Genomic DNA, 144,179 nt, shown 5'->3' on the forward strand with positions numbered 1-144,179 from the left:
GATCAAGTGGTTTGACCTGGGCATAAGAGGTTGAGATGTCTGAAAGTCTAAAAGTGTGTTGGCGCTGTTGATGTACTAAATATTGATATTCATTCGTCAAAATCATACTGAAGCTTTTTATGAAATATAGGTTATATCTCTCACAGGCTCCGCCCTCTACTGGACTCGATGGGCACTACCCCTTGATCATATCATGCAAGCATTCATCCACTGAGACTTCTATAAACGTAGCCGGCCGGGGGCGGGCCTACCTGAATGCGCGCGCATCTCACCGTATAAAAGGAGGCCTCGCCTCCTGATTGTCATCCTTTTCTCTTCAGCGAGCAGGATTAAACAACCTGAGCAGTAAACGAGAAAGGAAAAAGAAGAAAAGCATGGACTCACCACTCCTCGAACACCGGACCTGTCCGACATGCCCTGGCCTAATCGCGGGGACTGATCCGCACCGTCTGTGCTTCCAATGCCTGGGGCCGGACCACGCCGAGGACGGCCTCAGCCAGTCGCCGGCCTGCAACGCCTGCCTGATGATCCCTCAGCTAGGCCTCCGACATCGTGGGGATCATTTCCGGGTGAAGTTCGGCCCGCCCGAGGAGGCGGAGGATCAGGACCTCGAGGTGGTGGAGATGGGTGAACAGGATGACGAGGTGCCATTCGTGTTCACCATCCCGAGGGGCCGGGTAGCCACGTTCACGGAGGTGGAAGACGACGAGGACGCCTCTGCGCTGAGCAGATGGACGAGGCCCATCTGCTCAGCACTTCAGCCGCCTAGAGGAAGAGAAGATGCAGCTTAGCCGCATGCTACCGCTGGCTCTTCCTCAAACGCCGCAGCGCGCTCTTCCACGGGCTTCCCTGCAGGCTAGGGAGCGCAGCGCGACGGCGAGACAAAGGGATAGGCGCCGGCACGGGCTGCCCGACCTCCTCCCTGTATGATGAAAAGGTCAAAACATTTTGCAATAAAAATGATGTTGATATGTATCCAAGTCTAAGTGTCATTTGTTTCCACAATTCTACACTTACACATAATGTTGACCGTACAAATTCCCCACTCGCTGCCCCAGTTGTAACTCCAATAAAGGAGGTAGCTGGGCATGCGCAGATGAGAGTGATAAACCGCAGGAAGTGCTATAAGGCGCTATGCGGGTACAGGGCAAGCCCCCAGGAAGTGCGCCGGACTCTGAGGAAAATGTTTGTTGTGGCGGAGCCCTCTACTCGGGGCCCTGTCGGTCCTATGCCGCTCGCTGAAGAGAGGTGTAAGATGACAGTCAGGAGGCCAGGCCTCCTTTTATACGGTGAGATGCGCGCGCATTCAGGTAGGCCCGCCCGGGGCCGGCTACGTTTATAGAAGTCTCAGTGGATGAATGCTTGCATGATATGATCAAGGGGTAGTACCCATAGAGTCCAGTAGAGGGCTCCGCCTGTGCTTATATAACAAGGGTTACCATACGTAACCCCTCGTTATAAGCATTTAATACAAGGTAAAGGTGATGAACTAATATCAGAATTGACAGTTTTGATAACAGAGCGTTGTCAGACAGCTCGCAGACATGCTGGCTCTGAAATGAACTGAGATTAAATACAAATGTGGCCTCTGCTTTGGAGGATAGAGGAGGGAAAAGATAAGACAAGGTGTGAGAACAAGAAGCTGAGAACCATGGCGATAAAAAATGTGCTGTTGGCATAAAAATAACAGCTGCAGGAGAAAGAGAAAGGAAGTGTTAAGGAAGTGTAGAGCTAAAGATAAAAGGGCACCTGCTGTTCTGTGAAGTGCAAATACAGATTATACAGGAGTTAGTGAATGATGAGAGAGGAAGAAAATTAGATCACGGTCACAATAGTTAAATAGAGAGAATTTTATGAGAAGTAAAGAAAACTTTACTTAATGAAGCCGATCATCAGTCCTTCAAATCATATCATATATGTGATTTAAAATGTGGAACTCTTTTCTCCAGGCCTGAACTGTAGAATATGTTTAATTGTATGTCCAAATGCATGTTAAAATCCAAGGGAAATATAATAAGACCAGTGGCCATCGTTTGGGCATTGTGAAGCTAAAATGAAACATTTGTAATACTTTCTCAAAAACAATTTCGGCCAAAATTAAGTTTGAAAAAAATGAATACCAAGGGCTCCATTTGAAGACCCCGCTGTGAAGACAACCGTAACAAAAAAATGACATTGTTAAAAATGTGAAAGAAGACACTTATTTTCAAGCTCTTCTCTGCCTGCAGCTTGTCTGTTGTGACAGTGATGAGCTATGCACTCCACTGAAAGTCCAATGCTTTTATAAGCTGGCAACCAGTCAGTCTGACCGCTGCCCTGCTGCAGGGGAGATGATACATCTCTTAAGAACAAAGTTTATGCACAGGCAGATTACATCACTGCTCCATGTTCGCAGTGTGTCAGTGTGTGCGTTACAGAGAGTGGGAATCAGTGTGTATGAAACCAAAAGGGAACAAGAGCATTGCAAAACAAGTGGTGTGTAGGCACTTCTATATACAGAAGGTGAATAATGAAAGAATCGAACAAACATAGCCATATATGTCATCTAAGGAAGTGGAGGGGTCGTTTTTTGCCTTCGCAGGTTCACTCCTCCTCACCACTCTTTGCTTGCGGTCATGCAGATCCAGAGCTGTGTTTGGTAAGACAAAAGCTTGTGTTTCTGTAAGGCCTCAGTACACCCTGTGCTACAACATCCCAGGAAAATCCATTTTTGTTTAGATCTGAATTGATCGGTCTCTATAAAACCACTCTTTAGTTTGCTATGTATCTTAAATAAAGCCCAATGTATGACCCTGAAGGGATATTTATGAAAATACGTTTTCAAGCAAAGTAAAAAGGTGGCCTTACATTTTTGGTACATTTTCAGGCCGTTTTCGATTTTATAATGGGTGTCTATGGGACGACTCTTCAAATCTTCTTTTACCTACACCGTGTGGAAAATGCTACTCCTTCCACATTCTTTCTGCTAGAGACTTTAAAATGATCACAAGACCCTCAGCTATAAAACTTATTTTTCTGATTTTTGATACCTTTTACGGTTTTTGACTTATCAACGTTTAAGTTCTGGTACATTTTCAGGCTGTTTTAGATTTTATAATGGGTGTCTATAGGCGCTTTCACACCAAGTACTTCTAAAGAGCAAATCGCGTTCACACCGGAATAAGTCCCTGAGGGAGGATTAGGCAAATGAAGCCGCTGACGTCACTTCTTCTTCTTCTGCTTTGGGTTTACTGGCAGGCCGCAAACAACTTCACGGTGTATACTGCCACCCGAAGTCCCCGGCCGGAAGTCCCCGGAGTTGGGGACTGGCTTCAGTAGAAGCTGCTGGGACTCCCCTATGTCGCCAGAACGCCGACATCTCCTCATCACTCCACCGCTCCCACGTTTTATTTTATGTTGCCATAAGTTAGTCTCTCTCCGTTGGTGCGCTGGGCTAATGCTAATGCTAATAATGTTAATGCGAGCAGGGAGGTGTTCATCAGTGGCCCTCTACCGCCAGTCAGAAGAGGAGTGGAGAGATTCAGCAGATTGTTTTCACTGAACACCTGGCTTTCAACTGCCTGTACTGACCATTCTGTCAATTTTATTGACAACTTTAACTTTCTCTGGGACCGCAGACATCTTTTTAAGGCAAATGGAGTTTGCCTGAACAAGTCAGGAGTGAAATTGTTTATCTCTAACATATTCAACTGCCTGCGTCATCAATCTGTTCTCTGTCAAGGACAAGCAACAAGAGGAATCAAAACAAGAGAAAGACACAACACATCGCTCAGAAAACCTTGAAAATCTATCACTGCACCCGCCTGAGGAATGTCTTGATTATGGGAGACAAATGGAGGAGTCTCCACCGCCCTTCACCCCCCCTATCACCTCTGAGGATACTCTTCCTTCACCCCACAGCTCTCTCTACTCTCCGTTCACCCTTTCACCCTCGCCCACCCTCCTGGAGATCGCTGAACACATGAAGGAGATATAGAGGGTTGGCACCAATTCCTTCCTGGAGTTCAATTACCAAACTAAGGCGATACGCGGGGTTGGCAGCATGTCCTTTACCCCCGCTCCTCAACGACGCCCATCAAAATCACCGAAGTAGAGATGCGCACCATCTCCCCCGTCTTCATCACCGTGCCTACGTCAACCACCTCCCACCCCTGGCAGCATGTCCTTTATCCCCGCCCTTCAACGATGCCCACCAAAATCACCGAAGCAGAGACGCGCACCATCTCCCCCGTCTTCATCACCATGCTTACGTCAACCACCTCCCCCCCTTCAAGAAAGCATCTGCGGTCTCCGAAGCCTGATAAGGATGTGTGTGTACAAAACGCAACAAACTCTAACTGATATGTGTAGGGTCCAGGCTCAAGGGTGTATGGCACTCTCAACTCTTTCCAGGACATGCCGGGGCCCTGCCTGCCAGTAGCTTTGCCGATATCTGTGTTGATAGGTAATAGATTAAGAGCGGTGAATCAGCTTAGAAACAGGAAGTGCTCAAACGTTTGTGTGAGTTTATCAAATTTAGCAGTGATTCCATGTCAGCCACAGCTTGTCACAAAAAATCTTACTGATAGTGTATTTAACAAACTTAAACTAGCTTTATTAAATGTCAGGTCTTTGGCAGGAAAAACATTTTTAATCAATGATTTTATCACTGAGCTCAATCTCGATTTTATGTTTTTAACGGAAACTTGGATTGAACAAAATAACAGTGCAGCTGTTCTTATCGAATCAACCCCTCCCAACTTTAGTTTTATGAGTCAGGAAAGAATGCATAAGAAAGGGGGTGGAGTTGCTATTTTGTTCACTGATTCCATTCAATACAGGAAGACATCTTATGGGAACTTTGCTTCTTTTGAATATGTGGCCCTTCAGCTGAAATGCTCCTCTCGAGCTCTGTTCCTAAATATCTATAGACCACCCAAATACTGTGCAAGCTTTTTTGATGACTTTACTGAACTGCTGTCTATAGTGTGTATTGACTTTGACCGTCTAGTCATTGTTGGTGATTTTAACATCCATGTTGACAACCCCCAGGACAGAGGGGCTAAAGAACTGTTTTGTGTTCTTGATAACTATGGACTGACTCAGCATGTGACGGAGCCCACACACAATAAGGGGTACACTCTGGACTTAATGATCTCAAAGGGTCTGAATATCTCTGAGGTTGTGGTGACTGATGTTGCACTCTCTGATCATTCCTGTGTTTTCTTTGAGAGCTCTATTTCTGTTCACAAAAATGTTCAAAAAGAGGTAACCACAAAGCGACATTTAACTGAAAATACTAGGGAAATGTTTACTCTTCCACACTTGCCCCTGCTAACATCTCAGTAAATGAGCTAGTAGATCATTTTAATTCAAAAATGTTATAAATGCCATTGGTAAAGGAAGTGACTGGGAAGAAAATATCTCCATGGAGAAAGGCCATAACCGTGAAAACAGAAAAAAGAGAGTGTCGAAAAGCTGAACGTAGGTGGCGAAAAACAAATCTCCAGGTTCATTTTGAAATCTATAAAGAGAGACTTGGCCTTTATAATTTGGAATTGAAAAATGCACAACAGTCTTTCTTCTCTGACATCATTGCCAAAAACAAAAACAACGCATGTGCCTTGTTTGCTACCGTCGACAGACTAACAAACCCCCCAGTGTCAGTAGCCTCTGAATTTCTATCCACCAGGGCCTGCAATGACTTTGCCTCCTTCTTCACTGACAAAATTCAGAAAATCAGACAAGCAGTCAGTGCCTCTGCATCAGGTACAGCACATGTGTTGTCCCTGTGTCCACCTAATATCAATTCAAACACCATGACACAATTCCATCAGATTAATGATAAAAACCTAGAGGACATTATTCAACTTCTGAAATCCTCCTCCTGCTGCCTTGATATTATTCCAACAGGATTTTTCAAATATGTTTTTCATTGCATGGCCTCAGATCTACTTCACATAGTAAACAAGTCTCTTTACTCAGGTGTTTTTCCACAGGCCCTGAAAACTTCAGTCATTAAACCGCTCTTAAAAAAGAATAATCTAGATGCTTCAGTAATGAACAACTACAGGCCCATATCAAACCTGCCATTTCTAGGTAAAATCATTGAAAAAGTTGTTTTTCAACAGTTGAGTAATTACTTGCATTTAAATAACTGTTTTGATGTGTTCCAGTCAGGCTTTCGTCCAAACTACAGCACTGAGACTGCTCTTGTAAAGGTCTTCAATGACATCCACTTAAACACAGACAGTGGCAGAACTTCAGTGTTAGTATTATTAGATCTCAGTGCTGCGTTTGACACTGTTGACCACAACATATTACTAGACCGACTAGAAAACTGGGTGGGACTTTCGGAAACAGTTCTAAATTGGTTTGAATCCTACTTAAAGGACAGAAAAAACGTTGTTTCTATAGGTAAATACACATCTGAGTTGACAAATATGACATGTGGGGTACCTCAAGGCTCCATCTTGGGGCCTCTTCTCTTTAACATCTACATGCTACCACTGGCTCAGATAATGAACAACTAAATAAGTTACCATAGCTATGCGGATGACACACAAATGTAAGTGCATTGAACAAATCAATGACTGGATGTGTCAGAACTTTCTCCAAATAAACAAAGATAAAACTGAGGTAATGGTTTTTGGAGCCAAGGCAGAACGTATAAAAGTTAGTGCTGAGCTTCAGTCTGCAATGTTCAAAACAACAGATAGAGCCATAAATCTAGGTGTAGTCATGGACTCTGACCTGAGTTTCAACAGTCACATTAAAACAATTACTAAATCAGCCTACTATCACCTAACGAATATTTCTAGGATTAAAAGACTAATTTCACAGCAGGATTTGGAAAAACTTGTCCATGCTTTTATCTTCAGTAGACTGGACTACTGTAATGGTGTCTTTACAGGTCTCACTAAAAAATATATTAGAAAGCTGCAGCTGATTCAGAACGCTGCTGCTCGAGTCCTCACTAACACTAAGAAAGTGGATCACATCACTCCTGTTCTGAAGTCTTTACACTGGCTTCCTGTGTGTCAAAGAATTTATTTCAAAAATATTGCTGCTGGCTTATAAAGCTTTGAATGGTTTAGGCCCAAAATACATTTCTGACCTACTGCTAAATTATGAACCATCCAGAACTCTCAGGTTTTCAGGGACTGGTCAACTTTCTGTCCCCAGAGTCAGAACTAAACATGGAGAAGCAGCATTCAGTTATTATGCTCCAAATATCTGGAACAAACTCCCAGAAACTGCCGGTCCGCTGCAACTCTGACTACTTTTAAATCCAGGCTGAAGACTTTTCTTTTTGCCGCTGCTTTTAATTGAACTATTCACATCTTAAACTGCACTGCAACTTTTATCCATGTATTTTTTCTTTTAATGTTTATTTCATTATCTTTGCTTTTTAATGACTGATTTTAAATGCCATTTTCTTAATGTCTTTCATTTTTTGTAAAGGTGCTATATAAATAAACTTGCCTTGCTTTGCCTTGCCTTGCCTTGCCTTGCCTCGCCTTGCCTCGCCTCGCCTCGCCTCGCCTCGCCTCGCCTCGCCTCGCCTTGCCCGTATCCACCATTTAAAGTAATTCACACAGACTATCTCCTCTTTGCTCTTCTCTCTGTGTGGAGCAGCAAGTTCAGCTGTCAGAACAAAGTGAAAAACAAACAATGGCATCAAATATTATTAATATGTTGGGTAGTAATAGATTAATTTCTTTTCTTCTCAGAGTGTACCAGAATGCGTAGTTTATATATAAGTATTTCTAAAAATCTCCTTGGGGAGAATCCCCCCAGACCCCCCTACTGGGGTTGGGTTTTCAGCATGTGTGCCTTTTTTGTTATGTTTATGCATGGGTTTTGTTGTGTGATTTCCTGTTTTGCTCCTTTTACCCCTCACTACTCTGTCTCTCCTTCTCTGCAGGGCTGGTGTGTGACAGGGGGCGTGGCTGGTATTCTCCTGGCTGCAGATGAGGCACACCTGTTCCCATTCAGATAATCACCTGCTCTTTAAGAGCCTGGCCCTCACCTCACTTCTCTGCCAGAGAATTAAATGCTGTTCAACGATCCAGAGTGCCTTTCTGCAGCCTTGAGTTTTGTTTTGTTTCTTTGCAGTTTTTGAGCTACTTTTCGAGTATAGCCTGGGACGTTTCCCTCTGCTTTGTTTTTGGACCTTTCTGCAGCCAGCCAGCTCCCTGTTTTCAGTACCTGCCTTGGCCTATTATTTATTAAACACCTTGAGCTTAACTTGTGTCTGTCTCTGCTTTGGGGTCCAAGAATCCATACGTCACATTTTTATGTTATACAGTTCAGCTTTGATTCCATCATCTCATTAAACCTTTTTTAAAAGCATACTTTAGTTCTGTGAAGGAATATAAGGGACACATGCACTGTACTTCACTTTAATTAATAATGTATGCTGAAAAGCGTATTACAGCACGATTTTTTGTTGAATAGATTTGAGTGGTTCAAAGTTTCGGGTCGCGATTTATTGACAAAGGAAAAAGTGGGTCCCGAGGCCTGACCAGTTGAGAACCACTGACTTAGAGTGTAGAGCAGGGGTGGGCAAACTTTTTGGCTCGGGGGCCACTATGAGTTTTAAAATTTAACAGACGGGCCGGGCCAGTAGCAGATCGGTGAAAAAATATTTAGCTGTCCACTCCTCATTAAACACTCGGCACTCATTGTCGACTTTTCTTTTCTTTGGTCCACTCATTGTTACAGATGCAGGTTCAAAGGTGAATTAGGTTCAAAGGTGAGTTATTGCGTCATTGCGTCATCGTTTGCGTCATGACGTAATCGTTTACGTGCCTTCTTATGACCCACACAGAGTTTTACGTCGCTGATTTTCTCCGCAACACCGCTCACAACAACATCAATAGAGGACTGCGTCGGGTCGTTTTTAATCATACGAAGCCAGATTAGATTAAATAACTACTTCTCCAACCTTACTTTCTCCAGAGTGCCGTGGTGCATTGTTTATTAATGTGATTCAGCGGTATTACCGCCCGCTGCAGTGCTGCTCGTGCACCGGAGTTTATTCTACTGTTAACTCAAGGCAGCGGCCGCTGTGAAGTATTCACTGTCCGACTGTCACACAAGCAGCTGATAAATATCCCCCATCCCCATCAGTGAATGTATTTCAGTATGAATTGACGCTGTTTGGCATCACAACGCTGTTATGAAAGTTTCTCTGGCATTCTACAGGTGATGTTAGCATAGCAACCGAAGCTAATCAGACTATCTCGACTACTTGTTGCTGTCATATTGTGGCATAAGCCGTTTTCTACACAAAATAAACAGAATCACACTAAGCTGGTTAGTGTTGCCTGACTTTATATAAGTGTGTGGTCGCGTTCTAGTCCCTTTTCTCAGCGCTACTGCTTGTTACAATTTGTATTCGCTGTACTACTAACCGTGAACTGACCCCCTCCAATGTAAGCGTGACGTATTTGGTGGGTTGCCGACTCCAGCAAAAGGTAATTTGTGTCTAGAGTGCGTCATCTAGTGGGATCAACTGAAATGCCGGGTATTGCAGGAAAAAGGCTAAATGAATGCGGTCTTTACTATAATTTGGACAATTTTGTACCAATATTCGGCAGGCCGGATTAAAAAGCCCAACGGGCCGTATATGGCCCGCGGGCCTTAGTTTGAGGGTCTTAAAAATCTTCGAAAAAAATATTTTAAAACTGCTCTCAGAGCCAAAATATACACTCTATTCAAAAGATTTCAGGAGCATAATTAGTCTGGCCTGCTCAATTGCCTTCATCATATCAAACGGACCCACCGTTCTGGCCCAATAGTGATCTGAGTGACAAAAAGTCCACCTAGCTCCCAATAGACTCCCATGTTAAATTTGTCCAGAATTTTCTTCAGTACAGAGAGAAGTAAACTTTAGACAAACTGCTCCCATCTTCACATTTTACACACAAAACCCCCCCAAAAAACATATATCAGTTATTTGGGGTTCCCTGATGCTCACTTTCTGGTCATATTTTTATAGGGTGTTCTGGAAATCTTAGACCTAGTCAATACTGTGGAGATATACAATTAGAATGATCAATCAATAAAATGGTGGAAACAGAGTTGTCTTTCTGGTTCTTTATTTGAAGCTTCAAATAAGGCACAGGTCTCACGGAGTACAGAGTATTCTGGAAGAGTGCGCACAGGGACAAGAGTGCGTATAGGTTTTATAGGATCTTGACAGTTCAACAACACTTCGTCACCTGTCACTGTGGTAGGGCTGGATGGATAGATAAGCTACGCCCGCTTTCCAGAGGAACAGAAACCATACATTGGCAATATAGTAAATCAGGAACTTAGCTAAAACAGGAACTGGTTTAAGACAGATGGAAGTGTTGAAAGTAGGAACACATTGTGGGTTAAAGACAGGTGCAAGTGAGGACAGCAGGAAGTCATTGTGAGGTCACGACAGATATAACCAAGAATTTAGGAACTCATTGTAAGACAAGGAACAAACACAGGAACTTGTTTGAGACACTGCTTCACCCTTTGCTCACGACACTGTGGGTGTTTCTCAATCGCGAGTACGCTTGCTTGTTAGCACATGTCTGCCGAGCATCTTGCTTCAGAAGCGAGTCAAGAATACTTCCTGACATTCGGAAAACAAAGAGAGGAACACGCTAGCAAGTGTGCAGGTGTGCGTCATATGAGAGGCCCCGCCTTACATCTTCCGCCACAGATTTGGGGAAATTGGTCCGTGCGCAAAGCATTGTGGGGATTTTAAGACCGCGAAGTCTACTCATGTGCACACACGATATTTCTCCAAACGGAGTACGCCGGGCTCGGTAGATTTCCAAGTATACTGGAGATTGGAACAGTACTTCGGCGGCACTCGATGACGTAGTATGCTTGAAATAGTGGCTCTGAAGCAGCTTTACTCGCGATTGAGAAACACCCTGTGTCTCACCCCCAGACATCCTTAAGGCTAGTTATATGTTGAACAGAGGGCATGGATTAAAATACATCCTCATGGAACAACTGCATAGCATTTTACCATATTAGGTAACACATACAATTGGTTTGCACATCATATAAAGTTTACACTACATATAAAGTTTTAAGTATGCACTTGTATAAAGTTTTCCACTACAAGGGGCCATAGTTTTTGAACAGGAGGCACAATTAAAAAGCATTATCAGATATAATCCTCAATGCATTCTTAATGGGACTCAGTGCTGCAGTTAGTAACCATGGTGTTGCTGGGCAGATTGGGGCCACACACCTGAGTGACATCATCTAATCAGAGCAGACACGCCCACAGACAGACTGGTACACGCACACACAAACACTGGATGTTTATACTACATATGTTCACACACACACACACACACACACACACACACACACGCACACACACACACACACACACATTGACATTTTACCAAAAGCAGCTACCGTTTTTAAACTATAGTTAGAAATGTAAGACGTTTATTTCTCCTTCAGAATAATGGAAAGGCTCTCCTTTCACAGCACATCTCCATGGAAACTGTTAACATTCAGATAAATGTGTTACCAATTTGTGATTTGTTGTGCATGACTGGAAGCCAATAGCGAACCAGGTTAAAGTTCAATGATGGGTATAAATAAAGCCACGCCTCCAATGGGAGTGTCCGTTGAATGAAATGCCACTGTCTCGGTGGCTTCGTTATTCCTCCGCTTATTTGGATGCTAAACAGCAATGAACGTAAAGCTTACTCTGCTAACAGGTTATGGGCCCAGAGACACCCAAATAAGTATTTCCGGTGTTTGTCCACCGATGGAAAGTCGCAACGTAACACGTGTAGTGGATTAGCAAGCTAAGGTAACGCCATGAGCAGGTTGGGCGCAGGTTCCAGTAGCCGCTGGTCTCGGCTAGTGTTTGACGGGGATGAAAAGAACTATGAACGGTGGGAGACTAAATTCTTGGGCCATCTTCGCTTACAGGGACTGAAGAATACTATTTTAAGGAGTCCTACGGACATAATTGAGGAAGATGAAGAGGCGGACGATGAAGGGAAAAATGAAGAGGCTTATGCAGAGCTTATCTAATTTCTGGATGACAAAAGTTTGTCCCTTGTAATGACGAACGGCGGATAATGGTCGGCAGGCATTGAAGATTTTAAGAAGGGATGCTCCGATCGCCAATTTTGGGGCCGATCGCCGATCGCCGGAATCAGTATCGGCCGATACCGATCGCCGATCCGATCGAGTGGGCGGGGCCTAAATGGAAGATTTAAACATCACTTTAAATCTTCCATTTAAAGTGATGTTTAAAACTCAGTTAATGGGGCTCATTCACTGGAGCTTCCACAAACAACAATCAACTTAATTATTACATTCAAATTATGTATATTATTCAAGTTTACATTCACTTTGGATAATACCACGGGAGAAATGAGCGGAAGCGCTCTCTTTTCCTCTCTCTTCCTCTCTCTCCCTCTCTCTCTCCCCCTCTCTCCCCCTCTCTCTCCCCCTCTCTCCCTCTCCTGACAGCCCGTCAGTATCGTCTCATGCAGCTCGCTGATCCAGTAATGTGTGAGACCGACAGTGAAGAATAAACATATTTATAACTAGTTTAGCTTGTTCCAGAGGTAGATAAAATAGCTAAGTGTGTTAGGTCTAACTCTTGTGTGTTTCGCTCCGCTCACCGGTCCGTCACAGCGGGTGGAGCTTCAGGATTTCTGCTTCACACACACGTTGCATACCGCTATTTTACTGTCTTTTTCGGACACCTTAAAATAATGCCAGACCGGTGAAGCCATTTTGGCGAGCTTGTTTTGCCGCGTACAGAGAAAAGTGTCATGTATTTTACGTCATGCGATCGGCCCTCGCGATCGGCATGTTTAGAGAGCACCAATCGATCGGTAGAGAGTGAGTATCGGCAGATCTCGATCGGTGACCGATCGATCGGAGCATCCCTAATTTTAAGAGACTATTATGCTGGCACAGGTAAGCCACGTATTATCAGCCTATATACTGAACTGACATCACTCCTAAAGTCAAGTAGTGAAAGTGTGACGGAGTATATAATACGTGCAGAGACCACCATCACCGCTTTGAGAAATGCGGAGGAGAAATTAAGTGATGGGCTTCTTGTAGCAATGGTTTTGAAGGGACTGCCAGAATCATTTAAACCATTCGCTATACACATCACGCAAATTGACGTGACAATAAGTTTTGCGGAATTTAAGACTAAGCTCTGCAGCTATGAGGACACTGAGCGAATGCGCACACCGCCACCAGAGGACAACGTCATGAGGGCGCGGGAGCAGTTGAGAGCGAGACGACCCTCTGTACCAAGAGCATGGGATAAAGGAACCAAGTGTGCGGACATTGTTTGTTACAGATGCGGCCTGAGTGGACACAAGGCCAGAACGTGCCAACGTAAGCTGTGGTGCAGTCATTGTAAAAGCAACACGCATCGGGATGCAGCCTGCAGGCGGAAGCAGTGACGGGAGGACGACGCGCGGAAAGCTTCGGATGAAACGACTGGCGAGGAGTATGCTTTCCGAGTCAACGACGTGGACAACAAAGTCCAGCCACGGCGCAGTATCACCGAGAGAGGACTGATGGTGGACACAGGGGCGACTTCACATATCGTCACGGATGTAACAAAGTTCAAGAGGTTTGATGATTACTTCCAGGTGCAATGGTGTAGCAGAAGGAAGAGGGGACGCTGTTGTTAATATGGTGGACAGCATGGGGAAAAGACACAAAACAACTCTGAAGAAGGCGTTGTACATCCCATCGTACCCCCAAGACATTTTTTCTGTGAACGCATGCTACTACCAATGGAGCAACGGTAACCTTCAAGCAGGACAAAGACGTCCTGCAACACAAAGACGGTACACATTTTCCCATTTATGAATTGAACAGACTTTATTTCTTGAACACAGTAAATGATGAATGTGATGACCAATGCAACAGGTGTTATGATTTACAGACATGGCATGAGATCCTAGATCACGCGGGCACTGAGACTGTTAAAAAAATTGAACTGTTGAAACAACTTCAAACATTCAACTGCTACTCAGTAGTATGTATCTAATACCTAATATATATATATCATTCCAATAACTTGTATATAGACTCATACTGCACTATTCCACATCATAACTTTATTTCATTTTTATAACTATTATTATTTTTGTATTGCTCTTGCTCTTATTGTTATTATGTTATGTTATTATGTTGCATTGTTGGAGAAGCCTGTGACATAAGATTTTCAACTGCATAATTACTCTGTAGCTATGTCAGATTGACAATAAAGAACCTTGAACCTTGAACCTTGAACCTTGAATTATGATGATATTCAGAAGTTACAGAATGTTGTTAATGGCATGTCAGCTCTTCTACACCGCGTCATCTGCAGGAAACAGCGTCTGAGGGCATCTTAATATTCAATAAACTATGAATGTTTTATATCCATGTATTTTTTTTCAAAAAACCCCACAAAGCTAGCGCTGGGCCTATGAATTAGCCACGAGCGAAAAAATGCTAACGGCGTTTTTCACAGAAACTCACTCATAACACCCTTATTATTTATCTTTACTGCATGTCCAACCCATCGATCTGATCGTGAGAAGACACAGAATCGATCGGTACCTACATCATCACTCCATGATAAGAACTCGCAACTTTATAAACAAAAACAAACATCAAAACATGTGGCGCTAGGTAGCTAAAAACGCTAACGTGGCTTACCTGTGTCGTTGTCTGGTCAAAAGTGGTCTTCAAGGCATTAAAACGATAAAAACGCTGCTGAAGTTAATCCATAGGTTAATCCAATGTGTCTGTGTCCCTTTGAAATGATTTCTGATAATCCATAAGCAATAAACCTGCTTTTCCGTTTCCAGATGTCAGAGCGAGAGATAGGTTCGCTCTGATGCAAACCTGCATGCGCAAAGCCCCCACTTTTTTTGTTAACGTTGGTGTGTATGTGAAAACCCCCCTTCGATTCTATTGGCTCTAACGGTAAAAAAGAGATGTCAATCACCAAAATCGACCAATGGGTCCAGAGAAACGGTAAAAACGCCCATTTCCACCCAAATCACCTCAGAGGTGGAGTTTTTTTTGCTAAACCTCTCTAAAAAGGTAAAATGTCACTTGTTTTGCATCAATCTTGATACAGGGTACTTATTATATGTTGTACTTTGGATTCCTAAAGCTTTTAGTCTACTTTACCATCATCCAAGGGTAGTTTTCACTATAAGTAAAAAAGAATTTTTGGACGGACACTATAATTTACAGTTTTTTACTATGTTCAATCTGAATTTTCTTTAAAATAAAAAACATCTATATTGATTCTGACTTTTCTACATCCAACTCACAGGTCTATCATTACTTTGAGAAAAAAGATTATTAATTTAACCCTTTTAGAAGGGAAGATATGGTCATTTGTTCTGGGAATGTCATTTTCGAGCCTGAGACCTGAAAAACAGGCTCAGGGCTTAACAGGTTAAGGGTAAGGTAAACAAACCTCCACATTGTGATGTATGCACTAAAGGGAAGTTTACCCAAACCAGGAACAGGGAGCCTGATGTAAGAGCCAAAGCAGCTCTAGAGTTGGTGCCCACAGATATAGCAGGACCAATAGATCCGCAATCCAGAGAAGGCTTTAAGAATGCTTTATCATTCACAGACGATTACTCCAGTGCAGTGTTTGTGTATTTCCTTAAAAACAAAAGTGACACAGTGCAAGCAACAGAGAGATTTCTGGCCGATACTGCCCCATACGGGAAAGTAAAATGTATCAGGTCAGACAATGGCACAGAGTTCACAGGGAAACATTACCAAGCATTACTATGCAGTAATAAGATAAGACATGAAAAGTCAGCACCGTATTCCCCACATCAAAATGGCACTGCTGAGCGGAATTGGCGCACACTTTTTGACATGGCCAGGTGCATGCTTTATCAACCACACAAAACAGACACCTTACTTTATGTTGACAGGTAGACGGCCTAACCTGTCCAGAATGCACAAGTTTGGGTCAGTGTGCTATGCCTATAAGCAAGACAAAAAGAAACTGGACTCAAGGTGTGAAAAGGGAATTTTTATTGGATATGACAAAAATAGTCAAGCCTATTTCCCTCACAGTGGAAAAGTGCAAAAATCTAGACTTGTGAAGTTTGTGACCAAGACCAATTCAGAAAGAGAAACACAAACAGAAACCGTCTCTGATGATGACTTTGAGGTACAGGATAAATCTGGCAAAATCAAGCGGATACTAACATTAGTCCAGTATCTTACCTGTGGTAACAGAGACAGAAGACGACAACAGTGAGCTTAGGCGTTATCCTTCAAGAGTGAGGAAGAAGCCACCTTACTTATGTGACAGTGTATGTGGTAAGGAAAGTGAGGATCAGCTACTGACAAATATTGACTATTGTTACAGATTAATGTGCAATATCCCTGAACTACTTAGATGATGCTGTACCGATGAAGGATGTTAGAATGTACAGAGAGGCAGTAGGTAGCCTGATCTACCTGGCTGTGTGCACAAGACCTGATTTGGACTACTGTAAAACATGTACTGAGATATTTGAAAGGTACAATCGACAGGGAACTGTGTTACCGGAAATGTAAGAGTGAAAAACTGGGTTTACAAGCATACAGCGATGCAGATTGGGCTGCTGATCTAACCGACAGACGTAGTATGTCAGGATATTGTGTTAGCCTTAATGAGAGCGGGCCACTGGTTTCCTGGAAAACCAAAAAGCAGCCAACTGTCGCTTTATCAACTTGTGAAGCCGAGTATATGGCTTTAGCAGCTACTATGCAGGAGTGTATGTACTTAATACAACTACTAGAGGGCATTGACAAATGTGAATATACACTACCTAAGATTTACGAAGACAACCAGGGCACAATAGCGTTGGCAAAGAATCCTGTTAACAGATAGAGATGTAAGCATATTAGGCGCGTTCACACCGCAGTACTTTTCCCACTTTAGTTCCGATATAGTTCCGAAATGTCGCGTTCACACCAAAAAGAGCCGGAACTAAAATGTGTTAATGAAAACCTTTTTACCCCCTTTTCCGTCCCTGCTAGAGAGCAGGTACTTTCGTGGTTCCTATGTCTGATTGGCTGGGCGGAATGCAAACCACGGCCCGTAAAACTCCCAAAAGGTTTTGTGAAGCCGCCATTTTATTATCCTCGCATTAGCATTATTAGCATTAGCATTAGACCAGTGCAGAAACGCAGAGAGACTAACTTATGGCAACACAAAAGAAAACATGGGAGCGGTGGAGATGAGGAGGTGTCGGCGTTCTGGCGATTTACTCGGAAGGCTTCAGTAGAAGCTGCTGGGAGTCCCAGCAGCTTCTACTGAAGCCAGTCCCCAACTCCGGGGACTTCCGGCCGGGGACTTCGGGTGGCAGTATACGCCGTGAAGTTGTTTGCGGCCTGCCAGTAAACCCAAAGCAGAAGAAGAAGAAGTGACGTCAGCGGCTTCATTTGCCTAATCCTCCCCCAGGGACTTATTCCGGTGTGAACGCGATCTGTACTTAGTTTATGAGAACTAAAGAGTTCTCATGAACTAAGTTCTGATGAACCTTTGTGGGAAAAGTACTGCGGTGTGAAAGCGCCTATTGACATTAACGGGCCGTCTCCACGGCAGCATTAAAAAAATCTTGGAGGTGGGCGTATCTGAAGCTTGGGGATTTTTTTGCGATCAACCAATCACATGAATCTCCCGCCCGCGACATACGAAGCCAAAAAGCCCGAAGTAAACTGGATATAAACTCCCCAAAACAGGCGAAAACATACCACTGTCTCTGCCACCTCCCTCCATGCCTGGCTCCTCCGGTTTATATCCCGGTAGGTCTGGTCATAAAGCACCGGGTGATTGATTCGCTACCGCTAATTTCTCCTCCATTTTTTGGAATATGAGGAAATGATCTGCGGTATGTCTCTCCCAGCATACACGCCGTTTGATTGGCTAGAGCTTGAACTGTCAGATTTGCGTACACGGGATTTGATTGGCTGACGCTTCCTCCTCAGCTTCAAAAGTTGAACATTGTTCAACTTTGGATCTTGAAAATCCTGAGAATCTCCGCTCGCCTGCCCACAATGCATTTCGGCGAAAGCGAAAAAAAGTGACGTCACCCCATTCAAAGTGAATGGGCAGAAGCGTTTCAAGATTTTTTAACGCTGCCGTGGAGACGGCCCGTAAGTATCATTTTCTGAGGTCAACTGTGGAAGGGGGAAAAACAAATCTGATTTATTGTCCAACAGACCAGATGGTGGCAGATGTTATGACAAAACCTGCACCAAAGTTTAAGTTGATTAATTTGCAAATGTTATGTTTGGAGAGTAATAATGCCTGTAAGCTAGAGTAATCATTTCTGTAAGGTAGAGAACCTTATAATGTTGTTGGTCTTTTGTTAAAAGACCACAAATGTGATATCAAGTGGGGGTGTTAACATTCAGGTAAATGTGTTACCAATTTGTGATTTGTTGTGCATGACTGGAAGCCAATAGCGAACCAGGTTAAAGTTCAATGATGGGTATAAATAAAGCCACGCCTCCAATGGGTGTGTCCGTTGAATGAAATGCCACTGTCTCGGATGCTTCGTTATTCCTCCGCTTATTTGGATGCTAAACAGCAATGAACGTAAAGCTTACTCTGCTAACAGAAACCTTTGATCTCTGGGCTCACGTAAACAGGTGTTTGATAATGTCGTCACCATGGTAACCTTTGATCTCTGGGCTTACACACACAGGTGCTTGTAAACATTCATTCACTACTACTTACATTTAATATCTAACTCCTTCAGCCTACTTTCAGCTACATAAACCATTCAACTATTAACTTATTCAGCTATTTCAGTACATTGAGGCTATACATGTTGTTGTTTATACCTTTTTTAAACCTTTTCTTTTACATATTAAGCTTCTTCACTATTTTTCCTACTCTTCCAACAAAGTCATTGCAATGCATTTGAGCTGTAACAATTTTGATTCAAATAATTTCATTTTTCTGCATTTCTCCGCTAAGTTCAGCAACACACTTACTTGGTTTTTGTAGCTAAAAGCAGCTACAGAGACCATTTTCAACTAATAAAATATTCCGCTTTTTCTGCATTTTCAGCTAAATTCAGCAACAAATGTTCACAGTTTACAGCATTCGCACGCATTTTCTGCAGGAAATGCATTTTCTAGTTGTGATTTAGCTACTTCAAAGTCAATCACTTCAAAGTTATTTTTCTGTGCCTCCATTGTTTTGTCACTCCCCCTCACCGTACTGTATGTGCTTGGGAAGTAGATTACAGCACATTGGCCTCGAATGCTTCTACATTGTAACCTAATGTGTTGTTCTTCAGTCAGCATGTGAGGTCTAATGATCTGCCAGATGCTTTAATCTAGAATCCAGCTACCATTGGGAGGAGTTTTTTCCAGGTAATTCGACAGAGATACAACTTGCATGCTTAGCAGGTGACTCTCAGTTATTTTATTGCTGTGTTGGTTTGGGTGTGTTAAAAGTCTAACAAAGGCAGGGCTTATCAATCCAAACAGAGATAAGGTTGTGACAGCTTCCTGGTGCAAAAAGAAATAATCCATTAAAGCCAGTCAATAAGAAATGGTTTAAAAATACTTAGACAAAACAAAAGTAATTTCCACATTTTTATTTGACATTTGCAATCACATTTTCTTACATTTCTTTCTTTCTGTGATCCATACTGACACAAACACATGTGCATTTACAGATATTGACTTGCCAACACTCCGCACACTTCTCATGCACACTCTTATCCATTTTCCATTAGCAGAAAGATATGAACATTAGTGGAGTGTGTAGTCCTCTCAAGAATTGTGCTCTTTAAAACTGCTGCACCAACACCTATGCACATTTAGAGGGAAAGTTAATATGAGAATGACACCTGGACAAAACGAAATTTGTATTTCTCTGCATCCAACATTTACTCTGAGATATCAATCTGACCTCTCACCTCTCCTTCTCCACCAAATTCACCTCCACTTCTCTGACCTCCTGCAATGATAAATTGTCTCTGTCCAGACGCCTCCCCTTCCCATTTCTCCTTTCCTCTTTTCTCTTTCCCTACAGCCTTGTTGTTTAGATTCTATTATCCTGTCCTGCTTGGCTGCCTCACCCTATTAATTCTAGCAGCTCAATGTGTTTGTGTGTGTGTGTTTGTCAGTGTGTGTGTCCATAGATGTCTGTGTAGGCTATAAGTGGTGCCAGTGTGAGATGTAGTGGCTACCGAATTGCTGCAAATGATTAATGGTTTGGGTTAGGCGAGGTGAAAAATGGCAACACATACAGGCACATGCACCAACACACATCATATACACACTTACCTTGCGCATGTGTTCTGGTAATTTCTTGTCTGGAGGGGTTTGCCAGTCTGAAAAAAAAAGTGCAAGGTGGTGTCTCTCTCAATGGCCTGTGTCAGACAGAGAAGTGAAATGGGGATGTAGTTCAAATGAAGTGGAAGTGATGAGCTTTAAAAAGGAGCTGTGAATCAGTAAAGAGGAATATAGGGTAATTGTGAAACCACTGCTGATGACCATAACAGCTTAAAACGAGTTGCAGGAGAATCTACTTACAGCCTGTTAACGTTTGCTTAACACAGCTTGTACAGTTTGTACCCACATTTTGATAAATCTGTTTGGGATTCCCCTCTACGTGTGTATATGCTTGTGTGAGTGTCTGTAAACTGATCCACTTGTCCTGGATTCCCTGCTAAACTTAGCCAAGGGACTGTGGTAATGATTGAGTGGTCATCCGCATGGTTCACTGAGCAGGTCTTGGCCTTGGCCGTGCTCTCTTTTTCAGGCTGGAGCCGGCCTGAGTACCTGTGGCTTTAGCCTGCTGATATCACACTTGAAATGAATATTGATCAGGCTGGGGACAGCAGTGGGTGGCTGCACCATGAGTCATAAAAGTTGTACTCCAAGATTTAGATGGACTGACAGTGGGTTTGGGGTCACATCATTACTAACCTAGATATGTTTTAAATCAAATTTGGACCTCCAACCACATCTAGTTTGTGTCCACTGTAGATTGACTTTCATAATAAATATGTTCTAAATCAATTAATTAGAAAATTCCAGTCAACTGATATTTTACTTTCCATTGCCATTTTTGACAAAAGGCATTTTGACATATTAGTATAGAAAGAACAGACATCCACCAAGGCCAATGGTGCATTCACATTCTCCTCGTATACTCCCATTTCGAAATGTAGGAAGTCGTACTAGTATTATTTTGTAATATTGCCGACAAACAGACAAAAACAACAGAGGTTATAAGAAAAATGAATGATGGCTGCATAGGGGTCCTGGCATTGTGCATCACTTTCATGGCTCACTGGGAAGCTTGAATGAACAGATTAACCTTGCATGTTCAATCTTCTGTGAAATTAAATAACTTATTTGATAACTGCAAAACTATACAAACGATCAACTGTGTTAATGTCATCACAAATAATGCTGTGCATTTTTCTATATTGATACAACAACAACAACAACAACAAATAACCACAGACAGAGTTTAAGATGACAGATTTAAGGTATTACTGGAAGACCTCATAATATAGACAGTGTAACAAGGCTTAAAGCCTTGGAAAAAGCTGATTTTTCTTTGTCAAACTGTTATTTTCAAGGTCAAAAATACTCCCATGCATAACTTTAAGCCGTCTTGAGAAGTCATATAGGTTTTATAAAGTCAACAGCTACTAAGCGTTCATGTCAACAGATCAATTTCTATCTCATCTTGCTATACAAACCGCATACGCTTACTAAAAACTCCTGAAAAGGTTTGAAAGTTGACCTTGAGCTAGGATTGTTAACTAATATTGTAGCCTTTAAAGGAAACGTTCTACATTTTGGGTGATACACTTTAAAGCTTCGGAGCCCGAACACTCACTGTAATCTTATCCAACAGCCTCACAAAAGCTGTTTAGCTGATCATTTGTATTAAAGTGCACCTATCATGCTATTTTAAGGCATATATTATGGGTCTCAGATATATAAAAATTAGGGCTGTCAGTCGATTAAAATATTTAATCGCGATTAATCGCATGATTGTCCATAGTTAATCGCGATTAATCGCAAATTAATCGCACATTTTTTATCTGTTCTAAATGTACCTTAGAGGGATATTTTTCAAGTTTGTAATACTCTTATCAACATATGAGTGGACAAATATGCTTTATATGTTTGTTTATTATCATTTGAACAATGACAAATATTCTCATGAATATTAAACACAACAACCTCTGAACATTACAAACATTCGCCTCAATTCAACCTAGAACCTCTCTCATACAATACAATGTGTGTGTGTGTGTGTGTGTGTGTGTGTGTGTGTGTGTGTGTGTGTGTGTGTGTGTGTGTGTGTGTGTGTGTGTGTGTGTGTGTGTGTGTGTGTGAGAATGTGGAGACACTGTGATGGATCGTTGGAGCTATGTGCAGCTCCAGGCATATATGCTCGAACGGGAGCTGCCTGGACGCTGCAATCATGTTGCGCGCACTATCCGTGCTGAGTGTACTGACTTTTCGTACAATGTCCCACTGTCTGGCTACCTGCATAAAGTCAAGTGCTCGGCGCAGTTGTCGGCGAAATGTCGCTCCTCTGTTTTCATTGAAACAGCTCCTTATATCCGTTAGCGCAGCTAGCTAGCACCAGATGCTAACAACAACAACATGTAAGGTGTGCCTCGCTCGCGCGAGTCGCGCCACACATACACACACCCTCCCGGTCCTCCCGATGGCCAGTCCGGGCCTGCCGGTGAGCGTGGAAGTGTGGTCTGCCACAAGCGGGCGGCAGGAGCGGGGCTGTCAGCATCAGCTTGTAGATGGTATTTTAAACTCGATGCGCTCTGAAACTACGGGGCGGGGCGGACGAGGACAAAAAATACACATGCGTTAATCGCGTTAAAATAATTAGTGGCGTTAATTTGTTTTTGCGTTAACGTGTTATTAACGCGTTAACTTGACAGCCCTAATAAAAATATATAAAAAGATGTATATGATGTGTTTTGCTAAAAATACAAACAGATCATGCATTTTATGGCGCATTTCCACTACAGCGCAGTTTAAGCGTGCCGTGCCGTGCCCGGCCCGTTTTTGGTTGCGTTTCCACTAGGTGTAGTTCCGGCTAGCGGGTACTTTTTCACAGTTTTCTGGCTCTCCAAAATCGAGGTTCTTTCCAGGCCAACAACCGGGCTGAGTATGCTAAACTAGTGAGAGAATCGCTGGCAACTACAACAAAATGAACATATTTTACCGTGATGCCGAAGTAACAACATACTGATACCGGTTAGTAAAAACCATGAATTAATGCTTTGACAAGTCTGCAGACAAGACGGCAGGCGAAAACCTTTTAAGATGCGTGTTTTCTGAATGGAGATCGGCTAAGCTAACGTTGTATATGCTCCGACCGTCCACACTCACAACAACGGCCTATACAGACATAAATAAACCAGCGACTGTATTTGCCATGACACAGACAGTCTGTGGTTTGTACTTGTTTAACTTTTGTCTAGTTTCTGAACAGATATGAGGAGCTGTGAGCTCTGAGGGCTAACAGCTAACGGCTGATGTTGGTTTTGTGTTTCGCATTGAAGATGACGTCACGGCTCCGCCTACACTGCGTTACTATAGTTACTACCCCAGTTCCTAAACTGTTATGGAAACGCAGCATAAAGTGAGCCTGGCCTACCAAGGCCTAACTATACCCAGGGCCGGCCCGTAGCACTGGCGTTATAGATGTTCGCCTAGGGCGCCAGATCTGGGGAGGCGCTGCGCTGGTAGAAAAACATTTTTGACCGTTGGTGCTCATCCTAATTTTCGGCCTTGATGTAACAATATTCATAATTAAGTAAATGTAACACCCTTTTCACTCCGGTTACACTTTTCATTTGCCCTGTACGATGGGCGCTGTAAGTGATGAAAATGGGGGATGTTGGCTTATCTGGCGCCCGCAGCTCACAGCCAAAGTGCGAGTGAGCGTGGGAGCGAGCGAGGGAGAGAGAGAAGGCGCACTAGTACCGGCGCTGTTGTTATTAGAACCTGGTGCTAGCTGCGCTAACGGATATAAGAAGAAGATGTTTCTACAATAATGTGGAGGAGAGCTCTCCTGTCAGGCTGAGAGGCTCAGTGAGGTAAAGGACTCTCTGAGGGTTTAGATAGTTAACTTTAGTCTAAGTTATCTCAGTGGGTCTCAAACGGTTTGATCACAATTTATGTAAACAAATATTTCCAAGGCACTCCTTTATAATTATTGGGATAAACAGGTTTGAAATCATTTCAATGTATACTATAGGACAGTAAACCAAAAATATCATTTTAAACTGGAGAGATTAAAAAATATGCACGAATAAATAAATGTTAACTGGTAAAATAAGATATGAAAGAACAACAAAAATAAAATAAGTTACATTTATTTGTTATTGGCTATGGTAGGTACTTATTTGATTAATAAAATGTAAACCGATCTTTTTCATATGGGTGTTTAGAGTTGTACCCCTAGATCTAGTAGTAATTCTGCTCAAAGTGCACCAGATTGAAGCATTTTACTTTAAAATGTTCAAAAAAGTATTCCCGGGGGGACATACCCCCGGACCCCCCTAGAGGATGTGACGTCCACCCCCCATTCTATTGTGTATTCCTTGGATACTCTATTGATCTTTATCTTTTCTATTGTATGATTCTCTGTCTGGGGCGCCAGCTAAAATCTCGCCTAGGGCAGCAAATTGTCTAGAGCCGGCCCTGACTATACCGTACTAAGCCGTGCGAGGCCCTGCAGTGGAAATGCGCCATTAGACATCCCTCATATCCCTCTATTCCAGCCCTGTTAGAGAAACGTGGATTTTGGGTCCTTAGCTTGAAAAAAAAAAAAGAGGAGGCGGAGCTAATGCCTGATCAGAATTCTACCGGAGATAAAGTTAAATTCTGCTGTGATAAAACGCCATCCTGTTCTAAACCACATCAAGGATTATTTCTGTACGGAGTATGGAGCTCAAATGCTTTTTCTCTTGCGGGTTTATCACAAGGTGAGTTCCTTTTTTTATTTCCTGCTTTTTAAGCACATGTGCTTTCTCCAGTACAGTTTAGCTCTGAGTGTTAGCAAGGCTTGCTAATGTAAACACAGGCCATATTACGTCCAAAACACATCAGGCATTGTTTCTGATAGCAACTTTCTGTGGGTCCACCATCCAAAATTACGTCATATCGGCAGCAAATCTGTATCCGCTCCTTGTACCCCCGTTTTTAAAAGATTTGGGTACGGAGGAAAAGAGAAAGGGTTTTATTTTCTGACGCTGCGTGAGTTCCCCGACATCAAAAAGTGCATTTTGCATGATACTGTAGGTCCCCTTTAAGGTTCTTTTCTGTGCACAGAAATCAGAGTGGTATCAATCTTTTTTTTAAGGATGAAAGCATAGCTAAACAAATAACCTATTTATTCAGCTCCAAAAAGAGTTCTGATGAAATTAAATTGTGTTATGTCAATTTTGAACTGCAAAGAAAACTAAAATCTCAAAGTGCTCATGTGAACATACATCCTTCAACACTCAACTGTTTTCTTATACATATAGAAATGTTCCAAATGTCACCCAATCACTTCATGCAATGGCAATAGGAAGTCCTAAGGCGGGAAATCAAGCGTTTTATTTGTATTAATTTGAGGTATTCCGTGAAAAATCCCTGTGGACCTTAGAGCCTTTCCAATTTCAATTCCGATTTACTAAAAAGTGTGTGAGTGTATGTGTGGAGTGGGTAGAGGATGAGTGCCTGCACACACACACACACACACACACACACACACACACACACACACACACACACACACACACACACACACACACACACACACACATTAACATACTTCCTATTTTAATGGATGAATTGCTCCCATTGTGTTAGCAGCAGCAGTAATTACGTTGCTGCTGGGATTCTGCCATTTCTCCCTGGTCACAACACTGAACTGTCGACATCAGGCTCCTCAGAATGTCTTCTGGGTATTACTAGAATATTCACATCTGCCTGATAGACAACCTTCAAGCTCCACTTGTGAGAAGAACACACTCGCTTAGCCTACAGCATTCCTCATTAATACAAACCCCCTAACAACTTTGGTGAGAGGAAGTGAGAATGTCAGGCTCTTCTCTGTAATGATGAGGGGTACTGTGACTCTGAACCCCAAACTTTGACCCCCAGCAGCCAACTGTACTGAACTGGATAGAACTGTATGTATTATTAATGATGGCCAAATTCCACACATGAAAGGCTGCCTTTGTGGGCTGGATGAAAGACCCTGTGTCTTTTCTCTGTCACCCATTCCTTTTATTTCAAACTTAGATTTATATTTTTTGCTCCAATTCTTATTTTATATCCCGCATTCTTTCTCTCTATTATTATTTTGCAATCAGTTTGGTTTAAAAGGTATGCCTCAATTTCTATCAGCATTCCTCCAGGCTGTTCTGGCTTTGTTGGAGAATATAATGGCATTTGACACAAGACAACAGCCTTTTGTATTCACTCCTTCTGCTGTTTTGACAATACTGAATCCAGCAAGATTCCCTCAATTCCCTCCTTGCAGTGCATTTTATAACCTCCCCTTGAGAATTGTGAAGCTGTTACATATGAATGCTATATAATCTCAAATCAAAACACCGCCCCATTAGTGTTGGCTCCTCATGTGAACTCCCAGAAATGTTCCATGGGTATTCTTTTTTTCTTTTTTTGTAAAATGACACATACGCTGCACATTTCACTGCCCTCTCATCTCAGTGTGGAGTCTCTTTCTCACCTGAGCTGTTGAACAACATCTGAACTCATGGAGGAAATGCCAGTGCATTTAAAAGGTTGGATGTAGTTCTGCTGCCCTCTGCTGGACAAAGAGCCACAATGAATAACACAGAGGCAGAACTGCTCTATTTCAGTGCTGCCAACCCTTTTAGCCAGGAAAAGTTAGAAACAATAACAAATAATAATAATAATAATAATAAGAGCCAAATTATCTTTCTAAATGCTCACACTGTGTTCCCTGTAGAATGTCCACCAAGCAATTGCCCAACATATTTTGTTTATACATGGGATGCGTATAACAAATACCTTTCGTATGCCGACAAGGAACTCACCAACAAATTAAGAAATGCAAAGTATTTTATCTTACATTGGGCTACATATGTTTGAGGTTAGTAAAATCTCAAAAAGGTCTAAAGCTGCAAGTAAATTCTGTCAGAACTGTTTCAAGGATGGTCAACAAGCGTTGGAGAGGACATTTGTTTTACTGCTGAGGCTTTTGAGGGCCAAAGGAGAAATAATGTGTAAATTGTTGTAGTGGAGAGAAACATTTAATCAATTCAAAATGGTGTTAACAAGCTGTTTTTATACATTTTCTAAGCTAATACTGTTAAACAAATGTGTTTTTAGCTGAAAGGCCTGTGTTTGGCTTAAGATAATTTTGCCAAACTAGTATTTCCAAGGTCAATAATTAACTGTCCCTTTTTCTAAAAAGAAATTCATATCACATGGGTAGTGTGAACTGTGAAGACAATATCTTTTGAAAAAGGAAAAGATAATAGAGGATTTCATTTAGACATTTTAACATCATAGCCCTTAGTAATACTGTTTAATAAGAAAAAAAATGTGTAAGATAGCTTTCACGTTATGGCCATACATGTGGTTTTATACAGCTAAATCACAGTATGTTCTTTGGGAATCATTTTTGTTTACACTGTGCTCTGATGCTATTGAAACGATGAATGGGCATATCCCACCATCTGAATTATTCATAAATCAAACATACATTGCCACAGTGGATGAGTGGAAAAATTGTGAAGAACTTGTAAATAATCCAAAGAGGAGGCCATAAACATTGCATTTTAACCACATAGGCCTTACAATGGCGCAAGTATTTTTATTTTAAGATGACAGCCTGCATTGTGTTTGAAAAGCCTCTCTGCGGGATTAAAACATTGGAGGGGACTTATCTCCGTCATTAATTAGCTCACGAGTCTCAGACATTTTGATTAGTCTTCAGTCACTCTCACAGGACTTAAAGACCTTTCACACTACATCTTATTCTGTTGTTGCAGACGTTCACCTCTTACTAAATACATCACAAAGGGGCCATCCTTGGGCTATTTCAGGCTATTTCAATTAGCTCATGCTAGAGACGATATGAGATTAAAGTGCTGGTCAGGAGCAAGGAGCCCAGGCCCCTTGGTGGAGGTTATAAGGAGCTGTAACAAGGGGAGCTAAAGTATTAAGAGAGTTAAAAAAATCTCTATTTCAAAGGAGCCAGACAGAAAGAGTTAGTGACTATCTTAAGTTAACATATTGGAGCATTAAGCAGCTAAAAAGCATACGATTTATGTTAAGAGTTCAAATTAAAAGGAGATAGAATATTGGACCTATGGTACATTAACTAGATCGCTATTATAATAACTTCAGGTTAAAGCTGATGATGCTTTATCTGTTGGATGTGTATAAAAGCTTGTGTTTGGCAACAGGTTTACAATATCGACTTACAATTGATGATATAGCAATGTGTGTTTACAGCTTGTTCCCAGTTCTCTGAATCAACCAAAATATAGACAAATACATGTAGGACTATAGGGTTTACTCACATGGCCATATGTGCATTGAAATAGTGCATCCACCAAAGTCTTTTAATGTTGCTGTTATCATTCCTCCTCCTAGTTGGCCATAAAGTGTAAGAAATGGGGGGGAAATGTCTACAATCCTTGTTACTTGCAAGTAGAATCTTAAGTTCAGCCAAAGCTATTATGAGGCCTCAGCAGTCTGAACTAGCCTAATCATGTGTTTATGTTTCAACATTACAACATGAAAGTTTAGAGTCAGCAAAGTCCTTGACTTCCACTGGTACCATGTAAAACAGTGCTAGCTGTTCCATGGTCGGGTCGTCGGCGACTAAACCGGCTCCCCCACCTGGCCTCGGTCTTGTGTGGAGGGTGATGGAGACACCCAGCAGGACTAAATACAAAACCTGTCAAAGGGCGGATGAGCTCCTCGTGAGCCAACGGCCATCTCCTGCAGCCAATGTTGGCGCCAACGTATTGACCTCTGTCTTTCCTTGGAGTCCTGTCAGCGGAGGCCAAGTGTGGCTCCTGCAGCTTGGGCAACGCTGGAGCCCTCATTCCCGCCCGGGCAAGTGCAATGGAGAGGACACTTCATCGCGGCGTCGTAAAGGCACCGGGAAACAACACGGCAGAGCGACAGTCTACGGGTTATAAGCTCCAGTCAGATAGACTGGATTCGTGGACTTGCTCAAAAATGTGGACATACTGTATCTCTCTGATTGTACTGTACAATCTCTTGTAGATTTTCTTACCAATATATACATACAACATGAAAGTTACTTTTTTCTAAAAATCCATATCTGTGATACATTACATTACATTTAGCTGACGCTTTTATCCAAAGTGACTTACAATAATGATACCCTGCTGAGCAGCAGTAGAGGGACAGTCACACCTCTTTAAATGTTCACATGGTTACTGTAAAAAAAAAGAAGATTTATTGAGTCTTGCACTTTCCAATGTATTTGGCAAATACAAGTTGAACAACTTAAAACCTGTTTTTACTAACATCAAGTCATAATTCAGCAACAAAAATCCCCCTGCAAATATTGTCTTTTGTCACCAAACTTATGTAAGACAGAGTGAGGTACTTAACACCAGGACAACTATATGAGAGACCACCATTCACTATCAAACATCTCTTTGTTAGTTTGTTGTGGAGAATGCACCTTGGTGTTTTGGCATAACATTAATTGATTAAGTAACCATATCTAATTATCAGTGGTGTGTGAAAACAAACTCTGACAGGATGGCCTAGTTTTACATTCAGGCTGATCACTCTCACAGATGTGACAATACACATCACAAGCTTACCCTCACTCCCCATGGGGCAGAGTGCTGATTGTCTTCATATAGACTTGACTTGCTGTTTGTTAACACGATTTAGGGAGGGGCTGGCTGCAGGGCACTTGGAAAGCCCACATGACGAGCTGCTCCACATGTCTCACCTATTACTCAAACTAGAGCCAAAATCCCCTGAATGTCTGTTTCCATGTTAGATGTATGGACATATGTTCTCTTAAAGCTTCAACAATCAATGCACTCACTCACTCAATGTGCTTCCCCATTTATGGGTGTAACCACACTGCACGTGTGTGTGTTTTATGACTGTTTGTGATTTGTGGATGAATTAAGATTCTATTGATCCAGCAGAGTTTTCCCAGCTATCCCTCGGGGTGATGAGGTCACAAGTGTGGTTTAATCATCACTGCGCTATGCTGACGGGCATTGATTAGAAACAGTGAATGTTTCACGATTTACCAGTGGATGTTATGATGAACACACACCCAAATGAACACACACAAGGGGAAATCTGAAGATTGAAATACTTGATTTTATTACCATTACCAATAAGCGACCTTGGGTTAATGAAAGGCGCTATATAAATTAAAGTTATTATTATTATTATTATTATTATTATTAATAATGTATTTTCCTTTGGATTAAAGAGTACACCACAATTATTGAGTCAAGGAATAACTTCAACATTCAGAACAGTTGGAGAGAAAAACTAAAAACCTTTCTTCCTGGAATGTCTGCCTGTGGTAGAGATATTGATCTGACAGACTACAGAAAATAGGCTCGATTGCACAAGTCAGTGAACAGGGAAATTAAGATAAATATGGTGCTAGGTTTCAACAAGAAAACAAAATATGCACACGAGTGTAGGGGCATGCAAGACAAAAGCCCTATGATGTGTCATGTGGAGTCATGCTTCATGTGATTTGTAATTGTAAGTTCATCCTCCATGTTCTTGTTTTTTCATCAGAACTTGCTGGTATTTTTTAACAGTAGGCCTATGTCGGCTATATTACAGGTAAAATCCACTATCCCACAATTGGGAAAATGTTTAACATGTTATAGGTGAAATATTGTTTTGTGATACACACTGAATTAAATTGTGTTTTTGGAAATATTGAAACTCATGATGAACCCGGAGTTTAAGAAGATAAGCCCTGAATTGCTTTAGGGGGTTAAGCAACACACCTTATCCCACGGCCCACATTGCAGCAAATAGGTATTTCCAGTAACTTGTGTGCAAATGAGTCAAGCAGTAGTCAACCTCAGGATCAGTAATGTCGAAACTAAGGTGTGGCAGCAGGTCTGCGTGGGTACTAGCAGCCGCGCTGTCAGTGCGATAAATCGGACTGCACCTTTAACTAAACACTTGTATGTATTGAGTGACGTGGGACGCAGACTGCGTGCGGAGTGTGGGCAGGAAGCACAGAGGGATCACGGCGTCAAGTTAGCTAAAGTTAGCAAGAACCATACCGGATATAATAAAGCCCGTATATTTATTTCAATAATGTGATAAGCCGCTATTACGTCTGTGTAATAATTAGAGAGAATACTACGCATATTGTTTCTACACAAGCAGAATGTGAATTGTTTTTATTCAATTAGTTCTACATATTGGGATTTACTTCGACACATCAGGTCATTACACTTTTATTGTGAAAGCTCACACAGGAAGTAGATTGTTTCGGAAGTGTTTGACTTGACTCCAGCAAAGACAGCAACGGGCGCACGGTGGCTACTTGAACGAAAACGGGGGAAGCTCGCTCAAGAACCGGCTGAGCTGTCGTCGGGAACTCAACATGCCACAATAGAAATGCTGAGCGTGGGTGCGAAACAGCCGTATTTACCCCCTGTACAGCGATAGTTGAGGGCAACGCCCCGTATCCACCGAACGGAGCCCGTACTAAAGTGCTGGCGGAGGCGCAGCGGTGAGCGGTTTGAAACCCAGCAGGGCGGCTAGCTCACAGCGGAGAGGAAGCAGGACTGTCTGCTGAGAACCATGAGAGAGTACAAAGTAGTGGTTCTTGGATCCGGAGGGGTCGGGAAATCCGCGTTAACCGTCCAGTTCGTGACGGGCTCCTTCATAGAGAAATACGACCCCACGATAGAGGATTTCTACAGGAAGGAGATCGAGGTGGACTCCTCTCCGTCCGTCCTGGAGATCCTGGACACGGCGGGGACCGAGCAGTTCGCCTCCATGCGAGACCTGTACATCAAAAACGGGCAGGGTTTCATCCTGGTCTACAGCCTGGTGAACCAGCAAAGCTTCCAGGACATCAAGCCTATGAGGGATCAGATCATTCGGGTGAAAAGGTACGAGAGAGTGCCCATGATTCTGGTTGGAAACAAAGTGGACCTTGAGGGGGAGAGGGAGGTCTCGTCCGTTGAGGGGAAGGCACTGGCGGACGAATGGAACTGCCCGTTCATCGAAACTTCTGCCAAAAATAAAACCTCGGTGGACGAACTGTTTGCAGAGATTGTCCGACAGATGAACTATTCTTCAACACCAAATGGCGACGACCAGTGCTGCTCGTCTTGTGTCATTCTTTAAGAAAAAGGACAACCATAAAGTGTTATTCTTTGCTCGGTTTTAAGTTTGCAATGGTAAGTTGAGACACCATACACTTGAAATGTTAAGCTGACATGAATGATATTAATTGACACTATGTAACCACCAGTAACCTAGGCTACTTATTACACTTACTGAAATCCTTTCTCAGCACATGTCCATACTAAGTAGCCTATAGATAAATGCACTGCGACATACCGGATGTATGCTCAACTGGGCTTAATTTGAGCCTTTTTGTGTATTCATTTAAATGTCAGTGCTCGTTTATACAAGCTCAGTGTTAGTTTTCACTTGTGACATACAGTAGGAACCTTGCAGTCTATTGTTTTGCTAAGCAGATTGGGGAAGTGTCTGAACTGGAGGGACAAGCTATGAGTTACTTAAATAAGGGTTACATAGTTAGTAGTTTAATCTTTACACCTATAGTCTGAAGTTGTTAAACAACAGCTCAAATTGTATTTTCCAGAATGAGGTTAACAGGAGTCAGGAGATTCCGATGTTCTTCTATGGCCTAGATTCAAGACTCCCAGAATAAGCCTTACATTAAATGTGTTTTTACTTTTGTCAGAGGTTGTTGTAGTTCATTCATGGCTCTTCCTATCTTTTGTTTGTGGCAGTGTGTTGCAGCGAGTGTGTACTGTTGAGCTCTTCTTCGTTTCTCACCCTGGCCTTGGAGGAATGCTGCAGGGGGACGAGAGGAGGAGGAGGGGAGCAACTGAGACTCAGAGGGAGGGGTCCACTCTTCAGGAATTCTACTGGGTTGGAGTATCTTTGCTGCACGATCAGTGTCCACCATTGATGTCAGATCCAGAGTTTCAGCAACAACCCCCTCACCAGTTCCAACTGTATTCACAACTGGAGCTAAACCCCAATGGAAAAGAAATGGAGGGCAACACTTAAAAGACACTCATAAATTGATATTTCTGTATAAGAAGACAGAGAGATAGAGTATATTTTGTTAAATAAACTGCAAAGTCTGGGGCGGGTAAAGATTTTTGGTGATATCTCTCCCTAACCCATTATCGGAGCGATGTTCCACAACACTCCAAATCCTATTTTTTTCCAAAGTCAAAAGAAATTGACCCCACTTATCTGCTGGTGGAGTAAATGTGATGAGTGCCACTTTTTTTCTTCATCTCCTCTTTAGTGTGTGAGAGGACCTTAACTGAAGTGACATGGGGACCCGATCGCCCTTGTGTCGAGTGCCTTTCCTAAACAAATCAGCTGTTCAGATTTAGTGCCAACCTACATATCACCAAAAGAACCCTTCAACATGGCAATCCACAATTTAGGGAACTGTTCTTCTGGATAATCTCGTAGGGGTGGAGGCTGAAAATAAACTACAATAGGCTTTTTGTTAATGGAATGGCGGTTTTCTGTATGTTTTACGTTGGCCTTTTTTAAGTCTAAGGTGTTCATTTTGCAATGTCTGCTTAGTCTGGCCAAACATATCTTGAAATGCAGAGGTACTGGAATGACCCTAGATGCGATAACAACACCAAACGCTTACCTTCCAGACCACTTAAATCAAATTCTGTTTATGTTTATTTTGTTGTTTTTAACAGGAAATGTGATGATGTACCGTTGAAAATCTAACCTGATTGTAAGATGAATTTCAGACCAGCCATTTAACAATGGGCTGTCTGTTTTAAAAACAAGACTTTTAATACAAATTGCATTTTTTTTTTAAAGAAACCATGCTGTGTTTTCTCTTTGTTCACTTGTTTCATTGTGTTTCCACAATTGCTAATTGCCAGTTTGCTGATCCTAAACAAAGATGTCATGAGCAGTTTAGGTAACAGTTTATCATTACTTAATATAGCTTAGTATATTTACATACACCAACAATAACAGTTTACTACAAAAAAACCACAGTAATACAGTTTATAAAAAAGGAAATGATGTTGTATGCATAGTTTACAGTATCAGGACTTCCCCTTAAACACAAACGGACAAAAAGCCCTGTAATGCTATTTTTTCTCAAACACAAAACCTTCCGTGTGGTTAACGCTGAGATTACTGTGCATGTGTTGAATGTGAACAATCAAAAGCTGAAAGAAACCAGACTAAGGTGTGCACATGTTATGACTAATTCTAAAATGGATGACTAACTAACCTCTGCTTGTGTGTTGCGTTGTTTACAAACATGACACTGGTAATGTAAGGATGGTTATTGTCAGGCTATGGAGCGCATGTACCGTTCCTGAGAGCAGGAATTTGTGTAAAGATAATTGTAAATTACCTAAGTAGATTTGTAGATTTGCTTTACCTTAACCATATTTAGCAACAAAATGTCATCAAGAGGAAAATGCGTCTATCTTATCCGTCTGTCAGTCTTATCAGTCTTATCAGTCTATCAGTGCATTGATAGCCAAAGCCAGGCTGTGCTGCTCTAGAGAAATGTCTCTTTTAACTGTGTGGGTGTAGCAGTGTTTCAGCCCAGAGCTTCAGCCTAGGTGCAGTGTGTGTGGGTGAAGTATGTGTGATGTGGAGAGGCCGTTATGACTGAGCAGGCCCCGATCCGCTTCTGTTTACCTACAGGGATTACTTAGCCCCTTCTGGCTGCCTGACCGCAGTATGGCTTGGGGCGGGGGAGTAAACAAACACAACACAAGCTTTACTTATAGAGTCCGGTTTTTCTGTGGGTAAATATGTGCTGGTCTTCAAGCTGTATACTGTGTAGATGTTGTGTTTTGGTATGTGTCTTATGAGTGTGTGAGCATATGTGTGCCTGTCACCGTCCTGCACAGACTCAGACCCCTCTGTGGGCCGGGTATCTGTGCCTGTTAGCCAGTGTAAGCGATGCTATCGTATGCATTCTTTGGCCTTGCCTGCACCATGTGACTGTGGGGCATGAGGAGGTCAGGGTACAGGAGCAATTCAGCTTGAATATTGCATCCAACAGGTGCAATTAAAGAGTACATAAGAGCTGGGCAAATGGGGTCAACATTAGTATTGTGGTATTAAAAAGAGATTTTATGATAATGACATGTATGTTACAGTGGTTGCCGATTCTTTCTGTGTGTTGGTAGAAAACATTTCCATGTTCCCACACTGTATTTTTCTCCCCTAAGCTGACAGCATTAGCTTTAGTCCAGATTTGCTTTGTGTTTGTCTGGCTGTTGATAGCAGCAGGTCTCAAATCTTCCTTACATCCACCACAAGCCGTGGCTTGTTCACACCTGTTTAAAATCAAAACTGATTGCAGGTTTCCTCCAAGACACTGATACAGGTTGCGTGATTAGACATGAACAGCGCTGAACTTGAACTCTACCTTTTAAAATAATATTGCTAACTGTTAGTGGATAAGAGGGAGAAGTTATTACAGCTATGCCCCAGATACTGTACGTGTACACCTCCATCTCTGACTGTTGCACAGCTTCTGTCTCTTGCTGTGGTATAAGCATCTGATAGCTGAAGAATTTGCCCTTTGGAAAGAAAGGGGCCTGTCGAGTTCCTGTTTCCTTTTATTTATCTCTAGAAAGTGAGAAGGTAAAAGTTTCACTTCTTGCCCTTTAATTCTGCACAACTCAGCGCCAATGTAGACTCTGTGTGGTTTTGAGTTTAATAGGTTTAAGCATTTTAGTTATTAGGTCTTAGTATGTTGTAGTTGCGTTTTTCAATTTCAGTGTTTTTATTTTAATGTAACAGATGTAATGAGGATAACTATTGGTTTCAGATGCAACCAACAGGAAATCGGTTATGATCAGGTTTACGGATGGCCTGGTTTGTCAGTGGTTGCTGGTCATGGGAGATAGTCATGTGATGTGGTTGCCATGGTTAAGGGGGGTTGGGATGTGGTATGGCTACTGGGGGTGGCCTCGTGACCTATGTGCGTTCAGTCACTGCTGGAATGGTGACTGTACGAGAGGAGGGTGTCGGTCTCTTTGATCATCTTCCACTCCGTTGCCATAAACATATATTTTCTTTGCTATGACAGGGAGTGCAATTTCACTTTCTTAGCTTATTCCTGCTGATAATTGTGGAGGCAGATTTGTACAGCCTTAGACAAATAATTGCCTTTCCATGGTTGCAAATAACTAAATATTGATTTTTTTTGTTCAATGTTTAAGATAAGGGTTAAAGGTATCGTTTGCTGCAAAGGGTCTGTGCTGTTTCTCTTTATATTTTGCTGTTGGTAGCGGTTGCTCTGACAGGAAGTGTTGCAACACAGCCAGAGAGAGTGGGTGGTGTGTGTTTGCATTTTTTTTACATGGGACTTAATCACTATATAGGCTCTTTGCTGAATTACAGACTTCTTTCTCCCAGCGTCATCATGCTATTTCTGAGGCTCTGTTGTGTTCAAGAGTGTGGTTTTCGCCTGGTTTTTCTTGGCAGATGTGCGTGTTATGCAATCTATGGCAGTGTGCTCTCTGAAATCCATTTGACTCTATAAGCATTTCTACTGTTGACCATTTAGTTTATATGCGGCAACATTGTTAATTTTATAGTTTGTGTCACAGTCATTTCGCTGTTAGCCATTACCATAACAACACAGGAATGACCATTCACTCGTTGTTTGTCTTAGCCTAGAAGGCTGAATTAGCTTTGTTTTTTCTCTCCTTCAGTCACAGATGAACACACACACTGCAGTTAACCCACGTTGTGCACATTTAAGCCCACTGCAGTTTAGATTCCTGCAGCATTCCTACACCAAGTTTTTGTGCAGACACAAGCGGCAGAGGCGTCACTCACCTCCTCTGTTGTCACTCACAGGAACATTGGTTGTCAGTTTCATATTTACCCATTTATTACTTAGCCCATGAGACTTTGACTATTCATTTTAGTTTGGCCATGCTTTATTTAAGTGTAAAATCTTATCATACAGTTGACAGTAGATTGTGAGGGAACTTCTAATATCTAGATTTCGCTATATCTTACAGTAATGTTGCTGCTCTGCTGCTTTTTTCCATACACAAGAGTGGGCTTGATTGTGTGAACTACTATTTCTCATTGTATATCTCGTCCGGACATAGCAAGTGTCAGTTAAGAGTTAAAACTGTCGTGACTGTTTATCCATTTGTGTCTTGATTCACCTCTCTCAGTAAATCAGGGAGCGGCCTTCTCATTCAGAGAGCTGACTGTTCCGAGATGGGAATGCCCCAGAATTCCTCTCATTCCTGTCATTCCTTCAACTGTAGTGTCTGGACATGCCTTTAGCCTGAACTGAAAGACAGATGGATCAGGGGAGAAAGTTGTGACAAGGAGTGGCATTCATGTGTTCTTTGGTTAATTTCAGGGCATTGGCCTTGCAGTTGTCCTTCAAGTCTGATTGGAAATAACACCCTTGTTGTTCCCAAGGCTTTTTTCTCTTGTCTGATCACCACTCTGATAGACAAGAGAAGAATATCACCAAGAAGCTACAACAAACAAAGTTAGAGAAAAGGAGAGATCAGCTGAGATAAGGGATAACAGCGAGAGTGCAGGGTTTGTCTATACAGGCCTCCAGACACGCCCCGCTCTGTCACAAGATGGATCCCACTTGGCAAGCAGTCCAGCTGCTCTTTATACCCATCTTTAGATTATCATAGCACCGTTGCCTTAGTTTGCATCAAAGCTCCATCTGAATAGGAAACTAGGCCAATTGAGCTAGTCAGACAGACAGGACTAATTACTCGCAAAGTCCCCTGTGTGGATGATAAATAGCTTTTGTTCACTGGTGTCAGTGAGGACAAGGAATGCTTAAGGACCCGATTTGTAATTGAGCTCAGTTGCAATAAGGGTTTTAATTATGGTGGGAAAAAATCAGGTCATACAGTGTGTGTGTGAAGGCATGGCAGGCTGCAGTTTGATCTTTCTGTATCGGTATATATGGTTTTCGAGAGATGTCTATAAATTCTCAATAACATCTCTGTTAGCTTTGGTCTGAGTGAGTCACGCACTGCGTCAGTGACTTTGCTGCTGGTGCTCTGCAACAGGCCTCAGATGTAACTCCTGAGGTTTGTGCGTGCATGGTTTCTCAGTTGAATGACAGGCTGATGTCTTTTGTCAGAGGACTTACAAGAAGTGAATGGCCTTGAATACTTCCTTGTTAGTTTGTGTCAACAGATGTTTAGAAGTGATGCATTAGGCCATATTTAGAGAAGGGAAAACAACATCCTTTGGACCCGGCCATTCTCTGTGAGGGATTTTGATAGAAGAGAAAAGTTAGAAACTATTGGTTGTGACAGTTCCTTGGTGAGAATCTGTGTATGATATAATAATACCAACACCCTTTAACTATGGCAACACCCACTACAAGGACATTTAACACATTTTGCAACAAAACAGCATCTCTGGCAGAGGATTGGGTTTGAGTTTGGTTAACACTAGGAGCTAGTTTTAAAGGCATTTACTAAATCCCTTTATAACTGGTCAACATTACTTTATCTGTAGCACCATCCATTTTCTTTATTCTTCTTTATTGAATAGTGAATCTCTTATACATGCATGTCGGAAAGTGAGTTTCAGAGTTTATGCAATCAGTGGGTAAAATCAAATTGTGCTGTTATTATTTGGTCTAATGTTATTGGCCTTAAGTTTAGTCAATTGAGGTAAATTGTTTTATTTAGTTGAATGTTGCGAGGTCAGTGGATACTCTATAATCCAGCTAACATTAGCCATTTCAGTTGGTTGTCTTCAAGCAGTTATCTGAGTTTAAATCCTTTCTATTATTGATGTGATGCGTACATCTCAAACTAGTCAACAGGGTAATAACTAGGCTCAGTTAAAAGCTGGTGAAAATATTAACATGGCTCCTGAGGGAGTAAATGTAGAGCTTTGGACAATATAGCAGGACAGGATGCTTGATGTAGTGTGATCTGAACCTTGGCCTTCTGGTGAAAGAAATCTGTCTTCACTCGTTGCATTATTCTGCTTCCTGCTTTGTTCAGAGCTGAACTTTATCACTGTAACTTGCGCTCAGCTTCTTCTTCCTGCCCTCCTTTCCTTTCCTTCCCCCTATCTGGTCAGGAAAAGGTTTGTGGCATCCTCCTCCAGGGCCTGATCCTGGGTCATGTGACTGCCTCCCACCACCATAGTCACCTGTCACCACGGCAACGTCAGCATTCTCACTAACATGTTGTGACATCCTTGACCTTCCTCCCCCATTTTCAACCCCATTTATTTTTCTCATTCAGTCATCTTTTCCCCCTCCTCACTGAGTTTCTGCCTCTTGTCATCATTACTCTGGTATATCCTGTCATTCACGCCACCTCTTTACTACAATCTGGGTTGACATGCCTTTCTAGGAATTTGTCACTTTGTGCTTTTTCAGTTCAGGGTGGGTGTTTTCTTAGGTGAGGTGAGACCGGAAGAGCATTCTTATATAGATACCTTGTTCCTGTTTAGGTTTGTTGATATAGTTATTTTCTCCACTTATACCTCTCTTTGCCTGCCTCCTTCCTCCCCCAAGTTATGAGTCCAGATTCATCATCAAACCTTTCTCTCGAGGCACTGTTATGCAATACTGTTTTATAACCTGAGCAACTAGGGGGCAGAAAAAAGAAACCTTGTGGGAGAGAACAGCTACAGAAAGAGCTGAATTTGTCATAGTGAGAAGTATGTGTGTATTTCCGTACTGCCTTGTTTGTGTGAGCTCTCAGGATATATGTGTTCCTCATTTTGTCCTTATAGTCGCCGTTAGTATGGATGTCTCTCAAATTTCTAACCAACATATGGTTATATTAGCCTTAACAGTGCCAAAGTAACATTCCTAAAATCATCACATTACCAAGAACAATAAATCAGCTCATTCACACAGTAAGTAATCCAGTGGCATCCAAAAAAGGCAAATACATTTAGTAATTCTATGTCTATAATTGAAACAAACTCAAATTTGCAGGAAATTAATCTGCACACCAACTCACATATAAACCCTTACAATTTAGGGAAATAGAAAATGTCGTATTATTTCTTCAGAATTAACTTTAAATGGTTTCTTATTTTCCAATACATACAATCTTTAGATAAACTAATCTTTAAAAAACATAACACAAATCTGCGAAAGTTTGTAAATCGTAAAGAATATTTTCTAATAAAAGGTAATTATCTTTTTATGGATTATGTTGTACTATATTTACACAATCAACAGCCGAGGTGTCAAAGCATGTTTATTTACCTTTCTGAAACTTTTTCCAAATATGGTCATGACAGGAAGTGTGCATGGACAAATCAGTGTGTTGCACAGCTGAGGTTAGCCTGTACAATTACACAACAGCCCCACCCAGAATGCCAGAGTATCTGTCTCGCACACCAACATACTGCAGCAGGAAGTGAGCGTGACACAGCAGAAGTCAGGAGCAAACATTCATACCTCTGCAGCTAACACATGACACCAGGTTATTACAACATGAGTCACACATTGGGCTCTTTCATTTTCAGTGAAACCACTGAGATTTTTGTGCTGACAAAGTAGAGTGTGTCAATGTGCAATCACACCTGCATGTACAATTGCTAACTGTTCACACATGCAACAGCATAATGATCATACATAAGTTACATTATACTCTATGTGGTAGATGTAGCAGATGCCCCAGATATGACCCTCTTCATTGAAATTATTTCTGGGAATTTTGGAGAAGCTAGGCTCCGAGGAAATTGCTCATATCCTGTGTGGAGCTATGGAAGGGGAAGTCTCCTGTGACAGTGGGAATCTCCAGTCTGCTGACCCACATCCCTGGGCTCTGTATCCTGCTCCACTACTGCTTTGCTTTGTTAACGGTTTTACTTGGGACCTACGGAAAGAAAGACGTAATTCTGACATCATTGATCAGAAAACTTGTTGCATTGATATGTTGGTCTAACTTAAATACGTTTTCTTAAATCTATGTTATATTCAGTGTTTCGCTACAACAACACAACAAATGTGTTTCCTTCCTCATGAAACAAGGCTATTTAAACAATACATTTTTTGAAACTTTGTAAACATACTTTGCTCAGCCTTGCATACTTGTTCTTCTCTGCCCTTTGCCCTTCTTCTATAGCCGCGTTCACACCGGAGTACTTTTCCCCGTACTTTTCGCGTTTAGTTCCGTTAGTACCCCTTATGTCGTGTTCACACCAAAAAGAGTACTTCAAGCCGGGAACTTTTACCCCCATTTTTAGTGCCTGCTGAGAGATGGTACTTTCCTGGGGGAAAAAAGTGCCCCAGTTCTGATTGGCTGGGCGAATTGCAAACCACGCCCCGTAAACTCTGAAATGTTTTGTCGAGCTGCTGGGAGTCCCAGCAGCTTCTTCTGAAGCCAGTCCCCAACTCCGGGGACTTCCGGCCGGGGACTTCGGGTGGCAGTATACACCGTGAAGTGGTTTGCGGCCTGCCAGGAAACCCAAAGCAGAAGAAGACGAAGTGACGTCAGCGGCTCATTTGCGTAATCTTCCCTCAGGGAACTTATTCCGGTGTGAACGCGATCTGTACTAAGTGCCCTGGGGTAATAAGTGCCGGGGAACTGAGTGCCGGCACTAAGTACGGCAAAGTACTTGGTGTGAACGCGGCTTATGTTTCCTGGCTGGACCTTATTGCGCATGCTGGACAACATACAAAAAAACTCATCAAACATTTCTCCAAAGTGTTAATCATTTTCAATAACTCAACAAGGTATCTTAAATAAGAAGTGGCAACATCTCCAGCCATATTGGGTGCAATAGTGGAGCAATGATGCGTGGTATCAAATTTGCCATCTTCCTCTATTATGACAGATCACACTTAGTGGTGTGAGCTAAGTTAGCCAGTGTCTGCCTGCGAAAATTACATCAAATCCCGCTCATTTTTCTTCGAAGGTGTCAAAATTATATTTGCAGTCATCTAATGCTCATATGCAAATGTATTGCTAGGCTACAGGCACAATGAGATAACTGAAAAGCATGTTAACAGATGGGAGCTTCACATAAATCTGGAACTCAATGCTCCTTTCCCTTTCTGCCTTTGGCACTCTGTGCTTGGTTACAAAGTATTTTGCTGATCAATGGGCTCAAATGCACTGTCTGGCTGCTAAGACTTCAGTGTGTCCTAATCCTGCTGCCTGTAGGCTTTTACCAAAAGAAAACACTAAGAATGATAAAATATATACCTCCTGGGTATTTTGTCATCATCACAGGCACTTCAATCGAAAGCAGAAGGTGAGAAAATGCTACTGTTCCCTGAAAAGATTGCCTACTGGTGTTGTGTGTGTGTGAGAGTGCTTGACTCGATGCTGCAGTTTTTACTATGGGTAATACATAGTACAACTCCTTAACAAAGTGCAATGCTCATTACTACCCAGCATAATACTTGTCACATGTGTCATGTGATGTGAGACTGAATGGTGTCCACTGTTGGTGATCAGTGAGCTGACAGGAAGGAAGGGTGTCTCCATGTAAGACTTCCTGTCCTGCTGTGTGACTCAGTGTCGGTCCTTGTGCTGCTCTTTTCCTTTTCCCTTCACTCTTCTCTTCCTCCTAGGCTCCCCACTTACTTCTCACTCACATCTTTCTTCATTTATTTTATTAGCTGTGGTAGGACCATCTGTCCAGACCTTGGTAAGTCAACTATTGACTAGCTGCTTGCTGCAACAGTCATATGTTTTACATCTTGCACCTCCAGGTTTCCTTTTTATAGCCAACAGTTCATGGATAAGATCAATACTATTAACATGTCAACAAGGTAAATATAAGGTTACTTCCAGCCTAGCCTAGTTTCTAATGCAAAGGTTATAATTTGCGTTCTGGATTGTCTCTTGTGGGTGCACATGATGTAACAACACTAAAACTTGCCTGTGCCCAAAAAATAGTCCAGCATACCCCCGACTTTTGTTTTAATTTGAACAGATTAACCTTGATCAGCTTTGGAGGAGGTTGCAGATAAAATGTGTTGCTTTTGGACAGAGTAAGGCTAAGTCTTTATGCTAAACTAAGCTAACCAGCTGCAGGCTTTCTGTTTACCATACACACACACACGTCAGAAAGTATCATTTTTTTCTCAGTTGCAAGAAAGAAAATGAGCATATTTCCTAGACAAAAACGCTTCCTTTTATTTGTGTTCTGTATAATAAGACATAAAATGAAAATCCATAATCAGTATGTCTTCAAAGCTGTTATACACATGTCAAATAACTACTGTTCTGAGAGATCAAAAACAACAATTCCCTGTGAATTCTAAGGATAATTCCTAACAGGCGCATCTCATGTTGAGTCTCTTAATTGCTTCCCTTGATCCTCTTTTAATTTGGAACTGCGAGTTGACTCCAATCCTGAAAACATTGATTGATATCTCGGATGTTTAACACCGAGTGTGTTGATTGTAAGCCATTATAAGATGTCATCCAATTAGTAGTAGGCCAAATCTTTTCAGCTACCGTCTGCCAAAAACAAAGAAATGCATGTGAGGGAAACGTTTCAAAGACAAGCTGGAGATGACAGAGGAGAGGAAACAGGGAAGAGAGAGAGAGGGGAGGAAACAGGGATATGAGGGACGGGAGGAGGCCACGCAGCAGGTCTCTCATTCAGGCTAATGCCATTAGTGTCACTGCGCAGGGGGATCATATGACTCGGAGTCATTACTGCTCTTTATTTATTTACCCTGACACACACACACACACACACACACACACACACACACACCCCCATACCCACACACACATATTCCAGCATGTCACTTATCCTGTGGAGTTGATGAACCCCCCCCCATGCAGTAGCCTTGAAGCTTTGACAAAGGGCTATCTGACACACAAATGCGAATGGACCTACGCAAATGACGCCTGTCATGAGTGCACATCTCTGAATGCTCGTAACATGTCACCCCCCCCCTCCTTTCTTATTCCTGTTTCTTCTTCCTGTCCATGGATACTTGCCTTCTCATGTCATTTCAGGCTGTGTAAGCCTCCAGACCATATGGGCTCTGAGGTGCTTAGTGGCCCTCCAGCCAGCCCCCCTTGGAGGTCCTGCTGTGTAACGGGAATACAGAGGGCCATGTTGTCCTGTTTTCGTGTACTGCAAACTTCCTGTTTGGCAAATAAACAAAAGTCTGAAGGGTTATCATTTCGTTATCCCACTTCCCTTCAGCCTTTCTCATTTTTCTTGTGAATCCCTAACTCTTTGCACATTTGCAAGGGGATGTAATTCATTGCTTGACTCAGCACAGTGTTAGCTTGTTGTGTAATAAAGACTTGGTTTGTGATCTGTGGTTCTCAGCAATCTAAGATGGGCAGATGGCTGCCTCTTGCTCACCATTCAATAACTCTCTGTCTCTCTTCTTATTTTTCCCAATAGTTATTTTTTCTCTTTATGGGCACATGTCAGCCTTTATGTGTGAGCCTATGTGTTTTTGAGTCTGAGTCAGTGTGTGTGGGTGTTTCTAAGTGAGTGAGTGAGGGATTGAGTTTGTGTGTTGTTTTAGGAATATCTAGTCTGTGGACCATATGGTACAACACTGCCTGCTGGGCAAAGATAAACCCCACATGTAATGGCAGAAGAGACACCCGTGTACACACACATGCACAAACACAAACACATGCGCTTCACACACTTTGTCCAACCTCAGTATCATGTACTTGTAATTTCCATTGTAATTAGTCTGCACCGTCTGCTGTTGAATAACAGCGATACACGGCCTGGCTAGTATTAATCTGTCAGTCTTTCTGTTCCTCCTCCTCCTCCTCCTCCTCAGCTGATTTGCTTTCTACCTGCCTGCCTATACTTGTCCACATCAAATGCTTTCCACTTTTCTCTGAGGGCAAACTTCCCCCAGCCGACCTGAGTCATCAAGCCTTCTCTGAGCTGAAGTCAACTCATGCTTTCCTCCCACACATGTAACCACCCATATGGAAGTGTGTCTATCTACTTTGGTGGTTCAGGAAGCGATACATTTTTCCCTGTTAAAAAATAAAAACGTAAACTATTGCATAACTTAACAATTCTAGGGACCAAATCATGGGTTCGCATATCCCATTGTTTGTTTGTGACAATGGTTAGCATACCATTTGAAAACGATCCTGTATTTCTGCCTTAAGTTTCCATGGAAATCAGTGGTTTAATTTGCTGGCTCAAAATCATAGCTCAAAATACATGCTTGGATTGTGTTATGCACTACAATGAAAATCAAGTCAGTCGTATGATAACATTTAAACATTTTTTTTTGTGCAATATTTATCTCTGATCTGATCACTGAAAAAGAATGTGGCAATGACCACAAATAGTTAAATAATCATACAGCGGCAAAAACACAACACACATTTTTTGATACACTGGAATTATTTTGTAAGTGCAATGATTTAGAGTCCAAAAATGTATGCAGATGCCTGCTAAGTGATTTTCGTATGGGAATGGAAGAAATGGATACATGCGTATTTTTAAAACAATACATTCAAAACAGACAATGCATTTGTTAATAGCAAGCAAGCATGATTTTTTGTAAAAAACTCAAACTTATAAAACCACTGCTATGATCCATTAATGTTTGATGTTTTAATGTTCTGTCTGGCTGTGTGTGTGTTTGTTATACCTGTGTGGACTCGCAGCAGAGCCAGACAGCATGAAAAGGCAAGGTCACTCAAATCAAAGTACTCCAAAGCTCCCACGCTTTTCCAGGCTCTCTCACTGATTAGACAGATTACATAAAGAAACATTTACCTCTCTGTCTCAGAACACGGGGGTAAACAACATGGTGTTTTCTTTACAAAAGCGGGGGGAGACAGATTGTAAACCCCCGTGGCACAAATCCTCCACCCCCACTGCATCTTGTGCCACAATGTGTGCTAACTGTCAGACGTGGTAACATGGATGAGGGCACAGCTGGAAGAGAAATGGAAAGAGACGTACAAAGAGAGGGGCGGAGAAGGAGACAAGGCAGTTTGAAGCCGGTTAACTGGGGCTGTTTCTGATGCTTTTCAGACAGAAAAGACTGGGAAGAAGAAGTGACACACACACACACACACACACACACACACACACACACACACACACACACACACACACACACACAGAGGGAGGTGAAGTATAAAGAGACGGGCACATGAACAAAAGCAACGGCATTTAATATGAAACTGAATTTCAGAGGTAGCCTTCTAGTTTAGTCACCATGACAACAACACATTTAAACCAGCATTTAATTGGTGCTGTCTGCACTTGTCTGTTGCATCTCCATCCACTCCCTCCGTGTACAGTATATAATTACACTGTGATTTGTGGGTATCATGTACCAGAACAGACCTGCCTACTATATGGTATATATTACTGTGTTTGGTTTGTAAAGTGATACTGTAATATGTTTCAATTTACTCTGACTGCCAATTCAGATTAGGCTTTCATTTTTGGATCACAGAAATGATGACTAACCGTACGGTGCAACATTCTGAAAAAATTATATAATAGATGAAACATTAATTGTACCAGACATCATTTAAGGAATAAGGATGCAATGTGAGAGATCTTCTGAGAGCAATTAGAGTCATTAAAGTTAGGTGATATAATTTAGCCACATGCTTCTTGAAAAGTCAGACAAGGCAGATTGTTGGAAAAGATACTCAGGTTCTGTGTAAGGATAGGGAGGGTTATGTCTTGTCCTTGTATGTTACAGAATAGGTGTTAATTTCACATTCTTTTGAACACAGTAAAGTTGTTGTCACTGGACATACAATTAGCTGCTCATTTCCAGCTAATTTGCTAGTTCAGGGAATACACTTGTCTTAATGTTTAGCCTAAAGGCAACCTTTGCACATACGTGTCTTCACATATGTTGTATAATACAAGCAGTCTAAAACATTACAAGCATTAATATGCAAGCAACCAGTTCAGCACTATATTTGATTAGGACTTGCTTATATCACAGGTGATGTGATGCACATTCTGCTCCAGGCTGAGTATGGAGACCTTTAAATAGAAGACAGGGTTTGTGGTTCGACAATTTGCTTCTTGTCTGCTCTTCAACTTCTGACTAACCATTCTTTCTTCAGGTTTCAGTCTTTGATGTTCATAGACGGTGCACACTTCAAGACATTTGGGAAATGTGAGAAGGAAGATAAGGCGTTGGTACTCTGTTTGGCAAATGGCAATTTTGTGTTTCTGAAGGTGCAGAGCTCTGAATGTGTCTCTCAGTCTCCGCACGGGTTATTTGTCTATTTTCAGAGAACCGTAGGCGGTGAACAGAAAGTACTCAAGCCAGGACAAGATGGATATGTAAGAATGTAACAGCTGCAGTTACAGAGAAGTGCATGCATAAGCAGAGGACAATAAGCTGATAAGATTCACAGTTAAAATTAACTAATGGAAAGAAAGGAGCCTGTTAACAACACAGTAACATTCTTGTACAGCCTATAGGTTAAAAGACAGCTGCGGGCATAACGATTTGTAATCAGATTGATGCTTTATGACTTATATCATGACACGTTTAACATATAACATGATTTAGATTTCTGTTTAAGTTTTAATATTAAATATTACAGGTCCAACTCCTATAATAGGCAGTTAGGCCTTGCTGGGCTTTTAACTGACTTCAAGCAGAGTTATATCAGATTTATTTTTCTGTGATTGTAAATAAAATGAATGTTTGTTCATATAAGGCCCAAATAACTTATTTACTATTAAATAGTTTGTTATGGTGTACAGTGCTATAAATGTACAAGCCAAGTTTGTGGATGCTTCAACATACTGGGTTTAAATAAGGTCAGAATAAAAGAAAGAAAAGTTTAAAAAAAGAAAAGTTGCTTTTGCAGCTATTATGATTGCTCGGCACATACAGCTGCGGGGTCGGATGAGCCTCAAAAACAACAAGGATTGTAAAATATGCGAAACAAGAGTTAATAGAAACATATGGAGAAGCAGCAATCGTTTACTAAAAACATACAGTAGGTTTTTTATGTAAAAACACTCAGACTCAGCTGTGCATTCCTGTGAAGTGAATTCATTCCCCATGCCTCCTGGGGCAAACACAAACACACACACACACACACACACACACACACACACACACACACACACACACACACACACACACCGCAGAGTATTGTGGCTGTGTCTGAGCCTGCAGTTGATAAGATAGGGTTAGGTTGCACAGCTTGCAGGCAGATACTATTGTAGCAGTTGACAGGAAACTGAAGCAGGGTGGGATGTTGCTGCTCCAAATCTACATGCCTGTTTGTATCCGTATGTGTGGGGCTTGTTTGAACGTTTGCCCTCTCCCCTCCTGTCAAACACTGGCCAGATAGTTAACTAAATTCACTGTTTTCCCCTTGATGAATGATTTTCTCACTTGTGGGCTAAGGCCCTATTTACACGGAAATGCAAACGAAACGGAAACAAACCGAATTCGATATCAAAAAAGTCTTCCGTTCACACGGATACGGCTCAATAAACGTGTCCCTTCACACGATACCGCTCGACCCGCTGGAGACGCTGTAGTACATATGACGGGCCTGTAAGTGGAGCTGTACTTCCACCATAAAATACACCAAAAGCAGCGAAGAAGACCCCCGAGCATGGTTGCCATGGTTGCCTGGTTGCCCTTCTGTTTATTCTCCGCGGTGGATTTAGCAACATGTAGTTCATGTAGTTCTCCATGTCCACTTGTTGCTGATGGTTGTGGTAGAGGAGCTGTAGATGTTGCACTAACATCTGTAGCATGGTCAGTAGCAGTAGCAGTAGCTACTGACCATGCTACAGCAGTGAGCAGCAGAGGTGGGGAGAGGCGGGGCTATGGCTTCATCGTTATCAGGAAAATGATCGTATAGGACAGGGATGGGCAACTTGGATGGTGGTGGGCAGGGCAGACAATTTGCTGCCCTAGGCGAGATTTTAGCTGGCGCCCCCCCAGCCAGAGAATCGTACAATAGAAAAGATAAAGATCAATAGAGTATCCAAGGAATACACAATAGAATGGGGGGTGGACGTCACATCCTCTAGGGGGGTCCGGGGGTATGCCCCCCCGGGAAGAAATGTTTGAACATTTTAAAGAAAAATGCTTCAATCTGGTGCACTTTGAGCACACATTACTAGAGACTAGATCTAGGGGGTACAACTTTAAACACCCATATGAAAAATATCGGTTTACATTTTAATAATCAAATAAGTATGTGAACATAACCAATAATATTTATTTATTCGTGCATATTTTTTTTATCTCTCCAGTTTTAAACGATATTTTTGATTTACTGTCCTATAGTATACATTGAAATGATTTCAAACCTGTTTATCCCAATAATTATAAAGGAGTGCCTTGGAGATATGTGTTTACATAAATTGTGATCAAACCGTTTGAGACCCACTGAGATAACTTAGACTAAAGTTAACTATCTAAACCCTCAGAGAGTCCTTTACCTCACTGAGCCTCTCAGTCTGACAGGAGAGCTCTCCTCCACATTATTGTAGAAACATCTTCTTCTTATATCCGTTAGCGCAGCTAGCACCAGGTTCTAATAACAACAGCGCCGGTACCGGTGCGCCCTCCCTCTGTCCCTCGCTTGCTCCCACGCTTACTCGCACTTTGGCTGTGAGCTGCGGGCACCTGATAAGCCAACATCCCCCATTTTCATCACTTACAGCGCCCATCGTACAGGGCAAATGAAAAGTGTAACCGGGGTGAAAAGGGTGTTACATTGACTTAATTATGAATATTGTTACATCAAGGCAAAATTAGGATGAGCACCAACGGTCAAAAATGTTTTTTTCCCTCCCAGAGCTGCCAGCGCAGCGCCTCCCCAGATCTGGCGCCCTAGGCGAACATCTATAACGCCAGTGCTACGGGCCGGCCCTGGTGGTGGGGGCCACATAATTTATGTACTGGCCACCAGGGGGCCGCAGATTCACTTGGAACACACACACATTCACAAATTCCATGTATTGTATGTAATTATTAACAAATATACTAAGTCTGACATCTTCATTGACATTTTACAATCTTTCAGGGAACATCCTCTTATAAGCTCACTAAACAAATATCAGTTAACAGAAATGTTATTTAATTTTTACAAGTGGCATGTTTGTATTGAACAGGTTATTTAACAGAGGAATAAAACTATTTTAAACTATTGGAAAGCATGGAAAATGTGTGTGCATTGAGATCAACCATTAAGATGACATAAACATGAAGTCATGAACACTAACCCAGACATTAGTTGTCTAACTTGAACCTAAGACACTTGTAGCCTGTCTCTGCATTCCCCTTATTCCACAATAAGGGGAATGTCAACACAGACACCTGTCAACCCGTACTCTGCTGTTCCTCAGCGCCGCTCCCCCTCCCTCCCGCTGAAATTATGAATGTAAAGCGTATAGTAATCATAGATAACACGGCAGGGTCTGTGACAGTTTGTTTTAATCTGATTTCAAATAAACAAAGTCTTAGTTTTTAGAATATTAAACTTGTTTCGCCAAATTCAGATGATAAATACAACTTTTAAGCTTGTAAAGGCATAATTACAAACGGTAACTTAACGTCACAGCAGGTATAACAACAGCCGGTGTTTCTTGTGAGTGTTTCCCCGGGAAACAAACACAATACACACAAACGCGTCACAGATTATTTTTGCGGTATTTGGCTGAACGAAATCATGTATGCAGCTCACGATGTAACTAGGAGTCTAGTGGACGGTATCAGTACTACAAGTAAAACAAAACAAAACAAAACAAAACAAATATATTTTTTAATTAATTACGTTGTTTATAAATTAATCTGAGGGCCGCAAAAAGAGGAGGTGGGGCCGCCATTTGCCCATCCCTGGTATAGGACGTACCAGTGACGTGCGGTGAGGTTCATGGCTGGTGAGGCACTGACTCACTGAGTCAGATTTACAAATATTATATTTTGACCTTAATCGAAATATTCGGTTATTTTCAAAAGCTTTTTTAGTCTGATGCTTCAATTCATTTTAAACAGACCGTTCAACAAAAGGATACCCAAAATCTAAATATTGGATTGTTCTTTCTTAGTAAGATCCCATTTTCATTACAAATGTGGTCTTACCTTGACTTGAAGATGAAGTCCATGCTATCCTTCTGGACAACAATCTCTATTACTTTTTTGTAAAAGTCCTCCTTATCTTCCTGTAGTTTCAAAAGTCTAGTTTGTTGTTACGTCTACCGTCTCTGCGTAGAATTACAGTAGCAACAATAACCTGTGGGCTCACGTGCGCCCCCTTCAGTGCGGCAGAGGTTATGGCTGCCTCCCCTGGTGCATTTTCATTGCCGTTGAGACCAGCGAGCCTAAATATCATATATACGTGAAATAAGTTATTTAGAGACTATGGATGGCGAGGATAAATGTAATAAAGGGATCTACATACATTACATTGGTGACCTACAGTGAGATGGTAACAGGCATGCGCTTAGGGCCCGCTTACCAGCCAGTTTCTGTGGGGTGACGCATTCTGAGGTGAGGCAGATCTCATCTGTGCCTCACCTCACCCCACAGTAACTGGCTTGAGCGCGCTCACAAAATAAGTGCCCGCGCTAAATTAGTGCCCGCGCTCCAGCAAGTTACTGTGGGCTTACGAGAGGCAGAGCACGTGCCTGCCTCACTTGTCATCGCTCCCGTAGCGGAGTTCGGCAAATTTGCTGATTTTGACTATAAAAAGCGATTAGAATCATACATAAATCACACTTACAACACAGATCAGTGGAGACATTTTATTATTATTACTATTTCGTTTTTCTTTAGTTGTTTTTCCGTTACATTGGAGTATGACAGGTGAGGCTCTGCCTCCCCTGCCTCCACTGACTGCACGTCGCTGGGACGTACACACGGAGCCGTTTGGCCCCACAGAGCGTTCCGTCCGCAGATCTATCCACCTTGGGACCCGTTATCGTTTTAGGGGTCCGTTTCCGCGGTTCCGTTACGGCCTCGTGTGAACGAACGGGCTATACGAAAGAGAAAAGTAGCGGATACAACCCGTTTCGTTCCCGTGTAAACAGCACCTAAGAAGGCTCTTGTGCTCTGCCTGAATGAGTGTGTTGACCCCAAAAAAAGAGCAAAGAGAGGGAAGCCATACAGTAGGTCAGTCTGCATTCTGTCATTTGGCCACCAGACGGGACAGTGGGGCGACTGTACTAGCTGGCACTATTGTATTCTGGTGAATGAAGGCCCTGTCATAGACCCCCAAACACACTGACCTAGCTCTGTTTTCTATCGAAGGCTCTGAGTTCAGCTCGGTTGAATTATTAATGACAGAGGCACATGTGATTTTCTGTGGTGGCCCTGATAGCTCAAGATACCGCAAACTAAGAAAACAAACTGCAAATACAGACAACACAAGCAAATTGAGGAACTTCTTTACTTACTTAATGACACACTCAAGCATCAATCTGATGACACATGCGCAACATTTAGAAAAAGGCTGCAAATACAGAAAAATGCAACAAGAAGCTCACAACACAACGAAAGGAGACACTTAAAAGTGTTTGACATGACTATAATGCAAGCACTTGCTGTTTGTACTGTACATGATGACGTTATTAAGGTTGGCTATCCTTCAGTGATGTTAGAAAATACCCTAAAATGAAAGATATTTGGGTTTATTTTGACATTGTGGTGGCATATATCAAATATTATTGCAGATATTCACATAGCATAGGCCTTTTGCTTTCAATTATAATATCTAAATCATTTGATCACAATAATAGAGAGCTGACTTCAATAACTTGAATTTGCGTGTTTTTTTTAATAAAAGCTGTACATGTGTCATCAGTTTCATGTTTTCATGTTTCAATAATGCACAGTCAATACAATAATCTGAAGTGTTAGAAAGGCTTATGGAAAATATTTGGGAATACACAAGGTCATGTGCACCAAATATTGAATTATTTGATCCAAAACACCAGACAAACCAAATGGGGAACAATATAAAGCGTGTGTTGACAACTTTAACCATTTGATGTACAGTAGTTTATTGTTCTATTCACCACATGAGCAAACCTAAGAAATATATTCTAGGCCCTGAGTGTGATTTATCCATCACTGTCTTCCATACAGTTTTCTAATTCAGGTTGAGATGTGAAAGGGTGTTATGGTGAAGTGTTCCATTAGTCGGTGGAGGTCAGAGCCAAACCGCTCATCTGGGAGAGGAGCCTCTCTTCCAATGTGCCATCCTCAGAGAGAGGGAGATGAAGGAGAGGTAAACTGAGTGTGGATGGATGACTCACAGTGTGTAGGTGCAGGAAAAAATAGATTAGAGTTCTCTGGACCCCCAGGCTTTTGTGTATTTTATGTCGTATCGCAAAACAGAGAAAGAAAGGTATAAAAAGAAGACTGTTGCTCAGAGCAACGCGACATCTATCTATCTATCTATCTATCTATCTATCTATCTATCTATCTATCTATTATATAAATGTGTATTTCTTCCTTTACTGCGCCTGTCTCTCTCCTGCTGTGTGGGCGTGTAACGTGTCAGTCAGAGCTTTCACATTGTTCTGAGATGAAGAGCAGGCAACTGCATTATGGCCGATTCTTTACATGACTGACATAAAACAAGATGAGGCATATGCAAATATTGGAACAAATGTGATAATGACTGTGATAATCTTTGATATTTTCACATAAATAGGTTTTGATTTTGTTGCTGTAGTCTCAGATATGAAATAATGGTTTGATCAAAGGGCCACTCAAAGCCAATATACCATCTGGGAGTGCTACACAGACTGTGAAGACAGTTGTATAATGCCTTCTGTGGCTCTGAAGGAGCTTTGTTGAAGCCCAAAGCATTTCTAACTGGGTATGATTATTTTAATTTAAAAAAGGTCTGTGTTTAATATATGATGTTTTAAAGACCTGGGCACTTACCATGCACTTAGGGTCTAACAATATAGATTTACATAATGCATTAATTATAACCATTCAAAAAAGATACTCCATTAATCAAGTATTGCTTTTGATTTAAAAAGAACCTCCACATTCTTGACTGACCTAAAGGTAAAGGTTCATCTTTGACATGCCCTTATCACTCAAACGTTATGCCCCCAATGTATAACACAAGTTTTCTGTCAAATATTTCAAGATAACCCCATGACATCAATAGGATTACTTTTCAGACTTGTCAAAACTCCTCCAGAGCCACTGAAAATAGTACAGCTGTGTTCTCACACTGGGTGTACTATAAGTCTCTATGATGACAGAGCTCATTTAGAATTGGACCCCTTTAATATATGTTGATACTGTACGTCCTGTCTAGTGGAAGATTGAAGAAGTTTATTGTGTCTAAAATCTTAATTTACTACTAACTAACTTCAAACCGTTAAAGTGCTAAATGATGACTTTGAGCAAAGCCGTTTTTTTTTTGCAAGAAGTAGTAAAACTAAATCAGGTTAGAATGAGCTCATACATGAGCTCATTTTGCAGTGTCTTTGTTCACTCATGGCCAAGATTGCTTTTTTGTGTGCACAAAAACCTCTACCTGTATCTAACTGTAGTGACTTAACATTTCACCAATCACCCTCAGAGATTCCTCTTTTAGTCACACTGCAGTGCAGGGCGTTCATTTATCAGTGATGTCAGTCTGTATGCCCTGCCGATGATATCATTGTGTGGAGGCAAGCCATCTTAAATCATTTATTGTAGATGTCTTCAGCATGCTCGGCAGACGTTGATTATGTGACTTCATTCTACTGCCTCGTTGTCAGAGTGTACGCTGTATCAATACATCCCGCAGGGTGTTTTTCCAGAAAATGACATTTTGAGAAATACAGGAAACATTTCCGTTTTGCTGCTTTCATAATATGTCATGAGTGCTGGGAAACATTGACACGGGGGTGAGTGTCATGATTCTCCTCAAGGCTCCAGTTATTTTTCTGTCACAAGGTTTACGTGACGAAACAATTGTTCACTTTTGCATCATTGCAAATTTGCAACACAGAAACAAAATGGCCGGAGAAAAATGATAAATTGACAAACATGTCAAAGATATCTGAGGAAGACAGGGACAGGATTAAGCCAGAGAGCAAGACGTTACGAACAGCTCGGAAAAGCTGCCAAATTTGAAAAAAAAGCTACATTTGTCAGCGATAGCAGACGTGGCATGTGGGGCAGAACTGTCATTCAGCGGTATTCTGGGCCGCTCAGGAACAGTGGATCTACAGCAAGCTGAGAAGTGTGGGAGGGAAGACTGACAAGAGACGGAGCAGAGGGATCTTTTCAGAGAGCCTCTCTGTGTTGAGTGACAGGACAGTGAGGTGTGTGAGATGGCTGTGTATTAAAGTGATTCATAAGAACAGTAGTGTTAAGCAGCGTGTTTTGTGCTCATGTCAAGCAGATGAGAGTTGTCAAACTGGATGTTTTTTTTTGTTGCCTCCCCATGAATATACTGTATAATGATCACAGCTTCCTCAACTGCAGTCAGTTTTGTGAGTTCAGATTGTAGCATGCATCGATAATGAACGGCACTCACAACCTCGTAACCATGCAGAAACGAAAGGAAAGAAAGGAAAAAAAAAAAATGGAAGAGGGAAACATGCTATGAAGATGGCTGAGGAAACTGGGCTGGAAGAGGACTGAAATAGCCTTTGGCGCAGGATGACTAAGACTTTAATTGCAGAGGGACAGAGATGTGACTGTGTGTGTGTGTGTGTGTGTGTGTGTGCGTGTGCGTGTGCGTGTGCGTGTGCGCGTGTGTGTGTGTGTGTGTGTGTGTGTGTGTGGCCATTTCCTTGTTTAACTTCGATACAAAGATATTAATTCACATGCAGTTCGGAGCAAATGAGTTTCCTGACTGTGTCATCCCTGATTTACCTGATTTAACTGTGTATGTTAGCATATGTGAGATAACTGAAAAATCATGTTTTCCCCCTGTATCCTCTGACTCTGAGGGAACATTGCTGTTGCTGTTTTTCAACCTCTACCTCCAAACACACACTTCCACCTTACAATGTACCCAGCTTCCTCTGTCTCTTCTTACAGTTTCTCTTCCACAAACACAACATTTCTGATGTGGTTAGCACAAGAGCTTGTTTTTCTTCCTCGTCCCGTTTCAGCGTCCATCCTTTTCGCTTTGCCTGTTCATACATGAGCCTTTCGCCACTAGATGACTCAGACTGAAGCTTCAGGGTAAATTGTGAGTTGTTGCAATGTGTGTGTGTGCGTGTGTGTGCATGTGTGTGCGTGTGTGCATGCATGTGTGCGTGTGTGTGTGTGTGTGTGTGTGTTGGTAAGTGGAAAACAGAGAGGTGTGAACCTTGGGACTTGTGTCCTGGGGGAAATCCCAAAAGCAAACAATTATGCCTAATTAGAGCAAACATATTGCTAATGGGTCTCAGATGTTACAGCTTTTAACATACACTGATGAATATTTACCTGCTGGTGAAACTCGTGAGGGAATATTGCAGAGATAATTCAGTTTATTTAACACCCTTACTTGAAGTTAAGTTAACATGAAAATAAAAATGATGTTTTAATTTTTAGGAAATATCACTTAGTCTATCCTGAGTTTAATTGTTTAATTCAGAATCAAACATTCTTTAATCGTTTCAAAGAATGTCACTGAACAGCGTTACAACAGTATTAAAAAAATAGGCTAACATTTAATGAAAAGAAGCAAATAGTAAGTGAGTCCATGTCAAAATGTCATGTCATTTCTGCTGATTTAAATGTACAGCTATTTTTCAAATGTATTATTCTTGTGTGTCAACTGATCATGCATGCATCTTGAGTTATTAAGATATTTCCTTTAGATTCCATAGAGTCCCATTATCTAATTTACTCTCTAAACCAAATGTACTTTATATTGCAAAATATATGGCAGCATATCAAGCTCCACAGGGGCTTAATCAACACCACCTTCAGATTGTCCTTCATAAGATGCAGTTATTGGACTTAATTTATATGGAAGCAATTAAATACACTAGGAGACCAGTAAAGCCAGTAGATAATGATGTGTACCAAATACATGACACCAGGTTTGTCGTAATGCAAATACTGTAATTATCCATTGAGGACCTGAATAATTAACTGAAACGTCTTTCAAATTCGAGTAAATTATTTGTGATTTTATTCAACAATATGCTGTGACATTTGGGCGATGGGAAGGGGCTTAGTCAAGATGAAAAAATGACACCTATGATTCATCATGAAGTTTAAAGTCAAACATCTGCATATGTTTGTTCCATTAATGTCTTGGTACTGTATCCATCTTTCCTTCTCCTACTTTGAATATGCCCTCTACTGATTCTATTTATCATTATTTCTGTGAGCTGGATGGCACATTATTTCTAAACCGCCCTGCTGATCTATCAAGAAATGTGATCCAATCAAAAGACTAGAAATACACGTCTGTGAGAAACGTGCACCTTTGGGTCTCCTCCAATAGGAAGCTTATAAAATACAACTGTACATTTTACAAACACAGCCGTCACATCCAGCTTTGATCTAATTATGTTTTCTTCATCCATGCCCAGTAGTGCATGTCTCAATGCCACATACTGCAACATGCCACACACAATGACATCATCAACCCGGGGCAAACAGCCAATGAGAACCCTCAAGGGGGGAGTCAATCGTGGGTCATTGCAACAATACTGGCCAATCAGCGCAAGCGAGTAGGCCAGTATTCGCTTGCGCTGATATACTGGCCAATCAGCGCAAGCGAGTAGGCCAGTAACCATGGTGATTAGCCTGGGTTCAAATATGATGTGTATGTGTGGCAGATGCCCACTGCGTTGGGTCCATATGCACTTGTGTACATAGAGGGGCCGCTGCGTTGGCTCCGTACTGTGGATGGGTATACTGCATGCATGAAGGGGCACATCATGGTTATCCCTGGACACTAAGGTGAACCCACATTCAATAATAAGCTGTTGTCCTACTTTTGTAACATATGGCTTATGCATTCATAACGTGATTCTGAAATGTACAGTATTAGCCATGACTCTTCAGGCCAGCTTCCTGTTTGTTTCAGACTTTCTTCTCAGCATGTAACTTATGGCTATGGTAATTATAGTCGTTAGCTCTCCTCTGCATTGTTCTCTGAGAGGATGGATGAGGAGACGTGTGGGTGGCAGTGAAGGGTGAGGGGGGGCAGGGACAGCGTGCAAACAGCACTCCTGAGTAGGAGAAGTACAATGGGCTGTGAGTCAGAGGAACAAGAGCAGAGAAGAGCGAGAGAAAGAGAAAGGTATGCTGAGAAAAGGTCAGGCTTTTTTTTCATGCCAGAAGACTGAAAAGCCTAGGAATGCTGTGCTCATATTATCTGTCTCTTTATGGCTTTAATGTCAATATCTGGCTAGGTAGGATGCAAGCAGGTGACTCAGAGGAGAGAGAGGGGCTGCTACTCAACCAAGGCTCAACATGGAAATGTGTTAAACAACAACTATACATTTCTCTAGAATACATCTATATAGCTTGTGTTTTACAGGTATTGGACATCTTAATGCTAAGTGTGTCCTTACAACAAATCAGACTTATTGTCTCTCCTGCTTCCCAATTCACGGATTGAGTTGCCAACCCATCATCATGATGAGAAATCATCTGACCCCTGCATTCCTCACTCCCAAGACTACACTGTTGTTATCCCCATTGTCTGTGACTGAATTATCTGAAATACACACTTCACTGCTCTGCACACCCAGCAGGAAAACACTAACCACAGTCATCCAATGCATTCAGTTACAAAGCCTTGACTCCAACAGTGTTGCAATCTTCTGCTCTAGTGTGGTGTTTGTATTGCTCTCAGCTCTCATCTCAAATTTCCAAACTAATTTGATCAAACACAATTCAGTTTGGTTCATCAGATGGGCAGACTCTGGACCAGTGTGGTAGGCAAACAAATCTGCCAAGTACCAGGGCTGACCACATTTATCCAATTCTTTAAGATGCCAAACTCTGAAATGTCAACATGCCCAATACAAAAGAGATGAATTAGATTTTGATTAGTGATGCTTACAGCATTACGGAATTGCATTTAAAAATGAAATGCCTGCCTCTTTAGAGACAGTGTCAATATTATATGAGACATTTATTTTTACTACAATTAACAGTTTCCATAAAAAAACGTAAAGGTATTCTCAATAAATATGTAAAAGGACAGTGTTACGGATCTTGCCATATGTGATAGTTATTTTCATGATGTGATTATGCAGATTTAATGTGATTCATCTTCTTTGTTTTGTGGCAGAAGTAAAAGAAACAATTAAAAACCTCCATGGATACCACCAGATGTTAGTATTTTGTGGGTTGTGTTTGTCATTTTGTAATTCGGGCCCAAAACACGTCAAAACCATCCCTGTTCGACCAAGACAAATTCAACTGTTGACATTACTGTTCCTGTAAATATTGAAATGATATTAGAGGACTGTGTAAAAGAAACATCTTGAAGCAAGTTTACTTTCCTAGAAATCAACTTAAGTATCTTGTTTATCTCAAATTAGATTTCAACTGAATAATTGTAGCATAATGCTGCAGGCATGTCTTTCCATTGGGGTCTAACACAAATGTATGCAAATGCACTCGATAGCTCACCCTTGGCACCCTTGGTAAAACAATATATTCTTTAATTTCTGTAATATAAACAACATCTAGCTCAAATAAATCCTTTTGAGTCAACGTTTACATTGCTGACGATTAAAATGTATACACTTAAAGAACTTAGTGAGTCTTTTTAGGAGCGGAACTGGATGCCAAAAGGAAACACTGGACTGCATTTTTCAATCAATATTAAATAATAGAACTGAGATGGCTCATTTGTAGGTCAGATAAACCAGTTTATGTATGCAGTTTAGATACCTTTGTATGACTAAAGAACATTTTTGAGTTTGTGGGAGGGCTGCAAATGTCTCACAATGGTAGCTTTTTCATATCTCTTTTTTTGCAGAAACATAATTCCACCAGAAAAACGGGTTAATCTGCGTAGATCACTGGGGTTTAACTTCAGAGCAGCTCATTCCCTTAACAAATGTTTGCTTGAACAAAAAATCTAATCCTCAACTCTGAAGAAAGTGATTATTTCAAAGCCCATATGTCAATACTTCTAACCACATGTTCCATAAACAACAACACCTCGATTAGTTATCTGTTTCTAGAAGACATTATTCTTTTCAACTTGACACCATTTGTTTTCAATCAGACTTAATTCAGACACGCAAAAGCCAACACAGGATACAAAGCTATGGCCTTATCCGTCTGTGATAATGGAAGAATAAAGATGGCTTCATGGAGAAGCTAGAGGTGTAATTTTAGAGTGTCAGTGCCAGTCATATTTATCTGAGAATATAATAATGATTTAATCTTAGATTTTCAACCATCTCTCTTCAGTCTTTCTGTCTTGCCTTTTCACTCATGGTCCTTCAAGTCAAGTTCGTTTTTTTTGCCTCTTACAAAGTGTCAGGATGATCGCTGCTGAGGGGAATTGCTTTTGGGCCTTCCAGTCGGAGGTGAGTGTCTTGTCTGATGGCAGAGGAAACGTATATATTTTTAAACTAAACAACATGAGGAAACATATAGCTCTCTAAACAATACAACAGGATAGGCTGCTGAACTTCCTCTGGAACATAATGAGGCTTGTCAAACCACATGGGGTGACTAATGCAAGCATAAAAGTAATGTTGTCATTTGATTATTTAAACTATCATAATAAATGTGAATCTTCATTATGAATACAGCAAGAGTAATGTTTCTGGTGATGCAATTAATATTGTTGTGGATTTATGTGAGAGGTTATTTGCAGTGTTGCATACACAAGTGATAAACATCAAGAAAGAAGAGGGCCATGTTTATAGTAATTTAAATTAAAACATTTTTAATTCACAGAATGAATAAATCATGATATACAATAAATAAACTGTTCTTCACCTTGTTTTTTCTTTAATGAAATGTTATATCCTCTATACCAGGGGTTTTCAAAGTGTGGGAAGGTGAGCCTCCCCTCAGAGAACATAAGAACAGCCGCGCCCCCCCTCCCAATTATTATTGCTATTATTATTATTATTATTATCATTGTTGTTGTTGCTATAATGCAGGGGTATTCAATTGCATTTCAAAGAGGTCCAGTAAGATAAAATGTCTCGTCTCTGTGTTTGAATCTATCGTGCTGGCTCACTGACTGCACCGATTTGATTGGCTGAGTAGCGTCACCTCCTTAAAACATTAAACAATAACTTTTTTAAACCTTTTTATCTTTATGTTTTAAACATATTGTATACAACTCCCCCACTACTTGGACTATTCCTTGCACCCCTCTAGAATAAGCCCGAATGGTCTCAACCATATTGCATCAGTAACGTGCACTTTGTTGTTATCGTTATAACAAGATCGCAAGGACACTGGCAGCGATCGGACAATTGAGTGTTGTTCAGTTTGTGTGTTGTGGAACATGCGTGTCCGTGCACGAAAATATACCACACACCCAATTACAATAGCATGTTCAATTCACTACCCTGGAAGTTAATAAAGTTGTTAAAGTTGGAACAGCCTGTGGACAGCCGTTCTTCCTTGCATGTCAGTCGCCGACACCTTCTTACAGAGGACAGGCAAATCTAGCTGCAGCACGACCCGTATATTTTCGCACGCCGTGTTCTCAACACATATTTTTAATTTTTTTTTAACATTTTCAACATCGTTGATACATCCTTATATGTTCCCGGCAACACACTGAACGTCAATTTTGCCTCCTTATTACACTCACCCCTACTTTAGTGGGAACAATGAGTCTGCGTCTTTGATGCACACAGGAATAAACGCAGATCATACTCGGCACTTGATTTTGATCAAAGTCCATGCGGAAAACCCGCACTCACACAGGTGGGTGGAGGTGAAGGGAATGAGCACTTTTACAGCCTTTTTGGCGAGGTGGGGGAACTCGGTCTCCACAGACAGCCAAAAGTGGGCAAGTGTCACTTTTCTCATCTTTTCTCGTTATTTTTTGTCTCACGCTGCGCCTCCCCTGAAGCTCTCTGGCGCCCCCAGGGGAGGCGCGCCTCACACTTTGAAAACCGCTGCTCTATACATATTGATTCGTTTTAAGACAAAGCTGACATCTGAAGATTTAAGTGATTTCTCTCTTGCCCTTTGCAAGCATGTTTAACTGTAGGTGACCATTTATTCTTCCTGAACTTAATTTGCCTTAACAACTCTTATCACTTCAACATAGCTTGCCTGATGTTTACCTTAACATATTTGCATTTATTCAACATTTTTCTAAGTCTTGGAGAATCACTGACGACCAAAAACACAAAAAACAATCAGTTATTTATTAATCATGGTTTTATATTGGCCTATTGTGTCATGGTTAGGGTTTGTAAAATGCTCCAGGTCTGTTCTCAGATGTAGTGTTTGCACCAGGAGTCACATTTCATAATTAAGTGTATATTAACTTGGATAATTCACTGATTGTTATGGAAATAAGAGAATATGTTTCTTTCTATCATTGGACTAAAGGGAGCAAAACGTGTTACCAGTGTTAAGCAATTTGCCCTTATATTAAAGATATAACCCACTATTTAAAATAATTATCTATTTATTTTTGTGTATACATGAATCGTAGTAAACGAGACAAGTGCTCCCTCTAGCGGTCAAATAGAATACATACTGGCGCACAAGAGCCACGCGGTGGAGCACCATCCATACAAAATCCAGCTTGTTGTTTGGTTTGTGTCAAAGTTGGCATCTTTTCTGGAGTTTCCGTCTGAGTCTAATCTCTAATAGTCACATGATCGAGTAATTAAATGGTTATTTTAGGCCCTGTGGGGATTTAATAAGAACATACTGTTGTCACATTATTTTGCAACCAGTGATGCATGAATTAACCACAGCCTCATGTTGCACAACAGGGAGTTTTATTGGAGTGGGAAGGAAACGTTGTAAATCTTTGAGAACATTTAGGCAATTGACTTTTGAGAAACATCTGCAAATGTTACTGCAAAACAAGCACACCAAATGGACTTTGAGACTTAAAGTACCAGGCAGTCTAGGGTCATTTTAAAGACATTACCTATTTTTTTTAAATACAGTGCTGTGGCTTTTTAATTGGATCATTATCCTACTTCTGTGTTTACTCCTGAGGACTATCAGCACTTAAACATTTGCTACTATACTATAACTTTGAAGTAAATAAAAGGAATTTACTGATTGATTCAATCACTATTAATCACTGAAGGTACAGTATGTGCAATTACACCGTAAAACACAGGGTGGCGCACCACAGCAACTGTTCAATTTAGTATCCTAAAAGACAGCATATGTGCGGGTGTCAAAACTTGTAATTATTTAATCAAATGTTCTTTTTAAACCACATTTGAAAGTGTAGACTTTATTTGGGGCCTTTCCATTAAATGATAATATTAACTACCAACATGAAAATCCTTTTTGTGTTTGTTATCTACACTAAATGTGTTGAATGAGGTGATCATTTTTTTTAAACCATAACCACAGCCACAAATAAGCCAATATCCTCCAGTAGGTGAGTTCCTGCGCATTTGGAGAGTTGGGAGTTCTTCTGTTTCCCTCTCTCTGGTGTTCAGATCCCCTCCCTCCTCCTCCTCCTCCTCCTCCTCTGCAGCTCAGTCAGCCGTGCTTCAGACGCTCTCTGCCGCTAACACCAGTTTCCAGTGGAGCAAACACTGAACTCTGCTGCTCCAACTTTGGTTTACACAACTTTTTTTCGGTTTCGATACCATGCAGGATAAAGCACATTGACCTTTGATATCCGTCCAAAGGAGGTTTGTTTTACGGCAGCGCAGGTACAATGACCGCAATGTGCAGCAGATCGACTGATTAAAAGTAAGTTGAACACAACATTTCGCACACTAAATCTACTTAAAAAAACGTTTTTCCTCCACAGCTGAATCAGTATCTGTATCTTGTGTAGTAAATAAATGGAGCCTGCTGGTTTATTTAGTATTGTTTGTTGTATACATAAAAAGAACAGCAAATAAGTTTGGATTTGAAATGGTAAAGTAGATACAAACTATAATTGGTCTCTAAACTCAATGTTGCCGCAGACCAGTGTTTCCTTTTTGGAATATTACAGGGATTGCTCACAGCTAACAATATCCTGTCAGCTTTTTGTTTGTAATAAGGTCATTTCAGCACAGTGAACATATACAAAAGGATTACCAGCTGTCTTCACTGGCTTGGCTTCTGTTTTTCGAAATTCAACAACTAATTCTCTATGTGTTTTTCAAGTTTGCCAGTATCTGTATTGAATCCCTGTTAATGAGTTAACTTTGGGAATTTGGACACTGCACTAAAGCTACTCTTTTTTGTTTACTCTTAGGTGAGAGATCAGTGTTCTACAGTGCTGCAGTGTTTGCACTGTGACCTGTAGGTTCGGACACAGATAGTGAAGAGGACAGAGCCAATCTAGCACCATGGATATCGGCAATGATGTGGATTTGTCCAATAAAAACATCACCCCATTGTGGAAACGCCGCACAGACAACTGTAAAAAAAAACACGACTTAAGAGGACCCAAACCGCGACCGCTCAGTTACCACATAAATGGGGTTATGACAACAGACTTCCCTTTGGAGGACAATGGTTCCCTTACCTTGAGCCAACCTGAGGAGAGACTCACACCTCCGACATGGGGCAAGAACACTGCTGTGTTGAAGCACATTCTGCACAAACCCTTAAAAAAATCCAGAGTTGTCCGAAGCATTAGCATCGGGCACTTCTCGACCGGACTCTTTTCACTGTCAAGATTTAGATCTGAGGAAAGCAGATCCGCCTCACTGGACAATAGAGTTCGTAATGTAGACTGTGGCGGGGAAAATAATAGTAATGGAGTAACAGTATGGCAGGAAAAGGGACTTCAGGAAACCCAGAAACGCAGGTCCAGCCCGTTCAGTGTGTTCTCACAGAAAGATCAGATAGCATTTGGGACAAGTCCAGCCTCACCTGAAGAGCTTCCTATCAACTCTTCTCCTGTCCTGTCTTCACGCACTCCTAACAACAACAACAGCCCCTCTCCTCCTGCCCGGCACACTCCCACCCCTTCCTACAGCTCCACTTCCAGCATCCCCTCCCTTTCTTCTCTAACCTCCTCAGACCCACCGACCCCACGCTCCGCATCGCCAGCAGACAGAGGACAAGCGCTCCTTAGACAGTCCTCATTCTCGCTTGCCTCCTCCCATGCCTCTTGCTCTTCTTCCATGTCCTCCACCTCACCCTCTCCCTCACTTTCCCCATCCATCTCTCCCTCCATCGTCCTCAGCACCCACAGTGCGGCTGCCCTGAAGATGGGCACCCAGCAGCTAATTCCCAAGGGTTTAGCATCCGGTATTCGGAGCAAGTTGCCTCCCTCTGAGCCTCAAGTCCAAGGTTTGGTGGTGCTGCCTGGGTTGGATCACACCAAGCGATCATTGAAAGCTCTCAGTATGGTAGAAACAGGATCCTTCTTTTCTACAGCAGCGGGCCACGGTGAAGGTGCTGACGGAGAAAGTGCGAATCCAGGGACACTAAATAGAGGCCTGAGGAGTACGTCCTATAGGAAAGCTTGTGTGAGTGTAGAGGACTCAGAGGTCCCATCGATGGATCCAAAAGCCCATCGGTTTTCCCAGCCCGTCATCAAATGGCTGGATGAGGATAAGATAGCTTCACCCGTCAGCCTAGCTAGTCCTGGCACCGTCAGCCTCACTAGCCCTGGAACTGCCAAGCCTACGAGTCCTGGGACCCCCAAACTGGCCAGCCCCAGGATTTTAAAGCCTGCTAGCCTTGGAAAAGAAAAGCCTACAAACACTGGAAAAAACAAAGTGGGTGCAACCAATAAACAATCAAATAAATCAATTTGAGCGTTGCTAAACTATTGATGCTTACATATAGAACTGTGGAATTTGCAGTAACTGGTTGAAATGTCATTATTCAATTCAGTATTGGGGTTTAAAGTCAAAGTCTAAGTTGTAAAATCACAACACAGGTTGAGTATTGTGGACAAACGTAGCAATAGAGGCAGCAGAGGGTCAGACAACGCCTTACAAGTAAACAATTAATGCGGTTGTTGGGAGAAATTACGTAATGTGACACATACAAACCTATACACAATGGCTCTCTAATTAGACAGGGGTCAATGAAGGAGGTCACCAGAAAGGGCAAGGCAGGTCATGGACAGGTGACAGAGATACAGAAGCCTCTTTCATTCAAAATGTTGTGTGTGCTTGCTTGGTCCCTCAGCGTTTGTCCAAGTCATGACAATTGTGTTTTTTCTTTATTTCAGAGTCTAGATAGGAAGAAAGTATTGACCCATCAGCGGACGTTTGACAGTGAGGGTGAGAAACACCTGTCTGTTTCGTTTCCACCATGTTTCCCTCACTTTAACTCATGTGGTGTCTATTTTGTACTTTCTGTCTACAGTATTTTACTGTTTAAAGACTTCAACTTTATGTTTCTGTCAACAAATCTGTTTCAGAGGAAGAGATGTACCAGAACTACAAGGAGAAGGCCTTACACAATGATTCAGATGAGGATGCAGATTCTAGAGAACCAAAACCAGATAACGGCATTGTGGTGCAATACAGACCTATACGCACCTCCTGGAGCCAGCTGAGTGTGGTCAGTATAACACACACACACAAACACACACACACAAACAAACAAACAGTATGCACTCACTGCTGTGGCTGTGGAGTCTTGGAATGCTAATGCCTTCAAGAATGCTGTCATATCCAGTTGGTGACAGTCCATACCCATCCTCCCCCTGTTTCTGCCTTCTCTGCCCCTGACTCTGTTTATAAAGGAGTACAGGAGCATTTCTTCTAGGACTCGGGTGGGCAGGGAGGCAGACAGTCAGCCAGACCCACAGGAAGTCTTGCAAGCACTGCTGGGCCTTATGCCAGTGTGCTGGCAAACTCTACAAAGTCGTCACACTGAAAATATGTTTAAGATGTTGCCTCTACAGAAACGTGCAGTGACTCTGCATTACATAATATAGTTTGGGATTGGAAATGGGGTTATTAAGGAATAGCAGAGGGGAATAAGCTAATTCAGTTTTCTACTTAGGCATTCCCATCCTTTTGTTTACTTGTTGAGGAGGGAAAGTGAAGGATCAAAAGCAGACCAAGGCATTGATGGAGGCAATTAGGACATGTTATTGAATTGCTGAGCAGATTCTGATTTGCACTCAGACTCAAATCATTGGAACATTGGATCCAAAGAAGAGAACATTCAGATATTTTTCTCATTGCTATATTTGTGTACACCAGCAAGACAAAGAGGTGACATCGGCCTGTGTCTGACATTAACATGCTGACCAGGACTCTCTTTGTCCGTCACAGCTGCTTTACAGCTTGGGATCTCTTCCTTTAGATGGCCAGACAGTACATCATGTAACGCTGCGGCATTCTACTTTAACTTTCACATGATGTAGGAAATGCTGGCATTACACTTAAATTGTGTTGTGGCAGGAAATAATTTCAGGAAAGTCAATAACCTGATTTACAACTTGTCATTGTGTGAGTCATGTGTGTTGTTTCTCTCAGCTTCTCCCTTCTTCTGTTGTTCCCCTGCCACTTTGAACCATTACTGTTAGATGTATTTTCACATTTCCAGTAATCATGATGCCTGGTTTCGGACGGTTGAGATTCCCTGGAGCTACCTCCTCTCATGCTGCTTAAGTTTCCTGAAATCAGTTTGTTTTGCTCTGTTTCAAACAAAGAATCATAGTTTCAGAAAAACGTTCAGCTATTGAATAATGACACCTAATTGGTAGTGTTTCAGTCACACCCAATGAAACTGCAAACTGGGATTAAGTTCAATTGGCACAACAGTGCGCATGGTTGTTAGCTGATTAAAACCTCACCTCACTGCCTTATATTGATGCCTGATTTAGCTGATACCGTGGTAAAGGTTTGGCACAATATATATTTGTTCTCCTTGTTTGCCGAGCGCTGCAGGGCAGATACTAGAGAGAAGGAAGGCTGCTCCAGGAGCAGTATCACTTCCACTTCCCTACCAAAAGAGGATGCAAAGCTAGTGGACACAAGGAAAGATAGACTTTCTTTTATGCCTGCATGTTTAATCTGGTAAAGAAAAAAATAAATGGGATGTACACCGCGTCATATTGTCTATGGTTGAACGAGAGACAAAGGCCTGTTTTTACAACCTTCCCTTCAGTTTGAAAAGGCCCTGGGTGATTAATTCAATGGTACTCCACACCCAGCTAATTCCAAAATATTGCTTTCTTATTCAAATATCCTTGTACCAAATCTGCCAGCCACATACCAACACGCATACACACATTCCCTTTAACCATATGCTTTGGCCAAATGTTTACATTTCTTTTTGGATAAAACCAATACGTGTTTATACACTCTCCTGGTACTTCTTTATTCAGTGAAGATATTTCTCTCCCTATTTCCTTCAACAACTTCATTGGCTCTCTATTCAGTGTGGTATGCAAAGGGCTCCTTTCTTTGTGTGAGGACAAGATTGGCACACAAAAACACACATGCACGCTCCCGTGTTATAAATGCAAAGGACCCCTGACCTGAAAAAAAATCCCCTGAGTATTCAAACAAGTGTGACTTTGTATTGAAAAGCTTTTCTCATTCCTATGACTTTTCTTTTCATCTGTTTTTTGTTGTTTTTTTGTACAGGTCAAAAAAAGTGGTCTTTCTGACAAGTTGAGTCAAGAGGAACGCAAAAGACAAGAAGTAGGCATCATATTTTACACTTTCACGTTTGGTTCAGAGTGAGAAAAATCCTATTCTCGCCACACATGCAAAGTACAAAACGGCCAAGCACTTGGGGGAGAATGGCTGTCCATTTGGTCTCTGTAAACTCCAGACCAATAAAATGCCATTGACTGAGCACAGCAGGACACATGCATAATGGACCATTATATCTTTAAAGCAAAGTCTTTGTAACGGGGCGAGAAAGGACAGATGTTCCAATAAATATTTACATAATTTCCTTTCTTAATATGATTAACAAAACATTTAACAGAGTAGACCATTACATGGTTTTACAGATAGTTGCAAATTCTTAAGTCGTCTTGGAATCTTTCAAAAGCATTCCAAAAATGATTTTCGAGCAGAGGTATGTTAAGAATGTTGATGACAAAGCCCAATTCATAGAGCAGTGTGTGAGTGAGTGAGTCTGGACTTAGTGTTTTATTTAAAGCATGCAAAGTCACAAATGGACGTAATAAAATGACTATATAAAAAACACAAGTAATCCCCAATGTTGCCCTCCCTCTCTTGCCCTTCCTAAGGCCATCTTTGAGTTGATCTCCTCGGAGCACTCTTACCTCCACAGTTTGGAGATCCTGATCCGCATGTTCAAGAACTCCGCAGAGCTCAGAGAGGCCATGACCAAGACCGAACACCACCACCTCTTCTCCAACATCACCGACGTCTGTGAGGCCAGCAAAAAGTGAGTGCATGGTTGTGTGGTAAAGTTTATGCAAAATTATTATCAGTGTATTATTGGTGTTATTTTTCAAGACTAGACGATAATTAATGTTTTTTAAATGCTGGTGGGTATTTTTAGGTTGTGCTCGCGTGTTATCTAAAAGTCTATTAGTGTTTGTGGTTTGTGGTTCTTGGCTAATGAGCTAGATTGTTTTTCTATTTAACAGCTTAAGTTGGTAGCCCGCATTCATTCCATGTGAGGTGTGTCTGTAAACATTATTTAATTGATGTCCATACCATTCTGTCAGCCTTACCCTTACACTCTCTTGCTGCATCCAGAGTTGTTTTCAGTTTGGTTTAAGGGAATGCGGGTAGGCAGCACTGAACGGTTTTCTGTGTTTGGTCACCTGCTATGGGGCAAACAAGGTAAAAGAACAATTTAGATTTGCTATAGTTGTTTTATTATTTCATTTAAAGAACATTTCTTGCTGCTCGAGAGATTTCAAAAGTAAAATGGATGATGCATGAGTTATTTACCTGTTTTTATAGGTGAGTGTATTAATAACGCAATGGCAAATATTGGCTGCTACGAGCCATCTGAGTTTACCCGTCCATCATGATTTACAGTGCATGCGTGTGGACTGTTTAATGACATTCATGGTCAGGTAACCATGAACTTCCATGGATCCCATAAACTAAAACACTCGTGCATGAGAGGGAAGAAAAGTAGAGACTGATGAAAACTGTGCTGCCTCAGAAATGACTGTGTTGTACAGGGCTCCATTATTTCTACAAATGATTGACAGATGAATTTCTCAGCCCATATGTTTTTCGTTAGGTTCATATGTGTCAATGCTTTTAACTATTGTATGATTTATCGTGTTTTTTTATGAGATTACTATTCAGTATGACAATGACTTCAAGTGAAACTATTACTGTAGGATGTAGCGTTATGGTAGCCTGCTATAGGGACTAAAGACTTTACAACCAGTCTAAGGTTTACAGTCTTTTTACACTTTCCTTCTCTTAATCAAACATTTACTGAACCCACTCCACCAACAGGATGTCACCACATTGAGATATTCTCAAAAACCATATGTTAATAATATGGGTAATATATCTGAGTGTGAAATGAGGTTAAGCTAGCCTTAATCTTTCTTCTGCTTAGGTTGTAAATCCGGTGCGTTCACTGCCTCCCTGCTGCAACTGTTCCTGACATTTGCTCCGGGATTCCTTGTCAGGATTTCAGCCCCCCCAGGGAGAAAGATTTCCTCATTACATACATGTTCATTTGACTTATCTCTGTTATCATGAAGGAAAAACAGCTGCAAAATAATACTCCTCACTCTCTGCAGCTTATTAGGCACATGGATTGACATGGACATTGTTTTTACATTTATTTACGCCTCATTCCCACTTAATATGGGTGGGGGTATCTGTAAATTCCTCAACAATTCCTTCCTGTGTTGAGACATGCTGCAGCCCATCTCACTCCCCTTTTCTCCTTCCAATGCACAGGCCACACACATTAATGCGATACTTTACCCTTCCCACATAAAAACCTAGACCTGCATAGCCCTGGGAGAGAAGAGTGGGGGGCATGGAGACGATGAGACTGCACCTCTTGAGTTATAAAATGGCCTGTTTCACTGGTCAAACAAGATGTGTAACTTAGAACAGATCGCCAGGCTTTCACTTTACCCTCTCATAGATAAAAATAGAAATACCACTCTGCCGGCTCCTGTTCTAGTCTGTGTTTTACAGTAAGTGGGAAGGCTGCTGAGTATTTCAAATGCAGGTGGTTGGTTACTGTATTTCCCTCGCCGCCTTAGGATACGCAATACATTAAACATTACCATCACAAACGTTATCACTGCATCAGTGCTGACAGGGAGGCTAATACCTTTGTATTTCTCAGTATCTGCTGGTTGAACTAGTAATTCTTAGTCAGTAGCTTGATTTTGGGCATTTCCACTTTTGTTTCTCCTCACCCTGATTGAACTCACCTCCCTTGACCTCTTGGCTCATGACAGCATGCTGTTATTGGGGTCAGTGAGTTTTAACCCCGGAGTGAGCGTGGCCTGAACTTGTGCAGCCTTGACCTGTTAAAGCCCTGAATACACCTTTAGGATGTGGGCCAGGCGTCAGGGCAACATGTGTGTGTTTGCTGTCATCCTGTGTGCTCATGCCCTCATTAGTAAGAGGATAGTTCAAAAGGTGTAGGGTCAGGCATGACCCAAGGCCACACGAGAAGCAATGTTTCCCATAGATAGTCATGGTGTGTTAGTAAATGAGGGATGAGGACGCTCAAGGTTCTTCAACAGATGCACTCAAACTCAGTCCAACTGGTCAAGGTGTGTCCTGTGTCTGTGCGACAGCTTCCTGTTTGTCACCTTGGATGCTGCATGTAAAAACACTTATTGTCTTGAAGTTGGCCATGTGGCATGCCGTTAAACTAACCATCTGGTGGAGCTCAGGAAGAGGAAAAGCCTCTGTGTTATGGTTAATGGTAGGCTATGTCTATTTTAAGAGGTGGGGAGTTCCTCTTTTGTGATCTTACAGTGGGTTTGAAAAAAAGGTGTTGGCGGTGCATCCTGCCTTCATGACTTTGTATCTGTCATTGCATCCTATATTTTCCCAAGCGTGGGATGACTCTTGATCCGATGCTTCTGACTCCAGCTGCTGCCATGTACCGTATTAATCCCTGAAATACTAACACTAATTCATCCTGTACTCAGGTTTTTTAAGGAATTGGAGGAAAGACACCAACAGAACATTGTGATCAATGACATCAGCGACATCGTTGACAAGCACTCACAATCCAACTTTGATCCTTTTGTGACATACTGCTCCAATGAAGTCTACCAGCAGCGAACCCTGCAGAGGCTGGTGTGAGTGACCGAGCAGACACACACACACACAGATGTTCTTATCATATTTCTCATGGACTTGATCCAAGATTACTGCTCAGACACTTTGAACCAGGAAGTTTGCTATTACTCCCTGTTCATGTTTTCCTCTTTGAATCTTTTTATAAACACCTAATTTTCCCCATGTTGCAGGTCCAAGAATCCAGTTTTTAAGGAGGTGCTCACCAGGATAGAGAGCCACCCAGACTGCAGGAACCTCCCCATGATCTCCTTCCTTATCCTGCCTATGCAGAGGATAACACGTCTGCCCCTACTCATGGATGTGAGTGCTGGATCAAATTAAGTAGCATGAGCTTTGGAATAACAAGACTTTGACTCTTGTGCAACAGTTTGTGTATTCTTACTCTCCTTACTAATTCTACATGGTATGTGAGCCAACCTCTAAGATGTTTGTGTGACCTTACATCACTCCTTGATAATCGTTAGTGATTGTCTGGCTCCTCCCTTTTCCCTTTAAAGGTTTTTCTTTTGTTTGTTTTCAGTTTCATGCTTCCTTTATTTTGTCCCTACTGTGCCTTCCTCCTTTCCTCTCCCTTGCTCCTTCCATTTCCTGCTTCATCCTCCGTCAGTGTCTCCCTAGGGACTCTGAGGTTTATGCTTGCTTTGCACTCAGAGGCTTTTGGATCCTGAGAAAGTTTGGTTTGAATTCATTGCTTCCCACAGCTTTCTTGATGCATCCATATTTGATCGTGCTTTGATAAATGGTGATGTTCATGGGTGCAATGAATTGTTTGTGCATTAATATGTTTTTTATTTTAGAAAGTAGTGTTACTGATTTGTTGAATCCCTTTGTTGCAGACAATCTGTCAGAAGACACCTAAAGACTCGGCCCAATATGAAGACTGTAAGAAAGCTTTACAAGCTGTCAGCAAGGTGCGTTGGTTTAAGGACTAGAAATGATATACAAACTCACCCTGTATTTTATGTTTTTATTTTCAAATAAATGTGATGTATCTCCATTTAATGCATTAATAGCTATGGTTTAAAATTCTTGCCTTGGACATAGACAACTAGGATTAGGCTGGCAGGCAATCAATATTTTTTTTATGTTGTATTTTGGTGAGGACATTTCTGCAAAAACGCAACATGTTATGCTGATTTCCAGCACTTCTTCGACTTGATAAATATCAGCTCACCAATAAACAAATGCTTTAACTACCATAATAGCATGCAGCATACAGTTAATGGATATACAAAATGAAAAAAAAATGTTGTGATTAATAGACTCTGTGTTTTTGAGCAGGTGGTAAGAAAGTGTAATGAAGGAGCGCGCACTATGGAGAGGACAGAGATGATGTACACCATTAACTCTCAGCTGGAGTTCAAGATCAAGGTATGGACACAATCGCATTCTGTAATCCGAAGGGAAACATATTTTAATATCGTCACTTGGTCCAAGTCATTCATTTTGCAGCCTGTCCTCCTACAAAAAACGACCAAATAGGTCGATTGTTCAGCAGCTTATTACGACCCATAGTCACGTTTTAAAGTGTAGCACCTCTAGTGGTCGTGTAAGAAACAACATGCTCCCGTTGATTGCAAACGCTCCGGAGGGTCGTTTATTCACAAATAACCCTCTCTGGTAAATCCTAAATTATAGGATAGTTTGGCCATTAAAATGCATTTTGATTAGACCTAATAGAGAGGGTTGTGTTTTCTGACACTTGGTGAGTTCCCTGGAACACCGGGGACACATATTCATGTTTAAAAGACGTACAAAAGTGCATTTTGCATGATAGGTCCCCTTTAAGTGTAATTTGGCTTGGCTTCCTATTTTTTATGGACATGCTTTTATGTTGAAGGAGAGTTAGCACTGTTGACAGGAAGGTTAATTGTTAGCACCCCCCGAAGAGGCACAAGCTCTTACGTTGATATTGGAGATTTCAATAAATTCAATTTGGCAGCCGCACCAAAAAAAAAATACGAATATCCGAATAACGAAATTGAAACCCGAATAGTAGCCTACTCCAACGAACGAATATTCGGATATTCGGGTACAGCCCTATTCTGCAGTCATGCAGCGACACTTGGCGAGTTTCCTTAAATGTAATACACACAAGGCTTGGCAGGCTCTAGTGTGTCTAAGTAGTGTGGGAAAAAGCTGTTCACATTCTAAGTCTGCATAGCCAGCTGTTCACAGTGTACACAAAATTGTGATTTAGGGAATTCCTGACGTCACCAACACTTACATTTTTTTTATTTGGTTAGATTTAAGTGCATTTCCTCTTCATCACATGCTCTTTCTTCTTTTTCTCCAGCCTTTTCCCCTGGTCTCATCCTCCAGGTGGATGGTAAAGAGAGGAGAGCTGACTGCATTTGTTGAGGATAATGGTATCTTCCTGAAGCGAACGTCACGGCAACAGGTCTATTTCTTCCTCTTCAATGATGTCCTGATCGTCACTAGGAAAAAGAGGTTAGTCTGGCTCTGTGTTTGATTTGGCTGGTGTGAGTGTGGCCTCGGTGTGCTGGCTTTGCTCATGACTCACCTGTTCTGACATGTTAAGGGTGAAAGTGTAACCATAAGCCCTTGGTTTTCACTTTGGGAGTGTATGAACCGCTTATGGTCATGACCCTGACAGCAGTTTGTGTAATATTGTCCTCTCTTTGTGTTTTCACTTGTTGGAAGCAAGACAACAAGGAACAATAACTCAGTACCCTGCTGAAATGAAAGCAAAACAATTAAAATACAAGGAAAAATCAGCAGGGTTGAGGAAGAACCTGTTGATGCACTGTACAATCAGACTGATATTTTATGAAGATCTTCATGGGATTGTCTATAAAGCTGAACAGGTGCACTTACCTGAACCTGTTGTAACTTGGCTTCATGAACCTGAACTGAAGTTGTTGAGGTTTCAAAATATCCTGGAACTATGACTCATCTGGAGATAGTAGACCTGCACAGTGTCAGTGAGTCTGCTTTCCCCTCCTCTGGTTCCCCTAGTTTAGGGCAATAACATGAAACAAACCATAAAGAGGACTTCCATGAAATGATGTGGTTTTCATTTGCTTGCGTGCAGTGTGGGTGTGCGTGCACATGTGTCTATTTTCGCCAAAACAAAATCTCTTCTCGTTCTGCTCGCTCTGTGTCTGGAACTGATTGTCCCGCCACTCGCAAAAACTCAGAATTCCTAAGAATCATTAGGAAAAAAAAGGAGAAGAAACATTCCATGTGATATTTTTCTGGGAATATGAGAATGGACAGCAGCTTCCAGCAGTGTGTGGTGTTAGGCCTGTGTTTAAAAAAGGGATTTGGGAAAGGGAGTGCTCCGGAGATAAAAGTGTGGGTGTGTTTGAATGGGAGACGCTGTTACAATATTGGTTTGTACTGCGGGTGAGTGCAGGAGCCCTGCTGTGGCACGCTACTCTACTGCTCTCCATTTGCAGGAATCAAAACAAAAACACCTCAGGGGAACCCGAGGCTCGCCAGGCACAGCCAGGTCACAACCTCCAGAACATAATGGTGTAATAGCTCTTTCCCCTGTCATTATGACCTGGAGGGTGTGTGTGTGGGTGGATTTCTTATGAGCAGCTAAATGAACTTTGTTGCCAAGTGCAATACTGTTATGTGCTTGAATCCTCTTGGCCTCTTCTTGTCTCATTTTTCATGAGCTTACATTTCAATGAAAACCATGAACACCAGATGGAAAGGGGGGAAAGGTCAAATCCACAGCACATACACAGTGGAGAGAAAACATACCTATGACCTGAGAATGTTTTTCAGTATTACCGGACTATAGATCTACATTTTAGCTTGAAAGGGAGCACAAAGATTTATGCTTGGTTAGTATGCTTGCTTTGGTTGGGGTTCACTAGGATTTGACAAAAAACGAATAACTTTTCGTGTCTGCTAATCAAAACTAAATTATTTCAGATTTCTTACTCGGTTTAATCTGTAACCTTTTGAGTAATCATAAGGTCTGAGCTGAAACACTCAGTTGATCGACCTCGATTAACTTTTGATAATGGATAGTGTGTTTTTGGCCACATATACCAAACATGCTGTAGTTACAGTTATCTAATGTGGCGATATGTTGCTATTCTCTCGTGTTATATCTCGCTAAATCCAAAAATAATATACAGGTTTTGGAATTTTGATCAGATAATAACACAAAACTGTACCTACAACTCTGTGAAACAGTGAGGGAAAGCTTGGGAATTTTGTTATCTGCTGCTCTCTGGTTCACAGGGACACTTACATAACACTGAGTCCACACCAGCTGGCCCCTTTTCTCACGTTCACATCCCCCTTTTTCCTGTGTAATCATCTAAACGTTCAGTATTGTTGAGGTTAAGGTATTCATCCCTCTATTCTATATCTCTTTCCCTTTATTTTTGGTTGTCATGACCTTGTGGATTTTTTTGTCTGTCCTGTCTTTGTGTGTGAGTGTGCGTGCAAGCCTATAATCCCAACACTTTCTGTTCTAGCTTTGCTTTTCGCCTCCCTCTGTTTGTTTCACTAAACCATAGTCTCAACACACCTATACTGTTCTTTGCACCAGAACACTATGCTCTTTCAATGTGTTCGGGCGCATGTCTGCCTGCATGCTGGACTTGGGATCCTCCTATCTTAACATCTCTCTGAGGATTTGTGTTAACTTTTCTTGAGTGTGGAACAACTGGTTATCAACTAGTAAAATGAAAGCTCGCACAGTTGTGATGACGTGTGGTAGATGCCTGTCTTATCTCTAACAGCAGAGTAGCTTTCATTCCAGCAAGTTTGTTTCTGTGCAAGTAGTTTATAAGCTGGCCAAACAGTAGATACATTCTTTCTCCCATTATTTCAATTGTTAACACCTGTCTCCCTATTTTAACATAGTATACTAAATTATTTCCCATAGTCATTCCTACAGTATTTATCATTAATCTAACACTGTATAGCCACTAACCCACACACATGAGAAAACTCACCTCACACACATGCAGATTTCACACCCATCCTATCCCATCCCCCAGCGTCATGCAAAAGGAATTCCAGGCATTTCACCTACCCCTTTCACACCAACGCAACTCCGGTTCAAGCTCCGTGCTAGAGCTTTTCAGGTTTAGCTCCGGCTCTTTTCACACCGCTCAGAGACCGACTGGTGCTGCCGCTGCTGCGTCATGACGTCACAGTTTACGTCGCTGATTTTCTCCCCAACGGAGCTCACCTCACAACAACAACGGGCCGGGGACTGCGTTGCTTTTAATCATACGAAGCCAGATTAAATTAAATAACGACTTCTCCAACCTTATACCTTTCTCCAGAGTGCCGTGGTTCATTGTTTATTAATGTGTTTCAGCGGCATTTACCGACCGCTGCAGTGCTGGCCGGCTGCTCTTCCACGAGTGTATTCTCCCGTTAGCTCCGGGTTAGCTCACACGGCTCTAAAGTATTCACTGTCTGACTGTCACACAAGCAGCTGATACATATCCCCAGTTCCCCTTAAGTGAATGTTTGTCAGTCTGAATTGACGCTGTTTGGTGTCAGTCTGAATTGACGCTGTTTGGCATCACAACGCTGTTATGAAAGTTTCTCTGGTATAACATGGGTGATGTTAGCATAGCAACCGAAGCTAAACTGACTACTTGCTAAGCCGTTTTATACAGGCACTTTTTACCGGCGTATTTTTCATTATGATTCTACTTGTGATAGTCGGACATGACAACCTGTGCAGCCCATGTATTGATTCCATCCGATAGCTGCTATAATAACAAACAAAACGTCTGCCTGCTCTCCACAATGATCAATAACAGCGAACGGATGGTCAAAGTAAGGTACAAATAAACAGAATCACACGAAGCCTGGTTAGTGTTGCCCAGGGTTGCCAACTTTGGGTACCTGGCTGGAGTGAGACTTTGATATCATGGGTTTAATTCGGTTTAATTACACATATGCGCACGAAATGACTGCTATCGTGTCAGCAGCGGGACCTTAGCATATAGGATATATATACAATATATACAAATACACAATAATTGACACAGACTATAAAGGGCACACAGTTTCATTCACTAATGAAAGTCAAACATGTTTGTTTCCACTGTTTTATTGTGTGCCTGTCGCGATAAGCAATTCATTGACTTATCGTACGATAAATAAAAATGAACTCGATAACTTTTCTGACCTCGATAAATTGCCATTTACATGAGGATGTGATTAGCAGTTTGAAAGGATGTACTTGAATTATTATTATATATTTTCATTATGTCAGTGGTCTAAAATGGTCATACAACGGTGCCGACAATATTATCGTTTATCGCAATAATTTCCGGGAAAATGTATCCAACAAAATTAATTATCGTGAGAGGCCTATGAAACACACACACACAAACAAATCTACAGACATACTCCAAACTGCCAAATATATTAATTAACACACTCTCACTCTCATATACTCTTTGACTCTATTTTGGCCAAGTAGAACAATAAGCAGCAGACTTTTACTTTTTTATAATTTCTACTGGATCTTAGATCTGCGCATGCGCAATACGGGTCGGCAGTTGCGGCTCCAGAGTATTTTTGTTGCGTAATCTATGGTAGGGCTAACCCTTACAGTGGTGGGGCTCAAGTCAGTATTTGCAATGTAATTACATACACGCTCCCCCCGACAGTGAAACGCCACGCGTGAGGTTTAGATGATTTCCCTGTCTCTCTCAATCCAAATTGAACTGTATGAAATAAAAAGGCACATTTGTCTTGTAGTAAATAAAAAGGACGACCTGGAGCCAATCCTGCAATTTCCCCTTAAGTGAAAGAGTTGACATGCTGAAAACCCAACCCCTGCAGGGGGGTCTGGGGGATTCTCCCCCAGGAGATTTTTTTAAATACTAACATAAAATACACATTCTGGTACTCTCTTGAGAAGAAAAATAAATCAATCTATTACTACACGTCACGACATATTTAAAAAAATGAATGGCATTTTAGTTTTGTGTGACTTTGTTCTGAAAGCTGAACCTGCTGCTCCTCACAGAGAGAAGAGGGAAGAGGCTGTGTGAATTACTTTACATTGTGGATAAGGGTGGATAGCCCCCATTGTTCTGTGTGTCAAAATGAAAGACAGCCCACACACCTATCAATCATCAAACCGTGGGGTCTTATTTCATTACGTGTTGATTTCAATCAACACGTAATGTTGTATCGATGTATAGAGATGTACTACCGCAAAAGTATTCTCCGTCGGGACTTCCTGCAACAACACCACGCCGTTATCGTGATTCTGATTGGTCAGAAGACATTATCAAAGATGTTCTATTGAGAAGAAGATCACTACGTGACAAAAGTTTTCAAAACCGTTTCTAGTCTTCGGTATTCTTGTTTTTGGCGTGAGAATAGTTTGGGCAGCGTGAGAGCGTGAGATTGAGAGTGAAAGCGTGTGTCACACGCCAGATGCGTGAGAGTTGGCAACCCTGGTGTTGCCTGACTTTATAAAGCGTGTTTTTTTTTTACAAGTGTGTGGTTGCGTTCTAGTCACTTTGCTCAGCACTACTGCTGGTTACAACTTTTATTTGCCGTACTCGCCTTAACTGTTATCTCAGGTTAATCTCGCCCCCCTCCGACGTAAGCGGTTCTTGCTTCTACACGGACAACTTTTTGGTGCTCGAAACGAACCGGATTCCGGAGCTTAGAGGCTGCTCCGCTGCGGTGTGAACAGGAAAACCCGGTGCTTTTCAAGCACCAGCACCGAACCGGCCCCGAAACACCGTTGGTGTGAATGGGGTACTATAGGGCTGTCGGGGGGCAAAATGCTGACGACCCCTTAAATCCACAGAGCAAAACTTTTTTAATGTTAAATAAAATAATATTTGGGATTATTCAATGTTTTTATTGAGGAACTCCTTTGGGATTATTAGGATTTCAGTGTAGTTGAGGGTCTGACTGATTGATAACACCAAATAGACTTAATGTATTGTAATAACCGAAAGTGTTGCACAGTTTAAATGGCTTTCAAGAGGTATAACCCATCACAACAATGACAAAAATCCATTGCACAACAACTTTTACTTTATAAAATAAGGGCACGTTTTTAAGGTATGGTTTAACAATGAATAACAGAATTAAACGTTTTCAAAATGCACAGTGAAATATATTTTTAGTCAAACAAAAATGTTTATAATGCAAGGTCCAGTGGTGCAGAAAGCTGATTTAGAGATTGTCACTCCCTTGCAAGATGTTGTTATAAATACTAAATAAATAAATTAAAAAAAAATCGATATTTATATAGCTATATTAAAAATAGGAGTATAAGCTAGGGAGATAGGAACAACAATCCTATTTAGCAGACAAATGTAAGTGTGCTTAAATCTTGTTCATCAAACTCTTTGCAAGAAAGCAAATATGTACATTTTCTAAATCATCAACCTCTTTGGTTCAGCCTTGGGCCGGTGCAGAAACAGCTTGTGGTTACAGTTGTCTGTTCTTACTTTCTTTCCCAGTCTGCTTTTATCTTATCCATCTCTCCCTCTTTCCCTTCTTCCAAGAAGTCTAATCGGTTGTGGGCAACAGTCTTTAACTTGATTCATTGGTGGACAATAGGGGCTGATGGGTAACAGTTGAACCTTGTTGAGAACCTCCCGACCGTGACTGGATCCCTCAGTCAGTCAGGGCCCCAGAGTCCAGTGTGTGTGTGAGTGTGTGTGTCAGTGAAAGAGTGAGACATGGACAGATACACTGCTCACTATTTCTTGTTGAACCACTAGCTTTGGTCCTGCTTGTGTTTGTGTGTTCAGCCCAGTAATGGACATGATGGCTTACAAGAAGCTACTTCCTGTCCAGTAGCTTCTCAGGCTGGCTGCTATTTCAGTCTCAGGTTGATGAAACATGTGTTTGATAGACCCACCTGCACACACACATTAACACACACACGACACATCAACACACACTTTCTTCTCCAAGAGGTACCATGTTACAAAATCAGCTCCAGATGTTTTGAACTTACTCCGTATACTTTTTGACACAAGGTCATGCTCAGGTAGAGGTACTCATGGGAGTTATAGGCATGCAGTAAACCAGAGGGCAGCTAATTTAGTGTAAGGAAAGCTGCATATTTTTATTAACTACACTTGACAACTGAGTTATAGGAAACTGAATCTTTACTAAAACAATGAGCTTATATGTAATGTGAGGCAGGAGTTGTTGGATGGTGTAGTAGTGGGTACATGATAATCAATAAATATAATGTAATTAAAATGTTATTCTGTACTCGGTTTTGTGCAATACAATAAACTGCCGTGGTTTATACATTTCTTTAAGTATAATTATGTGTATTGTAAATAATTAGATCAATAAGAACAAAAATAAAGCTGCAATGATGGATATTTACTCTTTAAACACTTACATCTTTAAAAAAAAACATTGTTGCTGTAAGAAAATACTATAAAAACAAAGTAACATCAAGATTTTAATTAAGGCATTGTTAGTGGCTGGTGTATCATGTTGGAGGAGGGGGGTTGAAGGACATATTTAGGTTATTTTGAATTGGGGCTTTTTACACCAAGCATAGGTCAATTTGGGAACTGAGCACATACCAGAATTTCAAAATGAGAATCGACCTTCGGTTAAATGACCGATGTTTTGTAAGAAAAGTTTGCAAAAGGAGAGAAAATCAGCTGAATCCACATTTATGTTTTCAATACCAACTTGGTAAAAGCCTAGCATTCAATCACTTTTTATAACCCTCGTGATATTTATATCTAACTCAACATAAACCTACTGATTTATCTTGAAATTATAAGATTACTGGTCTATAACTACTTTTTTTGCATCGTTATCTAACTGCATTGAATATGGGATACGTTCCAGGAAACATGTTTTTGAAATGCATTTGACTGTCAAATTCGGTGTTAGTTTTCCACTGAAGCAACAATATGTGTGTGAGAACGTGTTTGTGTATGTAAAAGTCACTACACTGATGTTGATGTAAAGCTCTGTTTGTCTGTGTTTGCATATCCGAGTAGTAGAACTGTGGTTTTATTTTGTACTAGCTTTGTCTTGACTTTGATGATGGTTGTGCCTAATAGGCTACATTAAGACCTTTCTGTCACACTCCAATTAATCTTAATTAACAAGCCGAGATAAATAACAGTAAGATAAAAACTAATTCTGTCTCTTTCAGCGAGGAGAGCTACACTGTGATCGACTACGCTCTGAGGGACCAGATCTGGGTGGGATCCTGCCAGCCGGAGGATCTCAACCTGTCACCGGTCAGAAGCACCGCCAGCATGCTGAGCTCACGGCAAGCTGGCGCCAACCACCTTTTCCGTCTGCGTTTCCGTAGCAACCACTCCAGTGAAAAAGTGCCCATGATCCTTGGGACGGATTTGCTGTGAGTAATTAATTTTTTTATAACCTTTGTCACTCTTAATTGTGCTGTTTTTGTTTCTCTTGAGTTTCAGTTACACTTTTACGAGTGCCATTAAGCTGAGATGAATCATTTTTTCTCTGACAATATATATCCCCTGCATCATTTTACACTCGTATCAGCAGGTCAATGTACGTATACGGTTTGATATTTTGGTATCCAGAGATTACGTTTTTCTATATCTCAGATCCTTCTTTGTCCATAAAACACTACTTCCAAAGAAAATCCCATTACCCCTCTCCACTAAGCTCTTATTTCTTAGTCTCTTTTGGACCATTACAGGTCACAGGGATATTCTGTTACTTCCATTCTCAAGAGACAGCCTGAGCCTTTCTGCTTGGTGTTTATGTGACTTAGGAAATGGAAGTTTATTGGTCGCTTATACAGTCATACTGTCTGCACTCATCCTGTTACACATATCATCTGTTCTACATAATTGTTTTGTTGACTGAGTCTTTCACCCCAGCCATATACTCTTGGGAAAGCAAATCTCGTCTAAAGTCTCCTGATTGTAGCTGACGTGTTGCATGTGCAGTGTAAATGATTACTCACACATCTGACCTAGAAATAAAATCAGCTGCTTTGAACTTCCTGGATATTCATGCCTGTAGTGAGTTGGTACAGTTTGACCCCTCCCATCTCTCTTGGTACAGCAAATAGAGTGAAAAGCGAGGTTGTTTGGATAGATTATATAACCCGCACAAACAAAGGGGATCTGTCATATATTGGGCTTCATACAGGGTTTATTTGCTCTAGTTGGCGATGTCCATGTAGACACACAAATGCATAGGCACACACACACAATCAGTTTTCACTGTAATTATTTTCTGAGGTTAAAGACTTTGTTTAAGAGTGTTTTTATAGGCACATGGCCAGTTCCTCCTCATTCCTGTGTGGATACCGAACCCCCTTCTGTATTCTCATTACACAAGGTGTGTTTCTAAGCTCCACTGTACACAACGCTGCCTTTTTAAATGGCTCTTAATTAGTTTGAATCCCTGCTTTGTTTATTTTTCTTCAGCCAATTGTTCCAAAAGCAACAGGGAAAAAACACAACATTGCTCATTGAATATGTACAGTAACTAGTCACTGGATGAACACAAAAAACTGGTTAGAAAATATATAATTTTTAATTACTTCTGCAACATAAAGATGTGTTATCTGACTTGTCTTTGCCTTTCCTGCTTTTTCTTTTTTAAAGCTGTGGTAATATTGAAACTCTTATAGATGTTAACTTATATGATAATTGTAACTTTGTAGTCATAAAACCAGTTTTCTTATTGGATAGCTGTGTGGACCAGTGGTATTAGCCCCTGCTGCCACTAAGTGAAACCTGACAAAGCGACTGCAGTAATAGTGTGACTGCTATGGCTCTGTGTAGGAGGGAGTGACATGACTTAAATGTGCTGCCCACTGAGCCTTATGTACTTCCCATGTGTACACAAGGGGGTCTTCTCGTCTGCTGCCCTCTCTCTATAGCGTGCGGTTGTGGAAAGCCCCTCCTTTGATAGCTTGGGTTTGGGGCCCTCGGCTAAGGTGTGTGTGTGTGTGTGTGTGTGTGTGTGTGTGTGTGTGTGTGTGTGTGTGTGTGTGTGTGTGTGTGTGTGTGTGTGTGTGTGTGTGTGTGTGTGTGTGTGTGTGTGTGTGTGTGTGTGTGTGTGTGTGTGTGTGTGTGTGTGTGTGTGTGTGTGTGTGTGTGTGTGTGTGTGTGTGTGTGTGTGTGTGTGTGTGTGTGTGTGTGTGTGTGTGTGTGTGTGTGTGTGTGTGTGTGTGTGTGTGTGTGTGTGTGTGTGTGTGTGTGTGTGTGTGTGTGTGTGTGTGTGTGTGTGTGTGTGTGTGTGTGTGTGTGTGTGTGTGTGTGTGTGTGTGTGTGTGTGTGTGTGTGTGTGTGTGTGTGTGTGTGTGTGTGTGTGTGTGTGTGTGTGTGTGTGTGTGTGTGTGTGTGTGCGTGTGTGTGTGCGCGTCACTCACCGTAGTACTGAATGAGCTGAGCAGCAGACCCTGAAAACGATCCATTGTTACAGTGGTTGCTAGGCATTGTTTAAGCTGTTGCCTAGCAGCAGCCCAGTGTTAAGTGGGCTGTTTCCCACGACTATCTCTCCCCCCTCTCTGATTCCTCACTCTCCCCTTCTTCTTCAAAGTCCCGTGTCTCATCTTTTAGACAGCAGCCAGTGTCGACTCTTTGTTTTTGAGGACCAGAGAATAACTTCCTCTTCCTCCGGCCATTCATCCCAATTTAGTGATCTAACCCAACATGACACATGGAAGTGTGGTCTCATTAGCCAGCCTATTTCGGTCTTTTATCAGGGTTAAATGAAGTAGAGAGGGCATAAGGAGACCTATTGAAGCTATAAGACTGAAAAAAAGGCAAGGCTGATGATTATTTCCCTAAAATACATATTTTTGTGATTACTCGTTCAGTCTGATAAATGTTAAAAAAATTGTTTAAAGTTTTGAATTTAGTTTGAAATAGCCACGTTTGAAATAGCCCAGGATGATATCTTCAAATTATATATTTATCTATTAATTATTTTAATAAGAGAAAAAGTTGTTAGATAGTCAATGCCAGGAAATTATATAAAATGTTTTTCGGAGCTGTGGGTGTCACATTTAATTAAATTGTTTCCGTTTTTCAACAGTCCACAACCCACACATAGTCATATTGCAATATTAAAAACGTCATAAAGTGATTGCACAGGACAGCCAGCTGATTATTGTAGACACATTTCAAGTGGGAAATAGATCAAAATGCTTACTTTGTGCACACGTTATTGAGTGTGGGAGCATGTATATGCATTGTTTTTGCCTAGAAATGCAGTATACACCAAAGAAAACGCTGTATTGCCTACTTCCCCTATATTGCTCCCTTCACCACTGAATTTTAGTGAAGCTCATGTCGGGTTACAATGTGAAATTCCACACATTTTAACTGAAGGCGGGTCTGTGTTGTTTTGTGGAAATGAATCTGCAGAAATTGACTTCTTCTAGTGTTGGTTAATGTGGGTTTTTCTGCTTTAATTTGTACTCGACCTGCTGACCCTTCAGCTTTTACCCATGGGCGTCGCAGCCATTATATGAGGGTGGGACAAGTCCCCCCCACTTTTTCAAATGATTAGTTTAGACCCCCCCACTTTTACTATGCGGAAAGTCCGTGAATCGGTCTATCCACTCGCCGCACTTTGTAGAGCGCTGTGTCAGTGCTTTACTATCAAATGAAATCCATTCCACTTGCTTATTGAGAGAATGCCCAAATCAATGAAACTCCGTACCATGTTTTCACTGCTACTTTGTACCAAGGCAGATTCTCACATAGCGCGCGCATGTTCAAGGAGTGTTGTCATAGTTGGACAGCTCAGATCTGTTGTATGAAGCGATGCCGGTAGCGGAGGTAAGGCACACACACCAAATGTTCGGGAAATGGTTAATACAGCAAAAATCAAAGCTGACGATCTCTTGGTTTGATATGTTTTCTCCCCCAGACAACATGGGCATAAGAACATTTTTTTCAAAGAAGAGGAAAGTAAGTCATCAGCTGGTAGCAGTTAACAGTGATGGCGGCGTCTCACTTCTGGAGAGGAGTTTCGTCTTTATGTCATGGTAGAGAGATACCTACTGCTTGGGACTTTGAGTCTTCAAAATGTCCAATGTCACAGACTGGGACTTACTTTAGAGTCAGTTGTATTTACATTCAGTATGACTTGTTATGATTCAATGTGAAAGAGTATACTGCTCAATAAATAATTATCACTTCACCACCTCTCTTGACATCTAGGCACTTGAGAGTGAGTCAGAGGCAGAATACAGGGACAGAGAGAGAGGTCCATTGCTGAGGTGAGTGATGAAAGGGAAATGACAGTTGAGAGTAAATTGTGATGTGGACTCTCATCCCAGGATTTTAAGGAAATCAGTGGGGATATTGAACAGGAAACATTTCAGTCAAGGGGCATCATATGACCAATATAGACAGAAGAGCAACATTTATTTGAACTTAACATCTGTATGGAGTCAGATCAGTCTCAATATTAATAAATGCTCACAGAAGGATTCACAAATATATTTTGCGATTTATATATAAATGACTCTCCACAACAATATCTCTCAATGCACTCAAATATTTATTGTTGTATATAAATGTACAAAAAATGGGCATTTAAACTGCTTTTTATTAATTCAAAGACAGCTCTGAATTAATAATCAAATATGTTTCCTTTCTTTACTACTGGATGAAATTACAAAATGTACCCATCATTTTCCTCATGCTAGTATAGCCACATACAAGTATCAAACCACCTGTTAAAATGCACCAGAATACAGGAAATCTATATATTTTTTCGCCCCCACACCCCCCGTTAAAAATGTCCCCCCCACATTCAGGATGCTTCCTACGCCCATGCTTTTACCATACATGTCTGTGAATCTCTGTGTGAGGTCCAAGAAGCATACAGTAGACTGATGTTTGACTACAGCAGTGACATAATGCATCAGGAATTCAGACAAGACAGCTGGATCCAACATGGCACAAGGACGTCTGTGTGGCCTTAGTGATTCTCTTCTCCGTCTGTGTCCTCTTCCTTTTCTCTGTATCCTTTTGTTTGGTGTGTGCATGTCAGCTTGTCTTCCCCATGACCCCGATGTTGTGTCCTGTCCAGAGTCAGTGAATAGTGCTTCTCTAGAAGTGAAACAGAGCAGCTACAGAAGTCTGCAGCAAAACAGTTCTGTTAGTAAGATATGCAGCTATAACACGAAACAGCCCCAGTTACGCAACAGCCCCAACCCGGAGGGGGGAGTATGTACTTCTGTTGCACACTTTAGCATTGTTAACTTAGTCTGCCTTCAGTTGTGTTGTTGTTTTTGATCAGGCATATTTTTCTATGTCTGCCTTCGCCTAAATGATTACTAGAAACATGCTGATGGGAATTTTCTCTTTCATTTCCTCTGCCTGAGAGTTTCCTTTGCTGGTCAGCTCCGATCAGAGAAATATCATGTTTTTATCAGATGAGTAGAAAAAAAATGTCTGACCTGTGGTTAAGTTAAACCAGGAAGGGATTTGGTGGAGCGTAAACACATTGATAGGAGTGAGCAGAAGGGGTTAGGGGGACTGGGAAAGATGGAAAACAGTGTTCTGGTGGTGATTTTAAGTTGGCAAAGAAGGGAAGATTGGAAAGAGGCTGTCGTCGTTCTTTATCTGCTTTTGAGAAAGGTTTTACAGGGTAGCAGCCAGGCCTCTGCTCTTTTCAGGGGTAAAACAAGAACGGCTGACAATAGATTTATGATTCTTTGCATCCTCTTAAACATTGGGAATAATGGTAATAGGCAGAGGGAGCTTTACTACCTCTACTAGTTGAATACACAGATCCTGCACAGGCTTGTAGTGGTCTTAAGGAGAAGGGGCTACGCACCTGCTACAGTGTTCACATGCCTGCATGTAAACACATTCACACTCTTCAGTAAGCCTGGTATTTTAAACCACTTAAACACAGACAGTGGCAGAACTTCAGTGTTAGTATTATTAGATCTCAGTGCTGCGTTTGACACTGTTGACCACAACATATTACTAGACCGACTAGAAAACTGGGTGGGACTTTCGGCAACAGTTCTAAATTGGTTTGAGTCCTACTTAAAGGACAGAAAAAACGTTGTTTCTATAGGTAAATACACATCTGAGTTGACAAATATGACATGTGGGGTACCTCAAGGCTCCATCTTGGGGCCTCTTCTCTTTAACATCTACATGCTACCACTGGCTCAGATAATGAAAAACAAAAAAATAAGTTACCATAGCTATGCGGATGACACACAAATGTACGTAACAATTTCACCAGGAGACTATGCTCCAATTCAAACACTGAGTAAGTGCATTGAACAAATCAATGACTGGATGTGTCAGAACTTTCTCCAATTAAACAAAGATAAAACTGAGGTAATGGTTTTTGGAGCCAAGGCAGAACGTATAAAAGTTAGCGCTGAGCTTCAGTCTGCAATGTTCAAAACAACAGATAGAGCCATAAATCTAGGTGTAGTCATGGACTCTGACCTGAGTTTCAATAGTCACATTAAAACAGTTACTAAATCTGCCTACTATCACCTAAAGAACATATCTAGGATTAAAAGACTAATGTCACAGCAGGATTTGGAAAAACTTGTCCATGCTTTTATCTTCAGTAGACTCGACTACTGTAATGGTGTCTTTACAGGTCTCACTAAAAAAATCTATTAGAAAGCTGCAGCTAATTCAGAACGCCGCTGCTCGAGTCCTCACTAATGGCGCATTTCCACTACACGGTCGGCCTCGGCCACACTCGGTACGGCTCGGTACGGCTCGGTACGGCTTGGCCGCGTTGGGCCTTAACAGGGCCGACTCACTTCATGCTGCGCTTCCATTACAGTTTAGGAACTGGGGTAGTTACTATAGTAACGCAGTGTAGGCGGAGCCGTGACGTCATCTTCAATGAGAACTCCAGAAACACAACACAGCCGTTAGCTGTTAGCACTCAGAGCTCACAGCTCCTTATATATGTTCAGAAACTCGACAAAAGTTAAACAAGTACAAACCACAGACTGCCTGTGTCATGGTGAATACAGTCGCTGCTTTATTTATGTCTGTATAGGCCGTTGTTGTGAGTGTGGACGGTCAGAGCATATACTGCGTTAGCTTAGCCAATCTCCATCTAGAAAAACACGCATTTTAAAAGGTTTTTCGCCTGCCGTCTGTCTGCAGACTTGACAAAGCATTAATTCATGGTTTTTACTAACCGGTATCAGTATGTTGTTACTTCGGCATCATTTTGAAACGTGTATTACAATTAAATCACGGTCAAATATGTCCATCTTGTTGTAGTTCTAGCCCTCTTGCCAGCGCTCCTCTCTAGTTTAGCATACTCAGCCCGACTCAGCCCTGTTTGTTGGCCCCGATAGAACCACAATTTTCTAGGGCCAGAAAAGAGGTGAAAAAGTGGCCCCGCGCCGTGCCGCGCCGGGACTAGGCCTAGTGGAAGCACAACCAAAAAAGGGGACAGCACGACACGGCACGCTTAAAGCGAGCTCCGCGCTGCAGTGGAACTGCGCCATTACACTAAGAAAGTGGATCACATCACTCCTGTTCTGAAGTCCTTACACTGGCTTCCTGTGTGTCAAAGAATATATTTCAAAATATTGCTGCTGGTTTATAAAGCTTTGAATGGTTTAGGCCCAAAATACATGTCTGACCTACTGCTAAATTATGAACCATCCAGAACTCTCAGGTCTTCAGGGACTGGTCAGCTTTCTGTCCCCAGAGTCAGAACTAAACATGGTAAAGCAGCATTCAGTTATTATGCTCCAAATATCTGGAACAAACTCCCAGAAACCTGCAACTCTTACTACTTTTAAATCCAGGCTGAAGACTTTTCTTTTTGCCGCTGCTTTTAATTGAACTATTCACATCTTAAACTGCACTGTAACTTTTATCCATGTATTTTTTCTTTTAATGTTTATTTTATTATCTTTTCTTTTTAATGACTGATTTTAAATGCCATTTTCTTAATGTCTTCCATTTTTGTAAAGCACTTTGAATTGCCTTGTGTTGAAAGGTGCTATATAAATAAACTTGCCTTGCCTATTTTTTACCTGAATCTCTTTTGGTATGTGCCTCACATTCCACAAATAACCATTAAATGCCTTTCAAACATTTTGTGGTTGCCTGTTTGCGCTTGTGCTCTATGTATTGAATACGTTGTGCACATACGCATAGTTTCTGTAAAGTATTTCAGCTGTTTAAGCCTGAGAAAGCAACCTGTCATGATGGTGTGTGGGGTATGTGCACATGAATCTGTCAGCATGTGTTCAGCTGTCAAATGCAAAGACTAACAGATGCCGTTCCCACAGATCAGCTTAGATGTTGGAAGAACTTGCACATTTAATGCAGAGAAGTAACCAGGCCCTTCATCAAAGCCCCTTTCCTCTAGCACCAGCAGCAGGTTCACATTTGTACTTAATATCTGCTGTCTTCTGGTCCCACTCGGTGCAGCATGTTGTACCTTGCCAGAGGATAGACTAGCCATTATTATTTCCACGGTCTTAGTTCTCTGCCAGGTGGTTTTCATTTCAGAGAGACTTTCACAACATTTGGTTGTTTAAGATTTGTTTAATTGGGTGAGTTTGCGGAAGTTTTTTCATGAATGATACCAAGTTATTTTTTTTAAACTGCGAGCTTGTCTTCATCCCCTTCGTAGAGGTAAACTGATCCGTCTTTCCTTGTTTCACATACATAACTGGTCCATCCACATTTACTAATTCCTAAAATATCTAGCCGGTACCTTTTCATCTTACTGATGATCTGGGTTCGGATGTCTCTGCCTGGCTTCGTTAAACCTCAGAGTTCTGGGGGTATAATTTTATTTGGATATAAACAATTGCTTTCTAATTAAATGCAACTGCAAATAAATTACTTTCAAAGGAAATTGACTGATAAAATGCATGCTCAATCTTAAGTCTGTTGATTTTAGAGCAGGAAAGTTTGAAACACCAAATACGAATATGAAATAATAAACAGGGTTAAAATTGAAGGTACCAACGACAGGTGATAGACCTTGTTTTGGACTGTTAAAACTGTATCATTTGACTACAAAGGTCACACTTTATCAGTGGTAATGTTGCATTGTGGGATTGTTGGTTAATGATTTTCTGAAAGTTATTGTTATAAATAGTTTATTAGGTTTTATAAAGTCCAATTAGTTCTGGAAGTATGATGTCACCCAGTGTTTTATAGCTTCTTTGTCCTGAAAAGGACCAAAACAGCATGTGTACGATGAGAACACAATAATGAGGTCTGACTCATGGGACTTGCCGGTTTGAGGCCCTCGTGAAGAGCCTCCACACAAATCAAGGTTTATTATTATCTCAAATACCACACTGCCTGTGATTGTCTGTGAATTGTTGTACCTATCTGCACGATTCAAGCCGAGAGTGCTGAGTCACAGGGGCCTCAACAACCCCCTCGGTTAATTTCCTGAACCCCCCTTCATCTCTCCATCTGTGGCTCTTTTAAATCCTCGCCCCCCTTCAGTAGTCAACGAGAACAGGTGAAATGAGAGATGCAGTTTAATGCAATCTGACCTGTGCGACTCCACCCACAGGTTTTTTTTCCCATGAAAGCAACAAGAGAGAGAGAAAGCAAAGGCAGGTCTGTTCCCTCCTGGGACTCACCTTTATGCTCGTTCTCTTCACCTCTGTTTCTGAAAACTCACCTCTGTTCTCTCGATGACAGGGGACAAAGTGTGTGCACGCAAAGCTGCTTATATCTGATGTTACCTAGTTTATAGCTGCATAGTTTTCTTAAAACAGCTACATCTATAATATGTATTCCAAATAATTAAACTCCTAATCACAATTTAGAAGTGAGCAACTCTCACAGTACTGTCTAGTTCAAGGAGTTTTCAAATTACTACTCTCCATAGTGTTCAGGACTCTTTCAGCGCCAACACATTTTTCTAACTTCCTGTGCTGTTATTTGTGCTTTTAGGAATGAGCGTGCCCGATGGATCAGCGCACTGGGCCAAAACGTCAACAACAACAAGAGTCAGGACAAAACCTGTAAGTTGCTACAAAACATTTCTTCACACACAGTTTTGAAAAGGCTCACTGAACTCTCCTTTTTAGCCTATTGCGCCATCTTGTGGTCATTTTGATTAACAGTTTTCCTAAGATTAATTCCAAAACAATTGGCTTGTTAACTCAGATATATTGAATTTGGGACAGTGTAATTTACCTGAAATGATTTATGGACTTGTCATGTGTTGTTTTAGATGTCATGCAGGTGGAGGTGACCAGAACGTACACAGCCAAGCAGCCAGATGAGTTGTCCCTGCAGGTGACTGATGTGGTGCTGGTCTCGCAGACTGTAGAAGATGGTATGTTAGCTCGCTCGCTCTCTCTCTCTCTCTCTCGTCCTAATCTCTCTGTCTTGTTCTCTAGCTCTTTCTATAGCTTTCCTCACCCTCTTTAGTATTCCTCTCATGTTCCACTAACCTGTTTCAACTGCATCCTTTTCATCATGCACTTTTATAAGCTCTCTTTGCCGTTTTTCAAATCCCATCTGTCTTACATAATGGACTTTACACCTGTTTGAAGATGTGTTTTTAAACCTACACAAACATACCGAGGCCTTGGGAACCTTTCCCTTTTGGTGACCATAGCAACTGATTTTCATGTAAAGAACAGAGAGCATTGACCATCAAAAGCAGTGTCATGGTAATAGCATAAAAAAAAAGCAACAAGTGCTTTAATATTCCTGTAATAGTGCAATTTCTTCTCTTAGGCTGGTATGAGGGTGAGCGACTGCGCGATGGAGAAAGGGGGTGGTTCCTCGCCGAGTGTGCCGAACCAATCACATGCCAGGCCAGCATTGAGCGCAACATGCAGAGGATGGATCGCCTGCAGGGGTTGGAAACTAACGTGTGAGCAGGATGACTCCGGTGATTGAACCACAGAGGACTTTTCTCACCCTTTGACTCACCAGTGACCTGCCTTTTTAAAACTTAAACCCAGACGTATGAGTTCAGTAACAGCAGCATTGACCGGCCTTCAGGGACGAAATGGAACAAACTAGACTTTTTCTTACAGTGATTTAAAGATTAACCCATTATTCTTAAAACTTCTGCTCCACCTCCACTAAATATCAGGCATGCCGTCTGAGTTTCAAAGCAAAGATTGTTCAGAACAAACTCAGCAGGAGAGCAGATTTCCTTAATTACTGATCATCAGTCCCTGTGTGGGTGGGATCTGTCACATTCATTAATTCCCCGTTTGGTTGGAAAACACCCACTGCCCGAGTCACTGCTTTCAACACCCTGCTGCATAACAAGTGTTGGTGTGAAATTTGTAAATGTTTTATTTTTTCCAAACATATTTCTTCTTGTGATGTGCAATGTAATAATGAGACTACAGTACCGCTATAGGTAAAGTAGACCAAACAGTGTGAAAATAACTGCCAAATGTGAGCTCTATTAATGAGGATCAGGCCATGTGATTAGGAGCGTTGCCAGTAACAATGTCACTCTGATTGTTGAAGTGATAACAAGGCAAGACGGTGGAATTGGCAGCTTCCGACAGTGTGTGGGCTAGTGAAGAAATGATTTCAGAAGCATCTGATGGCAAGTGAAATGATTATAATTATATTTACAAGAAAATACAATAAGATTTCAGTTGAGCTGCAGGACAAAAACAAATGCAACTTGTCCGAATGCCAATGTAAATAGAATAATTCATAATTAATTTGATATTAAGAATGACAGTCCTCTTGGAGATTTACTATCATATGTCATCCGCCGCTTAGGCAGAAGGGCCTAGTATCTGTTCTCTACCTTGCCATTTGTCACCAGTTAATGTCATCACCATGAATCAGACTTTACTCTTGTGTCACAAGTGCCATTTTCCCTCCATCCACTCAAAGATTTGGACACCCTGAAATATCACACACATTAGATGCCAGCCAGGGGTGTGTATATAAATATTCCCCTTAGGATTTATATCTGCGATGCTACAAGCTGAAATGAATGTGTGTGCTGATGGTGAGAGCAACAGTCCTGCCCAGCCCTGCTTTTAATGTGATTGTCCAGTGTGAGTCATCTTTTTAGTGTTGCCATGCCCAGCCAAAGTAAATGAATGGCTTGGTCAGAGTGTGATGATAAAACAACCTATCAATCCCAACACTCTGGCCTAGCCCAAATGACAACCACAACCACCGTTGAGCTGCATGAAGCGAGGTATGACAGTAGCGGGCAGAGCCTCCAGCTGGAAGGACCCGAGTATAGATGAAGCTTTGCGTTTGCACTCAGGGAAAATGAAATGTGTTACCACACATCTAAGCATATTTTTATTTTATTTCAATTGCTTCCTTGACTTGTAACTATTGTAAATCTGTGAACATGTAAATATGTAAAACAGCCTGAATTGTAACATGTTATTTTTTTTTTTTTTAAATACAGATTTATATTGCAGAAACTTGTCTAGTCAACTTTATGAATTTCAATCAGCCACCATAAATAAAAGCTGGATTACTTTGAGCCTGTCATGGACTCTCAATGATCAACATGACATCTCTTTTCCCTAAGCACCTATGATAGATAGACCAAAGAAAATGACTACTTTTATTCATCAAGTGAACACAATAAATCAACTATGAGTTCTCTGGACATTCAGTGCAGATACATCAAGAAGGTGCATAAATCCTTGAGCCAACAGCACGTTTGAGATTTGGGCTTTTAAATCAAATATGCAGCCGTGTGCTGCTGAAGGTTTACAGCTATGCAGGTGTTCATTCCAACCAAATACTACCCAGGTGATGTTAGTGATTGCTCTCTCAAAACTCTGAAGAAATTGTGCAATCCCACATTCACTCAGAAAAATTCCATTCCATGGGTAATGGTTATTTTGTGTTTGAATTCCTACAATTTTACAGCATAGTAGGGCAGATTAAACTGACCCAGACATTTTGTTTGCCCATTTGTTCTTTATTGCGCAATCCATAAGTGATATTGCTTGAAAATAAGAGCTAGATTTAACTTAACCAGAATTGTACAAAATAAACAAAACAGCTACTGAGGGTATCCAAACACGGATTGGTCCTTGCAAAAATAATGACAGAATAGGCAAACAATTACAGTGCAGAATGTTCTCCAGTAATCTTGTGTCCTGGGTTTGGCCTTCAGGAGCATCATCAAGGAGACCAGCTGGTTATTATGAATATCTCATCTAACCTCTGTGTCCAAGGATTTAGGTTTGAAGTTCTTCTTTTCATATCCAGCCAAGAACCTGGCCTCTTCTAATCATCATCGTCATCATCATTGTCGTCTTTGAAGTGAGTGTGTTGTCCTCTCGGAGCAGGCCTCCATATTCCGCCTTTGGTGCTGACTGTAGGCTTATCCTGGGTGGTGATGAGGTCTATGATGGCGGTGATGACAGCACAGTCTTTGGACTGACGGTTTTGCCAGTCTACAGGAGCAGGGTTACGAATTTTCTCTTCCAGAAGAGAATCCAACTCTTTCTTTAAACTCTGTAGAAAAAGGCCGGAAGGGGAGGTCAGTTAACTCAACTCGCCATTAGCTTTGTTTTGAGTGCATCCTGTCACCTACCTTGACCAGGTGAGCGATGCGTGCCGGGGAGCTGAAGACGATCCACTGGTCCACGGCGATGGTCTCCTGGTCCTCGTCCTTCTGGATTGTGATGTCTCCTCCAAAGAACAGCAGTGAGAACGGGGACACCTCAGTGCAATCGTACAGGAAGATCTGAGGACAAGCAGAGAGATGATGCAAACACACCACGACGGGAGATTTCAAACAAACAAACACGCTAACACGCTCGGTGACAGTGAGCGGGATCATTATGACACACATGGCCCTACAGCTACTCTGTGGTGTGGGCTGAAAGTGTCCTATTGGTGAAGAGTGGCTGTGCAAGTTTGAAATGTGTTTCAGTGCCTCCAGTGTTAGGAGAAATGTCATGTTGCCCTGTTAGTGAATCTCGCAAATGTGTTTTCCATCAATTTCTCTCCCTGTGACAGCTGCTCATCCATAGTAGGTGTATCCAAATAAAAAAAAAACATTTTATAAAAGAAATGACAAGGTACGTTTTCAATGCTCAGACAGTACATAGAACTGTTGCTTTTATGTTGTGCACTGATCTGTATGCAGACACTCTGAAGGCCAAAGCCATAGAGTTTACATAAGCAGCAGACATAAGTAAAAGAAAAGCTATTTCAGCAAGGTAACATAAAGAAATGTTGGTAACGAGCATCAGAGAGAAGTAGACAAAAGGTGAAGAAAAGAGACAAGGAGAAAAAACTTCATTTGCCCCATGAATGTGTAATGTAATGGATCACCAGAGGCACATGCGTCAGAGGAGATAAAGTTTGACGTCATCCTTCAATTTACATCCTTTTTTTATTTTTTTAAATGGCCCTGGTCTTCTGCTTTCCTTTCTCTCTCTTTAAACAACCTTGAAAGTCTCACAGTCTCAGAATACCTTACTTTCATAAGAGACACAAATGCATACAGACCACACAAAAAAATCAAATAATAAATAAGCATTTAAAAAGCATTGAATGCCGGCAAAAATAATGGTGAAATCCAGCAACAACAAAAAAATCTATATAACGACCAAGGCAGCAAAGGGAGAGACAAAGGCACAGGCGGCAATCAGAGAGGACATGAAAGGTGTTTTTCTGCCGAATGGTAACACTCACAAAGAGAGACACCACAGAAAGAACAAAGACTGGTGGATGGGAGAGAAGTGAAAATGGCAGGGTGAAGAGGGGTAGAAAAAACAGCAAAAGAGAAAAAGATAGAAGTAGTCAGGGAGCCGCATTGACCGTTTTGTCCCCCCCACCATCACCACCTCTTACATTGTGTCTGGAGGCTTTGAAGCACAAGCGCCTTTGAGAGAGAGTTGAAAGGCAGCGTTTTAATCAAATATTCATTCAGTGGAAAGCTGGCGTGGCACCACTGCCAACCTTTAACCAATGGCCCTTTCCCCACTCACATGCACCCTTCATATGTACAAATCCAACCCAGCAATGCACACTCAACTATAATAAACATTCACGCAGCAGTTGAAACGCAGTATTATGTGCTTATTTATCCCCTGGCCTACTCACACTGCTCGTTCTCATCTTCAGGTGGTAGACGAGCCACTTGTAGTTGAACTCCGTCTCTTCAGCATTGACTGATTTTGGGTGGATGCACACCTTTCCATCAGCCTGGGTGTACACCTTGACCCTGAGAAATAAAATATGTCAGTGTGTGTGTTCACATCTCAAACACTCGGTTGGCAAAATGGGGTCGATTTTCTTCGCATCGTTATCTCGTTAACTGAGAAAAGGAGAGAATGTGAAACTGGTATCACTGCTGAAGGTGGAAAAAGCAATGATAGGGCAACATTTAGGGATTTCTTGGTTGACAGACATTTTGCAGCAACTTTGTTAATGGACCAACTAACGTTTTCATCTTTTGTCCAAAAAGAACAAGGAATTGGAAGTAGACACCGTCAGTGTTGTGAAAACTGTTATAGTTATATTTTCCTAAATATTTGAAATAATTGTTAGTTGTCATAGCTGGTTTAAAACAGAATTATTGCCACACATGTTTCCAGGACTGCAGTATATGATAAAGAGATATAAAGGGAACTCCAAATATTTTACAACATAATACAAATATTGTCTCAAATGATGTCACATGGGGCAATGTTGGTAACACTAGTATAACTAACCTTAAAGGTGGGGTAGGTAAGTTTGAGAAACCGGCTCGAGATCGCTAGAATTTGAAAATACACAACCGGAGAAAATCTGCCACTTCCTTACAGAGCCCCTCCTCCAAGACACACGAACATGACCAATGAGGGCACGAGATAAGTTTGTGCCCCGATGGAAGGCTGACAGGCAGGTAGGCTATCCAGTTATTTTAGCCGGGCCGGCTAAAATGATTGGCCATACTTTTTACAGTATTACGGCTTCCACAGATGACATTTTTTTATGGATTTTTTGTCAAAGCACTTAAGATATTCATTGCTATCGGGATGTTAAGAGCATTCCATGGAATATAACAAAAAGTGTATCTCGAGCCGGTTTCTCAAACTTACCTACCCCACCTTTAATCTGTACAGTGAATTGAATTTGCGTTGCTGATATGTAAGCTCCAGAAAAGGAAGATGATTTTTTTAATAAAACACAATCACTCCGTTTATGCTGCATAGATTTAGATTAGATTTGTTTCTGTCCATTGTCTTATTAGAGGAAAACTCAAAACCAGAGAGCACGCTTTCAGTATGTTTTAATGTTTTACAGAGATCCTACCTTATTACACTTAAAACAGATATATTATTTTATTGTATCACTTGGTCCAAATAACCAGAATACATTTTGTTAAAATGAATCTTCATTTAAATTAAAATGATTTGATTGAGAAAGTAGTTTTGGAAACATCCCATCAGGTGCTTTTGTCTTGTTTATACGACGCAAAAAGAAAGCCTCCTTCATTTTAGCTCAGAGGCTTCCAAAGACAAGTTGTGATGCAGTTGGCAAACCTTTAAATAAAAGTAACACTGTGTTTGTGTCAGCAAGACAAAACAGACTGCTTGACTGCAGGGAACAAAGCTGCTTGTACCAGACAGCAGCAAAACAAACAACAAGTTCTTCATCGAGCCATAAATCCATTAAATAACTCAGAGATGTGGCGTGGACGGGAAAACTTGGCTTGCCATCAACACTGTTGAGAATGACTTACCATCACAACCTCACTGTGAAACTGGGTCACTGACGAACAACAGTGACAGCTCTACTGTGAGAGGATGGGTCCGTCTGCCTGTAGCGTGCGTCTGTCTTTTGCACACACTCTACGACAGCTGCCTGAGGGCAATTTTATGATGAGTGCAGTGATCTTTAGCTGCAGAAGCACCTGTTTTTTCTTAACATTGTTTCGGCACAGCCTCAGGTAATTGTCACAGCTCTTACCTGAGAGGTCTGCTGAGATATTGCAGTGTGACGGCTCCATTTCTGTCTAAAGATCAATAACAATGATGTGCACTTCTCTATGCTCGGCAGCTCTTTTCTATCCGTCTATGTTCAGCTCCCTCTTTGAATTAGCAGACTCACCCCGGCCTCTTTTTGCTGTGAGATGGTTTGATCATGGCCACCTTCGGGTAGAGACCGGCTACAATCACTGCCTTGATTAACTTCTCATTGTCTGAGGAAGGAAGTGAGAGATAGAGGAAAAACAAAATGAGTTCTGCTCCATATACATGTCCCACATTGAATTTAATTAATGCTCCGTTTAAGATCCCATAAAAAAAAAGACAATTTTCAGACAGTTACCTGAGTTGACATTAGATTTGGGATCTTTGGGGTCCCTGCTGCTGACGAAGCCTGTGTTCATGAGATGGTCAGCAAACTGACCCTTCATGTTGTGCAGCATCTAAATGATAAAACAACGACTTTAAAACAGGCTGCATGATGTATCAGCCCAGGCAGAAGCTGACTTTAACACGTTATGTCGTTTTATTTTCAACAGCACTTCAGTATAGAGATCAGCACAGCCTGGCTCACCTGGAGTGTGTTGGCGGACAGGAAGTTGTCCCAGCAGTACTCCCTCTCACACCTGGAACCACGCTGTTTCGCCTCCTCCCAGCCCTATCAACGGATACATTAATGGCGCGTTTCCACTACAGCGCGGAGCACGGTTTAAGAGGGCTGTGACGTCAGCGGCCCGTTTTTAAGACGGGATCCATTTATATATATATATTTATACATCAGACCGAGAGGTAGGACACATGTGACAGTTGTGGCTCTCTTACCTGAAAGGCGTTGACAATAGTGAGATGGTCACTCTTGGAGTTTCTGGACAGGACCCTCCTCCTCATATCTGCCATCTTCTCTTTCCCCTGAGAGAGGCAGACGCATTTAAAAATATCAGAATCAGAAACGGATTTATTACCAGGTAGCTTCACACGTATGAGGAATTTGACTAGGTGTCATACATACAAATAAAAAACAACATTTAAAAAAGAACACAGATAGCGAACTATATTAAGAACACTGTAATAAAAATATAGTAAGATAGCAATAAAATAAAGCAGTAATTTACATTGGTCCCTTTAAGACCAACTTTGCAATTGAATAAGTCAGTAGGAGAGTGCAGCAATGAGTTGACGTTTGACGCCGTCGCACAAGCTTTCATGTTTAGAATAGAATATATCTTTATTGCCATCATACAAAGTACAACGACATTTCTTTGGCAACTCTCACTGAACTCAGTGCCCTACCAGGGGGATGAAGAAAGGGTCTTTGAAGCTGAGTGAAGCAGCGATGGTGAACACGGGGTCCAGGCAGCCCAACAGGGCTCCGAACAGGATGAGTTTGCCGATGTGAGGCTCCACAGGCAGACGAGCCAGGTGGAAACCCAGCGCTGTCAGATTCTCTGAATGATCCAGGGCGTTCTAACACACAACGCAGTCACAAAAACCAGAAGGAAATCACACAGTCATCTACAGCTCAACAAGTGAAAAAAGCATTTGTTAACACAGCAATAATCTTTTAAAAGCTTTCAGTTCACGTAGAGTTCAGGCAAAGCAAAAGCCCTTTACTTAATTGAAAATGATGTGTATGAGCATTCAATCGGATTAGTGAAGTAACCTTGTTTGGCTTTGTTTGCTAGTTCACTACAGTAACTCTGGACATGTGTGGGATAAAGGTCATCTTGTTGGCTGAAGAGGCAATTATGTGCTTCAAATAATAAGGGAGTACGCTTCATAGTTTGTGCCTTTATTTTAAGTAAATGATTAGAAAGTGTTAGCCATTTTCATATGTATGAGTTTTAAAATTCCATACCTCACCATAAACATATAGGAGTTAGTCATTCAATGTTCATTCGGTGTTAAATTATAGTTATTTATAGCGTTTCTGTTCTTTTAGACACATACTTGGAAACCTGTGCAACCTTCTATCAAATTAAAATAAATATGTAACGCGTCTTCTCTTGTACACAGTGATATAAACGCCACTACCAATGCAACATTTATAAAGATGTTTTAAACCTGATCACATAATATGAATTGGGGTTTATTAAGGCTCTCTTAACTGCTGCTTTGAGTGTTGTTACTGTCAAACCCATGTTCCACTTCCTCTATTGATTTTCATAGTATTTTAACTATTCTGTTAGCATGAAAAAAGGATCATGCTTTATCCTTTCAATCTTTGAATGAGTACCGATTTCTCTTTTAGTCCTCTTTCGACCTACCTCCTCCATGAAAGGATGAACATCTTTGGAAAGATTTGTAGATAACACTTTCAGACAGTAGACCTTGAAACTACATGCTCACATCACAAGATGGTGTCGCTTCCTATAAATGTTGGTAGAAACGGTTAAATAAAGCTGAACTTTGTAATAAACAATATTAATGAATTAGGTGACTGGCCTAAAATTACTACCCGGCTATTTGGAAAATCAATGAATCATTGTTTTAATTGTTCAAGCAAAAAGACCAAACATTTCTATTATCTTTGGCTTAGAGATTACTGCAATTGTTAGAATAAAACCTGAAAATGATCAATTTACTATTACAAAGACTGTTTATTGTACAAAACAAACTAATCAAGACATCAAATCTGAAATTGCAGGGAGCACATCTTCTGTAGTTTTCATAGAGCAAATAAAAAAAACTGATACAAACCAGAAAAATTCTCAAATTACTCAACAATAAAACGTATCATTAGTTGCAGACCTTGAGTACATTTTGAATGATCTTTTCACTTTCTTACCAGGTCAATGAGGTTCTTGATGGCTAGGTTAACAGCCTTTTCAGTCGGGGGGTCCAGGGCTTTCTCTAGGAATTGGGCTATAGACCCGAGCTTCAATATCTAGGCAGAAAAACACATTACACATGTATCAGCAAAAACATGTTGTTTTTCAAAATTAATCCACCCCTGTTTGTCTATATGCTTTTCATGTGTGGCAAACACTGAATTGTGGGAAATATATGGATTATTTGTATCATGGTTTGCTCATATTGCTGTTATAACGTTGACTAAACAACCAAAACTGAGCACAAAAATAAGATGATGATGAAAGATCAGACCATTCAAATCAACATTTTCAAATCTGTATTCACTTCTACACTAAGAGAGATTATAAAATAAACAAAACAAATCTACCCGTGACGAACTGAAGTGTAAGGTAGCGACAGTAATTCAATGACTAATAGGTCGGTGTTGGAGTGCTTGTGCATTAGAGTCTGCTCAGGGTGTGCATGTCGTCAGTGTTTCTCTCACTTTAAGGACAAACTGATGCATTAGTCCGCCTCTCTCAACCACATCACACACGCACTCGACTAAAGTCGTGAAAAAAACACACTCAAAAGCATATCCAATAAAGCCACCGGAGATAACAATCATTCGATTCTGAGTGAACTTTGGCTTAATGTTCCATTAGCTTGGGTTGAAACATGTCTGAGTGGAGTGTGAGTATTTCAAAAGAGGAGATGAAAAAATAGTAAGCATCCAAAGATGAAAGCTACAGATACAGAAGAGAAGCGATTATGTTGTCAGCAAAAAGAGGTAGAGAGAGAGAGCTGGAGAGCAAGGGGGACGAGTCAACCCAGAATGCTAATCCCTAGTTTTCATTAGGCAGGAGAGGCTGTATTTCAATACAATGTCAACAAGCAGCAACACTGTCCTCGTCCCCACACAACTCATTCACAGCAATCTTGTCTTCATCTCAACAGCCAACACATATTTGTCTCTCTCTGTCAGTCTGTCTCCCCCTTCCTCTCTGCACATTCACAACCTTGATCTGCAGGCAGAGCTCCTCCAGCGGTGTCCTCATGATTTCAGGTAATTGATAGGCATCCAGCAGGCTGGCTCTGAGACCATTGTACAGGTGATAGCACTTCCCCGGACACACTCTGGAAACAAGAAGAGAGTGGGAAAGAAGGAAAGAGAAATAGGTTATCAGTCCTGTGACAAAAAGCGTAATTTAAAATCAGTGGGATGAAACGTCACACTGTAAGAAGCTCCTGCTAATAAGGCCTTGCTCCACTTTAGTGTGAGTGCCCGCTAACAGAAACAGACGTCTGGAGTCACCGACTGGAAACATCCAGACTGTTAGCACTACGGTTACAGATGGGAAGGAGAGGGCTCATGGGGCAGAGTGACAGAGAGCTGACATGACACATAGAATGAATAATAATCCTTCTAAATTAGCATTGCATACCCAGAGGCACTGTTATAGAGCATGTCCTGGTTTTAAAGATAACCGTATAAACATACACACCTGCCGGCACGTCCTTTCCTCTGTTTAGCGTTGGCCAGGCTGACCCACTCTGAAGTCATAGTGCTGATGTTGTTGTTGGTGTCAAAGTGTGTCTCTTTAATCTTGCCTCCGTCTATCACATAAACAACGTCATCTATGGTAATGCTGTGGGGGGTAGTGGAGAGAGAAAAAGAGCAAGAGAAATAAAAAAGGGGCTGGAATAAATACTAAATCAGACAGAAAAACAAATAAGTACAAAGCACACCCACACACACACACACAGACACGTATATACCTGGTCTCGGCTATATTGGTAGCGATCACAATCTTTCTAACTCCAGGAGGAGGCCTTTTGAACACCTGAAAAGAGTGAGGGAGAAAGATGAGATTGAATGGACTTTATTGATATTGAAGAGGGAGTAAAGCAGGACAATCCACAGACACAGGCAGAGACAGAAACAGACAGAGAGACAGGGATGCTGACCATCGTCTGATTAACGGTAGGCATGAGGGAATGCAGAGGGATGATAACGAACCGATCTGAAACACAAAAGGACACAAAGACAAACTCAAACAAGATTATACTGCTCGTGTGTGAATTGGAAACAATTACATTTACAAATGTAACCTTGGATGTCCTGGTAAATGCAATAAAATAATCTGGTTTATTATTATTTAATATGAGCAGAAAACAACACAGACATTGTTTTTTGTATCCAATATTTTAAAGATCCCCTCAGACTTGGTTAAGAATGTAAAATTCTAAAACGTAGTCTACTACTGAAAACTATATTTACAGTTTGTGAAGTGGAGGTTTTGTTAGTGTTTCACCTAACACAAGGGCTGCAACTAACACATATTTCCACTAATTATGAAATGTGTCCTTCATTGATAAATTGCTTGTTAGTCTATACAATGTCAGTCAAAGGTGAAATGGCCATTCAGTATTTTCTAAAATCCATGTTATTTCTAATTAAATTAGCTTTTTTTTAAATTCTGTTAGTTGTAATTGAATGTAAAAACATTATAGAGTTCTACTCTGGGGAAACATTTTCTGCACAGTGAAGGGTAAACATCCAAGTGAAGAACCAATAAGCGGAACACATGTTAGGGTGGAGCACAACCGTAGCTTAATAATGATCTCTTCTTCTGCATAGTAACCTGAAAGTCACTGGTATGCTCGTGTCACATAATGTTGGTTGTTGTTATTGTACCTGATCGGAACATCTGCTGAGCCGTGAGCAGGTCATTGAGACTGCTGATGTCGCTCCAGCCAGGCAGGAAGACCAAGATTGCTCCTTCCTGTCAGACAAAGGCATGACACAACACTTAGCAGCTGAAAAGACAAACAAAAAACCAGCAGGGCTTCAGAGAAGAGCCATTAGCCAGAGGAGTCTCAGCAACAACTGAGCCAAGTGAACAAGGTGCCCGTGTCCTCAGCTCCGAACCTCCACATTTAGCCACACAATAGGCCCTGACATCGCCTGCCAACATCATTATGACAACATCTTCCCTCTAGGACATCCTCTGCTCTACATTACCACGGGGATAAAGTCTCAACATCGAGGCATACAGACACACAAATGGATCAGAGCGAGAGTTGGAGGTATTCCAGCCAGAGCACATGTCTGCACATTAAGCCGTCTAAAAATAAAATGGATGACCACTTAACTAAAAGAAAGTGTCAGCTCCTCAAACTTTAAAACATCATCCCATCATGCTTCAATCAATAATGTACCTTGGGTGATTAATGGAGGAGCAATGTTACTATAGTAGCAGCCATCATTATGACACGGAGAATCAATCAATTAATCATGCAAGACCGGATATTATAGCAGATTATAATCATATATAGCATTATATATCCAGTTTTTTCTTTTGATTATAGCAGTAAGCCTGGAGCCAATCAGTGCTTGAGCATTGGTTGATAATACTAAATATGATCTTTTTTTTCCAACTTCTTCTTTTGAGGAATATGAACATGTATTTCAATAAACCATTTTCACTTAATAACATGACAAACTTCTCAATACATGTGTGTTTAACGTAGTCTTAACACAAGCAGCCTTTCAAGATGTTTACATATATATATTGTATACAGTTAGGTTCTTCTTCATTTGCTGATTTACGGCAATAAATGTCTGAAGAAAGAATAAGATTGAACTTAACCAGGATATTGATGCCCATGTTGGCAGGTGCTACGATAACATTTCAGGCAGTACTTTAAAGTATTGAGTTTGATACCCATACTTAAACAGAGTTATAAACAAAAGTAAGGTCGCATCTTGAAAGGTAATTAAGTGACTAAATCATTAACACAGACATGAAACAAACTTGAAGCAAACAATATACCCAGGATAATATCACGCTGGTGAAAAATAACCCACTCTATAAAAAGGACTTTTCATTTCCTGAGAGGAAAGAAGAACAGAGATAAAAAGTAGCTTCTGTGCCCTGAGCACCCCTGCCTTTTAATTACAGCTAATTATTATTACCAGTGCTCAGATACTGGCACCCACATGGGACCATACACATGTGTGTTAATGCCCGTGCATGTGAAAGAGAAAAAGAGAGAGGAGGACGAGAGAGATGCAGGCAGTGTGTGTACTCACAATCTGACAGAAACACATGTCCTCACACATGCAGGACAGAAACACACTCTGACCAATTCCAACTAAATAATCAACAACAGCACAGTAAGTGCTGTAGAGTTGGCCTACTATTTGGCACGCACACACACACTCTCCACATACACACACTTAGTTGCACCCAGCAGGCGTTCATTAATGCCTGCATGTCATCCCCCGAGGTGTCTAATCCCAGACTCCTGCAACATAATTAAGCAATCATCACAGTGGAAAGGCTGGCAGACGGCCCGTAGCCTCGGTTCAGAACGCCGACACGGCAAGTCAGCCAGTTCCCGCTCGGCCGTTTGACAATGCCACGGCGAATCAGCTGGTCCAATGGCTCAGTGTGGCCGTGACGGATAGAGATACGGCTTCATAGGGAAGGAGATAATTATTCTGTCAATCTGCATTAGTCACTCCTCATTCCTGGCCTGTCTCTTTTTTCTGTTGCTCTCTCGTATACGTGGTCCACATACACAGCCACAAACTGACAAATAAGTCAGACTAGTTTGACTTCACTTAGGAAAATACAGAGTAAGTTAGGGCAGACCGTGTGTCAATTATTTCACTTCCATCGATTCTAGCACTTTCCTGAATTGTCCTCACCCTTGTTTATACTATACTGAAAAAAAGGGTAAACTAAATTGATTGTGATAGCCTATTCCAATCTGCAGCTTTGTTTCCCCACACAGTAACTAAAGAAGCATGCTGCGAAAAAATATGTGAAAAGGGAATTCACTATTTTTCGAAATGTTCTGCTTTGCCTATATTTTGTCTGCACCAATAATTCTGATGTGGAGGTAGTTACCATGTGTACTGAAAAAGTAAAAAATTCACACAAAAAAAATAGACGTTTGTCATTATATTCCATATTACCAAAGTCTGAATCGAACACTGAAATAACATCAAAACTTGGTAATGTAACAAGAACTGGAAGGAGAAAATAGGGAATTGATGTGCGCTGAGAGAGCATCTGTTCGATCACTCATTAGCACAGATCTGCTGCCAGGTTCTGTGTTGTATCCTCTGATCTAATGTCGCTCTGTTTGGAAGCGAGCCCTCCTGTTGCTTCCATCTGCTCTACCTAGGAATGCACTGTAATTCTCCTTTTGTGAGTTTCTTTGAACTGCAGTTTAATCTTCCTAATGGACAACTGCACTGTCGGCCTGTCTACAGTCGGAGTTTTCATGCCAAAAAACACATCTCTTTTCTTGTGAAGCACTCAGGTCTTTTAGACTACCCAGACTCATATAACAAACTCACAGGAATCCAATTTCCATAAAATGGAGTACAAACGCACCTCTTGAGAATCTAATTTAAAGACACCAGGAGGCAGTCACTCAGCCCTCAAAGCAGACATACAACGTTAATCTCACCTCCTCTTTGAGCACAATGTGGCGAATCAGTGCCAAGATCAGCTCAAGGTCAATCTTGTCATCATTGTCAAACATCTCTAGGGCCTCAATGGTGTGGTCGGAGTATCTGTAAAACATGAGACGCATGCAAAACAGAAAAATTACATTTAAAAAACATTTGCTGTACCTTTGGGAGATACCAACTCAATTGACCAAACTCAAGCTGCAGGATCCTCAGTGTGAACAGAATGAATGATCAAAAGAAAAAAGGTAAAACAGGATCAATGTTTATATAAGCCCCTGATGACTACGTCTGCATTTATGTACCAGGGGCCCCAGGGATAAAGTGTGTTTAATGGCCCTCTCCCAACAACCACCAGTCAACTATTGCCCCGCCCAATTTACACAACCATCCGCTAAACCTAATCGGCATACAATAATTCATCAACAAAAATGTATGACTGTAGTTTATTTTTGACTGTTGTGACACCAAATGCAAGTTAAACAATCATTAGGGATACAAACATTAAACATCAGAGGTTAAAAAATATGCAAGGGGTGAATAAAATATCAGCTTTGGAAAGTGGATTGAGAGAAGGTTTTGCAAAATATGTGACTATGTTTATTTTTGTCTGGTATTTAAATTGCAATATGAATCACAATAAAAACAAATGTAAATGGTGATTGTGTGTACCAATTAAAGATTATTTTTCCTAAGTCTGTAGAATATGAATTGTAGGCCGAGACGTCTCTGCAACACCAAAATATTTAATTTAGAAGAATGGTATTTTGACACATATTTCCCATTTAACAAATATTGCACCCCTTACTATATGGATGTTGCACTAATCTATTCCGATAACATTCCCGAAAAAAGGTTCAGCTGTTATTAAGAGCTGCTTTTAGCATGAGAATATATAGGAATAAAGTCACCCTGCAATTGACATGATCTTACTGCGACAGAAGTTATTTCATAGGGACATCAGTTCAGGGCACTTAAATAAATAACACCCCCTGCTGCAAGTGCAACCCAGCAGCAGGTCAGGCAGCCCTTGGAACAGACTACACACGAGGCATACATATATACGGTACAGATATTGCAACTCCAAAAGGCTCAGGCTGGCTTACTGTGGGCCAATATCCATCTCTCTCACACACGCAGACAAACACACACAAAGTCAGCAGAATAACCGCACAGACGTAATCATCTTTTTTATCCTTACTATAAATCCCCTTCCATTCAATGATGGAGTGCTATATGGGTCCTATGGGTGAATCTTAAAATGCCAACCAAGCCTGAATTATACTTTGGAATCACAGTCTTACCGGCATACAGTATTAAAAGTGATTAAGCTCTGCACATTGACTCACAACATGATGGTAGTGCTGTGCGTAGAGACAGCGTTGTGCTTTTTACAAGTACAGTACACTAGAAGTAATCATGTTTACATTCTCGCACATTCTGTGTTTTTGCGACACAGAGCAGTAATAATGTTGGCAAAGAAAAGGGACCGCACTGCCAATCTGTACTAAATGAAGAAGACTGTTTGTTGAGTGTTATTGGGAGGACGATGACATCTTAAGGTGAGCTGGTCTTAATAAATGTGGGGGAGGTAATATACTAGCTAAAGAAGCTAAAACACTGCTTTCTTTTCTATTTATTTCAGTATAAACTGCACCGACATTGGGTACAACACTTCACTGCAGATGCATAAATCAGTGTTCAAGTGACAAATCTTTCAGAGGGTCAAGTGTTTCAAAGATCTCACCCGGCTCTATATTCAGCTTTTACAATCTATGGTAATCTTTAAATTCAAATTCACAAAGAAGAGGATTTATTTATTTAAAACTGTGAAGGTCACAAAAACAAACCATCCCATTCTCCAACTTAAAACCCATCTATCACGTGGGCAAATCGCAGATCTCACTATTCTGCTGTTCTAACAAACTCACCTGTCCTGCAGAGTGCGCGCATAACAAGGCCAGCTCTCCTTGTACTCAGCCTCCTTCTCCTCCTTCTCAGGTCTGGACTGGCGGCCCTGCATAAAGCCTTTCTTCCATGAGGGCCGGCGGTCTGAATTCTTAGGGCGATAACTGGCAGATACACAAAGTGGTTTATAATAGATTAAATCAAAAATAAAAAAGGGTTATAAAGGTTCTATTTGTTTTTGTCTGTACATGTTTGGGAGTTAATGAGTGTGTTGTGGAGCAGTGTTGCTGTACCTCGTCAGCTCCACGATATCCTCCAGCAAGAACTCTTCCACTGGGAACGTCAAACCAGGGATGTGGATAACTGGACAGTTGTCTAAATGTTTGTCAGAGGAAAAGGTATACATAAGAAGGAGGAACAATCAAAATCAATATACAAAGCAAGAATATTAATAAACCAACTTTAGTTTGTCATTTGGGGGGCTGCATACCAAAAAACTTTGAAAACTTCTCTGCATTGAGCGTGGCACTCATGAGGATGACCTTGAGGTCATCTCGAAGGTTAAGTAGTTCCTTGACGATGACGAGCAAAACGTCAGATTGCAGGTTCCTCTCGTGGATTTCGTCCAAAACCAGGTGGCTGATACTAGACAACATTCTGACACACACAAAAATCCGGAGAAATTGTTAAAGGAGAGGTGTCATGCTTTTCCGGTTATTACCCGTCCCCTTGTGTGTTATGAAGGTTTTTATGCATGTAAACGGTGTGCAGAGTCAAAACCCTCAAGGTACACCCTGTAGCGAGTAAAACTCTACCTCCCCAAAACGCCTCGTTGGAGATACGTCATTGACCATTTGATTCTTCCCGGGACGGCATGATGTCAAGCCGTACCCGGAACGAAATGGACCAATCCGTGGAGCCGTTACGTTACGTCCGCGGAGCCGTTACGTTAAGCCCCCGCTGATTGGTCCAAATTGACCAATCCACAGACTTCCTCACACACACATCTGTGTGCAGGGAGCAGGCAGCTCAGCTGATTTCTCCTCCCTGGCTGCAGGCTGATAACAGACAGTTGGGATCGCGGCGAAATTCTCTCTGCAGACCCATTCTCACAGCGTTTATCAACCTTTTTCTTACTCAATATCAAGCCACACTTATTGTTTTTACTTCGACTGTGAGTTTGCGTGTGCTCAGGATGAGTTTGGCTGTGTTTCGCTATGTATCCTAAACAAGGAAACAACACCTCCACGGAGCTCAGCGCGATTCACAACGTCCCGACCAATCAGAGCACACTGTGCTCACAGGGAGGGTGGGGGCTGGAGCTTTTGGAGCTACAACGAGCCGTTAAAGGCAGAGAGTGAAATTCAGTGAATACACGCAGTTTACAGAGATGCTGTATGAGAAACCAATGTGAGTTTGGAAAAATGCATAATATAAATCTATTTTAGTATACCTCAACAATGGAATTATGATCAGTGGAAATGGCCATGACACCTCTCCTGTAAAGTCTTTGCTTTAGATCAAATGTCTGTACCTCCTCATCTCTCCTGACAAATAGCAACTCTGTATCTAATATGTCTGTCAAATAAAGCTCATGTTATTAGTTTGGTCGTTATCTATATTTTTTACATTTTGCCGCATAGTTACTAAAAAGTTAAGCGTATATGAAAAAAAAACATTTTTATGTTAGAGGTTTTAGTTCAAGTCGGTACAGTAGTTGTGCATTGTGACATGCTTTTCTGGTTATTACCCGTCCCCTTGTGTGTTATGTAAACGGTCTGCAAAGTCACACACCCTTAAAGTACACCCTGTAGCGAATAAAACTCTAACACAGAAAAGACCTGTCTATGCTGCCCCAGAACGCCTCGTTGGAGATCTTTCTTTTTTTTCCTGGGTACAGTGACGTGACCATACCCAAATGGACCCATTGGTCCAAATGGACCAATCCGTGGAGCTCCTCACACACACACACTCTCTCAGCGACGAAACTGTGACGCGCTGGGGGGGGGGGTGCTAGTGGAGCCTCGCAGCGGCGAAACTGTGGCGCGCTTACACCACGCAACGTCCCGCCGACACGGCACCCAGAACCCACGCAGCATTCTCATCTGTTTGTCATTACTGGTGTCATTTTCTGGTTGCTAACAAACGCCATTGTAACACATAATCACTGATGTTCCGCTGTAACGGTGGTGGACTCATCAGAACAGAGTGGGCGAGCTGACCAATCAGAGCACAGTGGGCTCACAGGGAGGGGGGGCAGGAGCTCCAACAAGCCGTTTAGGACAGAGAGTGAATACACATACAGAGATGCTGCATGAGAAACCAATGTGAGTTTGAAAAATTGCACAATGTAAATCTGTTCTAGTAGACCTCAACAATGGAATTATGATCAGTAGAAATGGCCATGACATGGGACCTTTAAGTGACTCAATAGAGTCGTGCCAACTTTGAAAAACAGTGAAGCAGAACAACAAGAAAAGCTGGCACCCTCACTTAGTTTCTGTGCTTTTCCCGAATGCATTCAGAATGCAAGGATGAGCATGCAGGGATGAGTCACTGGTGTCGGGGGAGAGAGATCTCTCGTCTGGATTGGAAAGATCGAAAATACTAAACATAATCATAGACGCATTTTGCAGTCTTTTTGCATATTAGAAACGGAGTTGGCGACACTAAAACTGCAATATAATGTTTGTGTAGCAATAATACATATGACATATATTTTACATGTCTCCAGTACCGATAAAAAGACCGATAACGTCGGAGCTTAACGGTACCACGGTCTTTAATAATTCAGCCCCGGGGCCCGATTAAAACCGGGGCTCGGTACCCATCCCTATGTGTGTGTGTGTGTGCGTGTGTGTTAAGAAGCCCTGAGACACAGTTTCGTGAACATTTCATGAAAAGCCCCCGGGGGCTATGGCGCTTAACAGGTTAATGATGTCCCTGTGGTCCACAATAGTGTGCCTCACTTTAGATTTCTTGAAGGCCCGCGTGACCAGCTTCTCCACAAAAATCTGTGTGTGTGTGTGTGTGTGTGTGTGTGTGTGTGTGTGTGTGTGTGTGTGTGTGTGTGTCTTCATTTCCCTGACTTTAAGAATGAGGACCCATACTAATGCTCCATCAATCAATGGGGATAAAACAGAGTGGGGACTTACGGGTCTGAGCGAAGCCACTGAAGAATTATGCCTGTTGTACAGTACAAGACCGAACCCTGTTTCCGTGGTAACCGGCTGAGAAAAGGGAAGAGAAAAAAGTATTTCCATTTTCCAAATGACACAAATCAAGACTTTTCATAAAGTTAAGACAAAGATACTATAATGAGTCTCTGGTTAATGTTCCTACATGTGTGAATGTGACAACAAAAGATCCCATTATCTTTCCTTTATTTCCACGCTCCTGGTCTATTTTAGGAGTTTTATAGTTGGGTGCTCTAAGAGTATTTCATAGCGGAAATCTTTTGATGCTCAGCCGGGACAAAGAAGAGGGCATAAAGCTGCGATGGATGTTGCTGATACAGAAATGTGATTGGCTGTAATAGGCATTTATGTTCACACTATCTTTATATCATACTTTGCTTAAGTATTAGTGATAAAAGTTTCTCTCTTGAATAGCAATTAGTGAAATGACTTTCCACTTATTTTAATTCCATACAAAGCGGCCTCTCTTATGACACATTGGACAAATGTATTTTACTGTCAGCTGAACTACATAAGAAGCTTTTTATATAATTGATGCTTGCAAATGTGACATTTCTGAAAAAACATTAAGAGAAATAACAGCAATAACAATAATACGTATATATATATATATATTATGAAGCAGTTCTTTTTATGAAGCACAGGGTTACGAAGAATTATTATCATACATCAGTGTTAAAATAAACAACCAAATAAATAAAAAAGCTTATAGGTTATAATTAAACCTCACCAAAAGCAATGATAAAACAACATAAATAATACATTGAAGAAAGCAGATAAAATAACAGAGAAATAGAGTCATTGGGCAGGAATCGGGCATGTTAATTATAAAGTTAAAATGACAAAGGAGCAGGGCTCCCGGCGTTTTGGCTGGATTCATCTGCTGAGGTGCCACAGGGAAAATAGCTGCTGGGCCTCTATTGACCCCCAAACCATCACGCTCTATGTTAAATGTGCACATCTTTGTCAATAATGCAATACTGGTGGCAGGGTATGGTTATCTGATTCATCACAAATTAAATGAGTATTATGTAACATGAAAGCACACACTTGAATCTACGTTTTATCACAAGGATTTGCAGAAACAGCCTCAAAGTTAGGTAATAAAGCAGCACTAAGGCTCTCATCTGATCTGTTTGTACTTTAACAGGGCATATCCCCAAACAGGATTTCAATTGAATTAGCAAAGACTAGCTGACTCTCTGTAGACATCAGGCCCCAGAACAGTTTCCCGCTTCGTCTAGTTCGGAATCCATTTAGTGTAACAACTAAATGGATTGTAGCTGAGATCCCAAGCTGTGTTAGCAAGAGATTAAAATGCAAAAGTGCATGTTGATTCAGCACACTGCTCATCAGTTATCTACACACATTATACTGCCATTAATAATGTTCATCCCAAACACAAGTGTTTAACTGTCTCTGTTAATGACAGCTTTGAATTATCAGATCAATCTTACTTTCTCTAAACTACTTTATGATTATTATAACCACGCATCATTTGCTGTCTGCACTGCCTGAGTTGTGCAGACTAATAAACTTCTTCCCTGCAGATGAAACCTAAGTTCCCAAATAATAGATGTATTTTCTTCTAGCCAATTTGTGTTTTGTTTTTTTCAAAGATGTAGATGACCCACTGAGAGACAAACGAGTACTTGAAAAGTGAACTTATTTAAAAATCAGTCTGAGGAGCTGGCACATCAACAGAAATGTAACAAAGCTTTTGGATTTATCCACTAGAGCCACCCATGGTCTCCATCAGTGGCGGTGACAGCTGAGCCTTTCTAAATGGTTTGGGCTGTATTTAAGCGCTTTGATACAAAACAGTGCTTTAGGGACAGTTATTCTTCCATGAAGAGTTTAATTGCAGTAATTTAATGCAACTTCACAAAGATATCGCATCCCATAAAAAGATTTAGAACAGTCTAGCACCGAGTTAATTTGACTTCTTATCCCCTGTATCAGTCTCTCTTCATATCAGTGCTGAGTTGCGTCTTTGATTCCCCTTTTGGTGCATCCATCTCATCCTCTCTCATACTCCATACTCACTTTAGATTGATGCACCCTCTTGTCTCCAATAACTCTCAGCTCACTCCCCAGCTTTGTCCATTTCTTTCCATGCACTTGTTCTCGGATGATCATTCCCAACTAATATGTCTCCTGTCCTTCAGAAAAAACTATTTTCTGTGGTATTCATGTATCTTATAGAGTCCTCTTATCTATCTTCATGTTGGGCATCCATTAAGGAAGAAATTAATTGAAGAAGAAGATTGAAGATTCAACTTATGGTCATCACGTAGTACAGGTACTATGTAACGAAACGGTTTCTCTGCATTTGACCCATCCTAGTGTTAGGAGCAGTGTGCTGCCATTATGTACGGCGCCCGGGGAAAATTAATATTGACAGTCTTGATAGGCATCATTGCGGATTCATGTCAAATGTGACCTTGTTTATAATTAAACAAAGATGAACATATATATATTTATAACTGCCTTTTTCATTACAGTTTGAATCAAACACGATCCTCAGGACAACTGCACCAAGGACATTTAAAGGCCACCAAATCAGAGAATGGCTTCAATGGAATTAAAATGACTTTTCAATGAAAATGCTTGTATCCTGTGTAATATTTGGCCTACTAGCCTTTTATTTATCTACACTAGCATGTGGTTCAGACATCATATCATCAGTACCAATAAAACAAAGAGTTTACCTGCAACCCTAACACTGGTGACGCTACACAATCACAGTACTTCATTCCATGCCTCATATGTTTAAAGAGACTGTCTTACCTTTGCAGGCGGATTTGGTAACCACATGAATTTCCATTTCCTACACTTTCTGCCCTCTCCGCTGATACACGCTCTGCTACCTGAGAGAAAAATACATTCAAGAAAATAATCAGCACAAAGAATAGCTATCTAATTTACATGACTGAAGCCAGAAATTATGTATGCAGACAGTGTGCATAAACATCATATCACACATCTATCCTCAGTATGCACATTGCAACACAATCCAACACAGTCAGATATGAAAGACACATAGAGAGCATACCGAGATGGCACTGATTCGCCGAGGCTGCGTGCAGACCACCCGACACATCGAGCCCACTCCTCTGTTGATGTAGTCATCCAGGATGAACTGGGTGACCTGGGTGGTCTTTCCACAGCCCGTCTCCCCGCTCACCACCAGGACCCGGCTAGAGTTGATCAGTTGCACAAGCTCCTGAGGACGGGAAGATGAAGGCATGAAGGATTTATGAGATGAGGAGAAGGAGAAGGGTGATGATAAATGATGATCACATTTCAAACTGAAGGAATTGTTTTTTTTAGCAGAAATGTGAATTATGATGGAGATGAGATTATTTGCTGAATTATTCATTAATTTGAGTACAATGTAAAACGTACCTCTTTTTTGTTATAGGACGGTAGTTTTTCCCTGAATTTCTGGAGACAAAAAAAAGTAATGTTAGTTGTTACGTTCCCTCCTAAACTAGGGGTACAAAGGGAAGTAACAAAACACAAAAATAACCGGGCGAGAGAAAAAGGAGAGGAAACTGATTGCTGAAGCCACAAAGTGATGCTTTAATTAATAAAAAGGAAAAGAGGCTCACCAGCCAATTTGCAAAATAAACTTAAAGTAACTAAGAACAACTTTCTTCTAAAAGAAAGTGACTAAATTAAACAATACACAAAAAGGTAAACTGTAGCACATTTCCTAACAATAAACAAAACACAGGTTAAACTAGGCCTCACACAGAGACACTACACTACACTACACCACACATGCTGCACACATGCAGCCAGAGGAGAAGGAGAGACACACACACAAAAGCACACACACACAAGCACCAACTGCGGCACGTAACATTAGTAAAGCCTCAATATTTCCAAATATAATTCATGATTTGTTCATTTTATATAGTGAATGTTATGATAATATTCCTGTGATGACATACAAACTAAACATTTCAGATCCTTGTTCCATCTCCAATTACCTTTGTTTCACTCTTAAACCCCACTTTTTATTGCTTTAGTAATCCAATTTTTGCAGAGAAATCATCATATGCAGGAACATAAAAAGATAATAACAGTCAACGTAACAAGTTGACGGAGATATGCAAACAATGCACTGCCTATTTTAGTAGATTAAAAGCCTTGCCTTTTACTGTTGTATATTTAAAACTTGAAAGTAATCCTAATGCTTACCAGCATTTCTTTGTACTTTGGATCAGATTTCTTGCTCTGCAGATCTCTCTGTAAGCGTTCATCCAGTGAACTGTCCCTCACTACTTCTTGACACAAGAACTCCAGTTCCTTGTCTTTCTTTTTCAGACTTTCTTTCTCCTCTTTCTCCTGCTGGTCGTCTTTATCCCACGCATCTGGAGCCTCATCTTTAACAACTGCTGGAGAGAAGTAACTAAACAAAAACATTAAAAGTGTAAATATCAACAATATCGTGGATCACAAGACTATATTGGTTGCTCTCTGATTGTTGAAGAAAGCATAATCAAATAGGAAACTACATTTTTGGAACAGTACATCTGATTTGCTTGCAAAAGTTACCGTTGTGTTTTATGAGTAACTTCCTCCTCCTCCTCTTCAGACTTGAACTCAATCTTCTTTTTATCCTCTTCAGACGCTTCGCCATCAAAGTAACTGCATGTACAAATTAGAGACAAACTTGTTTCAGCAGTCAAATAACTTAGGAAACTTTGTTATTTTCTAATACTCCCATTTTCTTTAGGGTAAGCTCAACATTATAATGTGCAAGTTTGAAAATAAATGCTTTGTAGGCTGTTCTCACCAATGACCACTACTATTGGCAGCTGACCGCCAGCTGTCAGATGTAGAGGCTCCTGCATCCCTGCAGTCTCTCGCTGGACCAGGCTGATCATTTTGGACAGAGTTAAGCAGCTTCGTAATGTGCTGCTCTCTGGCTGCATCCATCTGGACCACCGGCCGCTACACACAGACATAAAGGGGAATTTTGAGTCGTTATCTTGTAATTGGCCTAAGCAAATGTGACACCAGGGTCTTTGTTTGAACACAATAATAAGGGTTAAAAATGTCAATGTATCCTTTCATTTAATCTCATTGAAAAATCTTACAGTATCCCTGTGAAAATGTGAAATCAATGTAATAGCGGTGCGTATTGTTCACTTATTTTTGCATTTCAGTGACGGCTTAAGAATTATTTGCTACTTTAGCACTAACTACTCCTACTACATTTGTTCACCCTCAACCCTTTGGATGCTTAATCAAAACCCTGTAAATAAATATACAAATAGCAGTATTCATACGGTATTGGATCAATGGGTAATTTTGGCTTTGTTAAGATCCTAATAATACAGTTTTATGAATGAAGGCTGGAAACATTCAGGCAAAGTTTGTTCAGGCTATTGTATATCACAATATTAATCAAGATACAAGATGTGTAAGGATATGGATGGTATTTCACCCATCTGCATGATTTTGGCCACCGATCAGTGTCACTATTCTGCACAATATCTATAGAATAGAAGACTTTCTGATCTGAACCATTTTCCATTAAATCAGCGTATGCCCCACACTTTGCAGTTGACAACTGGGCTCCGAGGGCAGAGCTTTTATCTAGCAGAGATAGAAATAAGCTGTCACCTCTTTGTAACTTTAGTGTTTATTATGTGTAGTTCTGTAAGTAACTAATTACATTTACTCAAGTACTATGCTTAAGTACAACTTTGACTTGAGTATTTCCATGTTATGCTACTTATGTTATGTACTTTTACTCCACTACAATTATGTTGTACCTTTAGTTACTTTGCAGATTTGGATTAATGATGTGAAATATAATCAACACTAAAATGAGACTTTATTGAACGCTGGAGACATTTCACAAGCAACCCTGTAGTCTACAAAGTCTTACCAGCTTTGATAAACACATTATATATATTAGTCTGAAATGGGCCAATTTGCATAATGAGGACTTTTACTGTTGGTACTTTAAGTCTATTTTGAAGCTAATACTTTTGTACTTTTACTTAAGTAACCTTTTGAATGCAGGACTTGTAACAGGGTACTCCTACACTCTGGTACTTATACTTTTACTTAAGTTATACTCCTGTCCTCCCACCTCTTTATGTGCGGACTGCCCAGACCTATTTCTATTAAACTGACAACACAATGTACACGATCAGTCATCCAAACACATACCGATCTCCGGTCAGCCTGCTTCCTCCTCACGGCTCCGTATCTTGCGTACCACATACCGATATCCCGTCCCTTCAGGTGTGGGGGAGGCCGGTCCCGTTGTCCCCCTCCTCCTGGGTCCTGGTCGAAGTCCGAGCTTTGTCCCCCTGAGCCCCGTCCGCCTCCCCTGTCCCATCTCTCTCTGCTTCCATCTCTGCTTCCATCTCTGTACCCTCGACCTCCTCCTCGACCTCCTCCTCGACCTCCTCTTCCACCTCCTCTTCCACCTCTTCTCCCACCCCCGCCACCATATTCATAACTCATACTGCAGAAACCAGCGGTGGTAGATTTAAATACTAAAACGCTGTCAAAATGTCGTTTAAGTAACGTTACTATGTCTTGTAGGGTTAGCTGCTAATGCTAGTGCTGCTAAGACAGATGGACTTATGGGCCAGAGACTAAAGGTAAACATACGAGGCAACACTTAACGTTTCGTTGCTATTGACAGTTAATTTCAGGATAGCTACAGTACGTTTATAAGGTAAATAAAGCAAAACTCAAATGATGCTGTCAACAAGCATCACTTCGCATGTTTTTCATTCTCGTTTCTATCCGGCATGTCGCACAGAATCGGCGTCAGAATATTCAGCTGCCTGCTATTGTCGTTCTGCTCTGTGATTGGTTGTTGGCCATCCCCTTCCACACTCGCTGTTCTAAATGTATTTACTTACTGATGGATAATACATGAGGCTTATCAATTTATATTTGGAATAATAGATAATAATACGCTACAATCTGCTGAAATGGAAAGAAATTGAAAGAATCTCCATTTTATAAGAGTTGATACTATTCCTTAATACTGAAAGCAGATGCTTCTTATCGATTACCATCAGCAAAATATATGGATCATTAGGTTTATTTAATCTCTTTGGGAAACCTTTTTGGTTTGATCTTCAGTTGTTAATTTAAAATAAATAATGATGTAGCGAGTAGTGCTCCTGAAAGCAGCTCAAGGCCTGACTCCTCCCAAACCTCTACCCTCATTAGAGCAGAGTATGGCATCTGGTGGCCTTTGGTTTTTACCATTGGCTCTGCTGTCATGGTCGCTGGTAAAGGTAGGCTTCATAACCGATTATATGGATACATTGGTCTCATTTCTGCTAGTATTTTATGATCACTTACTGCTTCCTTGCCGATTGTCCAAAACCTCTTCCTGTGGTCAATAGGGCAGAACCTTAAATGTTTGTATTCCACATGGTGAGCCATTTGTAACCTTCATAGTTCACCTGCTGCTGTTTTGTTTTGTTTTGCTAACTATGTTTTGTTTTGCTAACTATGTTTTGTGTTGTTTATGATGTTACATTTTTTTTGCTTCGTGCCATTTGCTTACTTACTTTTGGTTAGTTGAGCTTGTTTTGCATTTGTCTTTATAACAGTTTTAGCTCCTGCTTATGTCTTATAATATGGTTGTTGTTCCTTTTAGTTGCTTAGCTTCCTGTCTTGCTTTACATTGTGCCCCTGTTTATTTAACGTTTAACCAACTGGGATCCTTTTTGTTTAACCTTGTTTCCGTTGTTTCTTTTGATTTTCTGATCTTATTTAACCCTAGACCTTCTATCAGGCATGTTTTCTGGTGCATTTATTATTATTCCACTGCATTGTAATGCCTGTTTGAGTATACTGTTTATAATATCATCTATGAAAATAAACCATTGTTTATTCAATCACTAATTTGGAGACTCTGAATAAGCAAGGATGTGAAAATAAATGAATAATGATGCTCTAAAAACCCAACTGCTAACTGCCTTAATCAGCTCATGCTGCTCCAAGCCTAATGGACATATCAGGGAAGAAGACTGTTATCTGGGCCTTAAAGGTTACAGTGAATTGAAAAAGATCTACCATGACTGCTCACCTAAAGGGTCCTGGCTCTGCTCTTTTGTGTTGAATATCATCTGCAGATTCAAAGCATTTAGTCTGTTTAAAACGGCAGCTTTCCACTGGACTAATTATGCTACCAATTATTAAAACACAATTTTTCTCTAGCAATTTATTGTTAACTTGACACTACATCACGTCTGTCATGTGAAGCTTGATCTTAACTCATTATGTCTAAGTCTGAAAACAAACATGGCAACACTAGAGTCAGTGATTTACAATTGGAAGGCAACAGATTCAATTCAATCAATAACAGGTTATGTTTCTTATTTTATTTTCTATTTTACATTTACTTTATTCTTCACCCTTCACTCACCCTGTTTGTTAATGAATGCCCACAGTTGGAGCATATATCTAATTGGGAGAAACCTCTTGTTTAAATTAGCTGGAATATTAAATGAGTTAGAGAGATGTGTTTGTTCTCCTCTCTCCTTCTAAATGTTGTCTTTTAAAAATAAAAGTAATATTCACCCAATTAGTGCTAAGATTGCAGGGACAAGAGAAAATAAACAGGAATGAAAGGTGTGAGTGTCATTTGCGGTGGATTTATCCCACCCTCATACTGTACATCTGTCATGAAATATCATCACCACTTTTAAATCTATTTCTCTTCTTCACACACTCCCCTTTTCTGTCATCATCGAGGATGTGAACATGTGTTCATGTCAGCATGCATAGTGTTATCAACCGTTTTAGAAATGCAGCTACACAGCAGCTCAGTTACAGTGAAAATACAATTTCCAGATTAAATTAACTATTGTCACATTGTGTGAGAGATAAGCCTTTTTAATGTTTGTTTCAATCTTTATCCTCTATTTCAGCAGGAAATACAAACTGGAATTAGCCTAACTTAAATCTCAATGGATTCAGAGAGTAAGCAATTCAGGAAAATAGTGGAAAACACTAGAAGAGGAGAGTATAATAACCAGTTGAGAATATAGCAGAGATATGTCAGGAGGGAGAGATATGAGGAAGCCTTTTGAGTAGTAGAGAGCTTGTGGAAACACGAAGATGTGAGTGAAGAAAGGACTTTCGCATGCTAGCCCCCTCCCCCTACTCTCATGATGCTGCAGATGCATGATTCTCCTGCACACCTTGTTTTCATATACCCTCAAGGCTGTTGCAAACACAGGATCTCTGACCATAATAAATTATTCAACCAAGATGAAAAGCATCATATTCTAACATTGGTTGTTTTTTCTTTTCTCCTGGCATAGGCCTGTATGTGTTGGAGTAGAGGTCTCGTGTTACTTCTCAATCCAGGCTTACCTCCACCTTCTTACTTCAGCAAAATCAGAAGTTGTGAGTGGGAGGTGTAAGTCCTTGTATCAGAGAGACATGGTAAAACATTCGGAATGGCTTCTGTCCAGGTCCTTTGATAACTAAAGTTTTTTTAATATTATTTGCTTTTTTGCTTTTGCTGCAATATGCCCTTTTTTTTCTTTTTTTACCTGATTTGCTATTTGCTTTCCGGTTTTTCTCCATTTATTCTCATTTCACAAAGGCACATCACCAAATATCTGTACAAAGTATAATTTGTGAAACCCTCCTAAAAGATATACATGTATTTGTCTTTACTGCTCATTTTATGTCAGCAAATTCTCACTCACAAAAGAGAATTACAAAAATATCTATGTGGATTACTCATATTACTGTCATCCAGGGGCACAACAACCAATGATGGCAGCCACAGTACGTATCTAGGTCAGTCTCTTCAAGTAGTTCATTATTGCACTATATTTTCTTTTAGTAAGTAGGCCTACTAAAGAATACCATTGAGTGGTTTATGTGTTATATCAGTGAGACGGTCGACAAGACTCAGTTGACATGCAATTGTACAGCTAATGTGCAACTACCAATTTCTCACAAACAAAGCAAATAGCAGTTTATTGATCACAAGGATTTATGAGAATGCTTGACCAGAAACTGAACTGTTGTCCTGTTTAAAAGTGAGAATAAGCAGATGATCAAATTATTTCCTCTTGGTTAGGCTGTGGAGATGAAGCTGCTCAATTGAAAACCTTTGGCACCATCAACATCTCAAATGGTTGACATTGAATAAAATGTTACATTCATTATGATTCATACGCCTGTACATTATTTTCTTTTTACATTTTGCCGGGTAGCAATCGGAATAGAAATGCATCGCAATTTTTTGGTACAATATTCTTCAGGAGGCTGGCATATGCTGCAGCTGGAGAAGTGGACTTGCTAAAGGACAATTCAAAAGCCTGCAAATGAAGCAAGTGCCAATGTTGTTTTGAAGAACAAGCAACCAAACGGCTTGTTTATATATGACAACATCATAAAAACAAATTAAATAAATATGTACTTTCAGGTGAAATACTTATTTTACCATGTTACTGCAACAGTTTACACACCTGTAAATATGCCTTTAAGTACTGGATATTATCTATGAAAGAGATATTTTTTTTCACTGTTTCTGATGTTTAAATTCTACGGAGTCCCCTAGGGGACATGGAGAAGAACAAATAAAAAAAAATAGAAAAAAGAAATTAAAAAAATTGTTTGCAAGATCTCGCAATACTTTTGCGGGATCTCGCAATACTTTTGCGAGATCTCGCAAAATCCCGTTGCAGTTTGTAGACGGTCCCTAAGCACTCTCCTCCTCCAGCTGCAGATTGTGACCAATTCTTGAAGTTAAACTCGGATGACGGCGCGTATCGAACTGTTCTGATAAAAACGACTCTAGCTCGTTGTCTACTTGCTATGATTGTAACGTCATGTTGTTTGTATTCTTATACATACATATCATATACATATATATCTCGCAAAACATTTTATTTATTTTTCAAATTTTTTTTCTTTTTCTTCTCCATGTCCTCTAGGGGGCTCCGTAAAATTCCAGGTTACCAAAAACAGTACTGAAATATATAATATCTATAACATTTTAGTCCAGAATGTATGCATGTAGAAAGTGATAGACCATGTTTTCTCACTGATTGGATGGGCAGTGAACCGAGCAGTTAGGGAAATGATCCCCCAAAGTGGCTCTAAAATGTACATGCATTTGCTGCCTAGTGCCTACTGTAGTAAACAAATACACACTGTGACACATTTCGATTTCACTAAATGTGCATGAGGCAGAAAACAGCACTCTTGACTGCTTCTACAATAATCGCTTGCACTTTCACTCTAATCGTTGGCCTGTACTATCCTTTTTGATATGTTTAAGATGTATAGTAGTCCCTCTCATTAGCAACATATTTCTAAATGCACAGACATATCACCTGGACTCAAAAGAAAACACACCACAGATACAATAAAAAGTATGCAGAATAAAAACATTTGCAAGAAAGAAACATGTGAATACTTTTAGATGACATCTGAAACCATAATTCTAATAGCCTCATTGTTATGGGCCAGGCTACTTCTTACACACAACAATGCACAACAACACACACTGAGATGAGTCAGACACATGGGTCGGATGACCCTTCCCCTCATGGCTGAATCACCAATGACGTAGTCTGCAAGAGTGGCTTCATATCAGACTTGTGACTAGACCTGGCACCGCATCGTCTTAGTGAATGTCTCTCAACCTGTATCCATTTTAGGTAAGATGCAGGCTGCTAAATGGTGACACAAGAAATGCTCTGCTGAAATACTGTTGATATCTCCTACCTTCTTCTTTTTTTTGTATCTTCCTTTGAAGAATTATCTGTTTTAATTTACTCTACAGACAGGTGATGCATTAGCTCTTGTGATTTCATCTAAAGCGGAAGTACAAGAGTAAGCAAACGGACTAATAAAACTCTTAAGCTAAAGTCCCTTTCACACATGCGCTGCAACCCTGACATTATCTATACCATACCCAGAGGAGCTCTGTGTGAGAACACAAAAGCCAGATTGCTTAAATCACACATTACAGACTTTAACCTGCCAGCTCCCAGGAGCAAACCCTGTGTGTTGTCTGCTTTGAGTCCATGTGTTAATAGAGCTGCTCGTTGTACCATTCATAGACAGCGAGTCGGCGCGTTGATGGCGTTTCTATCGTGGCTGGCTTGAAATTGGAGAAACTGGAAATACAATGAGATTCAGGGAGTTATGTGTGCAAGGACTGATGCAGGAAGTTTCTGTCAAATTACGACAAATTACGAACCATCCATGTGAACGAGGTGTAATCTGTCTGTTATTTGTCTGGCCTCCTGCAGGCTCTACCCAGGCTAATGGACTCCATTTAGTGACAATGTTTCTGATATGGACAATATCCTGTTGAGTGTGTGAAAGGGAAACTCCTGACACTGTGCAGCCTTTTTATGAGAAAAAGGATAAAGTCTCTAATTTTGTCACCTCTCAGGTCTATACATAAAATACATAAATGTGGAATGATTAGAAAATGTGTCTTTCATTTGCTATCAGAGGGGCTCTTTCAAGCTGTTCCTAAGAGACACTTCTTGTTATCCTGGATATCTCCGTCACTCTTCCCTCTCCCCATCTTGCTTCCTGTAGGCCTCGTTGAGCAGCTGTATCTCCTCATGATACCCCGAGCTCTCCTGTGTTTGCCGCCGGCTGTTCTGCCGATGAGCCTCTACAGTGTCAGGTATGTTGATATTGATGGTTTCTGCCTCCAGGTTGCCACTGCTGGGGATGAGCAGAGAGTAGGAAGCAGTCTCCCCAAGGTCGCAGGAGACAAAGCGGTTTTCCCTTCGTGAGTAGCGCAGTGACGGCGAGCGGGTGTGGGTGGAGGACTGGCTGATGTTGGAGATGATGGAGACACTGTCCATGGCCTCCTCGTTGTCACAGATCTCTAGCACCTCAAGGTGGATCTTCACGTTGGTGTCCCCCACACCAGATCCGATGCCCATCCCCAGTCCAATCCCCACGCCCATCCCTACACTGCTGACATTCACGTCTCCAGCCTTGCCTCCTGATGATGACTCGTCTGCACTGGGCTCGTGGCCTACTGATTTGGAGCGATACACCTCCACCTTTGAAGCAGATTTATAATCCAAGTTATTTATAAAAAGTATGGGGTCACAATGCAATTCATTCTTTATCTTACATATCTGCCCAAGTTGTCAATGGGACATTAACAAAACTAGTAGGTAAAATAGAAGACAATTGTTAAAGGAATAGTTAGACACTTTGGGAATTACACTTGAGACGGCTGTATATCTGACTCAGCAAAAATAAATCAAATGATTTGTTTTGCTGAGTCAGATATACACAACTTCTGTACTTGCACTGACATAAGAGTGATATCAATCCTTTTATCTGACATACAGCAAGAAAGCAATACGCATATTTCATTTTCATTCATATTAATAAGTATGGTCCATTTTGATGGTTATTACCTTCTTGGCATTGTTGGGGGAGATTTTGAGTCCGTCACTGCAGACTTCATAGGTGGAAAGAGAGAGGGTCTTCCCAGTGGGGGCTTGCAGAGATACGGTGCCCTGAAAGGCGCACAGGGGTATTGACAGACCACCTGATGACCGCTGCATAAAAACAAAACGAAAACGCAAGAAAAAGTTCAGTGAATATCCAGCACAACATCTTTATTTATGTATTAACTTGGTCCCATTAGTCGAGAATAATATTATGCATTTTACAAAATTCCATATGGCTGCTTATCATGTAATTGAGAAGAAGAACAAAGAAAATGTTTTCCTTTGTTCAAACTAATTGAGCTTAGATCGTGTCCTTGATGTCAATGGCAGGGAGATCTATGTGTCGACCAACCATTTCAATCAAAAATTTAAATATGGTTAGCCTTGTCATTGCTGCTTGGTAGAATAAAGATTTGTTAGGCTCACAGCAGAAAGCTGTATACAATTCATGAGCCATTTAGCCATTGTCAGAAATGTTATTCTTACTAATTTAATTTGAATAACATCATTTCAGTGTATTAAACATTAATCAAATTTCCTCTGGGTTTCTCACTCTCATTTCAAATCACATTTCAGATTTTCCAGTCATATTTATTTCATGGAGATTATTTCACTCCACAGTAAATCTATGTGAGCCTCTGTCACATGATCATTTGAGCAAATTCATTTTTCTGGCAGGGGGAAGAAGAAGTATGCTGCCACAGTGGGGAGACTGGCAGGTCTCATTAAGCCCTCTAAATTATTTAGATTGGTTCAATGTAATGATCTGATTGTGATTATGACACACAGCAGGAACAAAGAGGATGTCAATCGCTTGTCCTCCCTGACTCTGTCTGTTTTCCTGTCATTGTGCAAGGAGAGAGACATGGAGGGAGAGAGAGAGACTACCATGCTAAGATGAAAACACATTGTCAAGTAAAAATGTGTGTGTGTGTGTGTGTCACAATGTAGGCCTACATGTTTTTATTACATGCAATGTTGCTATTCTCTCATCTTCAAATGTTATTTCTAAGTGTAATTTTAATATATGTATAACCTGCATGAAATCTAGGCAAATATTTACATTATGCATATTTTGCAGCTGGCACTTCTTCCTGGCAGGATTATAACTTTTGAATTTATTGTCATGCAATTTACATTCATAAAGGTCTGCAGAAAATGAATGACCTTTTTATGACCTATTAGCTAATTCCAGTATAATGATATGACTACAAATTTGGCCCAGACATTCATGTTCCTCTCAGAAATAATTCCACCAACTAATAGGCAAACCCAACACAACAGAGATGATAAACATACCTGCAAAACATATGCGTGATAGCATTGTGATTGTGAACATCTAAAGTTTAGCATTCAGTTCAAATCACTGCTTTTTCTAAGTAAATTCTCACAGAACTGCATACCCACTTCATATAAGCAACATAAGTGATGTTCAATATTTGTTAATGATGGCTGCAGATCCTGACATATTATTGATTAGTGTTGTGCTATCTTTCCAATCCATTCCGATTCAATAGTTGTTCTCATTATCTACCTTGTAACCTATTGGAGAGAACAACACTTATTTACAGATCAGGATGTGTTCTCAAAGTAAACAGGTTTCAGTTCCCTGCATGATTGCACATTATATCTTGTTTTTGTCTGGGAGTGGGCTTTTGAGTGCGCCCTAAGCCCTTTGTTTTCAAGTAGAGAGCATAAAGTCACTGAGAGGGTAAAGATGTCTTTGAGCTTTAATTCCACCTCTCCCTGAGGACACTGAAGGCCAAAGGGGCTGGCAGTAAGGAGAACAGATGGACGAGGAACAAAACCTTGGCAGGAAGCGCTTTCAAATCACAAACTTTGTCTTTCGTGACTGTGTTTGGGAAGGGGGTGCTTGCTAGATTTGGGCAGCTTTTAGTTATTTATTGTATTTGCTGTTTGTCTGTATACTATACTTGTATATAAGGACCCCAATCAATGAACACAGCCTAAGGGAGCACAATATACATAGTTTTGCTTGAGAAGAAAAATGTAGATGAGAAGTAGGCCACACACACACACACACACACACACACACACACACACACACACACACACACACACACACACTTTCCGACCTCTAGTGATTTCAAACCCGAAACATTTTCAGACTTGTAAGTAAAAAAGAGACAGAGAGGAAGAGAGACATATATAAAGTCGGAGCATGTGCTCGTGGCTTGCATATATTCTCAGCTTTCAGGACATTCCCAATTTATGTAAATCCAAGACTTTTCCCGGACCCCAGTATGCTGAAATGTTAAAAATAAAGGTGTACTTGAAAATCGTGAATAGGAGATAATAACACGTTTATACTATATGCTAAAAATGGCAGGAGTTTTGCTCTAAACTGCATGGGAATTGCATTAGGTGGTAATGTGTGTAAAGGGGAGACTCGTGGGTACACATATAACCCATTTAATTCAGTTGGCTTGAGGTGAAAAGTCAAGGGACCCCTGTGAATAAATCCAGGCCAATGTTTCCCTCAGCAAAATGTATCCTAACTTTGTAGCATTAATAGCCTCCTAAACCTGCTAAAGCCTCTTAAAGAAAATAAAGTCAGCCGGGGGAACTGGCAAAACTGCAGGTCATAAAGGGTAAATAAAGGCTATTTTGTCCTTATTGAACAATTGTATTAAGTCCAGCAACTCAAGGAGAGAAATAAACATCTGGGAACACAGGAACACAGGGTGTCAACTAGAACACAGAAATTGATAAAAAATGGATTAGTGGAGAGAGATGTTTTGTGCCAGTAGTAAACTGTCTTGAGCCGTGGATGGTTTACATTTAGCGGTATTTGACTTCTACTTCATTGTGCATCTTTTGAGTGACTAAGTAAATAATACCTGTATGAGCGCAATGTTACTAAACATGCAACTCTGCTCTATAGATATATGGATATACAGCATGTGTTGGATTCCTGTTTTAGTTTTTCTTTTTCATTTGATTTCATGCCACATTACAGCTTTGCACAAAACCATTCACAAACACACATACAGTAAGGGGAGCTAATCTTGAGTGGATGAATCTCATTAAAACTGATTTTGAAACAGTAAACACTGCCTACAAAAAGAGAGAAAACCCACAAGAGTAAGTTAATGAACTGAACTAAGCCTTGAGAGTTGTTCTGATTTTACAGTGGGATAGCAATGAATGTATATTGTTTTGAATGACAGGCTGGCATTTGTTACTGAAGTGGTATGCTGTTGATAGTATTTTGATCAATTGGTCTATTAGTCGGAATCCATTGATGCTTAGCACAAACAATATCTGCTGAGAGAGAAGAGAGAAGAGAGGCTAAGGGAGAGAGGATTTTTACAATTGTATCTAAATCACATGGCCACCTCCCAGTCTGTCAGCTTGATTATAAAGAGGTATATTCACAGATGCGGGAAAAAAACAACCTCACTGACCAACAGACCAATAAACAATAAGTCAGACAGATAAAAATGCACTCTTTTCTCTAAAGCCTTGTCATGTAAAAGATGCATCCTATAGCCTTGTGTCTGTTTCTCTGTACTTAGCAATGCAGCAAGACTGCATTATAAACTAAATGTAAACACAGAAAGTGAGATTGAATCCAACCATTTTATGGTACTTAGATGCTAATCACTCCTAAACGATATTCTCTAGAGAGCATGCTTATGTTGACTGCTAATGCAGCTGTTATTTAACTAGTTTCGGGAAACACTCGAGAGTGAGGTTGGAAAAGCAATTATTGGCATCCATAAACCACAGAATGACAGATACAAATTACTTAATTTAATGGTTCAACATCAGGTTAATAAACTGAAGACTCTCGACAGAGGAGTACCTGTCTTGGTGTTCTCTCTGATTTACTCCTGCACCACTCCCAGTCTGTCAGCTCGATTTTCCGACACTCCTCATGCGACAGCCTCCTCTCTGGGCCCTCGAACACAAATGACGTATCGGTGAGATTGTGATCCTGCTCCTTGTGATGCGAAGGGACACAGCGGTCGCCTTCAACTCCGTGGTGTTCATGAGGAAGTGAAAGACAATCAGTCAGTGCCGCTCCTCCACTGGCCACTGCTTCCAATGGAAGGTCTGCTTGAGAGGAGCTGTCCACAGGGAATGTGGTGCTGAAATCAAAATCAGGCCCTAGGCTGAGGAGCCCGCCGCTTTCTAGTGTCTCAAGGCGGGTATTGGGGAAGTCACAGTTAAAGAAGCTGTGAAAGTCAGGCTTCCCAAGAGGTGGACTGTTATGATGCATAGTGGCATGTGACAACTTGTAGACTCCATAGCCTTGTTGGAAGGAAAGGTTGAACTCAAATCTTCTTTTCATCACTGTGAAAAAGTAATTAAGGATAATTGTGTTATAACTTTACTTCCCTCTCCTTTAAAGGGTAGCAAAATGGGGAACTAAGGGTTTATTATGTAGAAATACACTTGATTTTGTTTACCTGAGGGTTCCTGCGTTGGATCCTGTTTGCAGTTAATGAAGCAGCCGCATGGCATGTGGATCCAGCGCTCAGACAGCACGAATAATGGAGTGACCGCAGGGGCAAGCAGAGTAAGAAAGAAGCTCAGCGTCTCCAGGGATGAGCTGCGTGCATTTACTGCGTGGCGCACAAGCACCAACGTCTGTGAATGAAGGGAAATAGAAGATAAATTCACTGAGCAGTCCGTGATTCAATATGCATGAGGAAATATTGGGAGGGAGGCACATGGATGGAAATGAGGCCCAAACTGTGCTTTTTTAGTTTTTCATTTTCTTGAGAGGCACACTATTGAACTGTCTATGACTGTTCTAAATTGAAAATAAACCGAAAAATATATTATATATCTGTATTACAAACACAAGCAATAAAAAAGATACCACTAGACAAATCATCTTTGGAAAGGCATGTTTGTTTCTTGGAAAACCAAACAAACTAATGTACAATTAAAATGTCCACCATACAAATAAAACCTGTTGCATTTACAGGTTTTTATTCTGATCAGAGACATTTTGACAGCTTCTGTGTTAATCAAATCTTTGGCTTTGTTCATTTTTCAGTGTTGCCAATTCGGTTTGCCCATCATTGTCTGCTGGCTGCACTGCAGATTTTCATCAAATTAACGTTTTGATTAAGCAAGAACAAATGCTCTTATAAGGTATTTCAAAATGCAACCCAATGAATGCTGCCCTTTCGGTGTTGACTAAAACATGGCAAATGATTTTACTCAAGGCCTGTAATGGAAGTTAATTTAATAGGACGTCGTCTTGTGTTCTTTAAATGTCACGGTTTAACATTTCTTATGAGAACACAAACTATGATAGGATGTCCAAATGCTTTCAAAACTGTAAATGAATGTAATACAATACTGTGGTTTAGTGTTGCTTCAAGAGACATCCAGGGTTTTGCAATGGGTCTCCATCAAAAAGGGATAGCTTAAATTGTCTTTCTTTTCCATCACAGGGACGTTTTTTTACACACTAATTTAGAATAATTTGAATTTATCACGCTACTTACCATCATTGGCATCCATAAAATAACTCGGACAACCGCAAGGATCATGGAGAAGCGTTTTTGTGCAAACACCACTGGTGTATCCCCGATAGCAGCTGTCCTCTGCCCGCTGACAGACACTGGGGACAAACCACTGTCTTCTTTCTCCACGATCTTCGTCCCGCATGAACTCGGGCTCAGCTCGTTGTAGGCCCCGAAACTTTTGTTTAGGCTGTCCCGGGAAAAAGAAGGAAGGTCACAGAGGGGGGCAGAGCCACTCAGTCCCCTCGCCATCTCCGAATAGCTGGGGTACAGTAAAGTCCTCTGGGGCTCCCTAGAGCACAGCAGCTGATAGGTGAGGGGGGTAAAGAAAAATAACATTCCGCAGAAACACATGGAATATAAAGAGAACAACATCAGGGTGTAAAAACTGTCGCTCTCTGGGAAACACCCGAGAGGGGCAGGCGTAAAGCTTCCCCATCCGCACAAAGGTAACACACTGACGGCGAGGCTCACTGCCCACACACCGGCAATGGCCCACATCATTCTTAGTGGCCGGCGGACAGATTGGAGTACTCCAAATCTCTTGGTGACATAAAAAGTGTAAGCTACTATGAGGCATGCCTTCATATTGCTTGAAACACCCTGGAACACGTACAGAAGTCCAGATAAAGTGCACAGGCTGCCCGACCATCCACCTCCATCTCTCTCCCACTGCAGGAGCATGAACAAGGACAGAGGGACCACACTGAGGAGGTCGTCCACTGACATAGAAGCCACGATAAGACACAAGGAGCTTTTTCTCCTCAACCGGAGGAGTGAGAGCAGAGAATACACACCTCCGACAAGGGTAGCAGCAGCGATGATTACGCACAAGCCGAAAAGCAGAACGCGAATTTGCCTCTCCATCTCCGAGGGGTCTGTCTTCTCGTAGGTAGCCGTCGATAGGTAGCTCTGGTTGGGCGCTTGAGAGCTAAGGTACGTCGTTGACATTTTTAGTGAATTAACTTGTCTCTTTCTTTTGGCACTTTTAACAAGTTACATTTGACTCATATGCCGTAAAGTTTACCGCGCTGACAGGATGGCACAACATGAGCTGCATCTCAAAACCAAAAATCAGAGTGGAGAAGATGAGAGAGAAATATTGGACCATATCCCTCTCCGATCCAACTGTACGAGTCAAAGCTCTCCGGTGCCTTGGATGTGTAGCCTACGGGTGCTGGCAGGCACTTGTGATCACCGTTCAAACCGAGAAACCAGGGCACGTCTCGCTTCCAGCTGCCGATCTACGCGCTGTAGTCATCATCGCTTCCTCTCACGGTTCTCATTTGGGGTTGGGCCAAACGCTGCCTACTACCTCTGTGGGATTGGTCCGACGCATGCATCAGTCTGTTTTCATTTACCACGACCCTCTCCTTAGGTCATGCCAAATACTACACCCTCCAACCCTCCTTTTCCCACTGCCCCCTCCCCCTCTCTATCTCTCCCTTTGAGTGAGGGACAATCTAATACAAATGAGATAAAAAAAAAAAACCTTTACATGATTTCCCCTTCCACAGCAGATTTGTGTTTAGGGGACCATGACTTTGTGGCTAATTACATTTGGACCTGACCATGGCATCTACACATAAGCTGCCTTTGGATTTAGGGAATATGATATTGCATGTATCTTTGTGTGACAGGCTGGTCTGTTAGCCACAGCGGTTGGCTTTCATTGTTCCATTTTCCAAATCTTATCTTCGGCTTAACTGAGTCAGGGAATTGAATGCCAGGGCTAAAATAATAAGAAAAATGTGATTCCGATTGAGTTGACCATGTAGGTTGGATGCTTTCTGAGCCAGACGGAAAACAGAGTACGGCCAGTATAAACACATGTGTGACTGTTTGTATTTATTCCTGTTTGTTATTCAACTGTCTGACAGCAAAAGGCCAAAGATCAATTTATAAGCAACATATTCTTGCCTGACTCATACAAATGGACATAGGAATAAATATGCAACTCGTTGTCGTCATAGGCGTGTTAATTAATTAAACAATTAAGTTGTATAACACACGGATTGAAGGGACAACCTTGGAACATTCACATTGCTACGAACCATTATTTCAAAATCAAATTAAACAGTTGGTGATTCCTTGGATAGACGTTGGCAGAATACTTGCAGGGGAAGCTTTTGGGTATGTGTGTCCATGTCCTTATGCATGTGCACAAGCTATACCCTGGTTTTATGGCCTTGTCTCATCCTTCCTGTAGTGTTCAAGGATTTTCACGTTGAAGGACTCCTCAGTTTGTTTACATGGTTCATGGGAGTTTGTTTATCCTCAAGGGGGTACATTGACTGAGATAATACTCCTTGTGTTGTGCTCTGTTTATCACTAGTGATAGATTTTTTGACTTGTGCCCTTTATGGAAATGTGAACATGGATATCCATGATTGCAGTGATTTACAGCCCGTCTAATGATTATGAGAAAGGAAAACAAGTGAACAAAACACAATCCACAAGGGTGCATAAACACAAACACACAGTCACACACACACACACACACACACACACACACACACACACACACACACACACACACACACACACACACACACACACACACACACATACATATATATACTGTATATACCCCAGCTTGGCTCAGCGTCACACCTCAAGGTGACCTCCTTATTGTGTGTGTTTGTTTATACTGTATGCAATACTGTGCGTGCCTCACAGGGTGAAACAAATGATGCTGGAAAATATAGAAGCTAATGTATTGTCAAAACACATCCTAACATCTATTCATGCAGGAAATGCTGAAAATATAACTAGATGAAGAGGTAGAAAGGAACAAACCAATAGCAGAAAAGAATATCAACCGAGAATATGAAAATGTGTTGTTTTTCTTACAGTCCTGACTTATGTGTTAAGTGGAATTATAAATGTGCACTGTCAAAACAAAACAATACATCCTACTTGCATTATGGAAGATTGATGGGCTCATTTAACTATAAGATGCACACAGATTTCAAAATGTTATAATCGGTGAAGCAGAACTGTTATACAAATTCATAGATAAAATGATTACCCAAAGTATGCATTTAATTTGTTATAGCCCATTTTCCATAGCTGTCATGGATAGTCTTGGCTGTATGGTTCATTCAAAAATCATGATAATAGTCCTCAGTCATCAACAGCAGAAACAAATAATAATAAGATAACAAAATACAATTATAAATCTTAAGATTGACCCACATCCAGATGTTTCTGTCTGCTGTATTTGATGCTCTCCCCACATCTAATAAATCATTCATCCGTAATATTAGCTTGGAAATTATATTGAAACCATGAGAAGGCTATGTAAAACCTCATTTCCCCACCGCCTCAGTTCTTCTGCAACATGAAATGGAAGCAGCTTATCAATGATGACTGGGATATGTTGAATGAGTACCTTTTATGTGCATGAATTATGTACTGTGTTATACATGTGCTCATATATCTGTTGGCACAAATCACGGTCACAGTCATAACTGTAGCCTGCTGGCCTCTGGTGGTGCATCCAACATTCAACAGCACGGTTTGTAACTTGAATTGCTGCTGGTGATTATCTTCCCCTCCCTCCCTTCAAACATCAAACATGAATGTACTCCCCCAACACAAACACAAACAAACAAAAGTGCATCATGTCCCACTTTACATCAAATATTAATGAACAGAAACTGAAACAAAATGGAAGATTATATTATTTGCATAAAAAGAGAGAAGTCAAACTGAATGAGGACAGTAGGAAGAATAGTTAGTGCCATGCATTCAAAATAAATCGACACATCCCTCTCTCCCGAGGTGTTCTTTGGGGTGCAGCGTCGTACAGACAGTGGGGTGATTTAAGGGCTACTTCTAAATGAATTGACTTTTACAACCAACTATGTAGTTGGGAAAAAATAAGCATGTAGCTAAATAAATGACTGTGATATGAGAAAGGTATCTCTGATGCTACATTTAAAGATAATTCCTCTGGGTCTACTGGATGTGAAATGTATGAACTGTTTGCTAATGTACCGGCCAACACCTTAAAGTTCACCTATTGTGCAAAATCCACTTTTTCACGTCTTTTATAAATAAATATGTGTCCCCTCTGTGTTAAGAATGAATGAATGAAAACTTTATTACAGACTCAGGGTCCAGATAAAAGACAAGACATTACAAGACAAGGCATTACATATAATAAATTACATACACAGCATTAAAAAAATTCATAGTTTAAGAATAATTTAAATCAGTGTCCTACAAAGAGACAACTATACCAATGTCTCCACAGCTGTGATTGGTAGCGTGTAGTACTAAACCTTATGTTTGATAAGGCCAAGAGGATTTCATTATCAGAGTCATTAAGCCGGCAAATACATTTATACATGAGATTTCTTAAAACAGCTTGTAGAGTATTGACTCCTGCAGCCACAAACATTTCACTTGCATTAGACCATCGAGGTCTCTTCAGCAATATTCTCATGGCATCATTATAAGCTACTTGAAGTTTCCGTAAACTTGCTTTTCTGTAGTTTAACCACAAATGTGCAGTAGTGGTGTACAATATGCTCTGAACAGAGACATCTTCACTCCATCTGTACATGCACTAAACTTACGTATAGGAGAATGTTTGCTTGTGCATACATCATGCGGCATTGCCTATAAATATCTTCATATTAAGAGATTTGGAAAGTTTCAGGGTAAAAATTATCTCCATTTGTCCTGAACCATTTATAAAAAAACCTGTCTGAAAATGAGCTGATCAAATTTGGCCACTTTGTGATCTCACAACTTTTTTTTGGATTGTGCAACCATTAGCCACTAACCAATCAAGGTAACACCCGTCCACCTTATCACCCAAATCTCCTCCTAGAGCACCATTGTGTTTTTTTAAATCAAAGGGGGGCGTGGCGAGCAGTAGCTCATTAGCATTTAGAGCTAGATATACAGAATCAGCACTTTTGGAACAGGGCTGAAACATCGGGCTTAATGGCATGCTACAATGCATGATATGTTGGGTATTCCTATAGCCAAACACTCCACAGACATGTTTTGTACATATCTGAGACCTATAATATACAGACAGTTTGTTTAGATATGATCTGCCCCCTGGTGGCTTTAAGTTGCTGTTTTGTCTGCATCTGCATTTTAACCTAATCAGCCAGCAGGGCATCCAATGTATACTGTATATAAAAGCATGTATTGCCCTGCTCTGCCTGGGTTGGACTTTAAATAAAGGTATTCTGGTACGTTCTGCTATCCGCATTTGGGCCCACCCTGCTCAGTTTTCCTGTGACAACCTTTGAGCATATTTTCCATTATTGTTGACTTGTTTATTGGTTATTGGGAGCAGAAAAGTTAAGAAAACAATGCAGCGTTCAAGAATTTATAATTTTTTGTTTGTGTTTGTGTGTGCTGTTCCAAGCAAAGCCACTGTCAGAAAGTTATGATAAACCGCACAGCACCTGTTTCCATGGAGACACTGAGTAAGGTCAAACACCTTTTACTCTCTGCTCTTCATCTCTCTCTCTTTCACTAACAGAGGCAGTTGGTTGGCCCATTGGAATCCTTTCATTTGATAGACCCATCGGAGTAATCTACTTTATGGAACACTGAAGCAACTCATTTGATCGGCCCATTTAATTGGATCAAGTCATTTCATTGGCCAATTGAATCGAGTCATTTGATTGGACCAAAGTAATCTCACCATTTGATTTTGCCCATTGAATGTAGTTATTAGATAGGCCCATTGGGACCTTTTTTTCGATAGGCCCATTGGACTGAGTCACTAAATGGACCATTGAAGCAAGTCATTATATCGGCCCATTTAAAGTGGACCTATCATGCTATATTTGAATAATATAGTGTAGGACCATACCTACTGTACAGTATATAAGGCATATTTATACTTTTTTTTTTTCAAAATACCAAACAGATCATGCATTTTAGCCATGCCTCATTTTGCTCAATTTGACATTTTTTAGATCTGTTTTAGCAAGGGTTGATTCTGTGAGCAACAGCACCATCTAGAGGCCTGGCATATGTAATACAACGTCTCCAGCGCTTTCGAACGGCAATGCCGTGGTTGTCTCCTCCTGATTGGTGGAGTTGACCCAATAGCCGTAACGCCACTGTCCTGACGTCAGGAAAGTGTTCAAATCTGGATCAGTTTTTATCAGATCCGTTGCAGCCCCTTTTTTAGAGATTTGGGTATGGAGGAAAATAGAGAGGGTTGTGTTTTCTGACACTTGGTGAGTTCCCTGGAACACCGGGGACACATATTCATGTATAAAAGACGTACAAAAGTGCATTTTGCATGATAGGTCCCCTTTAATTGGACCATTAAATCAAGTCATTTGATTGGGCCATTGTATTGAGTCATTTGATTGGACCATTAGATTCATGTCAAAGTGACAGCAAGAGGCAGCAGGAAGTCAGTCTTAACTGACAAAGATCTGGTTTACATGAAAATAATATTCTCTACTTGTACATGTATAGAGCAACATAAAACATAGTTGACAAAGGAATATTACTTTCAAGATTTTTTCCAGTGTTTTCCAGTCTGCAATGTTCACAGCAATCCACTGCAGCATCAAGCAGCCTTTACATGCGAGACCAATTAAAAAAACAAAAACAATACAGACTTTATTTTGTCCTTACATACATATAATATAATACATATTAGGGTGTGTAGCAATAGGATAAACGATTACAGTGAGCAAACACTTTTCCAAATTGACGTTCCTATACAACTTAACAGCATTCCCAAGACTTGAACAATTCTGAACCTATCGTTGGTCACAAATAGTTTCAGATTTGTCCACCAGATGGACCTGTTGCACTTTAAAAAACGCTGGTCTGTGTTATGACCACACAGCCCAGGATAAGGGGTTCCTCTGGAGTTAGCAGGTGTGACAAACTATAGCCTAAAGCCAACTTAAGCTGAACAAAACCAGAGCCTGATAACTATTTATCTTTTTAACATATATCTGCTTTTCTGGTAGCTTTGAGTAAGGACATTGGTGCCACTCTGTAGGTCCTGACTGAAAAGTATCTAATGTCTGGGTCATAGCTATAGTTCTTCCGTAACAACAATGATCAAGGCATCTGACTGTGAAGCAATGTGACAAATTAGCTCTCTGTTTCATCACCATGCCTCTCTATGATCTCCAAACCTCTATCCAAACAACCTGCGCCACACTAATCAGCATAATGAATTCCTCCAGCATGCCTGGCTTAATGGAATCAATTACTCTCCGAAGAAGAACAAGAAAACAACCAGCCCAGAGTAATTTACCTGGATGCTAACAGAGAGGACATTTAGGCAAACCTACGTAGCTTGTCTGAGCTTTTACGCAGGTGAACTGATGATGATCATTTGTTTTCTGGGTTATTAGTGTTAAAGACAACATTATGTCAAGGGAGAGAGAGGAGGTAAAAAGAGAGCAAAAAGGTGGCGTTGTGACAAACCTATGTGTTTTATGTCTCGGTGTGTGTGTGTGTGTGTGTGTGTGTACAGTAGGTGTGTAGGTGTGTGTGTGTGTAGGTGTGTGTGTTTGTGTGTATGTCTTGTCTCACCTCCCTGACCGTGTGAATGATGTGTGTATATTTCTACATTATTAAGCAGACTGGAGATTTTCATTAAGGTCCCATTAGTACCTCTTTTCCCCTCTGGGCCACATACATTACTGTGCTCTCATTAATTTCTCTGATGCAATAACCATTAAGAGGCAGACAGAGAATGTCAACAGACATGTCTCACTGTCACACAAATGTAGTATACTGCAATATATCTGGCATTGCTTTGAGAAAAAAATCTTGTGAAAGCAAACATTCAGAAAAGGACATCAGCTTGAAAATGAGGCAGAAAGCCAATGTGATGAAAAGTAAATGATCAAATATGATTCTTCTTTCAATAAACATTTATGCTTTGTTCTTTTAAGTTAACATACAACAGTTTCAATTATCTATAACAAACAGATAAGGGATTAAGGTCCAATAACTTTCTTAACTAACATCTGTGCACTATCCTGGCTCTTATCCTGTTGACAAGCAAGGGTGGGCAAACTTAAAAAAAAAATAAGCTTTGTTGGCATTCCATCAAACGCCCTCTTAAAAACACTGTGAAAGTGTTGCAACTCTTCAGCAAGTCAACTGGCAGCAGATTTATCTTGGGGAAATATGTTTTCAATCTTGGTCTTTCCAATTCAATGCGCATCTCAGTGATGAGCAATTTAAAACATTTGACTGGTCTTAAAAAAATCGTTCTTTTGAACATCACTACCCCTGTGGTGAAACAAGCATGTTTCACCACAGGGGTTAAGAGCTGGGAGTAAATGTTGCCGTGCTTTCATAACACAACATTAGAGGGCACTGGTTTTTGCATAAAGATCCACACACCTTCAAGATCAACCAGAACCCCTTGTAAAAATGTGGAAGCGGTAGAGATCACTCAGTAGTTAGTGGTGACAAGTCTCTCTGTGCAGCCTACTGTATGTTTCCCCTCATGTCACCTTGACCTTATTTACAGTATATTTCTCTCAACTGAACATATACTCACTTTACATGAAAATACAAATTGCAGTAGTCTTCTGGTGCATTGAGATTGAAAAAGAAAAAGAGAGATGGACACCTTTTCTACATCTGTGCTCACTGCTCACAGAGTTGAGAAAAACACTTCCTGTCAGATAAATTAAGAAAGAGGGGAAGACAATAGAAGGGGAGGAAACAGGGTGTGTAAACCCAATTAGTGGTGTAGGACTAAGAATATCAGTGGTGGACTATATATTGTGTTAGAGCGTTAAGACAAATGTTGCTTGAAATAATTCGATGTCAGCTCACAAGAAACAGAAACACCACAGGTGACGTTTTTCCACAAAGTACAGAATAGTCACAAAGTCTAAACCAAAATAACGCAGCATTGACTCACAGGATCATCTCTGAGGACAAACAAAAACCTTTTTGGGAATCTGTCTAGACATGCCTGATCAGTTGCTTTCAGTCAAATCCGTCCAGTATCAGGATTAGGATGACTCTCACAGTAGCATCTGCATTATCATGTGCTGCCTTGCCACCATTCCTGCTGAAACATGTGGAGTAATGACAGAAATATACACTAGAAAAGAAAGCGTGTTGAAACAATTAATTACGTCCTTGAACATAAATACCTGTTCATCCAGTGAAGTGACAGGTTCACAAAAAAGTGTTCTCGTGCTTACAGATTTTTCACAAACCTTGACTCTGAGCTTACTCTGAATTTAGTGATATTTGAACAGACAAGAAGTATAGTTAAACCTAGCAGGCCTTATCAAAAGATTGCTGATTATAAAAAGTGTATTGACCATTAATATAAAACATTCTTTAAAACGTAAACATGGTAGTGAGATGAGGGAGGGAAAAGTTACTCACACATATACACCAATGTTTTTCATTTGTGTAGTGAGAAACATTGTACAGAATTGGCACACAGTGTAGTGAATTATCAGACTTTTAGAGCCTGGCACAAAGACATCAAGGGGTAAGAAAACACACTCAGAAGAAGGCATGCTAAGTGGCCTTGACAGAAGAGCGCTATCAGACCGTTACGGTTCCGTACACATGCATGAACACGACAACACAAGAATATGGAATCAGGGATAAAATAACACTTTGTGAAATAACACACAGGCTACTAAATGTTTCAAAATATCCTCTGGTCAAACATTTAAGATGTAGGGAGCTGTTCAGGCTTCTCAAGAATATTGCATAGCCAGACTTGGGACAGATTACAAGTGAATTCATTTGGATCTGGCTAATTGTTCTTCACAGAGCAGTCTTGTCCCTGGTACAATGTGGAACCCAAAGTACAGAGAATGACACGTACTGTACCAGATTGTGAAAGCAAGTGGAACTCACTCAAGGTCAAATCATTACTCTAAGTCTGAGATCAAAGATACAAAATATCGACTTGACCGGTTTAAACCATACACCAGCTGTCACCATGTGAGGTCTTTGGAGGGAAGTGTAAAAGTAAAAAAAGTAAACATAAAGTAGTGTGTGTGTGTGTGTGTGTGTGTGTGTGTGTGTGTGTGTGTGTGTGTGTGTGCGTGCGTGTGTGTAAACAAGGACACACACTGTCATTGATGTGAAGCACCTGCCCCCCTGATATAATCCATCTACAGAGCAGCAATTTCAGAGCTGCAGTTTTATAATCTGAAATCCAGACAAGCCTGTGACACCTATCTGCAAAAAAAAAAATGAACAGCAGCAGAACTTCAGCTGAAACAGGCCAACATGTGTGGATCTGGTCAGCTCCCCCTGTGGAGATTCTGCAGCGTTGGATATATTTTCATATGTAGACAAGTTAGATAATCCTGGTGAAAATATATGTTGTGTGTAACTTTAACCCCATTCCTCTGAACCCTCCCTTGGTTGGATCCATGGGGAGGGAGGGGCAGAATGTCAAGGGCGTGAATTGCTTTGATTTCACCACTGTGGGGCACCAAAGCAGGACATTTTCAGATATTAAACCTTTAAACTTGTAATGGATAATGAGTTAGTAAGTATTTTCTCATTCCCAAATTCAGCATGTACAGAGCAACTAAGCATTCATTTAGAATTTCTGGCAACCTGAAGTTCATCATTTGCTCTTCTTTGGTCCTTTCCAACCTCTAACGTAAATATTTGGCTTTTTAGTTGCAAATTCACAATCCTTGTCTATCAGCTGTTTGGTGCTGGCCATGTAGCCTACAGTGGATTTATCAGAGCTTCTAACTAAAGGCTGCCTGCTGATGCTAGAAAAAGTTTATTATATTTTGAGAGTGAACTGAAAGACTGATGGCGTTAAATCTAATACAGTAAACTGAAAAATGCTAATACGCTCTTATAGAGTTGAGTGGGTGATAATGCTGTGTGTTTTCATTACTACAGGTGACCCCTTTCACATTGTTCATAGTCCTCTGATCCATGTGAAAAACATCATGAGGGTGGTTTTAAATAGACTTATGATGGAATAAAATATTCATATTCTGCAATACATGCAGCATCTGGGTGTACAGACATGACATGAAAACTTTATGCTTTACTATTGTCCTCGGCATCTGAATGAGTTCAACATGGACAGACATGCACAAGATAAAAGCAGAGGCCATTTGGTGTATTTTAAAAGACACAAAGAGACATTTCAAGAGCAAAGTGTGTGGCACAGCATGAGCAGGATAACGGCATCGTACCAATCATTTACGTGTTTAGTTAGTTCCAGAATTTGTTCTCAAAGTAGAACTAAGGGTATTTTATGACATTTTTCTGAACTTCATTGGAGGGTCTTGAAACAGACTATCTAAGTCCCTTGTAATTCCTTTCAACATCAGCAGATTGCTATGAATACTAACTGAATGTCGTAAAGCAAGTACGGGCAGGTGAAGAGGATAGTAACTGATGATAGGAAATCAGTCTTCAGTTGGGGTTTTTTCTTGGAACCTTCCAAATGGATAACCATAAAAGCAATGACGCAGGTTAACACAATGAAAGATGAAAAAAATAAAACAGAAATTGGTCCCACGTATGCCTTTTGAATGTAAGTGGAAAAACCTGTATGTGTGCACATTCGGACATGTTCTGATTAGACATAAACTTGTACGTTGGCCCTAAAGTGCAAGTCAAAACAACATTTCAGAAAACACCACAGCATTTCAGAAAACACTACAGCATTTCAGAAAACACTACAGCATTTCAGAAAACACTGCAGCATTTCAGAAAACACTACAGCATTTCACAAAACACTACAGCATTTCAGAAAACACTACAGCATTTCAGAAAACACTGCAGCATTTCAGAAAACACTACAGCATTTCACTAAACACTACAGCATTTCAGAAAACACTACAGCATTTCACAAAACACTACAGCATTTCAGAAAACACTACAGCATTTCACTAAACGCCACAGCATTTCACTAAACGCCACAGCATTTCAGAAAACACTGCAGCATTTCACAAAACACTACAGCATTTCAGAAAACACTGCAGCATTTCACAAAACACTGCAGCATTTCACAAAACACTACAGCATTTCAGAAAACGCCACAGCATTTCACTAAACGCCACAGCATTTCAGAAAACACTGCAGCATTTCACAAAACACTACAGCATTTCAGAAAACACTGCAGCATTTCACAAAACACTGCAGCATTTCACAAAACACTACAGCATTTCAGAAAACGCCACAGCATTTCACTAAACGCCACAGCATTTCAGAAAACGCTACAGCATTTCACTAAACGCCACAGCATTTCAGAAAACACTGCAGCATTTCACAAAACACTACAGCATTTCAGAAAACACTACAGCATTTCACTAAACGCCACAGCATTTCACTAAACGCCACAGCATTTCACAAAACACTACAGCATTTCAGAAAACGCCACAGCATTTCACTAAACGCCACAGCATTTCAGAAAACGCTACAGCATTTCACTAAACG

The 144,179-nt window shown here is 41.0% G+C and overlaps 4 protein-coding genes across 4 annotated transcripts; 2 read left to right on the forward strand and 2 right to left on the reverse strand.

The window, feature by feature from the left end:
- Positions 1 to 31,565: 31,565 nt before the first annotated feature.
- LOC117470334 (ras-related protein Rap-2b) lies at positions 31,566 to 34,138 on the forward strand. The gene is made up of 2 exons (XM_034115067.1): positions 31,566 to 32,465; positions 33,048 to 34,138. The coding sequence occupies exon 1, from the start codon at positions 31,861 to 31,863 to the stop codon at positions 32,410 to 32,412; it is 552 nt and encodes a 183-aa protein (XP_033970958.1). The 5' UTR covers positions 31,566 to 31,860; the 3' UTR covers positions 32,413 to 32,465; positions 33,048 to 34,138.
- A 29,669-nt stretch (positions 34,139 to 63,807) lies between these two features.
- Positions 63,808 to 94,941, forward strand: LOC117470306 (rho guanine nucleotide exchange factor 26-like). Its single transcript, XM_034115031.1, has 15 exons — positions 63,808 to 64,063; positions 64,560 to 66,036; positions 66,498 to 66,549; positions 66,690 to 66,832; positions 68,875 to 68,931; positions 69,492 to 69,652; positions 72,369 to 72,521; positions 72,693 to 72,822; positions 73,359 to 73,433; positions 73,804 to 73,893; positions 74,819 to 74,973; positions 82,655 to 82,864; positions 92,400 to 92,470; positions 92,683 to 92,787; positions 93,195 to 94,941. Exons 2-15 carry the CDS (start codon positions 64,654 to 64,656, stop codon positions 93,335 to 93,337), a joined length of 2,928 nt encoding a protein of 975 aa, XP_033970922.1. The 5' UTR covers positions 63,808 to 64,063; positions 64,560 to 64,653; the 3' UTR covers positions 93,338 to 94,941.
- dhx36 (DEAH (Asp-Glu-Ala-His) box polypeptide 36) lies at positions 94,842 to 119,562 on the reverse strand. Its single transcript, XM_034115029.1, has 26 exons — positions 118,976 to 119,562; positions 117,588 to 117,745; positions 117,347 to 117,439; positions 116,990 to 117,200; positions 116,189 to 116,227; positions 115,836 to 116,006; positions 115,571 to 115,650; positions 112,739 to 112,813; positions 110,074 to 110,240; positions 109,877 to 109,958; positions 109,607 to 109,747; positions 107,675 to 107,780; positions 104,886 to 104,973; positions 104,156 to 104,211; positions 103,967 to 104,031; positions 103,693 to 103,836; positions 103,207 to 103,324; positions 102,183 to 102,281; positions 100,688 to 100,861; positions 100,220 to 100,306; positions 99,972 to 100,055; positions 99,741 to 99,840; positions 99,522 to 99,612; positions 97,530 to 97,650; positions 96,010 to 96,162; positions 94,842 to 95,930 (listed from the first exon to the last, which is right to left on the reverse strand). The coding sequence occupies exons 1-26, from the start codon at positions 119,273 to 119,275 to the stop codon at positions 95,700 to 95,702; spliced, it is 3,234 nt and encodes a 1,077-aa protein (XP_033970920.1). The 5' UTR covers positions 119,276 to 119,562; the 3' UTR covers positions 94,842 to 95,699.
- A 5,341-nt stretch (positions 119,563 to 124,903) lies between these two features.
- Positions 124,904 to 132,701, reverse strand: LOC117470514 (probable G-protein coupled receptor 149). The gene is made up of 5 exons (XM_034115313.1): positions 131,733 to 132,701; positions 130,680 to 130,860; positions 130,073 to 130,563; positions 126,208 to 126,351; positions 124,904 to 125,841 (listed from the first exon to the last, which is right to left on the reverse strand). Exons 1-5 carry the CDS (start codon positions 132,699 to 132,701, stop codon positions 125,329 to 125,331), a joined length of 2,298 nt encoding a protein of 765 aa, XP_033971204.1. The 3' UTR covers positions 124,904 to 125,328.
- Positions 132,702 to 144,179: the final 11,478 nt, after the last annotated feature.

Source organism: Trematomus bernacchii, unplaced genomic scaffold, assembly GCF_902827165.1.
Source record: "Trematomus bernacchii unplaced genomic scaffold, fTreBer1.1, whole genome shotgun sequence".
NCBI classification, from domain to species: domain Eukaryota; kingdom Metazoa; phylum Chordata; class Actinopteri; order Perciformes; family Nototheniidae; genus Trematomus; species Trematomus bernacchii.

Excerpts from the sequence above, each read along its gene's own strand:
- LOC117470334 (XM_034115067.1), top strand. The coding sequence starts at position 31,861 with ATGAGAGAGTACAAAGTAGTGGTTCTTGGATCCGGAGGGGTCGGGAAA.
- LOC117470306 (XM_034115031.1), top strand. The coding sequence starts at position 64,654 with ATGGATATCGGCAATGATGTGGATTTGTCCAATAAAAACATCACCCCA. Across the intron at positions 73,434-73,803 it reads CTTTACAAGCTGTCAGCAAG|GTGGTAAGAAAGTGTAATGA; the intron begins GTGCGTTGGTTT and ends GTTTTTGAGCAG. Across the intron at positions 92,471-92,682 it reads CAAGAGTCAGGACAAAACCT|ATGTCATGCAGGTGGAGGTG; the intron begins GTAAGTTGCTAC and ends GTGTTGTTTTAG.
- dhx36 (XM_034115029.1), bottom strand. The coding sequence starts at position 119,275 with ATGAGTTATGAATATGGTGGCGGGGGTGGGAGAAGAGGTGGAAGAGGA. Across the intron at positions 117,440-117,587 it reads GCCAATAGTAGTGGTCATTG|TTACTTTGATGGCGAAGCGT; the intron begins GTGAGAACAGCC and ends TTGTACATGCAG. Across the intron at positions 116,007-116,188 it reads CGTCCTATAACAAAAAAGAG|GAGCTTGTGCAACTGATCAA; the intron begins GTACGTTTTACA and ends TCCCGTCCTCAG.
- LOC117470514 (XM_034115313.1), bottom strand. The coding sequence starts at position 132,701 with ATGTCAACGACGTACCTTAGCTCTCAAGCGCCCAACCAGAGCTACCTA. Across the intron at positions 130,564-130,679 it reads TCCAACGCAGGAACCCTCAG|TGATGAAAAGAAGATTTGAG; the intron begins GTAAACAAAATC and ends ACTTTTTCACAG. Across the intron at positions 125,842-126,207 it reads CCCCCAACAATGCCAAGAAG|GTGGAGGTGTATCGCTCCAA; the intron begins GTAATAACCATC and ends TCTGCTTCAAAG.